Consider the following 144,179-nt stretch of genomic DNA (forward strand, 5'->3'; position numbering starts at 1 on the left):
AGAATATCTTACGATCAACACATGGTTGCAAGTAATCACAAAGAGTTGTAGCCATGCACGTGCCTACATGAGGGTCTTAAGAGACCGGAAACTTGATCCCAAGAAATTCTCATTGGACACATGGTTAAACCCTAAAGGGACTTATCCGTTAGGTAATCGGTGAATTATAACCAACTTTCTGAGATAGGAAAGCTCCCTTAATAGCCTTAGCTATTCATCTATAAGAGGGGAGGTCCGAAGACCTCAACACTAAACCTCTTCCTTATACGCTCTCGGTCCTCCTCTGTACTTTAGGGAGATCAACTTCCTTTGCCTTATCACCTTGCCTACATTTATAATATAATATAGTCTTTTATATTTATTATATATTATGTTGGATTTTAATCTCATAAGAGATTAAATCCAATGGGTTTGATTGGTCAATTACATGAGAAATTGTACCTACACATTTGATTTAAAAATCAATTTTCTCTTATAAAAAAAGAAAAAACCAGTTTTAAACTTATCCCACATTAGATAATTATAAGTTTTGTTTTCAGTATTTCAATAAGAGTTGATTTACATTCCTTAGAATTAGTAGAGGAGAGTATGGGGATTCGATACCGCGCAACGCGCGCGCACACGCGTGCGCGCGTGTGTGCGGCGCAATGAGGCGCTTTAGAAGCGCACTTTGCTCGCACTTCGCGATGGGCGGCTCTGGTTTTGGTGCGTTGGTGACCGTTGATCACCGTTGATGAAATCAACGGTCACGATTCGATCGGGTGTGATCAAGAGGCACAATTCAAAGTTAACAATCACTAACTGTTAACTACTTTTTGAACAGTCACAATGTTTGAAATTGTGACTGTTCAAGGTGCCTTCTCTAAACCAGCACCTACCTTTTCTTCATACCTCTTCACAAATTATTTAAGGAGCATGAATCAGACTCCAAATCACACAATTTCAAAATTCACTCTCTCTCTCAGTCCGGTCTGCTACAGTCTCACAAAAGGTTTCTTTGGAGACTCTTCAACTTTGTTGGTTGCAGATTCTCGCCCAAGGCTCTGTTGTATCCTGGGAACGAATTTGCCTGTAACCCAATAGCAAACTCAGTAAAACTAAGTGGGGGCAAATAACGTTCTAAAGACTGTGTCTTCATACGCGCCTCAAAGCTTCTCCTCCAAAGTTATAGTGACCCCATTCTTCCCCAACATATTATTTGTTATATATGATATTATGAAAATCAAACAACCAAAAAACTGATGAACCGAATCGACGGTTAACCAAATCGATCAACTGGTTTACTGGTCGACTTTGGTTTGGTTTTGATTACTAGTTTTTCAAAAACCAATACTACCGGTTCGATTTAGAAAAAAGGCCCACGGTTCGGTTAACCAAACCGTGAGCACCCCTAGTGTTACTCAAGTAATATAAAACAAACAAGACCTAAGTCAAGATTTGAGTTAAATTCTAAAATATATGATTAATAAATTCAATCTTTTATATAAATACCGTTGACTTTGGTTTGGTTTCAATTACTAGTTTTTCAAAAACCGATACTACCAGTTCATTTTAGAAAAAAAGGCCCACAATTCGATTAACTGAACTATGAGCACCCCTAGTGTTACTCAGGTAACACAAACACAAACGAGACCTAAGTCAATATTTGAGTTAAATTCTAAAATATATGATTAATAAATTCAATATTTTATATAAATACAAATTCATTATATAAAGGGTTGTTTGACAAGTCTTTATGGGAAGATCTTCTGGTAGCTCTAACAGTCAAAAGACGCATTGAGCTTTTGCATAAAGATCTAAGTAGCCCGAAGCTAATTTGGATACCACACATCTTTCTATGCATCTTTTTGTATCTTTCCGCATGAGAATAAAGTGAGAAAAACGCGAAAAGCTCCATTTTTTCCAAAATCAGCTCAAAATAGGCTTCTCACATCTTTTCGACACACCTTTTGTCAGCTAGACCGCGGCAGGGTCCACCCCACTTGTAAAGAGCTGAAAGACCGCACGGAAAGACATGCCAAACAGGGCCTAAGTTAAAAATAATTATATTTTTAACTTTTAATTCTTTTTCTTTTTTCGGATTTGAAGTTTTAGCCGGACCGGATTTGGATCCGAATCGAGCATAACCTAATTCGACCCGATTACAGCCTTTCTTTGGACCCGTTTCATGCTGCCAGTCGGATCCACAATCAGTCCTCCTTCCCGAGAAAAAGAAATCGAGATCAATGAATTTTGTTTTCTCGTATCGCGATTTGCGATAAAATGAGCGCTCACTGATTCTAGAGAATCGTCGTCCTCTCTCTCTCTCTCAGCGCAGATATCTCTTTCCATACTTGGAAGAAAATAGCTGGAAAAGCTTCAACGACAATTTTCCTCTGTTTTTCTCCTCTGCAATCTCTTCTGGTTTTGTACCTCTTTTTTTTCTCCTTCGTAAGCAAACACATATAGGTTGGCAGGGGTCTTCTTTGTTGTTGTTTGATCTTGAAACCGCCATGGAAGCGATTGGGGAGTTTCAGGACTGGGAAGTGCTCCAAAACACCGACACGCGTTCTGTTAATCCATTCGATTCCATAGAGGATTCGAGAGATCTCACAGTAATAGAAGGGGACTCTGAAGGGCTTATAAGGTCTGATTACTTCACTTTGGACTCGGAAAGGAGGTACTCGAGGACGGTTAGAGAGGGAGACCTGCACGAGGAGGGTTCTGTGGAATCGGATAATCCGAGCTGGGTCGATCCTTCTTCGGAGCCTAGGTTTGGAGATGATGTCGGAAAGGATGTGAGTTTTCAAGGGATCGCGCTTGAGCGTAGCAATTCTGGAGAGTTTTGGTCGGACTCAAGTAGCGACAGGTCGGTTTCTCAAAGATTTAGCAACTTGGAGGAAAAGAACGAGTTGGGTTGTGGATATGATGCGAAGAACGAAGTGGCTTCTGAAAAACTCGGAGAAATTGAAGTTACGAATAACGATTCTGTCAAATTTTGGTCGGTTTCAGACGCAGAAGGAAAGGGTCATCTGAAGGTCGGTGACGTTGGAGGTGAGATCAAAATGGATGTCTCCGAGTATGAGGCGAGAAGAGATGAACCAGAATTTTCAGCTGAAGTAGAGGGGGCAAATGGGTCGGAGTTGGCTGGTGCAATGGCGGTCGACGGTGGAAAGAGCTTGGACTCTGCCGGGTTTGTTGAGGCAGAGGGAAGTAATGTTATGGAAAGAACAGGGAACGTCTCAATCGAAGAGGTGAAATCGGGTGAGGGAGAGAAGAAGAGGATGGTTTGGTGGAAGCTACCTTTGGAGCTCCTGAAGTTCTGTGTTTTCAGGGTTAGTCCTGTTTGGTCATTCTCCGTTGCTGCTGCTGTAGTGGGTTTTGTTATTCTGCGAAGGAGACTGTATAGAATGAAGCGAAAGAGCCGCAGCATTACCCTTAATGTCACTGTCGAGGATAAGGTAAGTAGCTGCCTATTTGTATTGCTTCTTCTGACCGTTATCTCATTGAGCAAATTCGTAATTTTATGGTGTAAATCACTTAGATAATTTTGCCTGTATTGGTTTAGTTGTCTGTTTGATTTCTCGTAAATCCTTATTAGACAGGCAGTAACAAATTTCTTCTGGTTTAAGATTTAAGTTTTTATGAATTCTGAGAATTTTCTGCTTAGTCATCCACTGTAAAATGATTCTTTTGGCATGAGCCATTAGAATCTTATTAGCTGAAGTCGAATGAAAGAAGGGGTTGGTTGATCATTGTAAAAATCCATGTGAATGATACCCGATATTTGCAAGTATTGCCCAAGTCATACATTCAATTTTGTATTCTGCATATTGGATAGGTGGATGTTGAGTGCCTCTTTTAGGAGCTGGAGGATTTTGAAGAGCTGGGTGTCATTTCTTTTGATTTTCTGTAAATGATTGAAATCCACCAGGTCCACCACTTCCTCATCCTTGGGGTGGAGCTGTTGTTTTGGTCTCCATCTCTTCTGCAGAAAATGGAAACCTGTGCCTGTTTCTGCACCTTATAAAATAAATACTTAGGGTGTTTCTTAAGGCTGTATTAGGTACTGATTATTAATTGTTTGTGTTTAGTTCTTATCTTATTAGGCTTTCTCCTGTTGACTTGTGATCTGTATTCTTTGGCACAATGGCACCCCTTCTTTACATGTTACATTAACAATATCTAATTGCATATACTTGATATCCACATTATTAGATTTTTTTTTTAACATGTGATCGATGCAATAAGTGCATGCATCATATAAAGCATATATGGCTGTTTTCTCTTTTGATACCAGGTGTTATCTGCTATTTGACATTGCTGGGATATATATATGTGTGTATATCTATAATTTCAAGTTTGAATGGAATGAGTTCTCTTATGCACTGTATAATTTTTATACCTATTCAATTGAGAACCAATGCAAACGGGTAGCTAAATATCTTGGATGGGAAGTCTACTAGTTGCTGCCTTTTATTTAGTATTTCTGGATGCTTTCTAAAATGGGATCATTTCGTGTTTGTTTCAGATAGCACTTGAAACCATACACAGTTAAATGAAAATGAGTATATTTCTTAAAATACTCATCTTGTGTTGCCATTCCTATTCATGTCGCAACTAATCAGACTATTAGTCATTTTTCTAATACATAAAAGAAACAGAGAGCCAATTGATAAAAAAAGGGGGACAGTGAGCCAAAGGGGGAAGAGAAATGGCTGGGTGAAACAATAGGTGGGTTTCAACTGTAATGAATTGGGATGCAGGCTTGATGCAGAGTGCTTGGGAGGAAAACCCTAATTGTGCATAAATTGTGTGGAATTGTCATGGATATGCTAAATTGATTCAACACCCATTAGGATTGGAATCAACCCTACCTAAGGAAGATGAGAAAGCAATACTTCATTCAAAGACAAATTAAATAATGGGTAATTATCTAAAACTCCCTTTCATTTTCCCCATTTCTCTTAAATTACCCTGACTTTTCAAAACCTCCAGACCCTATCAGAGAATTTTTGTTATCAAAACTTGCCTTCCATCAGGTAACCCTTAATGACCATTAATTATTTTTAATGACCAAACTAACCTTGACCTCTGTTAAATAATTGTTTAAAAAAGAACAGGCAAGAAAACAAAAAATACCAAGGGTTTGGAAAAAGAAGCCAAATCCCTATCAGAGAATTTTTGTTATCAAAACTTACCTTCCATCAGGTAACCCTTAATGACCGTTAATTATTTTTAATGACCAAACTAACCTTGATCTCTGTTAATTAATTGTTTAAAAAAGAAAACAGGTAAGAAAACAAAAAATACCGAGGGTATGGAAAAAGAAGTCAAATGCTGTAACACATTTTAACAGTCGGAAATCATTTAGAACAGTCCAGATTTCAAAACTTTTTGCAAGATTAAAAGGGGGTTTGTTTGGAGTTGGACCCATAATAAGGTGAAGAAGTCAAAGAGCATCATTAGGAGAAGTAAAGAGGCCCCATTATAAGTTGTTGGTGAGAGGAAAGATTGTTTCTTTCTCATTGATGTTTGGTGTAGTCATGTCCTGCTTCAGGGCTTTGGGGGTTTGGGTTGGTTTGTTGTTTTGGCTCTTTTGCTTTTTGGTTAATTGCTGAGTTATTTAGGGGATTGGTTGTTCGGGCTAGTCCTTAGAGGGAGTCTGGATCTGCTCCCCACAAAGCACTCCTCACACCAACCTCACAGCACGTCCCAGCCACACATCGGGAGCATCTCCCATACTTGTATGTTATTATTCATGGGAGATCTTCCCAATACACAGTGGGTTGTGGCTGTGAGGTCGGTGTGAGGAGCGCTCTGTGAGGAGCAAATCCCATTCCCTTAGAGGTGTAGTTGTCTCTCCTTTTCCAGGTGACTGCTGGTCACCTTTCTTTGTATTCTCTTTTTCTTTTTTAATAATTTTTCATTTATTATCAAAAAAATTGTCAAATAGAAAAGGATAGAAGCACTAATCCTATGGCTCCTATGAGTATAATGTCTCTCATTTGGAGCTTGGAACAATTTCTAGACAAGAATGGAACCAAATTGCTTATTTCAGTGAAAACCTAAATGATGCACAGAATAATAATTCAAGGTACAAGGTACAATTTTACTTCATAACCCAAGCACTGAAACATTGACCGAACTACCGTGTTACAAGAGCTTGTGCTATTATATGAAGACGAAGCCTTTAGGTATTTAAAATAGTGGAGATGTCTGAGTCCAAGAATTGCAAGGTAGGTTTCTACAATTTACTTTTCACTTAAAACATATGGCAGGTCTGGAGAATGTAGCAGTTTGATGCCTTAAATCAATGAATTTTTTTTCTTATGCTTATTAAGAATTTCTATAATAGTTTTAAGGGTTGTAGCCATTTTAATCTATTGATGTAGACACTGAACAAACTGATGACAAGATTTGTCTTTGACCCAATATATTGCATTCTGCTTTTTAGGTCCAGAATAATTATCTCTTGTATAAAATTTATGTCTGTATCCCAGGGGTTCTCTTTGGAAACATATTATCCTTGAACTGCATGAAGGTAGATTGAGTGACCATTTCAGATTTGATAAAAACAGAAAGATTTTCTTGTAATAGTTTGAAGAAAGATATTGGTGATGTTATGAAGAGATGTTGAGTTTTCCAAATTGGAACAAGGGGAAGAGGAAACACAAGTTAGTGTTGGCTTCTACCTGTACCTGCAATGCCATGGCATGGAGTTTTTTCTTGGTTTGCCAAGATGCTAATGCAATTTAGAGTCTCCAAAATGGCATACTTCATTCCATGCTAGAAGACCTATGATGTGATCTCATGTACAAGTATCTCCTTGACGCTGTATTTGGTTTGATAAAAATAAGAGAGAGCCACAGGTTGAGGGTATGTTCTTAATGAATTTCACAAAATTTATTAAGAATTCCCTTTCATCTTTCTTTTTCTCTCTTATTTTCTATAAGACCAAACATAGCCTTTAGGAGGTTCTTTGTTTACTTGGGTTTTTGTTGTTTAGTATTTGTAGATAGAGATGTCAAATATATTAGCTACTTCCAAGAGACTTTGTGGACATTAATTATTACCAAGTTGATGTTTTTGATGCTCATCAACCTTGGGTATAATGGTCAGAGGAAGATGGTTAATTAAAGTTTGGGAGACCTCTTTCTATCTATGTACAAGAGAGAAAATGCCAGTTAGGATACAGTAGTTTCATAAGCAGAATACTCATAATAGTTTTATAAATCGAACTGCTGGAAAAAAAAATAAAAAATCTACATTCTTTTTGAGCTTATAGTATTCAGCCAAATCAGCCAGTGGTTACTGAAAAGAAGCTGGTAACCTGGAACCAGTGCATGGCATATCCAAGAAGGTGATTTAGTGTTCATACATACATTCAAGGAACAGATTCTTCATGGAATTTTTCACAAGTTGCATGCAAAGAAGGCTAGCCTGCTTAAGGTTTTGAAGCATTCTGGACAAAACACTGCACTTTTTTTGGATATGAGCATTAATTGAATCTTTAATTTGAAAACCTATCTACATATTGTAGACATGATTTTTTTTTGCCCCAAGAGTGAAATGCACGTTCTAGAATCACTGAATAAGTACCATAAAGAAATTGAAGCAATATTTAGCACCAAGTGGATTGTATTTGACCAGAAAATTATCGAAGGTTATTGGTGAAATAGGAAGATGTGGCTGCAAATAGCAGGTGAATCAAGGAAAAATATTATAGCAATTGAACCTAGACTTCTTGTGAAACTATTGACTTCTAAACATAATGGAAACGAGCTCTTCTTAAAAGGAAGGATTGGTGATGTCTAGCTAGCGGGCCCAAATTTAGTTTGTCTTTTATTTGTTATTTTTTAGATTATTTATTGGGTTCGGAAATAGAAAGTTAGTTTAGAGCTATTTTGGGGAAGTTATTTTATTAGATAATGTTAAGTCAAAGTATCTTCAGGAAGACCCTTATCTATCAAGGTTATTATAATCTTGTGGGTAGCATTGCTTGGTGCAGTGGTAAAACCTCAGACTGGCAACCATGATTATGTGGACAAATCAGAGGACCCACTCCCAAACTCCTTTGTACATCTATCACAATTGAAACTCTTGATTATGTTTGTGGCCATCAAAAGCCTAGGACCATCAACAATAAAGGGCTATTGTAAAAGGAGAACTCCCATTAATCATCAGGAGAATCTTATTATGCTTGAAAACATGTGAACATTGTAAAACAGGACTATTCTTGTATAGCCCCAAAGTTCTGCTACATGTCAATGATAATTTGTATTCATGTACAGCAAAATTGTGATGGAATAATGGCCTACATGTCCTCTTGGAATTAATGCTGCTTATAGGAATTTATTTATTGTCATTTGCCTTTTCTTCTTGGGAATCTATGCCTTCTGTGTTCCATTTCTGATGGCTGTGAAATACGCAGAAGGTGTCTCAATTCATGAGCCGTGCTGCACGTCTCAATGAAGCTTTTTCAGTAGTGAGACGTGTCCCCATCATACGACCTTCGCCGCCAATGGGTGGGGTAACTCCATGGCCAGTCATGGGGCTGAGATGAAGTCCATTTTGCTGTAGATGAGGGGTAAAGAGAGTTAATCCACCTATATAAATATGCAGGTTTGGAGGTGAGAAGCTCTGGTTTTATATTATAATTGTGTATGAAGTTGCTAAATAACTTGTATGCGTATTTTCTTTTCTTCTTTTTTCATTGAGTGTCAACACTGTCTGTCATACTATATGGGCACAATTTAGATTGGAACACAGTCAAGGGACTGTGTTCCTGCTATTTCTTGGTCTTCCAAGTAATATTCATGTTCAGCAATGGATGGTTGGATACCCATCCATCTGTTGGTGTAATTGAAACGGGTATAATCTAATCCGTGGGGTTTGATGAAAATCAGGATGTCAATTTAATACCACAAGATACCAGAGTCAATTTATTTTCCAATTTGCCAATGCAATATTGGTTTTATATGACATCTTTCCCAATGATTTATTAGAAGCTATCTTCAGTTGCCGACTGAAAGCTTGTTTTCTGATACATGGATCACCTAATGTAGTATGAAACTATATATTGAAGCTTCCTAATTTTGCCGGTTCAGTAGTTCATTATAGTGAGCTTCATGATTTTGTTCAGTGACTCGATTCAGGGTCACAAGGTTTATCATTGACAGAAAAGGAAAAAAGCTACAGTATTATGGTTGATACACCTCCTACTCATGCCAAACAATTTAAATGGCTGTTCAGGGTTTCACTTATACTTTTGGACAGAGAAAAGGTTAACTCCATATTCGTGAACCATAAGAGGCAATGAATGGGTGAAAGGATCTCAACACCAGTGGCTTCTTATCAGGTTTTGTACCATCAATGAATAGGTGAACTGATCAAATGGTGGTTTTCGCTTGACGCAGCTCTCCTGGACTTGCATATTTGCATGTGGTCGGTTTACCATAGTAAGGCCATGTTTGGGAGTGCTTATGTTAAAAATAAGTTCTGACTCGAAATCTCACTTGGCAATTGGCATCCACCCTTTTCAAGTGCTTATTTTAAAAAATAAGTATTTATTTTATATTGGGTGTTTGGTGGTCTTTTTCTCCAATAAACACTTAGATAAATACTTGTGACTTTTTTGTTCGTCATTTTCTTTCAAATTTTTAAAATATCCAATTCAAAGTGAATGAATAAAGTACTTTACTTTCGTAAAAGTGCTTTTTACAAAAGTACTTTGATATAGTACTTTTATACAAGGTTCAAAGTATCGACTCGTATCGGTTGATACGTATCATTCCGGGACTTCCCTGATACACCCCTACAGTGGATATATTGGGGGTCTGACCGGTTAAGGGGGTGGAGGAGCCCTAAACCGGCCCCCTTGAACCGGTTTTGGAAAAAAATTAAAAAAAAAGAGGGTATCTATTCACCCAATATGCCCCTACCGGAGTATTGGGCGTATCGATATTTTTAACCTTGCTTTAATAAAAGTGTTTTTATAAAAGTAATTTAATAGAAGTGTTTTTATGAAAATATTTTCATAAGTGTTCTTATAAAAGTATTTTTATAAAAGTGCTTTTGTAAAAGTTTTTTTTTTAAGTATTTTTATAAGAGTATTTTGTTTTCATTAGTGTTTTCGTAAAAGTATTTTAGTTTTCTAAAAGTAACAATATTAAAAGGGTATTATTGGTATTCTAAAAATTTATCGGGAACAAATTATGAGAGAAAAATTTTGAATAACTGCTTATTGTATGATCACTTGCAAAAAGCTGGAAATTTAGACTTAAAAAATAAGCACTTATCAAAAAGTGCTTAATGGTGTGATTCTAACCCAAATAATTGCTTATTTTTAAACACTCCCAAGCATGGCGTAAGACTTACATGCATTGGACGGTTAAACCGGTGGCTACCGACGTAGTGACCATTCTGAGTCCCAGTTGAATAATGGGTTTTAGTTTTTACGGTTTGAATAGGTTAACTGCCTGGTAACCGGTATAACTGTGATGCAGTGAGCATTCAGTTTTATGTCTGGTCGTAGTCTTACAAAATGATGATGAAATGATAAAGCAAGAGAGCAAGCTTCGAGGACCAAAAGTTTTCTTCACGCAGTTGGTTCACCAAGTTACCTCAGGCATTATAGGGCGGTAGTAGTTCAGACTTCATGGTGGCCTGTAAGATCTAAACGGGTTATTTTAGTTGGGCAAATTTCATGGAAAATGTACATTACTTCGGAAGCCCATTAGGCTCCGTTTGGGAGGAGTGCAATGCCAGTTTAGTGCATATAGTCACTCTAGTTCAGTTTTGTTGATGTTTGGTAAGAGTTCACGTGAATTGAAAATGACAGTAAATACAGATATCTAAGACATTTGTTTTCAAAATAAGAGTAAAGTTTGCATCTAAAAAAGGGTTGACTATAATATGAAAAATATATGATATCTGAAAAACTTTTGACCAGTCAATTGGTATCATAAATGTGGTAGCCAATCAGTTGTTATTTATCAAAATTTATGGGTGGATTTTGATTGGTCAAAACTTTTCTCATGCCATATCTTTTCCGCATCACAGATTTTTCCTCATGCAAACATTTGCATTTCAAGTTTATCAATACAAAAAAGGTGGATTTTACTCTTCAGATTCATGTTTGTATCTATCACAATGAAAAATCATTTGGCAATAATACAAAATTATCATTATAAAATCAAATTTTCATTTTTTATGAACTAGACTAGACATATTTGCATTTGTACAAAACATTTGTTATTTGCACTTTTTCCAAATGGAGCCTTGTGCATTATGAGTTTCATTCTCCCATTCAGATTTTTACTCGTATGGTATAATTATTTTTTTCCTTCACCATTATTGGATGTTCATCCAAGTGATGTTAATGTTCTTTTCACTTTTTTCCTCTTAGAAACAGCCTTTTTGTGTATTTGCAGAGGTAAGGCTGCATACATCTGTCTCTCCCCAAACCTTGCATTGGGGGAACCTGGGCTGCCTTCAAATCATCATTGAAAGCTTTGGCTATTGTAATTTATGAAACATAGATACAATTTACTAAGGGGTAAGGGAAGGGAGTTCGGATCTGCTACTCACAGAGTGTGCCTCACACCAATCTTACAGCACGTTTTCGCCGTGCATCTGGAATCCATGTTTATAATTTTTATTCATGAGGAGAAGTTCCAGATGCACGGCTGAAACATGCTGTGAGGTCGGTGTGAGGCACACTCTGTGAGGAGCAGATCTGAACTCGAGAGAAGGCAGTCCAGCAAGTAGCCTCCAACAACAGTTGTTTGGGGAAGCAGCTTAGGCCTAAAGACTGGGATAACATAGATCTATTAGTATTTTGGTTCTAATATAATTTGTTTGGCCGAATTCAAGTTCTAATCTGGCCCAATTTGATTTTATAGTTGGATTGAGTATGGATCCTCTCCAATTTAAGCCAATAAATATCATTATCATCATTATTGTCATCATCGTCATCATCATCCATGCCTATTACCAACTATATTGGGGTCAGCTACATGAATCCTATTTCGCCAATCCATTCTATTTAAAATCATATCCACTGTTAAGAGGATGTACAAAGTCCTTGATAGAAGGAAAAATGAATAGAGCATGAAGTTAACATAAACCTAGTTGTTATCATTTGACCTGGTCATTTTAACGATAACCCACGAGCCGGTCATAATATTGGCGGCTCCAATTATAGACAAAAAAAGGTAAATTTCTGAAATCCTCCCCCCCCCCCCCCCGAAGTTTAGTAATTATAATCACCTCCCTTCTTTCTGATACAGTTGCAAGTAGACCCCTCTAATAGAATCTTCTAAAAAAAGGGATGAAAATGCCCAAAATACCCATACAGTTACTATTGAGTCTGGTTTCTACCAAAAGCAAAACAATATACACTTTATGAACAATAAAAATAAAGAATTTAAAGTTGCAACCCTTTGAGTGATTGATTTTATGGGCAAATTTGAAAAATAGATCAATTCACAAAAGAGATTAGAAGGGTTTGGGGTAGTGATTCATATGAAGAGATTTTGGAAAATAAACATTTTTGTCAAAGCAACTGCATAGGCATTTCAGACAGTTTTGTGCCTCTTTTTAGAAGATTCTACCAGAGGGGGTCTACTTGCAGCTATGTCAAAAAGTTCAGGGGAATTGACTCCAATTACCAAACTTCAAGGGAGGTTTTAGCAATAATCAGAAACTTCAGGGGAGGTTTCAGCAATTTACCTAAAAAACAAGGTTAATTTGGTCAAAGATCCAATGACTCAGGTCGTTGAACTATTGACTGATCAGCATTACTTGACTACTTGGCTACTTGTTATTCGTTTCACTTATTTTTGTTTACTGTTGAGCAAGGTTTTCAAACCGTTGTTGATTCAGACAGCCAGACCATTTTGGCTAAAAACCAGTTAGGGTATCAGTTCTGTTTCACACTTTCACTCTTGAACTGTTATTTTTTTCAAAAATTGTTGAATTGGTCAGAGATCCATTAATCCGAAAGCAATTGAACTGTCAACCTGTTCAACTTGGACAATAATTTTTGGGTCAAATTGTTATATTATTTTTTTTTTAAAAACATCATGAGCTGATTTATTTGGATCAAATGGTCGAATAGCTGACCTGAAATCCAATGGTCAAAGCAGTCCCGTTTTTTGGTTGATTTTAAAAATATTGGTGATGAATTAGGAGATATCTAAAAAGGTCCACTTTGTTCATAGTCAGAATTAAAATGGGAATAGGATTCCAATTCCAAACCCATACTCCTATGAACCACCCTAATCTTTTTATAAGTTTCTTCATTTTTTTCTGCACAAAGTTTTCAATTTTTGAAACACTCCATAGACAATTTTAAAGTTATTTTTAGTTTATTTCATTTGTATCATGCTATATAATTCTTATACTTGGTCTATGTGTAGCAATATTTTAAAACCTGACCAGGAAATAGAATTACTTTGGCCACCAGTTCTTGGGTCAGCTATTCGACCATTTGATCTGAAAGGATGATTCATTATAATTTAAAAAATTAAAAAGCAAAAAATATAATTAAAATAAAAAAATTTCCAAAAATCATTGGTCAGGTGGAACTGATAAAAAATTCGACCACCTAAGTCAAGTCACTGACTAAGTTAATAGTTTTTGACAAAAAAATTGTTACAGGGGTGAAATGAAACCGGTTGCCACCGGTTGCCTAGACAATTTCCAGGCCTATCATCCAGGTCAAGGACAGTTCGAAAGTCATGATGTGTAGACCATGTCATGCTGAGTAAAATCACAACAGTAGCTTTAAGGTTACTTGTTTGTACTCTTTTATTTATGGTTTTTGAACCGTTGTTGATCGAACGATCGAACCGTTTAGCTCAGGAAACATCCAGGTAACTGGTTCCGTTTTACCCCAGGTGGCCAAAACAATTCCATTTCTGAATCATTTTTTAAAACCATGTTTTTATCTTACACTAATGAATAGCACGTGCTCTTGTAGTAGGTAGTATAATATAAATAATTTAAGAAATGCCACAAACTCCTCTGTGAACTCTTTAAATGCAATTGCCTTAGTTGTTACTTGTTAGAATGCCAATTTGATTGCACCTTTAATCATCTTAATTTTGTGGCATCTTTATTACTTGCTCCGTTTTGTAGGTTTTTGTCTGATGATATCAGATTATCAGAAATCCCCTTCAAAGGTTGACCAGCCAACTTAAAAGAACATATCATTCGTTGGCGCATCTACACCGCCCTTTGCTTTGTGGCCTATCATATTTTATCATCTGTTGGAGGGGTAAGAATTTTGAAGATTTATTTGTGAAGGCAGTGCTGTTCAATCTTAAAAGTTGGGAAAACAGGGAATAGAATTGTCAGTTCTATGTTTTTTTTTTTTTTGGAATAATGATGGTATTTCATAAATGGTTCATTTACTAACAGGGGTCAGCATGGGCCGGTTTGGTCTGGTTCCATGGCAAAACCTAGAACCTACCCATGAAACTTGTATTTTTTTTACTCTCCCCTTTAACAAAAAAAAAAAAACATGATTTTTAATAAATATAATATATAGTTTAAAACTTGTATTATTTTTATTGATTAAATTGGATAACTTAATATATATATATATTGATTAAATTGTACACATTCAAATATTAAAATGAAAACAAATGATCAAATCACTTGAGTAATTCAATGGTCAAGTGAGACCATGGCTTTTGTAACCATGAATGCTTGGGTTCAAATCTTCACATCCCCAAAAGTATTCTAGGGTTTATTTCAAAGCAAGTTCGGTTCCAAAGAAATTTCCAACAAGGCAAGTTCCACCAAGGCCGATTCATCAGGTTGGTTCAGGTGGGATAAACCCCTAGACCCTAGAACCGGCCTAGGTGGGGGTCTGTTCCAAGAATTTGAAACCAGACCCTACTCTATAATAGATTGGGTAGGGTCGGTTCAAGGCTGATTCGAGGTCAGTTCCATTTTGTTCCACACCCCTATTTACTAAAACAATCCTTATAGTTTGACATATTTATTAAAACTAACCATATAATTTGCATATTATCAAGAGTAAGACACTCTTTATAGTTTTTTCGTTTTTTGGTAAAATAGGGGTAGCTCTGCCCAAAAAGTCACTCTTACAAATGAAAGAAACAACTTTTATAGTTTGTAAGTGCTTTGCTTATCATTGTTTTTCTTATATTGGTGTAGTAAATGATGTTTTTTGACACTGGCGTCCATGTAATCAAATCAAAAGAAAATAAAAAACAAAATATCAATTTTTCCTTAGGTTTTGTTTTTAAAAGGTTGAATTAATATTAGAGCTGAAAGGAATATTTTTAGAATAAAAAATTTTAGACCCATGTCCTCTCACATTTTTTATTAGTTTTAAGAGGTCAGATGACCAAGTACAAGTAGTTCCCGATGAAAGGTCAATTGAATAAAGTGGTTGCAAATTATAGGGGACATTTTAGTAATACATGAATAGGGTAGATTTTTAGTAAATACTTGAAACTATTGGTTTGTCCAATTTAATGATCCTTCATTAGAGATGGCAGCGGGGTGGGTTCAAGGAGGGTTTTGTAAATTCTAGACCCTAGTCATCTCTCTAAATCTTCCAACCCGTATCTGCCCCAAAACCCGTAGTGGGCTGGATTTTGAGAATCAAACCCTTTCCATACATTAAAATGCAAAACCATCCCTGCATTCAAGGGTAGGGACGAGTTGTGTTTAGAACCCATGTCTAATTTCCTATTATTTCTTGTTATACATAAGCAATAAATAAGTAAAATAATACAAACAAACAATAAAATTTCCAATTAATTGATTAAGACATACAAAAAACACATAAACTATCAATTATCCTTCACATACAATTCAAAATATTATTAAATTCAACACCTAGTACATAAAAGTTTATATACTTTTCAATAATATGTGGGTCAAGAGGCTTGGGTTTAGCCTAATACCATACCCTATTCGTACCCGTACGGGTTGTAGAATCTCAAAAACCCGTCCTTCAAGAAAAAACCCCACCCTATCGAGGCGATTATCCACCAAGTAGGGTAGAAATTTCCATCCCCATCCTTCATTAATCATGAACAAGAGTAACGATCCAAGGAAATATTGCTGGGAACAATTTCATCTACCCACAAACTTTTCCCACATCCCTACCCACAAGCAACACACATTGGGAATATCTCCCTTGTCATTCATAGGGAGATGTTCCCAACACACAGTGGTAGTATCTTGTGGATAGGGATGTGGGAAGAGTTCGTGGGTAGAGGTCCTATGTGCATAAGCTGATAGATTCTAGAGGCAAACCTTAGCTTCTTTGAATCTATGCAGCAAATGTAAATAACACTTTGTTTAAAGGTAATGTATTATGAAATTGATTTGAGCAGATAAACCTACGAAAAATAGGCATATACCAAGTGAAAATAATACATTGTTTAAAATGGGAAATATGGTTTTGATAAAATAGGCACGCATCCCCTAAAAATACAGGGGAGAGAGAGAGAATTAGGGTATGCACCGAGACAATTGGTTTATTACTTAGTTTCCCTTGTATCAAAGAAAAAAGTTTTATTTCTTAAGGCACCGTTGTTTAATGTTAAAAAGAAGGAAACCAAAGGAAGTTCAAATAGCACATTGTTTCAAGCCACAACATTATAAAATTGGTTTGAACTTCATAGACAAGCATTGAATAAGCTCAATTTAAATAAAATGCGAAACTTGGTCAAGGAAAATATGCCCTTCCTAATATGGAACTTTTTGATTTTGATACAATGGACACATTCCCACTGAAAATAAAAAATAAACCCTCTCGATAATGAAAAATAATTTATATCTAAGGTTTTTATTTAAAAAAAAATATGCTTTTTGAATAAAAATTAGGGGTGCACCCAATGGCCATTGCTTAATTGGTAAAATGATATAATATTGGGCTTACAAAAAGGTTGAATCTAAAACCAATCGAGGGCTGACTCGTTGGTGTGTTAGCTGGTTTGTTCCAGCGTTAACGTGGAATTGAATCCCAAACCCAATACTTTGGGGACGAAGGGGGTCAAGGGGATGTTATTAATGGTGCATGGCATAGAATACCAAAAAAAATTCTAAGGGCATGTTTGTTTCCTCTAAGAGGAACCTTTTAACTTTAAGAGAAAAATGGTTGTTCATTTCCTCTTATCCCTTATCTCTTAAAGTGCAATAATACAACTTTTTGTTTTTCAGTGAAACCCCAAAAAAGACAAACAAAAGCTCTCATATATAGGGACAAAATGGATATTTGATAATTTTCATAATTCAGAGTTCAGAATTCAGAACAACATTCTCTGCATTCAGAGTTCAGAAAAAAAAAAAAAAAAAAAAAAAAAAAAAAAAAAAAAACTTCACCAATACCAATATACCTCTTAATGTAATTATTGCACCTTCAGATGTCAGACTTCAGAGCAAATGAACAGGCCCTAAAAGTGGCCATCTACTTTTAGCAAAAAAGGTAGAAATTAGGTTTGTATTCAGTTCACCCCTCCAAGGCTCTGAATATGGAAGTGATAGACTTCCTAGAACTCAACACAATAAAGGATGCCTCATAATCACCCTTACCTCCTCTTCTTATCATTATTGTAACACCATTGTATTTATTTTTGTATCTCTCACTCTCTCAATGTTGTAGCTATAAATATACATGCTGTTTAATGAATACCCATTGAAGATAACTTTATTCTCTCTCAATCGCTCTTGTCTTAGATGGTATCAAAAGCCTAAAAGAGTCGCATGCTTTTCTTTCCTAGTACTCATCATGTTGACTTCTTCCAACACATCAACATCTTCCTCTACAACTACCGTGACTGCTTTCTCTTCACCCAGTTTGTATGTCCTCAACCTTTCTCAACTGATAAAAGGTTAGGGTTGTCAACAGATCGGGTGTGGGGTCAAGACATGGTAGAACCAGTCCTAAATCGACAAGAAATATCATGGACTTGGAGCCGAACCAAACCCTATAGGGTCTGTAATTTTGGACTTAGAACTGAACCAATCAGTTCTCGGGACATGGACCCAATTATAATAAGCTTACTGAGAAAAGGACAATAATGACTATTAAAAATGACAATAATACCCCTACTAAAAATATAATAAAAACCCTGTTAAAAACAATGAAAATTTGCTAAAAGATAATCATAATAAACCTGTTATAATAATAACAAACCTGTTAATAACAATAAAAACCTGCTAAAAGCTAATAATAACAATAAAAAAAAGCTAATAAAAACAAGGGAATTTTCTTAAACTACCCTTATGGCTTAGCTAATTGACTAACTCTGCCCTTACCGCTTACATATTGTCTTAAAGTACCCCTACTGTTTCTGACAATTGACACCGTCATTAAGTACTAATGGAAACAAGCAAATTTTCAAAATTGCCCCCACTATTCCTCAAATTTTCAAAATAAAACCCAATTGATGAAAAATTTTAAGAACCTTCATGAGTTTTCCATCATCATGCATTTGTCGTATATTGCTACCACCATTGCTATCATCATCATTACCAATAGAGGAAGGATTATTAATCCTACTACAATCCAAAAGAGTTTGGTAATAAAATTAATGAAGCTAGTAGAGAGAGTAGCAAACATGACGACGTACAAATCCACGTCAGGTATTCCTGCTAATCTCCTTTTGTCTGGGCTCACCAGTTTGAGACCTATGTTATATCCTAAAACCATGTTGTATCAAAAGTGAGTTGTTGTTAACCAAAGAAAAGAAAGAGAGCCTGCATAACCAAGCTGAAAGCAGAACTGTAGAAGCAAGTGGTGCCCCAAAATTTATTAGCTCTATTGAGGAGCTGGCCAACCCTAGGTCGGCTAGCCCTAGCTCTTCTCCTCTTAATAAAGAGAGTTCTAGCACTTTTACCAAAGAGAGCTCTAGATCTCCTACCAAAGAAGGTTCTAGTCTTCCAACCAAAGAAGAACCAGCTACTATACAGAGGACTCTTACTGATGGAGGGTGATTTGGCCCGACCTCGCAGCACGGGTACACGTGGGCGTGACCCTGCTCAAACAATGACTCAGCATGACAACGCAACGGATGCAACCACAACTCGGAGGGAAGGTCCCACCGAGTTCAGCTCGGCAACTGGGCGGGTAAACTACTCGCCGGGAAACACCTTACCTGCACCTCATCCCTGGGGTTAAGGCACTTCGGGGCGCCCCGAGTTTGAAGTACCCTGACCTCTCTTGAGGCCGAGCTCCTCCCAATGGACCTCGGGCCACTCCTAGATAGGAACACACCGATCCATCTCTGGGCACCCCGAGTTATAGGCACCTCGGGTCAGCCAGCTCGGCATAGCTTGCCACAGGCAGCACGCCACTTACAGGATAACCCGGCACAGGGTAGCTCGCGGAAGGGTAGTCCGTCACATCACAGGAAGACCTTTTTCCGACCACCGTACCCGACAAATCTGGGAATAGCGACCATATCCCTCGTCAGACAGCGTCGTGTCTGCCACCTTCAAAGGGTGCCTTACACCTGACAGGCACGTACACTACGGCGACGGCCCTGTGCGTGCCACCTCAGCCCTATCAGTAACGGCTGTGGCGGGCTGACAGTGGCAGTTATACCCGCCCTGTCAAAGGCCTGTGGGCTTGATACAACGGATTTCTATTATAAGGAGCTAGTATCAAGGAACGGGGTATCTTCTTGAAATCTCTTGCGCTACCTCACTCTTAGTTTTCAACTTCTCTTTGCTTCTTACTCAGAATACTGACTTAATTGTCGGAGCGTTCCCGCCGGGCAAACCCCCCGGGGATTCTTCTTCTTCCTCGTCTCAGGTACTTCTTGGGAAGCCACGCAAGTGCTAGCTAGGAATGATCGGATTGTGCACCATCATTTGGCACCGTCTGTGGGAAAACGCTTCAAAAAGCCTTTCTCTAAACCTTCACAGTTCTTTCTTCCTTAAAAAAAAAAAAAAAAAAAACTCAACACTTATGGCTTCCTCAAGCAACGTTGGACGAAGCATGGAGATGGATAACTCCGGAGAACAACCCCAGGTTCCCACGGTCTACATAGGGCAGTTCATCATTCCTCTCTCGGTGGACGGAGTCCCCAGCCTGAACGTGCTGCGAACAACGGCGCCTGTGGGTGTTCCCCTTCCTTCCTCTGTAGAAACGACCTTTGCTGAACCAACTGTCGTTCCTCTGGTGACGACCTGATGCAATGCATGCGAGCCATACAAGCCCCAAGTGCAGCAGCTCCAGCAACACCAACTCTATCAGTAGCAAGTGTTGCACCACGTCTCCCAGTACCATTACCAGCAGCAGTTCCCTCAGCTGCCTCAACCTCAGCTTCAGCAGCCGCAGCTCCCGCCTTGACACCCAGCCTCGCAGCTAGGTTTCGCCGCCAGGACGAGCGCCTGTCTGGCCAAGGAGAGGTCCCCCAAAACCCTCCTAAAAACCAGGCCTCCTCCCGCGGCAGATGAGAGAGACCGGCTACCCCGGTCTCGCCGCGGGCGAACAGGTCGGGAGGACCCCAGCTCGCCAGACCTACATCACCTCGGCAGTCGAAGTTTGAAACCCCGCTCCTTGAGAACCGGTTTGAGATCTTGGCAACAGACTCCAAGCAGGATCCCTCTGTCCGCAGTCATCACCAGCGGACCGGGCTACTTCCTGCACAAACCATTCCGAACAGCGTAGAGGTGAGCAGCACGAACGCCGAGCCCACCAAGAAGTAGAGACGCCGCCACCGAGCTCGCCAATCTGTCACCCGCGATTTGCCCGAGCTCGGGAGCAAAGAAGAGGTAAGCTCGGCCGAAGTCAAAGCTCCCCTCCTCTCAGTTCCATCCCCCCTGTCTTCCGAACTCCTGGCAGTCCCAATGCCTAAAGACTTTAAGCTCCCCCGTCTTGACAAGTATGACGGGTCGTTTGACCCAAATGATCACGTAGATGCATTCCAGATGCAGATGCACTTGGCGAGAGCCAACGAGTCGTGCATGTGCGTGGCCTTCTCCACCACTTTCAGAGGAGTAGCCCGTACATGGTACTGGAACTTGGCACCCAGGTCGATAAGAAGTTGGGCGCAGTTCACGCAAACCTTCACATCCCACTTCGTCACCAGCAACGGTGCCCGCGAACTGAAGAAAGCCTTCTCAACATAGCGCAGAGAGAGGGAGAGTCTATCCGGGGCTATATCAAGCAGTTCAACGATGCGTGCATGAAGATACCGCGCTTGGACCCCGCCGTGCGCCTTGCAGCAACCAACAAAGGCGTGACGCATAAAGAATTCAAATGGCACATGGTCGTCAACCAACCGGCAACCATAACCAAGTTTCTTAATTTTGCGGACAGGTTTATAGCCACGGAGGAAGAGATCAACCAGAAGGGCAAGGGTGTGCTTGAGAAGAGGAAAAGGGAAGGAGAGCCTTCCAACCAAGGAGACAGTCGAAAGAAAAAAGATGCAGCTCGGGGAGCAAAGCCGGGTCAGTCGTTCCGAGCTCCTATGGCGGACCGAACTGATTACACCCCACTGAACGCGAAGCAGGCCGAAATCCTGATGGCGATCAAGGACGCCCCGTACGTGAAGTGGCCACCCCGCTAAGGGGGAATCCCAATGAGAGAAATAAGAATTTGTATTGCAGTTTTCACCGAGATCACGGTCATAGTACCGAGAGTTGTAAAAACCTCCGCGACGAGATAGAGGAGCTCATCCATCGTGGATATTTGAGGAACTTTGTGCAAAATAATAATAATAATAGTAATAAAACAAGTCAGCAAGGGGAGCACGGTAGGGATGCTCCCGAGTCCAGTAGTAAGCCGGCCGAACAGCCATAGAGGCAGCCTCCAAAGGAGAGGCCGGTTCGGGGGACCATCCACATGATAGTGGGAGGTTCGATCGTTGCGGGTTGCACTTCAGCAGCAGCTCGGACATCAGTTCCTGAGGCCGCCCGGGAAAAACGAAATCCTCCAAAGCGGCCGAGGACAGAAGAGCCAATCTTTTTCACAGAAGATGATGCGCGAGGGGTCCACTACCCCCACGATGATGTACTCGTGATAAAGCTGAGGATCAACGACTTCGAGGTCAGGCGCATGCTCGTCGACTCGAGTAGCTCGGCGGACATTCTCTTCAAAGCCGCATTCGACCATCTTCAGTTGCAGAAAAGTGACTTGAAGCCCGCGGACACTCCTTTAGTGGGCTTCAGCGGAGAAGAAGTCCAGCCCCTTAGGAAAATAACAGTACCTGTGGAAGTCAACACATGGCCCTGCGTGGTCAGATTCAACCACGACTTTCTGGTGGTCGTAACCCCCTCCCCATACAATGCCATAATAGGTCAGCCAATCACCCATGTCCTACGGGCAGTGGTCTCTACCTATCAATTGGCTATGAAGTTCTCTACAGACTTCGGTGTGGGAGTGGTGCGGGGCGACCAGCTCGAGTCCCGCAAGTGCTATGTCGCCGCCCTGAAGGGAAAAGACCAAGGTGGTCGGTGACCTCAAACTAGAGCAGCCTACGGAACAAGGCGAAGAACGAGCCACACCCATGGAGGAAACAGTTGCAGTCCCGACCTTGACAGCAGACCCAGCTCGGACGCTTCAAATTGGTGCTTCCATCCAAGAACCTATGCAATCTGAACTGGTAAGTTTCTTACTTCAAAATTTAGATATTTTTGCATGGTCCGCGGTAGAGATGCCCGGTATAGACCCCGACCTTATAACTCACAAGTTGAACACTGATCCTATAGTTAGGCCCGTTAGACAGAAGAAACGCAACTTAGCCCTGGAGCGGTGGAAAGCGGTTGATGAGGAGGTCGAGAAGATCCTCGCAGCTGACTTCATACGAGAAGTCCATTACCCAAGCTGGGTAGCCAACCACGTTCTGGTAAAGAAGGCTAATGGCAAGTGGCGCATGTGCGTCGACTACACCGACCTAAATCGAGCCTGCCCAAAAGACTGCTTCCCGCTCCCCAGAATTGACCGTTTGGTGGATGCGACCTCAGGGCACGAGTTGCTGAGTTTCTTAGACGCCTATTCGAGCTATAACCAAATAAAGATGGACCCGGTGGACGAAGAAAAGACTGCCTTCATCATAGAGTTCGGTCTGTACTGTTACAAAGTTATGCCCTTCGGATTGAAGAACGCAGGGGAAACCTTTCAAAGACTTGTAAATAAGTTGTTTGTGCCATTAATCGGTAGAAAAGTATAATGTTATGTAGACGACATGATCGTCAAAACTCAATTTTTGCATGAATTAATACAAGACTTGCATTCTATTTTTGGAATTTTGCGTAGGTTTAATATGAGATTGAACCCAAACAAGTGTGTATTCGGTGTGACCTCGGGCAAGTTCCTAGAATACATCGTTAACCGGCGCGACATTGAGGCCAACCCAGATAAGATTAAAGCCATCTTAGATATGAGACCACCTCGAAAGATGAAGGAGGTTCAGAGGTTGAATGGCCGCATAGCCGCCCTGAGCCGCTTCATGTCCAAATCGGTGGACCGCTGTCTGTCGTTCTTTAAGCCAATCAAGAGCAAAGGGTTCGAATGGACCCAAGACTGTCAGCTCGCGTTTGATCAGCTCAAGAAATACCTCGTTAGTGTGCCGATTTTAACCCGGCCCGAGGAAGGCGATGTTTTGGAACTGTACCTCTCGGCGAGTGACGAAGTGGTCAGTTCGATACTAATAAATGAGGTAGATCGGGTCCAATGACCCATCTATTATGTTAGTAGAATATTGTAGAGAGCAGAGACAAGATATCCAGAGATATAAAAACTAGCATATGCCTTGGTAATTGCAGCTCGGAAGCTCCACCCGTACTTCTAGGCTCACACTATTATCGTTCTCACCGACAAACCTCTGAGGCAAGTCTTACTAAAGCCCGAGGTTTCTGGTCGGTTGACGAAGTGGGCCGTTGAGCTCAGCGAGTACGACCTCCAGTACAAGCCGCTAACTGCCATTAAGGCCCAAGCCTTAGCAGATTTCATCGTCGAGTGCACATTCAGCTTCGAAGTCCCCAAGTTGGTTGAGCATGAGACTCCCAGCTCGGGTGAGCCCGAAGCTCCCAAGCCGGTCAGGTCCGAGCCCCGTGAGGTAGAAACCGGTGTGGCATCTCTCCTAGTTCGGCCAAGCGTGATCTGGGATGAGGAGCCCTGGATCCTTCACGTAGATGGCTCCTCGAACCAACAAGGCAGCGGAGCCAGAATAGTTCTGCACGGTCCAAGTGGCACGAAACTGGAGTACGCGCTACGCTTCGAGTTCGCGGCATCTAACAATGAAGCGGAGTACGAGGCATTGGTAGCCGGACTAGCTCTAGCCAGAGAAGTAAAAGCCAAGCACATCATTATCTGTAGCGACTCTCAGCTCGTAGTCAACCAGGTCACTGGTGAGTACAAAGCTCGCGAGCCAACCATGATCGCTTACTTAGCCAAAGTCAGAGAGGCCCTGCTCAACTTTCAGTCACACTTTATTAGGTAAATCCCAAGGTCGGAGAACGCTGAGGCCGACGCCCTGTTCAGATTAGCCAGCACCAGCGACATCACCATGAGAACTGTGTACATAGAGGACTTGCCTTGGCCTAGCATTCTCGGGGGGGCAGAGGTGGTCGCTCCCGTCGTTCAAGCAGAGCCGAGCTGGATTGACCCACTCGTGAGCTTCTTGCTTCACGAGACCCTCCCTGCAGATCGCAATGTAGCCAGAAGGGTGCAGCGCTAGGCAGCCAAATACGTCATGATAGACGAACAGCTGTACCAGAGATCCTACACGCTCCCCTACCTGCGTTGCTTGCGACCTACCGAAGCCGAGCTCATACTCCGCGATACTCATGGGGGATTGTGCGGAGGGCACTTGGGGGGCAGGGCCCTCGCCAGAAGGCACTCCGACAGGGATATTATTGGCCAACAATGAAGACAGACGCTCTTGAGCTTGTTAGAAACTGTGACAAATGCCAGAGACATGCCAATATTCATCACCAACCCGCCGCCGACCTCAAGTATCTCACCAACCCGTGGCCCTTTGCATAGTGGGGCATCGATCTACTCGGGCCATTCCCGCCAGCAATGGGTGAGAGGAAGTTCTTAGTAGTAGCAGTGGACTACTTTACCAAGTGGGTAGAAGCCGAACCCCTTGTGATGATCACAGCCCGAAATGTTCAAAACTTCTTTTAGAAGAACCTCGTGTGCCGCTTCGGATTACCTCGGGTATTGATTTCTGACAACGGCAAGCAGTTCGAGGACATCAAATTTCAGGACTGGTGCCAAGACATGAGAATCCGACAGAATTTTACTTCAGTCGCACACCCTCAAGCAAACGGCTAGGCAGAAGTCACGAACAGAGCTATCCTCCGCGGACTAAAGGTGCGGCTAGACCGAGCTAAAGGATTATGAGCAGATGAACTACCCAGTGTTCTATGGGCCTACCGGACCACGGAGAAGACCGCCATGGGAGAAACACCCTTCAATCACACCTACGGCACCAAAGTAGTGATCCCCATAGAGATCGAAGTACCTACATTGTGACTAGAAGCATATAGTGATCAGACAAACGAAGATGAGCTATGTACCAACCTCGATCTACTCGACGAAGTAAGGGACCTCGCGTACATCAGGATCACAGCCTACCAGCAGAGAGTAGCTCGGTACTATAACGCCAGGGTCAAGAAGCGGAACCTCCACGTGGGCGACCTAATCCTTCATAAAGTTATGGTACCGGAGCCCGGCGCTGGCAAGCTCGGGTCCAACTGGGAAGGTCCTTACCGAGTGAAACGAGTGTTCGGGGAAGGAACGTACGAGATTGAGACCCTTGAAGGGAAACAAGTACCTCGGGCATGGAATATTGTCAACTTAAGACAATACTATCTGTAAGAATTGGGTAGGCCACGAGCCACTCCCAAAGCCTAAGGGCCAGAATACCGAGCTAACATGACATCGGCACAACAGGACCCAGACGCCTCTATGGCATGGGCAGACTCCGAGAGTGGGCCACGAGCCACTCCTCCAGCCTAAAGGCTGAAATGTCGAGCTAATAAGGAAACCTAGGCAGCATACAAGACTTATCCGCTCCGTCAGCACGAGCTAAGTACTTGCAGCGCCCAAGGCGCAGGCGGCTCGGGCACGAACCTTGTAGTGAATAGCCCGCCCCGGCATGCAACGAGTTCAACCCGTTAAGGATAATTGGTGACAACCTACCCCAGGTGCAGACAGGTCGGGCATATACCCTACCATGTCACTCACCTCGGTGTACACAAGGCTACCCCTACTAAGTAATGGAGTACAGTTCGAGAACACGGCGGTTGAGGAACTCCCGCTTCGCGTAATTAGCCTAATAGCCTAACGGTTCAGAGCAAAGCGACCACTTCAGCAAACAAATGAAAGACTTGCTTAGATACTCGACAAAGTAAAGTTTTATTTACGTAAATGTCGTTACAAAAATCTGTTGCAAGAAAAATAGAGAGAAGACTAAGCACGTAAGTACAAAGCTCGAGCTATTTGGGAAGCTCACTGTCTTTGCCAGAGACCTCGTTGGGGACAGCAACTGGGCCAGCATCTTCTGCTTCCTCTTCAGTGCCTTCGTCCTCAAAATCTAGATCATCCTTTGACTGATGCACGATGTCGTTAGTAATCCGCGAAGTAGTGATGGCGCTCGTATCCAGGTCGGCCTCGGTCATCACGTTGTCAAACCTTGAAGAGCTGACATAGTTGACGACGGCCTGAGCTTTGGCCTCCTTGAGAGCATCCTCAAAGATGGTGATCTTCTCTTTAATATTTTCTTGGAGGTCCTCCACCTCGCGCTCCAGCTTCCCCTTGGCCTCCTTGAGGCCCTGCATCTCGAGCTTCAGGGCGTCCCGCTCAGCCTTGAGGCTACCCACCTCGAGCCCCAAGGCCTCTTGGCTGACCTTGAGCCCATTCACCTCGGCCCTCAACCTGTCCTTGTCTCAGGCCAGCTCACCCTTCTCCGCCATTAGCACCTCGATGAAGCTCTTCTGAGCCAAGGCGTCACTCTCCAGGTGGTGGACCTGACCGCGAACTGCCCTCAATTCGGTATGGGCTGTGCGGGATGACTTCTCAGCCTCTAGAGCCCGCCTCAGATGCCGATCTAATTCAAGGGTCAAGGCGCGAACGGCGGAGTTCACCTGCCAAAGGAAAACCAGTCAAAAGGGAAAGCAAAAAAAAAACAAAAAAAAAAACAAAAAACACAAACAACTCACCACCATAGTATGGGTGGCAGCTCGGGCACCAAGCTGACCAGGAGTGAGATCAGCCCACTCGGTGACCTCCCCCGGGTATGCAGCCAGCTTGCTCTTCTCCAGACTGCACTGGGGATTCAAGACAGTTTGGCTCCCCTGACCCTCCGAGCTGGACGCCGTCATCTCTACATCATGAGTGGACTCCTCAAAAGCCTCAGCGGCAGCCTCAGCAGGATGAGCCCCGGTAGCAGCCTTTGTAGCACGAGCCTCGGCAGCACTCTCAGCAGTAGGTTCGGAGGGCTTAGCAGAGGGCTCCGCTACCACCTCGGGCCCCTGAGACACCGCGTCTCCTTCCAGGTCGATGATAGGTGGAGTGCCTGGAAGCTCAGGCTCCGGAGCCGAAGCCTGCAGACGTTGAGTCTCGGCTGAGGCTTGAGGAGACTCAACGCGTGCCTTCTTGGCTACGCGCTTCTTCCTCTTCATCTGGCAGAAGAGTCTTTGGTTGTCAATCTTCTCCGCCTCCATGGGGCCTGTAGTGAATTTCGACATTAGCAATCCCAAAGTAAACATACATACAAAAAGCCAAAGTAAAGCAAAACCTACCTGAGCTCAAGCCGGCCTGGACGAGCTTCTCTTCGGATGTGAAGTCTTTATAATTCAACTTGAGCTGGGCTAGCATCTGGAGTGCCTTCTTGGTCTTCCCGTCTAAGATGACACCGGGGTCTTGAACAGCCACCCTCCAATCACTAGGGAAGGGCCACCCCATGCTGCTCCGAATTACGAAGTAGTCCCGCTTCCAGGCTAGGACTTTACTTGGAAGTTTGTGCATGAGCTTGAAACCCGGGCGGGGAGGCAGGTAGTAAGACCATCTGTGCCCGGGGAGAGTGCCCGAAGCACTCTTCTTTATGGCCAAAATGGTGCTAAGAATGTCCAGGTCGATAGGGAGAGATCGTTCAAAGCAAAGAGAAATGGTCCCAACTATATTCCGTATGGAATTTGGGTTAAGTTGGTCCAAAGTAATGTTGAAGTGCACCAGCACTTTGGTAATCAAATGGTGGAGAGGGAGTCGGAGTCCGGCTACCAACTGCTTCCTGAATACCACGATCTCATCAAGACCGTGCTCCCATGGGAAGTTGCCAGTAGGGAGACTGTATGAGTACTCCCCAAGAAGGTGGAACCTCTGTATGAGGTCCTGGAGCCTCTTCGAGATCATGGTGGAAGGACCGAACTGGTCCGGCACCCGACGTCGGTTGGAGGTAGATGCCAGATTACCCAAAGCCACCCGTACGTCGGGTGGCGGAGCGGCCGAAGAGCCACCCAGGGCCGAAGTACCCACCCCGGGCTCATCAGCTAGGCTACCTACGCTAGACAACATGACAGACAGAAAGGGAAGAAACAAATTGGAAGGGAAAAGGAAGCTCGGGAGAACTCACCAAAGGAACGTGACCGGATTGGAAGAACGGGACGAGCTGGAAGACTCGAGCTAAGAGGCCTCTAGCGTGAGCTCAAACACCAACGACGAAAGCTTTGTGGGGAAGAAATGGCCAAGGGTCCCCCCTATTTATAGCCACAGCTGCGAGCTCCTCGAGGCAAAAACAGTTTAGCGCATTTTTTACGTCTGTGAAGTCCAAATCGCGTGAGGTCCAAGCGTAAACTGGACGCGACTCGGGTCTCTTTTGATCGAACCAGCCACTAGACCGGTCCAGGTGGACGGAGCGCACAACAGAGTGGCATAAGTACCAACGCCAAATCCACCCGGCGCGTCATGACCTCCCCATGCTAGGTCATCGCCGCTAGCGCAGGGAGCAGGGGGCAATTGATGGAGGGTGATTTGGCCCAACCTCGCAGCACGGGTACACGTGGGCATGACCCTGCTAAAATAGTGACTCAGCATGACAGCGCAACGGATGCAACCACAACTCGGAGGGAAGGTCCCACCGAGTTCAGCTTGGCAACTGGGCGGGTAAACTACTCCCCGGGAGCCACCTTACCTGCACCTCATCCTCGGGGTTAAGGCACTTCAGGATGCCTCGAGTTTGAAGTACCCTGACCTCTCTTGAGGCCCAAGCTCCTCCCAATGGACCTCAGGCCACTCCCAGACAAGAACGCACTGTCCATCTCTGGGCACCCCGAGTTATAGGCACCTCGGGTCAGCCAGCTCGACATAGCTTGCCACAGGCAGCATGCCGCTTACGGGATAACCCGGCACAGGGTAGCTCGCGGAAGGGTAGTCCGTCACATCACAGGAAGACCTTTTGCTGACCACCGTACCCGACAAATCTGGGAACAGCGACCATATCCCTCGTCAGACAACATCGTGTCTGCCACCTTCAAAGGGTGCCTTACACCTGATAGGCACGTACATTGCGGCGACGGCCCCGCGCGTGCCACCTCAGCCCTGTCAGTAACGGCTGCGGCGGGCTGACAATGGCGGTTATACCCGCCCTGTCAGAGGCCTGTGGGCCTAATACAACGGATTTCTGTTATAAGGAGCTAGTATCAAGGAACGGGGGTATCTTCTTGAAATCTCTTGCGCTACCTCACTCTTAGTTTTCATCTTCTCTTTGCTTCTTACTCAGAATACTGACTTAATCATCGGAGCGTTCCCGTCAGGCGAACCCCCCGAGGATTCTTCTTCTTCCTCGTCTCAAGTACTTCTTGGGAAGCCAGGCGAGTGCCAGATAGGAGTGACCGGATTGCGCACCATCACTTACCAAAGAGAGACCAATCAAAGCATAAAAAGGAAACTCTCTTCTTAACAAGTTTCCTACTGAAGACCTTTCCTTATTTCTCTGTTTCTATTCTTGTAATTGTTTCTAATTTATTCTTTATTACTTCAGTATAAATATTCAGCCATATACAGTTTATTCATCATAGTGAAATTCGACCCATTCTTTTAATCTTTGTCTTTCTAGCTTTAACTGGCTCCAAATCCTTTTCGTCATTTCTTCTTTTCAATTGTAGAAGAAGAGGAGAGCTTAAAAAAGTGCCAAATACTATTCTTAATTTTTTCTCGCTTGCTTATGAAATGGAAAAATGGAGACCAATCAAAGCAATTACTAGGGAAGATTTAAGACCTGCATGACAAATTCAATGATGTCATTCACATGATATAATGATGGGTAGAGACGATTGGAATGGATTCGTGTTCCTGAAACATTTCTAATCGACAAGGTAGAGATTGCAAAAATGAAGAGCTTTAATGCAGTTAAAATTACACTCAAGAACATAGAGGACCGGCTTGAGTTCTTCCATGTAAATTTCTAGAATTCCTGCTTCTTATGGTCAATCAAAAAGTGAGGAACCAATGGACTATATAGTCTTCTCCATCTTCACCACTGACCATTCATCAAGTTATAGACTCACCAGGAAATGGACAACAAAGTTCAATTAGCTCAAAGAATCTAGTAATAAAGAACAATTTTTGGTATTCCTGTAGCTTTGGCTACCACCTTAAAGTATGTAAGGTTATGTCCGATAGAGAGTATATGCAAACTTATTCCATGTGAAGATATCTGTTATTTGAATTTCAGACTTGTAAGTGGGCTTGTAGAATAAGCCATCTCAGGGCCTTTACTTGATCAATTGTATCAGGTTAGATGCTCATAGTGCTTGATGTCTCTCTCCCTGTTTTTATAGTAGGAGTGGCGATAGAGAAGGAGGAGTTGGTCTTCCCGCTTTTCAAGCTCGAGTAGTATTGGTCAAGTATGTTGGTTGGCGTGTTCTAGCTCAAAACCATATCAAATATCAACTCATATCCATTAATCACTATGAATCACTTCATAGCATTTGAATAGGTTCTCCGGTAACCGATACAAAATAACAATGAGGGATCCTCACAACAATTGTCTGAATTCCTCAATAAATCTTCTTCAAGCTTCTTGGGAACTCTACTTTTAGGCAGAAATCTCAATTTCTACAGCTGCACCAACCCTTGTAATGAATAATTTGGTTGTTGTAAATGACTAAATGCCTCATCAAGCATTAGGTTTTAAAAGAAAAAGGCAATCTTTGATTCCATTGCACTTTTGTTTTGAAACTCTATCTTAGTGCCCTTAGTTCTTTATGATAAAAGGATATTTTAGGGATTTTTGAAAATTTTAGTAGTCATATAATATCACATGTGAACAGTTTGTGACGAAGAGTTAACGGTAAGGGATATTTTAGACAATTGTTAGAAACAGTAGGAGTACTTCAAGACAATATGTAAACAGTAAAGGTAAAGTTAGTCAATTAACTAAACCATAAGGGTAATTTAAGAAATTTAATAAATATTGCTAAAAAGGCATTAACAAACTTGTTAACCTAAAAGGATGAAACCTGTTATGACCTAACACTTCATTCTTGCACCAATAACATGTTATTAAGCCAATAAAATAGTAGTTGTGTTATAATAACAAAACTGATAAAGAACCTATTATTAACCATTTAGCCTGAAATTATAATAGATTTTGGCTTCAAAACATAATCATAATCCAAATCTAAAAGACTTAAACAACTTCTAATAAAACATGTCTAAAGTCAATATATTTTAAGCTAAAAGAGTTCTCAAACCATTAATGATGAGATTCGGATAAGAGTTCTCAACATCTTCCAAGATAAGTCAACTTAAAAATGTCTTAAATCATTTAATAAGTTTTCAAAATCATTCAACAAATCCCAATACATTTACAACTCATTCAACCATAAATCCAATAACAAGTATAAGTCAAATTATGAATTCTCCAATTCTTCATGAATCCAAGAACCATCACAAGTGACAGGCCCAACAAGTCCAAATCTAGATTGCAACCTCCCAAGCCAATCTTCTCGTCAATCCAACCCTACAAAAAAATCACAGATATATTCATATGCGTAAATTCAAAGAAAATAAATTAATTGATTTATTGAATCATTGTCAAATTCTTACCATTTTCTAATGACTAAACTCCAATAGATATTGTGTTTTCATTAGTGAAAACACTTTCTGATACATACATACATACATTGTAAAAAAATAGCATGAAAATTAAAAATAAATAAAGTAAGAAATAGCATTCTTTTGTTTACTCATATCCAATTCAAGCAAACAATCTTGTCCACATATTAGAACTTCAACAATATCTAGAAGGCAACTACATCTTGAATCAATTACTCTTACCACTTGTAGAGAATTTTGACTTTGAAGCAATTATGGAAATTAGAATCATCAATATATCACATGCCATTTTAGAAAATATTGGAAGCTTTGGACTATTCACTTTTCAGCAATATAAGATATTGAAATTTTGGTTTCTAGAAAAAAGTGAACCATTCAAGACATTCATTCACACACTAACCATAAAAAAAAAAAAAAAAAAATGAATTTTGATCATTTTCCCCACCTCCATTTCCATCTCTAAATGAGTTAGTATTGGAACCACTCTCTCTAATAGTTGAAGGACTACCATAACTCACAAGTGAATCTAGGTTATCAACTTCATTTACAGAAAAGATCAACTAATGCATGTTGAACCTTCTCAATGTAAAAAGAAGCACTATCACCATAAATTTGAATGTAATAAAACTTCACCAAAACCATCTTAAACCGTAGGTCAAGAATCAAGGCAATAATTAATATCAAGCTGCACTCATGCTAATAGTTGTTAAATTTTGCCTTCATTTCATTTGCCATCATCCTTATTTCAACATGGTCACTCTTGACCTATTCAAGTAATTTCAAATGAATTTCACAGATATCTATAAAATAAAGATTTGTTGTTGGATGCTTAGAACTCGAGAATTTAGTAGTGGCATCACAAAAAAAAAATATTCAAGCATTTTTTAATAATTGTTACCATTTCCCACTCCTCATCAGACGGATTTGTTTTAAAATCATGATCCATTTGGTTTAAATGAAAAAAAAAAAAAAGCCTTCCTGAATGCTAAAGAAAACTCCAACATAAGATATATGAAATTCCACCTATTTCCCACATCAAGGGATACACTTTTACAACCTTGCAATTTTACTTGAATTATTGCACTTTGAAACTTTTGATCCCTTAAAGGAAATGAATTCACATGACAAAATCTCGAATTTTTAAAGCACATGTCCAATGACTTTCCAACCATCTTGCACAATGAGATTTAAAATATGACTTAAACATCAAACATGAAAAAAATCCCTAGATAATAAAAGCAAATGTTGGTCAACAAGATGACACTGAATCTCCCTAATCATTGCATAATTTGTAAATGCATTATCAACTCTAATACCCTACTAAGAGTTTCTACATCATGAGGATCTGGAACTTGCACAAAAGAAATAATCTTCTTATGCAACATCCATGCATCACCAATGAAATATGTAGTAATACAACAATAACTAATGTTTTAGTTCTCTATTGTCTATACATCGATAGTGAGACCAATTCTAGAAGAAAGGGCGTCTAAAAAATTATAAAGCTTTTCTTTCTCCTCTTGTTACACTACCACAATGTTGGCCCTAATTGCATTATGAGAAACCAGTCTAAACAATGGTTGGAGATTGTTGCAAAACTTGTAAAAATATGCATGCTCAACCATATTGAAAGGTATTCATGCTTCATGATCATTTATGCAAAATTTCTATAATTCTTTCTTGATCAAATTTAAAACTTTGCAGTCTTGCTTTTTCATTTGTACCCTGGACATTGTTAAAGTTTATTGACCCAAATCTTTACACATTTTCCTATGACAATGAAGTAAATGTTTCCTTAAGTGAATAGTACCATTGTTACTAGAACCATTAAGTTTTCTAACAATGATTACAAGTATCAACATCTTCATCAAATGCACTCTTGGTAATTGAAGATTAATTTGTAAGTTGATCCATGTTGATGCAACTTACAATTAAATAAATATCCCTATGTATACCAATGCATGAAACTAAATATTATATTTCTAAATAACCAATATTAATTATTGTAAAATATAAAACAATTAAATAAGAAACATAACTTACCAAGTGATTATTGAAGAATCAAGACTAAATAGGTAATCACCAACTTTTGCCAAGGTTGTAAGGGTTAATCAATTTAATGGTTTGCATAAAAAACAACAAAAAAATGCATCTGAGGCTAATCAATTAGGAAAAAATTGAATAAGAAACCATCAAACAAAAAAAAAAGATAAACAATATAAATTAAGGGAAGAAATCTGCAATAAAACCTATCATATAATGAGGTGTTAGAAGTTGAATCCTCACCTAAAACTGACATGATAGAGGATGGTCAAAAAGGGGATGATGATCTAGATACTAGCTAGTGCTTTGAGCCTCAGCCAAATATTGATTTTGCTAATGCACTTGTTATTTCTAGTATTGTTGAGAGGCTAAGAAATGATAGTTCTAAAATGGAATTGTGTCATTGCTTCCATTTTATATATTAACTAACCTTCTTAACATAACAAAACACCTGAACCCATTCCCTAAAACTTTATTAACTTCTTATATAATTAGAAGTAATATAATAAGTGATAGATTTTATGAAGCCTGATAGGGTCCAAGTTTTTATGCTTACAAGAATATTCCATGAAAACCTAGTTGTGATGAATTCATAAAATTTAAACCACATCAGCACATATAAATTGATATCTAAAATATTGTATAACATATCATCAAGTAAGTTTAAATGCTGAAAAAAAAAATTATTAGTTATGAAATAATTCCAAAACACGATTACAAGTACTTGTTAGTGAAACAAATAATTTTGTAACAATTCGGAGTTGTTTCTTGGTTAGCTGATTTGTTTATGCAGGTTAGAACTTAGAAATAGTAGTTGTTAGTTGCTATTATAAAATTATTTGCCAAACCACATCAACACACTCTGCTCCAATCTTCTTATTAGCCTACTCAAGATGAGAATGATGAGAAAAAATTGAAAAGATGAGAATCCCCCGATAACCCAATAGCAAATTTCAAACAAAATCCTTAATCCCAATTCCCAAGGGCAGAGTTCAATAGGGAAGTTGTGAAGATCAACTGTTAAAAAATAAGAAGAGTTGATTTTATCAAAATAAAAAAGAAGAGTTGAATATATTGACTGGTATCAAACGAGAAAGAAACTGAAGGCGAAGAGAGAACATACCAGCAAGAGAGAGAGATGGATGGATGGATTAACGCCAAGAGAGGACGAAGGGGTAGATAGTAGGGGTGGCAATTTCCAACCCAACCCGTTGAACCTGCCCAGCCCACCCATTTATTAGCAGGTTGGGTTGTATCCTTTTATGTTGGGTCAGTAGCGGGTTGGTTAACCAAATAAAATGAGAATTGACAGATTGAGTGGGTTGGATCATGGGTATTCATTAAGAGATTAGGAATTTTTGTTTTTTTTTTATTTTCTTTTCTTTCCTTCTTTTCTGCTTGTTTTTCATTCACCTCTCTCTCTCTCTCCTCTCTTCTCCTCTTAGAACCCTAATCCATGGCTGAAGATCTAAGCGAGTGATTTTCTAACCCTACCTTCCTCTCTCTCTCTCTCCCCCTCCCCAAATCCAAACCCTAACCAATGCTAACTCAACGGTGATGATCCCTCTATACATGAACCAAAGCTGCTACAACGATGATACAGAGCTCATTCATTTATTTCTATTATGCTTTGTTTCACATTTTATAGATTCGTTCAATTGCAACAATATGGATAAGGGAGTGTAAACTCTGCCGCAGTTTATCAAAAGCAAAAGGGGATCCCAAAACATAGTGTGATGTGCTTCAGACATACGAAAGCTACTACTTGTAAGGCATCCTTCCATGAATCTGGAGCTATTTCTTCAAGTTCACCGGCAAAATCAAAGGTGATGTCACGGCATTAGTTGGCGCTAGTAAAAGAAGATAGTCATTTTCAATGGTGCTAATAAAATCCGGTCTCATAGTCCCTTTCTAAATGTTTATATTTTATATTTTAATAATGCTTATACTCTCTTATAATTTTGTAATTTTTTTATTTTCTGAAATTTGTATACATATTTTTGTAATTTCCTTTTTTCTCTTTGTTTTTCTATAATTTTTGTTATATTTTCTTTTGCAACTTCTATTATCTATTGTGTTGAAATGTTTTTGCAGCAAATTTTGTTATTTTTCCACATTTTTGTGTTTTCTCTATAACTTTTGTTTTTTCTTTTTGCAATTTATGTTATTTTAGTGGGTTTCTATATTTTTTGTAATTTTATAATTTTCTACATTTTCATGTTTCTACAATTTATATTTTCTAGTTTTTCTTTGTTTTTGGTAATTTATATTGATTTTCTTCATTTTTTGTGTTTTTTGTAATTCTGGCTATATTTTTGCAATTTTAATTATTTTCCATGTTTATATTCTCCATATTTTTTTGTATGTTCTATGTTTTCTAATTTTTGTATTTTCTACAATTTATGCTTGTGTTATTTAATAAGTAAAAGATTGGTGTGTTGGGTTGGTTGGGTTGGGTTAAGGCAGGTTTGGGTTCAACCCAACCCATTTAGTTTTACACAAATGGGTCATTAATGGGTTGGCTGGTTAAATGGGTTGGGTTGAAGCTCAACCCAAACCAAACCCAACCCAACCCAACCCGCCCAATTTCCACCTCTAATAAATGAGCAGGCAAATGGTGCATTCAGTTTTAGGTGATCATGTTCACTGGTTCAAGTCTCAATAGTTGTAGCTAGCAACCCTTTTGTTTCATTCTTGCCTTTCAAATGGAGAAGAAAAAAAAAAGGCTCATTTTAATAGGGTTTTGAATAAAACCTTGCCGAAAGGACCATTTTGGACATATGTTATGTAAACATTACATAATTTATTAATTATTATATATTATAAATTTAATATTATATACAAGGCTTGAGTCGGATCTAAATCAGTTTGGGACATGGTGGACACAATTTCGACCCAATAATAATTGAGAAAAAGTATTAGGAACCAGAACCAACCAATTGGAATATGTTTTGGAGCTAGAACTAATCTAATCGGTTCGGGTCCATTGGGTTAGACCCAATTAATAGCCTTACTGTCAGACTTATTGGGCTGAACTATTTCACCTATGGATGTTTTAGGTTGAATGGGCTCTTTTGAGCCATGAAATACTAGGATACATTGATTGCACCACCCGACACCCTAGCATTGACTCCACCTTTAGTGCTCTTACCCCAATCAGGTGTCATGGTTGAAACAAGACCATTTGCTGGTCAGCTAATTAACCATTCTCTCTTACATTGTTGGATTCACCACTAGTCTCTTGATCTGAACCACTCTGGGGAATATCATCGCTAAAAAGCTCACCGCTCGAACTGTTCACATTCATGATGACCTTGTCTCATTACGCAAGGGGACATGTCCATGACTGAATATCTTTAAGCAATCAAGAGTTACAATGATCATTCGGCCGCTCTTGGTTAACACTTTCCATCTCTCAACTTATCCACCGTGCTATCAAAGGCCTCTCTTTTGATTACGATTTCTTTAATATTAATCTTACTATTCGTTCCACTAATATTTCTTTGAGGAGCTCTAGGGCATGTTACTTCAACAAGAGACTCTTCTATCCTCTCGTACTATTCGATGTGCCAATGTTGCATCAAATGATACCAAGTCTACCCATGACAATAAACCATCACTTCCCTCTCCGGAACCTAATGCTTGCAAAAGCAAGGGCCAATGCAAAATCTATGGCAGTAAATATCATGCCACTAAGATGCTTGTCTTTCTCAATCAAGCGTCCGATAAGTATCTGTGCAACCAAAAGCAAGCTTACAGTGTTGCTTCCTCTCCTTCTTTGGAAGACACTTGGTGTGAGCTCCAAGAAGTTCATGGTTGGTTTAATAAAATGGAGTCGCCACCCAATTTTTAAATGACATGGGTCCTCATTTTCAAATCTGAAAAATGATTTACTTTCTTTGATAATGACTTCATTCTTCGTGGGAATGGCACCGAATCAAGATATTCTAAATCCGAAAGGATTGAGAGAGGAGAGGCACTACTAGAAAAATCACCTACATAAGCAACAAAAAATTTCTCTAAAAAGAATAAGAGGCACTCAGGTGATTGCCTCTAAATGCCTAACCTCTAAATGTTATAGAGGCACTTGACTGATAATTAGAGGCACATCTAATAAATGCCTCCAATAATAAGATATTGAGGCACATAGTCATGCCTCAAAAGCTTTGCCGCTAAAATCATTATATAGAGGCATGTATGAATGCCACCAAATGTACATTTTTAGAGGCATTTTAGTTAAATTTGAGGCAAACTTATTTGCCTCTAAAAATAATTTTAAGAATCTTAGTTATGGTTTATAGTAGCACTTGTAATTGCCACTAAAAATATTCATTGCTCTTATTTAGAGGCACTTGCAACTGCCTCTAAAAATCATTTATTTGTGTTTTAAAAAACTATTTTATTATATGTAAGGTTGTAAACCTATATAAAAATATTTAATTTGCTATTTAAAACAATTCATTGACATATCTATTAAAAGATATTGATTATTTCTTAGTATTGTTTCATATTAATTGATACAAATTCAAAGAAAAAGAACAATTCATCTACAAAAACACATGGAATAAAAAAAATACAAAAAACAACTCACTCCTTACTCTAAGAAAAGAAAAAAAAAAAACAGTTCATCTCAACACCTCTACATTCTTTTTCTTCTACAACCTACAAAAAAATAATACAACAAAAAGTAAAAAAAAAATAATAATCAAATTAGTAACTATAATTTTTCAAAAACAAAAGATCTTTAACCATCTAATTACATGTTGCGTGATTCTTACCTTATAAATAGAATTTAGTTTTGGATGGTTGATCTTCAAAGTCAAGTAACAGAATACCAATAGTAAAGGGCACTAAATGCACGATTGCTCAAAGCATTTCTAAACCATGATGTGTTCTTTATTGCATTCTACCAGCCAGGCTGATTCAAAGAGGCATGGGAGCTTCCAGGTAATTGATAAACAGTGGAACTCCAATATCAACAGCCTTAATAGACCAATTATTTGGACAACCCTACTAGTTGTTTGTTGTAAAAACTTAACAAGAAAGAGAAATATATCTATTTTGCTTAAATCCACGTTTGCCTATAAGAAACCTACTATCAGTTTCCTAATTGATTAGAGAATTTTGCAAAGAGAACAATATGGTCTCTTTTGAATGAAATTTGGTCCTACTATGTATTATTTTTATTATTATTTGTTTATTAAGTTTTACCTCAACAACAAATCATGCCCATATTTTGCCCTCCTAAACTTCCATTACTCCCTTGAACCTGGCCAAACAAATTTTGTGCATGATCCACAAATTTTGAACTCTCCTGAACCTACAAAAGGCATCTAAGATATTTGTGCAAGAAACCTACTATAATCAATTATATTACCTTTGATACAATTCCTTCTAAGATATTTGTGCAAATTTCAAATCAAGCAGAAGACATCTAAGCTCTAATTATTGAAGAGTAGGTGGAAGTTATTGGGCTTCCACTTTCTCTATGAACATTTAAATTAGCTCAGAAGTTACCACCACCTATAACTAACATCAACATTAAATCTATTCACAACATAAAATTGGTGGGAGGGGGAGTAAAAGAATGATCACGAGTTGCATGTTGTTACTCACTAGACAAGGTGGTGGCCTCACAAATAACACCAAGAGTTCCTAGGCCAAGGAATGCCACTTGAGAAAATGTCAACCAAAAACAGCCAAGGTAAAAAGTAAATACATGACAGGTAGAGCGAATACAACACTTTATTTCCAAACAAAGAACATCATAACCCTACCAAGAGCACTTACCATTTTCCCTAATGTACAAATGATTGTAATTTCTATTGGTGTGAGCTAGGAGAATATCCATTAATTCAGGGGATAATTCTTATCATAGTAGTTTGTGTGTAACTAGGAGAGGTGGAACAAGGTAGTTCGTGTATAACTAGGAGAGGTGGAACAAGGCCTGTACATATAAACTCATTCTTTGCAAAGGAAAAAAATAACAAGAAAAAGAAAGAACAAAATCTTTCCTTCTACTCGAGTTATCAATTTCTTCACCATTTACTTGCACAACCTCCCCATCTATCCAAGCTATTAGGATCCACCAGCCAAATAGGGGACCCAACCACAAAAGTAGCCTGCACAAAAAACAGTGTTCGTAAATTAGCAATCAAGATACAATGTTTATATAAGATGAGAGAGAAAGAAACATATGCAACTAGATTAAAACAATAGCATGCCCAAATAGCAATGTAACCAATATCTTGGAAACAAATTCAACATTAGAAACCATATGATGTAACAATCTATTGCTTCCTCCACTAGAATAATCTATATAAGCGGTAAATATAGAGTAGTCCCTCAAACAAGTTCCTAGTATCACCACCTAAGTTCACTTTTTATTGTTCATGAGTCCTTTGATAATAGATGAAGTAGCTCAATTTTTATGGCTTCTTGCCTTGTATCTTAGTGGATAAGTAATTAAAGAATTTTCTTACATGACCACCTACTAAAAAGACAAAGCAATAAGTCATTAAGTTTGGCTAAATTTAACTATTATCAAAAGGCCCCCAAGTTAAGGACATGCTCAGCTTTTGACCATTGACAAAGACCTAACAAAATTTGTTATTGCATTAGGTTAGCTTGGTAGTTAGTACATCCAATGCAAAATATTAGTTAATACATCCAGCGCATTAGGTTAGCTTGATTATTGTAAAATGAAATCATTGATTAAGAGACCTACAAAATATCCAGTATCCATATGTTTATAACTAGTATCTTGTACAATTCATCATATAAAATTCTATGAACAATTTCATCTAAATTTTATGTGCAGTTTTCATCAAAACCTTTAATATTTGACTTAGCATCTTACAGTAGAATAATACGCATTAAGTAGAGGTTTAGTGATTTTACTTGAATATTTGTTATCATTATCAAGGTTAAGAAATTATCAAGTTATTTTCTGTCATGGCCAGGATTTTCTAATAAAGTAGAGAAATCTTACATTGATCTTGGAAATATTATCTTATTGTGGTTAAAACTTTTGAAAATAGATTTGCAAGAAATGGTAGGCATAAGTTTTATTCAATGTTTTGTTCTTTGAAGTTATATAAATCTTTAGGTAGAACAATAATAGAGAACAAGATAACAAAATAGATTTTAAGTTTTAGATCCTTGTCCTATGTGTTAGTAAAATACATATAGGCTAAATATGAAAGGCAAAATGATACAGTTCCAAATGAGAAAAGCGATTTCAACAACCTAGAAATATTTGACTTGGTGGCCCAACATGACTCTAAGTATGACTTCCCATGCTCAGTTACTCACAGGAGCAGGTTTCAACCCAACAACCCTTGCCAAGCTGCTATGTTTATCTGGTCCATGACTTATCCAAAGTGTCCCTATCTATTAAACAAAGTGGAATGGACATGTGTTACCTCAGTAATGCTAAACCTATAAAAAAAATGGCCAAAGATGAGGTATGAATATCTAAAGGAAAACAAAGGATTGTGGTACAATTGAAATGGGATTTTAAGGCTGTCATTTACATGCAAACCAAACCAAATGACCAAAGAGATGAGATAAAAGGAATGATGGGTTGAGAAAGATCAGTATCAAAGTGGAATTAAACACCCTCATCTTTATGTGCAGAATTTAATATACTGTTTTTCTTTACAAAAATGAGAGCATCACCAATCAATTTGAAGTATGTTTATCTTACTACTGCCCAAACACAAATAACAATCCAGATAGGCATTTCAAATCTATAAAAAGAACAGTAGTGAAGGATGAAAATCTACTAGTTTCCTAATTCTGCTCAGAAACAAATTGAACTGAACCAGTAGATATAAGGGTTTAAAAGAAGGATCAAATAAAGATTCAAAAGGAGTTGATTTTCCCCGTCAGTGCTTTGACAAAGCAGCTGGGTTGTTTCAAACAAAAATATTTGCAATATTTACTTTAACCAAGCAGCCACTTGAACCATAAAATCTCAATTAATTTAGCTAGCATAAAAAACAATAAAGTTATTTAACAATGCTACTTAAAACTCAAATAGATCTGTCACTTAAGAAGTTGATGAGTAATGCTACCAGGGTCTATGCACAGGACAGGAGTTGAAGAGAATGCAGATGGTAAATAGTATACCAAGTCTAGAAACCACTAGATCAAGAACAGAGGTACTTGCAAAAATAAGATGGTCCCTTCAGAAATAATTATAAGGCCATTATCCAATGTTGGTCCCAGCCATCTGGAGGGGCGTATTGGATATGGACCCCTGTCCCACATTTCCACACTTGTCAGCCCAAGATAATCTAATCCATTGGCTGATTTGTACAGGTGGTCAGAAATTATGTTGAGGAGTTTGTTTTTGGATAAAAGGCTCAAATAGGTAAAAGAAGAAAAAATTATGAGGCTTCAAGGACCCTGTGACTTCAAAGAGTCACAGATGTTAAGCATCCATTAGAGCATACAAAGGCATTCATTCCTTAAGCCTGAAACGCAAGCCACCCAGATCAATCAAGGTATTACCAACATCACCATTTGTTATTTTATCATCTATTAGATCAGTGGTTTCTATCCTTGAATCATCATCAGAGGTATCAAACTTAGCTTCCACCATATCCTCATCTTCATCACTGAGAATTAAACCGGGAAAATCCAACACAAGACTACATATTTCTTTTTGTCAAGCAAAGGCTTTAGCAAAGGTGTTTGCTTATCGTTTAGCAAATCCAAAAACTGTTCGAACGACACTACTACCTCTGATATGGAGAACGAATCCTTAGAGCTTCCAGTCGATAGAAAATTTGTATTGAGCTACTATAAACATCGGCTGTTGACTAAGATCCCTCGTGAGAACCGAAGCCTGTAACTATCATCATTGGATTTTGGATTCGGGAAGGTACTACGAATTTTAATCATTATACTTTATATGCTTTCTTTTATTTCCCTAATTTATTTGCAATTAAAGTAGCAAGAGATAAATGTCTTTGTCTGTTTATTGAAACTCAGTTTTGATATGGAAGCATTGGAATTTCACTCATTCACCGACATTCCTCAATTAAAGAAAGAGTCAAACTAGAATAGACAATGGCATCCCAAGAATTTAAGCTTATTAATGCTTGTGTCAAATTTCCAATGATTTAATGCAAAATCCTTAACTGGTCCTCATCGATTGCTTCATCTCTACTAGTCTTGGGAAAGATGGCTTATATCATTGACTTTTTTTATTTTTTTTAATTCTGTATCTTCTATTAAAGATAGGATGGTATGTGAAATTGGATCATGCAAGTGTGGTTGTCTTAATGCACCTAATGAGAAAATCAATGAAATGTTTAGTAGTGAAAAGTATTTGAATATTATACCTTTAAAACATAATAGCGTTGGTAATTTTATCTGAATGCTGATGGAGAGCCGAGTGCAGGATACGAAATTGTTTAGAAAGTCAAATCACAAATGTATGTGGATGGTACTTAACCAAATTGCAGCTCAAACTGCCCATGGTTTCTACTTTCTATAAAAGAAGTGGTGTTTGTGGGGCTCTGCACTCTGCAAATTGAATTTAGGAGTTGAGACAGTTAAAGGGCATTAATTTTGGGGGTTTCATGGGGACCCGAAGCTGGCAAGGTGTGTCAGATCTGCCGGATATCCAAACTGTATCCACCACAGTCCTTAGGTGTCAAATTTTAACTCATTCGAGAAGATCAACAGGAAAAGTGAAGCATCAGTTAGAATTTCATATAAACTTTAACTAAAGTCATTTTTTAGAAAGATTTGTTGAGTCTATCTTAGCCGGTTTCATAAAGCATTGGAAAGGTTTAGTTTCTGCTTTCAAAAATGCTTAATCAATTTTTGCATCAGAATTTTCACAACAGAACACAGCCATATCCATCTTAACCAAGAGCTTCCTTTGTAGCCAAAGGATCATACAATGTACCACTTAAACCTAAAGTTGTTGGTCTTATTAAACTGGCTTTGAATCGTGGCCATATAATGTTACACAACTGAAGAGTCAGCTGACAGTCTTGAGATGATACCAGCTGTAAAAACTTCTTTTCTCATAAGCTTACACCAAATTTGTGAATTTTTAAGCAATCCATCAACCTGATAGCTAGGATCTATATACCTTCCCGGCCACTGTTGAAATAGCAACTTTTTTTTTTCAAAATGAATAACTTATGTTAGGTGGTAAAGGGGGTTCTAGGTAGGTAGCTAGGTCAAGACTTATCATCTAGTGTTTCATTCTGGAATAGCCAAAGATCAAAGTCATGGGGACTCCCATAAATGGTTTCACCTAAGATATTCCCTCCCTCCCTCCCTCCTTGTGATACTTGTCTTCCATAAATCATATTGACAGAGGCTATATTGGGAAGGATGGAAAGTGACAACATGGAAACTTGGCATTATAGGAACATAATGAGGGAGATCAGAGCTAGACCTGTTCATGGGCCGGGTGGCCCGACGGGCCGGCCCGGCCCGGCCCGACCCCCGGACGGGCTTGGACATTTTTATAGGCCCGCGGGCTTAAATTCGGGCCAAAAAGCCCGGCCCGACCCAACCTAATATTAAACTTAAAATTATTTATGTGATTATGTCCATTTGAATAATTTTTTTTTATTTAAGAATGTAAAATTGTGTTTTAAAATATAAAAGAAAGGGAAAAATACCATCTTGTAGGCCCATTGTTCATTTAAATAGAAAAAAAATACTTATCTGAAATTTTAATTCTAATTTGAATAGGGAAATTTGTTTTTTTTTTCAATTTGGTCGGGCTTCGGGCTCGAGCTCGGGCTCGGGCCCAAGTTATAGGCCCGTTGGTTGGGCCGGGCTCGGGCTCGGGCCCAAGTTATAGGCCCGTTGGTTGGGCCGGGCTCGGGCTCGGGCCTAGTATATTTTCATTAGTGACAAGTAAAAGCCCGGCCCGAGCCCGGCCCGAGCCCGGCCCATGAACAGGTCTAATCAGAGCAATGACAAGGAAGATGGCAATTACTCATTCATAGATTCACAGATAGCAAACTGCTTTAATGATTCTTTTTTGAAGGACAAAATTAACAAGAAACAGAAATAGAGCAATGACAAAGTAGAATATAAGTTTCTACTTTATAATTTTATGATCAGAGTTCCATATAAAATTTACCTAGAGTTTAGTTTTATTTTTATGCTCAAGGTACCATATAAATTCTAGATATTAACTTTCCTGTTTTTCGTATTGCAGGTCACTATATTGTGGTATGTGGCTATGATGCAAATAGAGATGAGTTTGAAATAAGAGACCCAGCCAACTCTAGGTACCATTTCCTTTTAGTTTCCTCAGTATTAGATGCCACCATGTTTCATTATTGATTGAATTGATGTTTTTTATGATGTATTATGCGGAAAAATTCTAGTATTTTCTACTAAGTTGTCACCTAATGATGTGCATCTTGACATCATTACCATTAGATGTGTTTGGATTCATACTAGAGAAGAGTTCAGTGACTTCTTCGCCGATGATGTGATTAAAGGATGGTCTAATGTGGTGACCTTGTTGATTCATGGATGGAGTGTAATGTGGGCCTTGTTTCCATCTTCCTATGCTGTGGTTTCAATGCATGTTGTATCAGAAAGCGAGGTCTACAGGGTAAGAAAGGATGGTCTAATAAATGTTTCTTTTATTAGTAACTTGTAGAAATTTTATTGTTGGAAATGTATAGAGTCAAAATGCAAGATGTAGACTCTCTTGTAAACACAAGGTCTACAGGTCTATCGAGCTAGCCCACAGCTGCTCCCCTACTACCATGATAAGCCCCTTTTACAGTAGAAAATTTTGGTTGATCCTAGTGGTTTCCTCCCTACTACAACATTTTAAAATAATGTTTCAAAAGGTGGAGAATGAGGAGCTAAAATATTCTGATGCTGACTCCCAAGTGTAATGAGATCTCATTCTTTCAGGAGAAGCATGGATTGATATGAGATAAATTACAGAGCTATAAAAAATGTATAGATGAATTAATCATCATATAGGCAAAATTTTCTGATGATTAAGTCATCTATACATTTTTTATAGCTCTGTAATTTTATATGGAAGAATGTACAAATGAATTAATCATCATATGGCCAAAGACTCATTAGGAGCTTAAAAAAACTAATTGCATGCCTCCAAATCCTCTAAAAATATATGGAAACTTTTAATGTGAAATAGGGTGTCAAAACCCCTAAATATTTAAACAAATTACAGACACATGCAGAAAGGTAGACTTAATCCTGCTGTTGTATTTGGAAACTTTTAATGTGAAATCGGGTGACAAAACCCCTAAATACTTAAACAAATATTGGGACATCTTGATGTGGTGGAGAGAAATGTATACTGCTTTACCTTATCTTTTTCAAAAAACGTAGAGTTAATCTTTAACATGGTCTTGCGATGAGAACCTTTAATGCATGTTCTTTGCATAAGGCACCTCAAAGTGTGTGAAGCATGTTCCTACTAGGCTTGATCATGTGGGCATTTTCCTTAACCAATGCTTAAACTTCAAACACCTTCTACATAGTTGTTGTAGAATAAGCACTTAAGTTTTTCAGTTGAATTAGTGTTAGGGTTCCACTGAACAAATGCCCCTTGATGTCATGTAATCTTAACCTTTGGATAATGCAGCCTAAATAATTTCTTGACAACAAAGTTACAGGGAATAAGTTAGGTTAACAATATCCATTCTTTATTGCACACCTGTGTTATTTATTTATTTGTTTGTTTGTTTTATGTCTTGGTCCTTGATAAGTGTTGCTTTCAAGGACATTCTGCTATAGATTTCTTACAGCCTTCTTAATCTATTTCCTTCTTGTGTACTTATAAATTAGCTATTCCTTCACTGGCATTTTTTAAATGCTATATGAATATTTTACAGTTTATATTGTTCATAGCATGGCTGGTGAACTCGTTGATCATCTTTATGATTTTTTAACTTGTGTTTGTTAGTAGTGTCTTGAAGGATATAATGGTGTTAACTTTTATAGTTCCCATAAGATATTTTCACTCTCCTGTGCTTCAAATTAGATACTTACCTTCTAAAGCATTTATCGAAATGGTCTTCTTCTTTGACCTCAAGTTTGAAACTGTAGACTTTACAACAAGATTGCTCGCTCATACCCATTATTGTCCTTCAAAATCATAACTGATACAACATACTAGAAAAAGACCATAACTACAGTATAGATATTCAAGCAATTGAGGCAGAGGTACATTGTTTCCTCATGAAAATTTCTCTGAACCTGCATGCTCTTCTAATTCCTTTTTTTACTCATTATTTTTGGTAAGGTGGAGGGATGATATATGGACATTCTTAAATGGGGGGTGCTGGCTGATTAGTTTCACAAGTCTCTTGCGTAATGCCATGCTCCATAATTTCTTTCTTATTTCCCCCTTTTACCATGATGTTACTTTCAATTTATTCTTCTACATTCTGTATATAGAGAGTGCCTTTACTATGGGATCTGCTTTACACATTCCGTGTAAATATATTTATTTGCCTGGTAGGAATGGCAAAAATGATTGGGAAAAGAAAACTGATACTTAGGTTTGTGGTTTCTTCTCCATAGAATTGGGGATGCTTGTAACAGTCCTATATTATTGAATTAATATTTTTTTTTCAATTACCAAAAAAAAATGAATGATAAGAAGCCATACTGCCACCTATATAGTGGCATACATATGGGGAAAATGCCATTACTTAGCATTGTCATAAACATTTAACCCATTCACCTTGGACCACTGATAGATATTTCAACAGTTTAAAAGAATTATAAGCATCCAAATTTCAACAGTTGAAGATGGAGTTGTTCCTAGAGATAACCCCCAAAGTGCCCTTTTCTAAGTAAGATTCATAGTTTATAAGTTCTGGCTTCAAGTTTTAACTACAAGGAAGGTATGGAAAGTTACTTTGGCATACACTAAGGTATGGATTTAAGGTTTTGATGCAAGATTAGGAATAGCCTACCTTTCAAAGGTTGTTTTTAAGGTAAGAATCATGCAATATATATGTAATTATATGGTTAACGATCTTTTACTTTTGAAAAATTATAGTTACTAATTTGACTAATTTTTTTTTGTTTGTATTATTTTTTTTCTTGCAAATTGTAGGAGAAAGAGAATGTAGATGATGTCAAGATGAAATACATTTTTTATTTTCTTAGAGTAGGAAGTGAATTGTTTTTTGTATTTTTTTATTCCATATGTTTTTGTAGATGGATTATTCTTTTCTCTTTGAATTTGTATCAATTAATATGAAACAATATTCAGAAACAATGGTTTTCTTTTAATAGATATGTGAATGAATTGTTTAGATAGCAAATTAAATGTTTGTATATATGTTTATATAAGCTTTGCATATGATAAAACAACTTTTCAAAACACAAATAAATGATCTTTAGAGGTAGTCACAAATGCCTCTAAATAAGACCAAATAATACTTTAGTTGCAATTTTAAGTGTTGCTATAAAGATTAAATAGGATTCTTAAAATTATTTTTAGAGGCAAATAAATTTGCCTCAAATTTAATTAAAATGCCCTAAAAATGTATTTTTAGTGGCATTCATACATGCATCTGTAAAATGCTTTTAGCATCAGTGTTTTAGAGGTAAAATAATGTGCCTCAATATCTCATTTTTGGAGGCACCTATCAGATGTACCTCTAATTACAAGTCAAGTGCCTCTATAACATTTAGAGACAATCACCTGAGTGCCTCTAATTCTTTTTAGAGGCATTTTTTCTATCTTTGGAGGCATTTTTAATTTGTTGCCTCTATATGTGATTTTTCTAGTAGTGCAAATGCACTGCAATGTACTAATGAAGAGATGATGGGTCAATGAAATCTATTGCTTCTATCTTATGCCATCTTAGAGTCTTAGAGGCAGGATATGTTAGATTCAAACTTCAATTTAATCATTGAATTTCATGCTTCTTATCTGATAAAAAATGCAAGAACATGTTAAGAAAATTTGGACAAAATCAGTTAAATACTACAATTTTGGGGTATTTTGAGCAAAATCAATAAAATACGCAATAAATATATAATATGAATTTACAGAATTTATATAGATTAACCATATATAAAGGTCATTCTTTGGTGCAATGGTCAAACTGACAAGAGTGAAAGCATATAACAGCTACTTTGTTCAAAGAATGCCAGAGGTTAGGTTTGTACCCAGTTTACCCCTTCCAAGACCACAAATAGCCAAGACTAAAATTGGTCAATGGTCCTTTTTGGGCTCATTTGTAACTGTAAGAAAATGGCCTACTATTGTCTTGTGATCATGGGGTAGCCGAGGCTACTCATTTTATTGTAAAGTTTATTTTTATTTAATAAAAGATTTCTTGTATTACTGATAAAAAAAACAAATAAACACTACTGGAAAATTCACCTATAGAGGTGACTATAACTGTCTCTAAAAGCATAAAAACTGCCTCTAAAGGTTATAAAAGACGGCCAGGTGAGTGCCTCTAAAAGCCCTGTCACTAAATGTTTTAGAGACGCTTGGTTGCTGGTAGGACTTTTAGAGGTACATATGACTGCCTCTATTGCACTGACACTAAAAGTCCTAATAGAGGCAGTTAAAAGTGCCTCTAAAAGTTCAACTTAGAGGCGCATTTGAACGCCTCTAAATGAATTTGTGGCAATTTTATGTGCCTCTAAAAGGAATCGAAGAAAAGGAAAAAAAGATATATGCTTTAATATTTAGAGGAACTTTTGGCCACCTCTAAAAAGGTTCCAATTTTTTAAAAAAAAAGTGCAATATATTGTGAATATTGCTACATAAAGATTCCAATTGATACACCTATATGAAAATATATTCAATCAAAACATTAAACCTGTATGAAAATATATATATATATAATCCAAAAAGGTACACTTTATCCCTAAAATTCCAATTGACTTTTATCATCATTGTAAGAACAAAAAAAAAAAAAAAACACAACATTCAACCCTCATTATATTCATTCTTCCTTTTGAGCAGATGTCTTCTTTTTTTAACAACCTACAAATCAAATATATAGTAGTCCAAAAGAAATTCCTTTTAACATCTCAAAAAAAAAAAAAGCTATTTGTAGTCTTCATCCAATCCTTTCTTCCTCTACAACCTGCAAAGAAAAGCAATAAAAGGAAAAAAAACAAAGTAAATAGGTATAATTTTTGTAAATTCCATTAACTATCTAATCACATATAGCAACAAAAAATGAAATAAAAATAATTATATGTAAATTTGTAATATTTACCAAAAACGAAGGCCAAGCAATAGTAGTTCCAACAGATGTTCCAATTGTCTTATGACATCCATGAGGTCTTATTAAAGGCTCCTCACAAATACTACTTTTTTACACAGGTCTTTGCTTATAACAACTGCTTTGGCCACAATTTCTTGCTTCCTTAAACTCTTCAAAAAAATCTTAGTCATATCCTACAATCAAATTTCTTTTATCAAATTCAAGCCATCAAAATAACATAAGCAAATAAATATACTTCTCTTTGCATCATGGATTACACAAGAGAGGGATTACATTTCTTTGCATCATGGATTACTTATGCTGTAAAGTTCAAAATATGGCAAAATTATATGAATGATTTAGCTACTTATGATATAGGTTATGGAGATATACATGCAACCAATTATACACCTAATTTAACCGGATCTAATATATATATATAGATCCACCCCAATCTAACCCAATATGATCAAGTCTGATATAAAGTTGGTTTCAATACTGTATGTTCATTGAAGAGTCATTAGCTCAAGGTTCGATTTAGGAATATGCAATTTGATCCAAAACATTTTTAGCCCATCAATTCAGCAATATTGATCTTCTCAAGAAACGGATCAAGTTGTACATCAGAATTATGTTATTTGACAAGGGCTAAACATATAGCATAATAATAAGGGGTGAAAGCACATATTCTATCTTCAAATTAGATTAAACAAGTATGACTGTTATCATATATCTTATATATCATATATCCTCTGTTTTTACTTTTATAGATTAGAAGGGAAGGTGGCACTGATCACAGGAGGTGTTAGTGGCATTGTTGAGTGCACAGCAAGATTGTTCAGCAAACATGGTGGCGAAGTTGTAATTGCTGACACTCTAGAGAAGTTGGGCAATTTAGTTTACAAGGAGCTAGGCACCACAAATGCTACCTATGTCCATTGTGATGCTACTAATGAAGACCAAGGGCCCGTTCGTTTGCTCTAAAGTTTGACATCTGAAATTGTAATAATTACATTAAGAGGTATGTTGGTATTGGTGAACTTTTCTTTCCTCTGAACTCTGAATGCAGAGAATGTTGTTCTGAATTCTAAACTCTGAATTCTGAATATTATCAAATATCTATTTTGACCCCATATATTAGAGTTTTTGTTTGCTTTTTGGGGGTATCATTGGAAAACAAAAAGTTGTATGATTGCACTTTAAGAGATAAGAGCTAAGAGGAAATGAACAACAATTTTTCTCTTAAAGTTAAAAGAATCCTCTTAAGAGATAAGAGTTAAGAGGAAATGAACAGACTCCAAGTAAAGGAAGCCGTTGATTCTGTTTCCAAGTATGGGAAGCTAGACATAATGTTCAACAATTCAGGTATAAGTGATGAAACCAGCAATTCATATAACTTAGTTCATTGATGCATCGGTCCTTGTACATCTTTTTTTGGCATATAAAATTCCATCAATCCATGGACATCAAACTACTGATGCATCAGTCCTTGTACTCCCTTTTTTTTTTTTTTTGCTAGGAAAATAAATATACAATATAAGTTTACTCTAACTCATTTTTTTTTCTTCCCAATGAATCCTCACTATAATTATTAGCAAAATATGGATTAGGTGATGTGGGTTGTTCCAATTCCTTGCCACATTTTATGTACCTAAACCTGTATCTCTTGAGAAGTATTCATCTAAAGTTGCACTCATTAGTTTTCTGTCTTTTTTTTTCTGTGACTGTATGCTATGCACATTTCATACCTACCTACACTGGCCTGGTTCTCTTGGTTGTCTCTCTACCTATGAGATGCTCTGTTAAGTGATGGTTATTATGTTGATTGCCATATAGATTCTAGCTGTGCTTATTATTTTACTACAGAATGTTCATCATGCAGGTCAACCAATGCCAGGTGATGAGCAGGAGGATGTCGTCATGACCAATACTCAGACCATCCTTTTGAATATCACATGCCCATTAAGTGGAAAGCATGTTATTGAACTGGCAGATCCTGTACGCTGGTATTATTTGATTCCCTCCAAAAGTGCCTCATGACTTTTTTTTTTGTAATGGATTCACATTGGTTTTACTATGGTCAAAGAGAAATGGCTAATAATTGAGATTTGAGAATAGGTTTTTATTTTGTTCATTTATACAAGCAATTATATTGTAATTTTGAAAATGCCTTTATTGGAATTGCCAACCAATAAACAACATACAGTAAAAAAATGTTCATGGGAATTGGTTTCCTACATAGCCACACAAAGGAGTTTCTACAGGCTGGTAAATTACATAACAGATTATATTGCAGTCCATATGTTTTTGTCGGTTTATGATAGAAACAAAAGCTGCTAATGAACACTGAGAGATCAGACAACTGAACTTGTCTTTTCATGCCCAAAGTAACATTTACGCCTCTAAACTGAACTTCTTGCTATTTATTTTCTTATACAACTACATATTTAAAACTTGGTATATGTTGTCAGGCTCAGGTTGAATCGGGCTTGAATGATGCCTCAACCCCAAGTCTTGCCCAACCCCAGCTTTGCTTTGTTTATTTCTAGACCATATCATCCTCCACCTATTTGGTGAATTTCCGTCCTAATAGATCTGCCCCACATCATTTTTTCCTTTGAAACTCTTTTTCACCACTGCTACTAAATCAAATGGGCAAAACTGTCCATGAGAAATCAAGACCCAACTAATTTCCTACATATAATTTTCCTTTGAAACTCTTTTTCACTACTGCTACTAAATCAAATGGACAAAACTGTCCTTGAGAAATCAAAACCCAACTAATTTCCTACATATAATATGTAGGAAAAAGGTTTCCTAATCAGATCAGGCATGAAGCTCCCCTACACAAGCTCCTATGGCCAATCCAGACCTTCCATCAGGTAGGCCGTAGGGGACCCACTGTAGTTAGTAGCCACATATTCAATTCCTCATTCCAATTCAGCCTATTTCCAACCTTGTATTGGAGTTTTGGTCAGTAAATGGTAGTCCTTCATATTTTTAGCTTTTAGGTTTAAAAGTTATCCATCAAGGGGGCTTTGTTTTGAGCACAAGGCAAAGCCTTTGGGCCAAAAGTTTTTCCCATAAAAATGGGTGGGAAGACCAGAAGAGGAATAAGGGAGTTTCTTTTCAGCCCCAAAATATGTTGCCACATGGAAGATTCCTGGGTCATTTAGTGAAGCTCACTAAATGGTATGACTAGGAACCCACTCCATATGCATGCATCCAAGCAGAGTGCTCCTTTTTTCTGTTCTTTTCTTTTTTTTCCTTTTGCTTTTTACAAATGGCTTATTCATTGAGCCACTGTAAACATTTTATTAAACAGAATTTTCAGCTGTGTTTGGATGTTTTTTGTGCAGTATGAACTGCAAGCATATCCAGAGGCGGAAACCCTCAATGCCCTGTTGTGGGTATGCCAACTTACTACCCAATTCTAACTGTGCTTATCTTGTAGTAGCAGGTATATCAACCTGCTGCTCAAATCTAACTATTTTGTATTCCTACATCAGTAAATTATTTTGTATTCCTATATAACCTTGGTTGTATTCTGTTCCAAACACAGGTTGTCCCAAAGTTCTGCAGGCAGGAAGAGTGGTGTGTGATCCCTTATTACTAGTTGAAATTGACGAAGCTCGCACGGAAACTACTGCACAGCCTGGGTGGAAAACTGTAAACTTATATTGTATATTTATTTTCCTAGCAAAAAAAAATATAATGCAATATATAAAATAGAAAAATTGAGGGCATGACAATGAACCCAATTTTAGTTTCACCCCATAAAGAGTTTTGAAATTTTTGAAGTCCTATAGGAAAAAAATAATATTGAAATGGTTTTGGAATTTACCTTAGGTCTATGACAAGAAGTAGCCGTCCCTTTTCTAGATAATGGAGTCTACAAGTGACAAATATTATTAATTAATATATAATTACAAGACCATTTTCTTGAGAATTCCTAACAGAAGAAAAAAAACTTTATAATGAGAAGGATGTAGTAGTTGATCTTATGCCCCATTCTTAATATATACACAAATCATATTCAAATTTTATCGGTAATGAATATAGTTACAAGAGAAGCAATGACTTCACTTCTAAATTCTGGTTTTGACATTTGGTGGACCATATTTTGCTTTTGGTTGCAAAGATGTCTACACCTTTTAAATGTGTATCTTGATAGCGAAGAATCTAATAGCCTATGGCCATGAAGTAGTTTGTTGGATGGGTAAGTCTTTTGTGGAGGAGGAATTTGATGGGTAGTCCTCTTTTGGGGAAGAGCAAGTGTCTAGCGTAAAATGTTGAAGCTTCTACTCGGGGAAGGCAGCTCATCTAATTCTTCTTCTTCTTCCTTCTTTATTATAAAAGAAATATATATGACTTTAATACTCTGGGAAGCAAGACCACCTCTTACTTGTTCTTTGCTGGTTAAGTTCTTCCTTCTTGGATTACTTGGGTATGTGGAAACTTGTTGAGGTTTTCAGTATTAGTTGCTCAATTCCTTTTGTTTGTGTAGTTTGCTTATTATTCGCTTTTCTTATGTTAAGGGTCACTGGTCTTCAAGGGTTTTTTCTCATTGGTTTATACTATATGTCTCCAACCTTTTTATCAGCGCTACAAAACTCAGTTCCAGCAATTACTTTTGTCATGGCTTCAGCTTTGGGGTAATTATTCAAGGACTTCAGAATTTCCCAAGTCAATAAATTTTTGTGGTTGTTTATGAAAGTTGTCTTCTAAAACTTCTTTGATCTCTCTCTCTCTCTCTCTCACACACACACACACACACAGGTTTGAGCAAGTTAATATCTTAAGAAGAGATGGGTTGGCAAAAGTGGTAGGAACCATTTTAAGTATAGGAGGTGTAACCATTATTACTCTCTACAAGGGCCCTCCTCTGAACTTCTTACAGCACTCACAGAGGAAATCAGCATGGGCTTGTATTCAATGGAAGTGAAGAATTGGGTATTGGGTTGTCTTTATGTACTTGGGCCATATCTGGTTCTATGTTGGAATGGACTTGGGCCTAGGCTTATTTGGTATTGGATTTGGGTGAGGCTTAAATTGGATGATTACTAAAATATATAAAAATAAAAAAGATTATGAGAGAAATATGGTTGGCTGGCTTGTCCTCTAGTGGTCATATTGGCTGTTTTTTTTTTTATCTGTGCATTTCTCTCGAAGTAGAGTACTTAAATTCTTTACAACTTTGAGTTTGGATCAAAAGTAAAAGCTCTGTTTTTTTTTGTTGGAAAGTTTTTTAATTTTTGCTCCACTATAGAAGAGTTTCTTTAATCAATTAAATAACTGCAAACTAAGTAGAAGCCACTAGAGTATTTTAAATTTTAAAATAAATAGGAAGTTATCCAATTGGCCATTTCCTGATGGTTAGTAGAAAGCTGATGGTTTTATCACTGATGTTCCTGTCCCATAGTAGAACCCTAGCAAGCTCAACCAGTCTATCTTCAAGAGCCATTGGACTGGTATCATTTGTGACACTTTTAACTTTTTTCTATAGCTGAAAATGATTTCTTTTGTGTGCCTACTCTAAAACTACTTTGTCTGTGGTTGATGACACAGATTTCATGTACCCTTGCTACAATTCATAATAATGAATACCATTTTTATTAAAAGAAAGAGGTAAAGGGAGACATTACTAGATCTACTTGCTAACACCTCAGCACCACCATTACTCACACAATGACACATTGCAAGATTATGCATACACGGAGGAGAGGGATAATGGAATAAGGTACAACCTTTGTGACCAAAACTGTGCCACAAGGGCACATTGTTCAAACCACCGCTTCTACCATTGTGAAGCAAAATTGGCTTAGAACTGAGCTCCTAAAATACATGGATAGCAGTTATAAGGTTTACAATTTGCAAATATTTTGATGGGTTGAAGGCATGAGTTGAATGTCTCATATATAGGGCAAAAGAGTGGGAGTTTTTCACTCCTAGTTAATTTGGAACTTTCCCACTCCCTCTATTTGTAATAATTTGTGAAAACATTTTTCCAACATCCAATGTCACAATACTCATCCACTCATGAGTTTATATTAAATGAATATTCATTTCCTCTTTGACTAGATAAGGTCACTTTATCTTCAAAAAAAAACACATATAATACACCTCTTTTTTAATTTCCCTTTCCCAGTTTTCTCCTCCCTCACTTTTCTATCTATGCCAAGTGCCAACATACAACTTGTATACCCCATTTTCTTTCATCCTTCCACTTCTCACACACATATAACTTATACACAAATATTTCATATGTATACATGTGAATAGATATGTTTATGCATACACATGACACACATTTAACTCCAAAAAGTTACATATATCTACATATATCAAATTTAAATCTCCTAGGAACTTGCTCCTGCTACATGAATTGGTCATTTAAGGTACAGTAATAATAAAAATTATGTTCACACAAGAGCATGAGGCGTTAGCAAAAAAGAAAGTATCACCTGCAATCCCAAAGACCTTGGCAACAAATGTGAGGCCTCTAGTGGTGCGGTTGCCTTTGTTGATGCGTTGAAGAAAGCTCTTAACTTCATGTTGTGAGTAGACAACCGTATCTTCACTGATATTGAGTTCCAAAGGCTCACATCTATCTGTTTTCAAAACTCAAAAGAATTGTTTGTTTCTGTCGCTCCCAATGAGATAAAACCTCTGCTCAAACCAAAACCACATCACCAAAATTTCCAAAATTATGAAAAGGAAAACATAAGCACGTAGTAGAAATAAGCAAAAAATGATGAAATTCAAAAATCATTACTTGACGAGTTTCATAGAGTTTAAATTTCTCAAGAGAACATGAGTGCACATCAAAATCTTAGTCGTTCGCCGAATCATGAATGAACGAAGTTAGGGTTTGCGAATTGAGCTTTGAACTCTCCAATTTTGCCATGAAATTGATTGAATATGAGCTTGAAACACCTAAAGCGTCGCTACTTTGTGTCTCTCATGCATTTTCCACCTTTTCCAATTGACTGAGAAAAATAGAGGAAGGAGAGCATGGTTGGTTTATATGGAGATGGTGACTTGTATAAAAAAAATAGTCAAAATATTTCCAAAAAGATACACTCCCATGGCTATCCTACGCACTCGCCATCATTTAATCTCATTGCCACCACCTCCATCACCCATTGCCACTGCAAAAGGATCATGATCAACAATAGTCAACGATAAGGTCCTATAGGAGTACCTTGAGAGGACACTTCAAATCCCTGATCTAACACTACCGGAGTTTTGCTTTTAGGAGAACACTGAATCCCTTCAAGGGTTGATCTCCGGTCGTTAATATCAAACTACGAGGATTCAGTTCAATTAGGAATAGGAATTTTGGTCAACAAATTACGATCCATGATGGTAGAAACGAAATGTGTTTTTGAGATCCCGATAAAGAAAAGAATTATAAATCAAAACTTTTAAAGGGACACGGGAAAGGGCACAAGGAATTGAATGAAGTGTCATAAATTGTGGTTAATATCAAAAATGCCCTTACTGCCATGAAATACAATATAGAGGCATTAATAAAGTGCTTCTACATAAAGTTGTTTGAACTATCACCGTTGGCTTTCTAGAGAGGCACTTTTATCAAATGCCTATGCCATAAAGCCTCTAAATATAAAGCTTTCTAGTAGTGAAGGTGTTAGGCACCCCTTTCTCCAAACTATTATAGTAGTCTAATATAAGAGTTGTTCAAGCTCAATTTCTAATAAAACACCACTGAAAATAGTTGCTCAAAGTTCCTAAATATAAGGAAAAAACGCTCTCAATTTCACCTAGAATTGATTTTAGGTGACATTATCGGGTCTTACGTACTGATTTCCCTAAGACCCTCACCTCTCTACCTCTTTTTCTCAATCTAGAGAAAACTAAGAACATAAGTTTCCATGGTTTCAAGACTTTAAGCAACCCAAAGCTAAACTGAGAACAGAGATTACAAATTCAAGTTCAAATGTTAAAATGAGAGACTTACCTCTCGTGTACAACATTGACAGGAGTTTTTCAACAGTCGAACTAAATAAAAGAGTGGTTGGATGAACTCGAAAGATGTTAGAAACTATTGAATGCTTGGAGGTTTCGTGCAAATTTGAAGTTTGAAACATAATAGAATGAATTTGGAATTTTGGATTCAAATGCTTGGGGGTTTTCTCGCGAACAGGGCACCTACGGGAGTTGGGGATGCTTCTTGAATCTCTCCTTTCTTTTTTCCCTGTTTCTTCTCTGAGCTCAAGTTAGATTAGTATTTATAGAGAAATGAAGGGGGAGAGTCCTGAAATTCATCCAATCACAAGGCTTGGTCTTTAAGAAAACTTTTACAAGAGAATAGGGAAGGATTTTCAAAGAAAATGGTGATCAATCAACTTTTTTCTCTTTGGTAAAAGATTATCTTCGATTTGGGGGTGGTTTTTATGGGTTTTGTGCATCCAATGGGAGCTTGGGCATGCCTGCCATAGCAGTATTGTATTTGGGGTTGTCAGTGGCAAAAAATGTAAATTTAATGAACTTTTAAATGTAAATTTAATGAACTTTTAAATGTTGTTTTGTCTTTTCTCAGTTTTAATTGAGGGTATATTTGGGTTTTGGGGCTTTTTGAGTCTATTAGGCTTAATTTAATCGGTCCAGGTGTTTGAACAGGTCAAGAATGGGTTTGACATCAGCCATCTCCCTTTTGAGATTTCAAGTTGGGACAAATGAGGTGACGATTTAATTTGGTGCGTCGAAATGACATCTTCCTAGTTTAACGATCAAACGGGTGAATTAGGACATCAAATTTGACATACTGAGGTTTTTTGAGTCTTTGAAAACAATGGTGATGACTGATTGACCTAATAGGGTCAAAATGATGGAAATGTATGGCTAGCAAATTCGGATCAACGAGATTTGTTGAAATAGAATCTTTGCTTGGTTTGGGTCTAGGTTCTAGCCAATGGTTTATCAATCAACGAAAGGTCTTAAAATGGAATCCCACTTTTTTTAATAGTTAAATGGAGGAGTTTGGTCATGAAATTTTATGTATTAAGGTTTTTTGGGTTTCTAAACATAGTGATGAGGTCTGATCAGTCAAATGAAATTGGGATGATGAATGATAAACTTTAATTAATGAGATTTGCAGAAATTAGGATTTGGCTTGATTGTGGATCAAACGGGGGAATTTTAAGCTGAAATTTAGTGGGTAGGTATAGATTAAGGTAAGAAGTCAAGTGGATGGTTTTGATTTGAGAAAGAAATACTTGATCTTGGTTTTCTAGAACTAGTTGTGTAAGGCCGTCAAAATGGATTTTTAATGCTTTTGAGGTTAATCGTTGTAGACTTGTAATGGGATTCGCTAGTTGATTGTATCATAATGATCTTGAGGCGATGGATTCATTGGATCAGGACCGTTATAAAGGAAGTTGGCATAATGAATGGTGGATGTGTGACTGATTTATAGTTTTCTAAGTCTATAGGCCATATTTGGTTGGACATTGATGTTGATATTGAGGTTTCCATTTGTCATATGGGTTGTGTTAGAAGAAGGAGTTTTTTTGTTTTGTAAAGTCTCAATTTGAACTAGTTGTGTTTGGAAGTTTGGGGTCTAGGAGTAGAGTACAAAGAGGTATAGTGAAGGAATCGAGCAAAATTTGGGTGCTAACAGCTGCCCCTCTTTGTTGAAGGTAGCAAGTTGCAGTACAACAAAGAAAAAGAAGCACATGGAGATTCTTGTAAGGGACAACAGGTTAGGGGAGGAAATTTTGTTGTTGGAATTTCAGTCAATGTTGAAATTGATGTAGTGCAAGGCCTTTGCTTGGAAAGTATAGTACCACCCCAAGCCCTGGAGGCAATTGCAATTGTCAAACAAACACATGAAGAACACAGTGGTGTCATCCCAAAAATAGCTAGTATTAGTTGATAATTAATGTGTCAATTTGAAGGATTTAATAAAGTTTAGAAATTTGTTATTTGATGCAGCTTGTTAAGTTTTTATGGATTTTGATGTTAATGTGTCAATTTGAAGGATTTGATCATCCCATACTGCCACATATTAGGAGCAAAAGATTTTTATAATGTACTATATGAGTGGAAAAGCTATCACTTGATTTGCCTGGAGGCAACCCACACGAGGAAAAATATTTTTACATTTCTTTGATGGATTTGATTATGCCTAATGAATTTAGATGGACTTTGATTAATTGTTGTTGGCTTTTGATGAATTTTGATGGATTTTGATGAATTTTGGTAAATTTTGATATTTGATGATTTCTTTTGATGAACTTGACATTTGACTAGTTGATAATTTTTTAATATATTTTTTATACACAGTAGGTCAATTTGATAGGTTCGATGATTTGATGAGTTGATTTGATAATTTTGATAATTTTGATATTTGACGAATTTGATAATTTTGATGATTTGATTAGTTGATTTGATGAATTTAGTAACTTAGTTAATTTAGATATTTGATGAGTTGATTTGATAAAATTGATATTTGACGAACTTGATATTTGATGATTTAGATCATTTTGATGAATTTGATAGTTTCGATCTTTGATAATTTTGATTATTTGGTGAATTTTATATTTGGTGATTTTGATAATATTGATGAATTTGATAATTTTGATCTTTGATGAGTTGATTAGATAATTTTGAATTTTGATGGATTTGATTATTTAAAGAATTTGATATTTGATAGCTTTGATCAAATTCGATAGTTTTGAGATTCGAGAAATTTGATACTTGGTGAATACGATAATTTTGATTTTTTGATTAGTTGAACTTGACAATTTTGATAACTTTAATAATTGATGATTTTGATAATTTTGAGATTTGATGACTTGGTTTGATAATTTTGATATTTGATGATTTGATTCTTTTGATGAATTTGATTATTTAATGAATTTGATAATTTTGATGAATTTTATATTTCATGCTTTTGATGAATTTGATAATTTTGATATTTGATGAATTTGATATTTGATGATATTTGATAATCTTGGAATTTGATGATTCAATGATATTTGATAATTTTGATATTTGATGATTTGATGACTTTTGATAATTTTAATGATTTGATTAGTTGAACTTGACAATTTTGATAACTTTGATATTTGATGATTTTGATATTTTTTGATGAATTGAATATTTGATGATTTTAATAATTTTGATATTTGATGATGTTGGATGAGTTTGATGATATTCAATGATTTGATGATTTTGATGCATTTGATAATTTTGATATTTGATCATATTTGGTGATTTGATGACTTTGATAAACTTTATGTTTGATGATATTTGATGAATTTGATAATTTTGATGATTTGATGATTTTGATATTGAATGATATTTGATAGTTTTTATGTTTGATGAATTTGATACTTTTGATATTTGACGGTTTGATGAATTTGGTAATTTTGATATTTTATGGTATTTGATATTTTTTATATTTGATGAATTTGATAATTTTGATATTTGATTTGATGTTTTGATGGTATTTGATAAATTTGATAATTTTAATGGTTTGATGATATTTGATGCTTTTGATGAATTTGATCATTTTGATATTTAGTTATTTGGTGATATTTGATAATTTTGATGATATGATGATATTTGATGATTTTTATGAATTCGACATTTAATGCTTTTGATGAATTTGATGATATTTAGTGAATTTGATAATTTTGATGATTTGATAAAATTGACATTTCATGATTTGATGATATTTAATTAATTTGATAATTTTGTTATTTAATGATATTTGATTATTTGATAATTTTGATTTTTGATGATTTTGATATTTGATGTTTTTGATAAATTTGGTAATTTTGACATTTGAGGTTAACACCCCGAGACCTGGCCTATATTAGATCCCTTTATTGTACTCCCAACGAGTACGAGATGAAGTATCTTGGAATAAGTGAGAGGGCCACCTCAGCTCAGCCAAATGAAATCCCCATCTATGAGCACAGCCTGATAGTCAGGCTGAGGTTCCCCTTGAATACTAGCATCTCGACGATGCTGAGGTGGTATTGCATCCAGCCCATTCAACTCATGCCCAACTCCTTTAGGTATTTAGTTAGCCTCCTCTACTATTGTACCATTCATGACATGGACATTACCCTGTTGATGTTCACTTACTTCCTACACCTAAAGTAGCACCAATAGGACTATTGTTACTTCTCGACTTGGCAGAACAATAAGAGCCCCCTCCTCGGTGAAGCACTAGAAAGAGGGGTTCTTCTACGTACGCCGTCAAGGGGGCTAGTCGCTCCCTGCTGAGTTGTCAATCTCGAAGACCAAAGTGAAGATGTCAATCGAGGCCAAGCTATCTAGGGAGGAGTAGGCGGCCATCTAGTGGATAGTGAGGGTGGATGTACAAGAGTACACCTCGTCCATGATGTTGACCTGTGCCGAGTTGTCCTTGCTTTGTATGTTATTTACGCTTCTCTTCTTCGGCGATGACTAATTAGTGTTCTTTCCTTTGTAGACATGGTGATAGTTGATGAGGAGGAGAGGACGAGGTAGATGCAAGACGCCACACAGAGGAGGGCAGCAGCTTAGGCGGGGACGACCCAACTGCAGCGTCATCTCGAGGCCACGACTCCTCGACCACATAAGAGGTCGAGGTCCACCAAAGGTGACGTTGTTGATGTCGGTTCCGACGTCTCTTTACCGCAGCACACCCGACCACAGTCCATGCCCCGAGGAGGTATTGAGGTCCCGCTTTCTTCGAGTTTGGCAGAGGAAGGGGCCAAAGTGTATAGGCTGAGCTGGACTGTGTGGTCGGAGGATACCTTGGAGACAAACAATGTCCCTAAGTAGTTGGCTAGGGGCATCTTGTTGCCTAGAATCCACAAGGAAATGGGTGACTGTACGAGCAAGGTTCTTGAGAGCATGGCCATTCGGGAGACCATCATGGTAAGACATTTGTGTTGTCTTAGCTACTTCTCAGTTTGCTTTGTCATGCTCATTGACTTTGTGTTTTGCAGGCTGCTTGTATGGTGACGATGTTGGTTGACAAGATGCCTACCCTTCGTCAGTTGGCCGAGGCTCGAGAGACTGAGTTCTCCCACCTACAGGTGAAGGTGGTCGAGTTGAAGCAAACGATGGTGACCAAGGACGAAGAGCTATGGAGGTCAAAGAGTCAAGTGTGAGAGCTCAAGGAGGGGCATAACAAGGCTCGGAAGGCAGTCAAAGAGGCGGAGGCGAAACTACTGTGTGCTGAGGAGGAGGCGGTTTCCAAATATAAGGAGTCTGAGGAGTTTCTAAACGTCTTTGGCGATTATGCCACAAACTCCTAGCAGACCATCTTTGTTCGCTGCAAAAGGAGGGTTATATGTGAGCATCTTGAGATAGTTGCGACTGTAGAGGTGCCAACAGCCATGCAACCTAATTTGAACGATAGCACGACCACTCCCGAGGAGTCCGTCCTCGTAGACAGTATGGTCATCTTGGAGTGAATGTAATGTTTCTGTTTCTTTATTTTGTGTGTGTGGCTTGGTATGTCGAGCTTATGATCTGTGTACTGCCCCTTCTAGTTAATGAGAATCTTGTGCACTCTTTTCTTTTTCTTCTCAAATTATCGCACTTCGGAATTCGAGTAATCGGAGTGCTTCTCAGACCATGCTACCGTTAGGGCTCCTTGCTCGAACTGACCCACTCCAGGTCTTGTTTGGTTGAAGTGCTTTCAAGTAATCATCATCGTTAGGGGATCTCGATGGCACTCAGTCTAGTGGAGCTCACGCTCCTTGGGGTGGCTAGCTGTGGTGCTCGGGTAGCTCTACTCCGGCTTCGAGCCAGACTATTTCACAGAGTTCAGTTGCCGTCCTCTTTCGTGGTTGGATAGGGGCATTGTGCCCTACTAGGTAGGTTTGACTTAGGGCCTTGATTATTTCTAGTTGGCCGGGTCTTAGCTAAGGCGTTGGACCATTGTGTTCGGCTTGGCCACCAAGTAGGGCCAAACGTTGTTCGCTGCGTGGTCCTAATGTGCCTTTCTATTTAGGTCTGACCGGGTTGTGTGTGCAGTGTTGTGTTCCAAGGTCCTCGGCCGTTAGAGTTTGGCCAGGCAGTGTGCGTAGTGCATACTCGATTATTGTTTGTAGAAAGAGGCTTTATTCCAAAACTATTCATGCAAGGGAATTTCGGTCCTTTTTATTGATAGTACATTCTGAGGTTCCTAGTGTTCCAACTCCATGGCACCGGCCTCCTATCGAGGTCTTCTAGCTTATAGGTGCTCGGGCTAATCACTTTGGTCACCCTATACGGTCCTTCTTAGTTGGGTCCAAGTTTCCCTTCTCCGAGCTCAGGCACGATGACTTTGCGGAGGGCGAGATCTCCTATCTTGAATTCTCTCCTTCAAACTTTGGTGTCATAGTACCTGGCTATCCTCTATTGTTGTGCTACCATTTGGATGTGTGATTGGTTGCGGGTTTTTTCCACTAGGTCGAGCTCAGTACGAAGGTCTTCATTGGTCATCTCGCTGTTGAAGAGCTCTGTCCATAGAGTGGGGGACCCAATCTTTACAAGGATCATCACTTCAGCTCCAAACACTAAGCTGAACAGGGTCTCTTCAGTGGCTATACGTGGCTTGGTTCTGTAAGCCTAGAGGATGCTCGATAGCTTTTCAACCCACCTGCCTTGGGCCTTGTCGACCCTTGTCTTCAAGCCGTGGAGTAGGATCCCGTTGGTCACTTCAGTCTGTCCATTGCTCTTTGGCTAATGAACTGATGTCATCCTATGGTCTATCTTGAACTTGGCGTACAAGGCTTCAAACTTTCGATCAATGAACTAGGAGTTGTTAGTGATGAGGACCTGAGGGATGCCGAAGCAACAAATGATGCTTCTCCACAGGAAGCCTTGAGCATTCTGCACGGTAATGCATGCTAGGGGTTCGACCTCGACCCATTTTTGTGAAATAGTCTACCACGACGAGGATGTACTTCTTTTGTCTGACTACAATAGGGAATGCTTCAAAAATATCCATCCCCCACTGGGCAAAGAGCCATGAGCTCGGGATAGGCATGAGGGGTGGTGTTGGCTGATGGTGCAGATTCGAGTGCCTTTGACAACAGTCACACCTTCAGATGATCTGAGTTGCATCTTGGTTCATGATGGGCCAAAAGTAGCCCTGTCAGAGTGCCTTGCATGATAGGGTCTATGCACCTGGGTGGTCTCCGCAGATACCCTCGTGTATCTTCCTAAGGACGTAGTCGGCTTGGTCTATGCACCTGGGTGGTCTCCGTAGATACCCTCGTGTATCTTCCTAAGAACGTAGTTGGCTTTGGTTGGGGGAGACACCTTAGGTAGGGGAGAGTATGTGATCGGTGGTAGAGTTGGCCCTAGATGAGGTAGTACTGGGCCAACCTGTGCATGAGCCTTTTTACTTAAGTTTGGTCCTTAGGAAGGTTCATTCTGGAGGTACTATATGATCAGGTCCGTCCACAATGACCCTTGCTGAATGAGGAGGACTGCTCGGGCTACTTTTGAAATGTTAGGCTGTGCCAAGGTGTTTCATCCTGATCGTGGTGCTGAGGTTGGTATGCGGTAAGCTAGCAAGCTTAGATAGGGCGTTGGCTCGGGTGTTCTCCGCTATGGGGATTTTCTATATGGTGAAGTGCTCGAGTTGTCTGGCGAGCTCCTGCATTTTCTGCAGATAAATTGCTATGGTGGGCTCTCATTCCTCGAACTGACCAATGACCAGGCTGGCCACTAGTAGGGAGTTGCTAGAGGCTTCCACACATCTTGCTTTGGCATCTAGTGCGAGCTGAAGCCCAACTATCAAGGCCTCGTATTTCGCTTCATTGTTCAACGCTTTGAACTTGAACCTCAAGGCGTGATCGAGGATGGTGTCGTCTGGTCTGAGGAGGATGAAGCTGGCACCGCTTCCTTGCCAATTGGACGATCCATCCACATGGAGGGTCTAGACTTTTGGGACTTTGGCTGGGTTCTGAGTTGAGAATGTGCACTCAGCTAGGAAGTCGGCCAAGGCCTAGGTGCGTAGTCGATGTCAAACTTGCTTAGCTCCACTATCTACTTGATCAGACACCTTGATGTCTCTGACCTGTGCAACACCTGTTCAAGTGGTTGTTCGGTGAGCACTCAGACGCTATGCGCCTGGGAGTACGGCCTGAGCTTCCTTGTTGAAGTGATGAGGGCCCGAGTGACCTTTTCAAGGTTTGAATACCGCGTCTCGGTGCCCATAAGGACCTTGTTGGTGTAGTAGATCGGCCTTTGGGTCTGATCTTCCTCATTCCATAAAGCTCAAGAGCTCGTGCCCCGCCATTGCATCGACGAGCTGGTTGATGCTCGTTAGGGGGAAGTTGTCTTTTGGGCAGGCCCTATTCAGGTTAGTGAAGTCAATGTAGATTCTCCACTTATCGTTGGCTTTCTTGACCATCACCACATTTGCTAGTCAATTTGTGTATGTCACCTCTCGGACGAAGCCAACGTTGAGTAGTTTCTGCACTTCTTCGTTGATCACTTGCCACTATTCAGAGGTGAAGCTCCTCTTCTTTTGCCTCACATATTGGTATTTAGTTGGTGGGTGATGACCAGAAGAACACGTTGGTGTTGTCTCTAAGGAGTTGCATGATGTTGTCTCGGTGGCTACCTTCTAGGAGAGATCCTATCTGAATGTTTTTCTCCTAGTTGTTGTGGAAATGGGGCACCTGGACGAGGTCCTCCACGGGTTGGCACGCTATGTTCATAGCTCACACCTTAGGTCCATGCTTTCTGTGGTGAGTGCCTCAGTGGTGTGGGGCTTCCCTCTATAAGCTGTCAAGTAATACAACCTCGCGACTCTTTGGTTTCCTCAGGTGACGCCTATCCCATAAGGTGTTATGAACTTCACAGCCAAGTGGTATGTGGAGATTGAGGCTCACAACACGTTCAGTGTTGGTCGGCTGGTGATGACATTGCATGACGCCTAGACGCAGACGATGATGAAATCCACCATCATTGTGATAGTGATGAGGACATCCCCTATCAGCAATGTTAGTGTGATCTTCCCTTGAGGTATCAATGAATCTTCGAAGAATCCTACCAAGATGGGTGTTGACTAACGTGAGGCGGTCTCTTCCAATGCCATGCTGTTCAAAGGCCACTTCAAAGAGTATGTCGATCGAACTTCCCGTGTCCACAGTATCTTCCGTACCTCAAAGTTGGCGATCTTGGTGGTTATGACAAGGGAATTGTTGTGTGGTGTATACACCCCCCTGAGATTGTCACCAGTGAAGGTGATGGGGGTGTCTTGCCTCAATCTCTTCAGTTCCTTATCTTTTACTTGATGTAGCTTGGCATAGGCCTTGCGGACCGAGCTGCTCTCTCCTCCGGAGGCCATCCCGCCTAAGATGATGACGATGACCCTGGCCAATGGAGCTTGGGCTGGGGGTGTGTCATCTTGGCATGGTTCTTCTTTGGCCTTGTGTTCCTTATTGTCCACAAACTCGCCGAGGTACCTGTGCCGGACGAGGTCTTCCAAGTCATGGCAGAGATCGTGACTCGTGGCCATGGTCTTGGTGGAAGTCACAGTATTTGTCTCAGTTCCTCTTGTTGTTCTAGGACTTCATCTTCTCAAGCCACCTGACAAATTTGTGGTTGTGGATCTGCATAAGTATCTCGGTTCTCGATGCGTTTTGTGGTGTTAAGTTGTGGTACATCGGCAACAGGGTTCTTGGCTTGCGGTTAGGATGGTGATCTTGCCTCTTGCTCTCCTAATCCAATCTCCTCTCATCGTGGTCTTTTCTCTTTTGTTTGTGTTGGTCTTCTTCATTCTTGCACAACTCTCAGGCTTCCTCGACATTCATGTATTTGGCCACACGTTTCATGAGCATGGTTAGGTTGGGTGAAGGATTCTTTTGTAGTGAGAAGTTGAACATTGATGTGCGCAACCTATTCACGATATAAGTTACGGCCATAGACTGGTCTAGGGCTTGGATTTGAAGAGCCTCAACATTGAACCTTGCCAAGTAGTCTCTTAAGGATTCTCCTTTCCTTTGACACACTTGCATGAGGCTGGTTGAGATCTTCTAGTGCCTCTAGCTAGTGGTGAATTGCACTAGGAACTGCACTTCCAACTACTTCCAAGAGGCTATGGATCGCGGCTGGAGCAATGCATACCAAGTTCTGGCAACCCCTTGAAGGGTGGTGATGAAGGCCTTGCACATCAGTCCCTTGGACAAGCCGTGCAACATCATTATCGCTTTGAATCCTTCGAAATTATCGTTAGGATCTGAGGCTCCTCGTACTTTTCAAACTGAGGTGGTCGTCATCCGGTCGAGGGTAGCTCGTCTACGATTTCTTGAACGAAGACGAGCTCTTTGGCGATATGCTGGTTGCGGTGTGGTTTCGTTGGTCGGGCCATCGAAGGAGCCGTGTTGTGGTCTACTTGGCTGTGTTCCAGTTTAGCCAGCCTTTCTTGTAGATCCCAGATCTTGTCTTCCTGGCCTGTCAATGTTGTAGTCATGGTCATCTCTGCTTTCGGAGCCGCTTGCTGGTCTCGAATTGAGTTGGATTCGGCTATCGAAATTGGGGGCTGCTGCAAATGCTCGCCAAGCCATTCTCGTGTTGGAATCCTCATGCCAAAGTGGTGGGATCTATTATGGGTGTCGTATCCGCAATGTCACGATGATGAACTGGACTTTTGGGATGGCTAGAGATGCGTGCGATCTGATTGGGTCCTCTATCGGTTTACATGGTGCCTTTTGGGGTCCTCAATTTGAGGATCGACCATGGTAGGTGCTTGCACGACAAGGTGAGTGGTTGGGGCAGCCTATGCTGGCTGTCCCAATGTCTCCATCATGATTAGGATACAATCGACCTTCTGCTACATGGGGTAGAATTATGCGAGGTCGACTACTGTTTGATGCTGGGGCTCCTGAGGCAGAAAGCTACGGAGTGAATAAGATCCCCAAGATGGGGAATGGGCTCTAGAGTGGTTAGATGCATTATTAGGCATGACCACTTTTGGTGTACAGTAAGAGATTTGGGAAATGGCTTTTTGTATGTTTCCCACAGATAGCCAATCTGATGTTGTCTAATACGAGATGTTTCGAATTGAGGCAACAATCAAATAATCTTGCCAATTAGACGAGGCCAAGGTGGTAGGATGAAGCCATACACCGAGATCTAAAATCACAAGAAGAGTTAGAGGCCCGGGGAGTTATTTCTCGGGTAGGCACTCCGACACTTAAGTTAGTAGGGTAAAAGGGTTGTTTGGGACGAGCACGTTAAGACAATGCAGGTTCTAAGCCAAAGAGGTGTTGAGTGAGTGAAGAGTTGTAAAAGTCCCTTACCTCGAGCAGGGAATGCCTATTTATAGTTGAGTATTTGTGTTATGGTCGGATAGGGCTTCCGAGGTTGTCGGGATGAGGTTGTTCGTCGAGGTCTTTGGGGGTTCCCTCTTCCCTGGCGGAGTTCGCTTCCTTGTCCATGTGGGACACTCCTTCTTGATCGTGCTCTTTCGTTACACAACTAATAGTGATGCGACCCGAAGAAGGTGGCCATGGAATCTACCATGGCACCCTTAGGCCAGCTTGACAATCACCAGAACATGACTATTATTTTTTTAGTTTTTGGTAGAACGGTTCGACCGTTCGAACAATAGTTATTATATATAATTATAAATATTGTTATTATAATTATCTAATTATATAAATATTGTTTATATAATTATCCAATTATATAAATATATAATAATTATTATAAATATTGTTAATAACTACATATCGAATTGTTCGAACGGTTTTGACCATTTTTTTATTTTTTTAATTTTATTATTTTTTTTGTTATAACAGGTCAACCGTTTCGGTTTGAATAGTCGGACCCTTCGATCTGGTAATCGGACCCCTGACCGGTTCGATCTCCGGGCCAGTTTTAAAAACCATGATTTTACGACCCGAAAATGGAACTATTTTTGCCACTGGTTTTTAGGTCAACGGTTCGATCGTCCGGTTCGAACGGATGACCCATTCTGACAACAAAAATTTAAAAATAGTTATTATATATAATTATAAATTTGTTATTATAATTATCTAATTATATAAATATTGTTTATATAATTATCTAATTATATAAATATATAATAGTTATTATAAATATTGTTAATAACTACATATTGAACCGTTCGAACAGTTTTGACTATTTTTTATTTTTTTTGTCAGAACGGGCCGACCACTCAAATCGAACGGTTGGACCGTTTGACCCTGTAACCGGACCCCTATCCATTTCAATCTCCGGGTCGGTTTTAAAAACCATGATGTTACAACCCAAAAATGGAACCATTTTGGCCACCGGTTTTTAGGTCAACGGTTCCACCGTCCGGTTTGAATGGACGGCCCGTTCTAACAACAAAAATTAAAAAAATAAAAAAAAATGGCAAAAAACCATTAAACGGGTCAATGAGTTGACGGTTCGACCACTTGGGTCAATGGGTCGTTGACTGATTCAACGGTTTTTGGCCAGGGACTAGGATTGGGGTAAAACGGAACTGGTTGCTTGGACGATTCCCAATTAAAAAAAAAAAGACGAACACCCCATTCTGACAACAAAAATTACAGGCAAAAAATTGAGTGTGTGAGGTCCATTAAGCAGTACCATACATGTTATGTCATTCGAGCGTGTGACTCATACAACTTGAAAACGGAATCGTTTTGGCCACTGGTTTTCGGTTCGATTGTTCAGTTCGAATGGATGGCCCGTTCTGACAACAAAAATAAAAAAAAATAGAAAATGACCAAAAACCATTGAATGAGTCAATGGTTTGACCGCCCGGGTAAATGGAATCTACTCATACGAGTAAATTCCCACGTGAGAGCAACCCATTTCCTATTAATTATATAAACATTGTTAGATAATTAGATATATGTAATTATCTCATTATATAAATATATAATAGTTATTATAAATATTGTTAATAACTATATATTGAATTGTTCGAACTGGTAACTAGACCCCACACTGGTTTGGTTTTAAAAACCATGATGTTATGTCATTCGAGCGTATTGTTATTATAATTAACTAATTATATAAATATTGTTTATATAATTATCTAATTATATAAATATATAATAGTTATTATAAATATTGTTAATAACTACATATCGAATCGTTTGAACAGTTTTGACCATTTTTTATACATTTTTAGTTTTTTTTGTTAGAATGAGCCAACCGTTCGACTCGGTAACTGGACCCCTCACTGGTTCGGTTTTAAAAACCATGATGTTACAACCCGAAAATGGAACCGTTCTAGCCACTGATTTTTGGGTCAACGGTTCCACCGTCCGGTTCGAATGGATGGCTCGTTCTGACAACAAAAATTAAAAAAATGAAAAAACGGCCAAAAACCATTGAACGGGTCAACAAATTGACGGTTCGACCACTTGGGTCAATGGGTTGTTGACTGATTCAACGGTTTTTGGCCAGGGACTGGGATTGGGGTAAAACGGAACTGGTTGCTTGGACGGTTCCCATTTAAAAAATAAAAAAATGGACGACCCATTCTGACAACAAAAATTACAGGAAAAAAATTGAGTGTGTGACTTATACGACTTGAAAACGGAATCGTTCTGGCCATCGGTTTTCGGTTCGACAGTTCGACTGCTCGGTTTGAACGGATGGCCCGTTCTGACAACAAAAAAAAAAACAAAAAATGACCAAAAACCGTTGAATGGGTCAATGGTTTAACCGCCCAGGTCAATGGGTCGTTGACCGATTCAACGATTTTTGGCTAGGGACCGAGATTAGGACAAAACAGAACCGGTTGCCTAGATGGTTCCCAATCAAAAAAATAAAAAATGGCCAAAAACCATTTTACGGGTCAATAGGTCGATGGTTTGACCGCTTGAGTCAATCGATCATTGGCCGATTCAACATTTTTTGGCCAGGGAACGAATCAACGGGTCGACGATTCCATTCCAGCCCCTGCAAAATAGGGCCCCTCCATTATGTTGACATCTGATAAAAATATTTTATATTTACTCAGCCCAAAACGTGGCCTTCGAGCTATAGCTCCTATTTTAGGTCCTATTTTTATTTTTTTTGTTAGAACGGGCCAACCATTCGACCTGATAACTGGACCCTCACCGGTTCGGTCTATGGGTCGGTTTTAAAAACTATGATGTTACAACCTGAAAATGGAACCGTTCTAGCCACCGATTTTTGGGTCAACGGTTCCATCGTCCGGTTCGAACGGATGGTCCGTTCTGACAACAAAAATTAAAAAAATAAAAAAACAACTAAAAACCATTGAACAAGTCAACGGGTTGATGGTTTGACCACTTGGATCAATGGATTGTTGACTGATTCAACGGTTTTTGGCCAGGGACTGAGATTGGGGTAAAACGGAACTGGTTGCCCGTCCTGACAACCAGGCTTGGCCCATCATAACTCTTAGCTTGAAATGGGTCAGATTGGGCCTGAACTCAGGTTTGGTTCGGACTTAGGCCCAAGTCTTATGGGCCAAGGTTGATCTTAAACCCGGCCGAGTCCACCCAAGTTTCACCCCTACTTCTCGCTATATAAAAGCTCAACCGCCCTCTAGTGACGCTTCTTTTCCCTGTTTTTACTGCTCGTCTCCCTCTCTCGGCGACTGCTAGGTTTTTTCATCCGCAAAGAGTTCTGAATTTAGGGTTTTTGTAGGGTTTCGCACGAACTGCTAGATATCTGAGAATATGAGGCCAATTCTGATGAAAGGCCATGAGAGGCCATTAACTTTTCTTAAATACAACAGAGAAGGTGATCTTCTCTTCTCCTGTGCGAAAGACCACACGCCGACAGTTTGGTTTGCCGATAATGGCGAGCGGTTGGGGACATACAGAGGCCACAACGGTGCTGTTTGGTGTTGTGACGTATCAAGTAAGCTCGTTTAGTTTTTATCTTTATAGATAAGAATTTAATCTCGATCTTGGCCTTTTGTTATTTCAGTGGAGTCTGTCTGGTATTTTTATAGCGAGATTGATGCATTGATGTTCAGGGGATTCTACGCGACTTATAACTGGAAGCGCGGATCAGACGGCGAAGCTATGGAATGTTCAGACTGGGACTCAACTTTACACATTCAATTTTGATTCTCCAACTAGATCTGTGGATTTTTCTATTGGTGATAAGCTTGCGGTTATCACTACCGATCCGTTCATGGAACTTACTTCGGCCATTCATGTGAAGCGTATCGCGCGAGACCCTAGTGACCGTATGTTCCTTCTTCTATATTCCATTAGGTCTTTTATTTGTAAGTTTTGACTAGGTTATCTTGTTTCTTTTTTGGCTTTTGATTTAGTTAGTTGTATTACATTATTCACATGTATGCATTTATGAGGTGTTTGGGAAACACCTAGAGTGAAGTGGTTACATTGTCGATTTCAGATGCTTTTGTAAATGCTTGTGGATTATGTTATTCACAGAATGCATGAGCATTCTGTAGGCTCACAGTTGAAGTCCTAATGAATTTGTCATGAACATTATAGATCTTCAACTCAAAAATTCATGAGCTAGCTCATAAGATTTCCAATGATTTATTCTGTAATATTCCTCCAAGAGTAAATCATAATTTTCTAAATTAATTTAGTTTTTACCTTCTAAGGTTTGCACAGAACAGCCCCTTTTTTAAATATAAGCATTTTCTTGTTATTATTTTTTTTGTAGATTCTTTTATGTATCTTGCCTTTGTATGCTTGATCAACTTCTAATTTTCTAAATTGCTTTTTATTGTTGTTTGTACACTAATAATTGATGCAGCACCACCCGTTAGATGAAAATAGGAAGAAGAAGAGAGGTGAGAAAAGACAAGTTGAAGAAGAAGAATCTGTATTTATCCAAAACATGACATAATACAACCCAAAATATAATGTGAATTTATAAGAAACCTAGAAACTGAAAGGAAGTCTCCTTAGGAGAGTTAAGGGAATGATATTGCTCCATTAGATCTTAGTCTAGGCGACAACATTCCTCTTTTGAAATCCAAGTAGCATTGGTGTCAGGATGACATTTCCATTTCACAAGGTAACGTTGACAACCACCTATTTTAGAAGTGATAATTTCATCTTGGAGAATACTCTTGACCTGGTTGGCATAAACGTGGGTAGAACAGGTATGGGTACTAAAGGTGAAGTAGTTTTGGTTGTGGGCAGACCTGTAGGTAGAGTAAGAGGCTCAAAGGTGCCTTGATAAGGGAGCAAATCCTCCAAATTGAAAGTTGAGCTAATTCCCATGTCTGAAGGTAAGTTCATATGCATTAGGTCCTATCTTTCAAATGATGCAAAATGGGCTATTGGCTCGAGTATATAACTTTTTAAAGGAGTGCTTTGGGTAATACTCATGACACACAGGAATATTGCCATTGAATTCTTGATTTCTATGGTGTGCATTTGCAACAAGTCTATAATTCTCATTACATTAACAAATTTTCATCATACTAGCGTGCAAATCATGGATATGTAGGACAAAAGAATCAGTAGAAGCAGAAGTATGAGCATCAAGAGGTAAGGGAACAAGGTCAACAAGTGTACGAAGGGTAAAGCCATGAACAACCTCGAAAGGTGTTTTGCCGGTTGATTGATTGTTTGAATTGTTATAAGCAAATTATGCAATGGGAAACATTGAGTCCCAACTATGTACGTGTTAACAACCTCAGTTTGACCATTAGTCTATGGGTGAAGTAGGCAAACCAAGGAGCCTATTAATTTCCTTGAAAAATAGTTTGGTCACATTAGAGGTATCATCAATTTTATGGCAAGGGAGGGGTTTAGAAAACTTGACCTTCTTTGTAATTTCACCATCCTTGGGGAAATCTCTTTTTTTGATGAATGAAGAAGTTTATTAATTTAGAAAAAACACCACTGAAGAGGCACGAGCTGTTATCTCTTCAGAAAAGTATTACATCCTTGGGGAAATCTCTTCGGTCATCTTGAATCCTACCTTGACTATGTGGAGAGAATTTGTCTTGATGCCTACCAAGATATTTGCCTATACCTAAGATGATCCTTAGAGTTACTTTCCTGAAAATCATCCTTATCATCTAATTGTTGCGGATTGTCAATATAGTACCCACTACCTAACACTCGATTAGATTGCATTTTTGGACTGTGAGTATGTCCTAAATTTGGAACTTGGTTCTCCTTACCCATATTCATCGTAGTTCATGGATCATAGTACCTGGGGTTGGGAGAACTCCCGGTTGTTGAGCATTAGAACCTGTGGGACCTTGGGTTTGACTACATTGATAATAGTGCCCTACGATAGACTCTTGGGGATCATTCCTTGAGTCTTCAACAGGGAACTTACCCATGGCTATAGATATCTGTTTCATTAATTAGGCATAGACTCTTTAAGGGCATTTATATCTGAAATAAGGGTTTGTATCTTCTTTTCAAAAAGTGCTTTTATTTTTTTCTTGGGCTTTGGTCAAGGCTTCTTGGCTCTTGGACAAAGCTTCTACCCTAATAGAAAATTCAACATTGATAACCATGATGATAGGGTATTAAGGGAAGGATAATAGGATAAAAGTATAATGCAAACAAAATATCACAAGTAATTAAAACTCTAAATTAATGTGTGTGTGTGTGAGAGAGAGAGAGAGAGAGAGAGAGAGAGCAATGACCAGCCTGCTAACATTGAATTTCCCTGAAATACCTTCCTATTTAACTGAGATGTGTTTTCTGGCCAGAACTGAATACTCAAGCCTTTGGATTGGTGACCTCTAGCTTTTCTGGATTTGGCTACGGCAAATAATTTCCCTGTCTTGATAATTTGTGTGCTGTTGGTGAGTAGCAGTTTCCATGATGAAGGCCTTTTGATGTTGCTTAATTTAGTTGCAGGAAATGAAGACAGCAACTTCCCAATGTTGTTTGCAGTTGTGTTCCTAACCCAAGAAGTGGTTGGTTCATTTGCCTCTATATTATTATTATTTTTTTTAATTTGAATTAGTGGCTGGTTCGGGTTATATGGTTGGGTGACTGACATGGAACCAAACAACAGGGACGAGACTAAGAGAATGAAGGAGATGGTTTGAGGAGAAAGAGAGGTTAAGGAGTTGAGAAGAGAAGGGAATGAAGGAGAAAAACAATGATGGGGAGAAGGGAGAAAGAAGGAAAAGAGAAGCAAAGAAAAAAAGGGAGAGAGAGAGAGAGGCAGTTCCTGTTGTAAGGTTTGACTGCAGATTGGAGAGAATAGAGAAAGGAGGAGGAGGAGAAGGAGAAAGAGGAGACAACTGACCTTTGTTCAGTCAGTGGATAGAGACAATGATTGGAGTTGGTTGAGATTCATCTGCTTTGGCTCAATGGTTGAATTAGGCAGATGCATGGGATTGAGCCTTGGCTCTAATACCAAAATGGCGCAGCCCCACCTGTTAGAAGAAAAGAGGAAGGAACAAGAGGAAGAAGGGAAGAAGCACAAGAGAGGAGAGAGAAGACAAGTTGAAGAAGAAGAATTTGTTCTCCAAAACATAACATAATACACTCCTAACATATGATGTAAATTTATAAGAGAGCTAAAAATTGAAAACTATAATTAAATCCCTATCAAATATGAAAATTGCAAATAACTCTAACTAAAAAGAAAGTTTACAATTAAACTCAAAATTTGCATTAATCAAAGTAAACTCTAAACTAATGTTGTCTATGCTAAAAATAAGTATGAATTCTGTGTGGCGATTTGGTCTCAAAGTGATCTCCATCAATAATGGTCTATTAACTTTTAAATTAAACAAAAATAAAGACCTTTTAAATACTTAAAGCCTTGGTTCTTGCAAATAGGATTTCAAATAGCAAAGTTTCCACTAAAGGAGCACCAACGATACAATTCATATATGTTACTTTTTTTTGATTAGCAATTCATTTATGATACTTAACCCTAAAATACAATGAACTGTGGAAAAAATCACAAGATCACCCTTTTTATATCATCATCATGATCATCATTATCCATATGCCTTATCCTGACTATATTGGGTTGGCTATACAAATCGTGTTTCACCAATCCGTGCTGTTTAAAACCATGTCCACTGTTAAATTATTAGTGCTTACCACTGTTTTTATACATATCAGCTAAAAAGATTAGGTCAAGGAGCACTGCCCCAAACTCCTGTTTGGGCTTGTCTCAAGGGGCCTTTGTTGGAGGTGGTAGGCCGATTCCATAGGTTTAGGAACACAAGATGTTTAACATCATACTAGCTTAACTTGTCGAGTGCTTGAAGCAATTTATAAAATCCACATAATTTCTTTGACTTCCATATTTTCAATTTATATACATTTTTTATGCTTGTGTTAAATGCCAAATTAAGTTTATGGAAAAATACCTTAGAAACAAGAGGTTGTAAAATAAGTATGACAAAACAGAATATATTCCATGTTTTTTTTTTAATTATAATAGGAGTTTAAATCAGGGTACACTTGGGAGCAGAGACTAAAAGTTAACTCAACTTGGTTCAATTGTTCATAACAAAATAATTCAAGTTGGAGTGCATATTGACAAGGGCAATTCTTTGGGTGAAAGCTTAAGATCTTTTTGCGAATTATTCTTTTGATGATTTTTGGAAAAGTTGGGCAGAAGTAGCCTGAACAACCTCTAAAAAGAATAGATTACAAGTAGAATGGAGACCTCCTCCGGAGGGAGTGGTAAAGATGATCTTTGATGGGAGAAGTCAAGGTAATCTAGGGCCCTTGGGTATATGAGGGATTTTGAGAGATAAGGATGACAACATCTTATCCTTATTTTTAGGACTGGTGGGAGTTGGTGACTCTACAAGGATTGATATACTGCCTGCGGTACATGGAACACAGGTTGCAAACTGACTTGGAGTGGAGCACTTGATATTGAGGGGGACTCCAGGGTGGTAGTGGGTTGGCTGTCTGATCCATAAACAGTTTTTTGGGGCTACAAGGTTCTTACCAAGAAATTTAATTGGCTTACAAGGAACATGCCGGTTAGATTCCAGTGGGTTAGTAGATCAGCAAATGGTATGACTGGTTCTTTGTCTAAACAAGGGGTAAATCGTTCTGGGCTACTTTATTTGTGATAACATTTTCATTTCTAAAGGGAGGTCACATCTCGTGCGTCCTTTTTGGTTAATTGTATACTTTCTTCTCTTCTTAATAAAGTTACCATTCATTTATCAAGAGAAAAAAAAACAAGGGAGATGTTGAGGATGATGTTGACTATAGAATTAGAGTAGGATGGGATAAATGGAAGGGCAGTTCTGGAGTCTTATGTGATAGATGAATGCCGCTTGTGTTAAAAGGGAAATTCTATAAAACAGTTGTAAGGCCTGCAATGCTGTATGGAGTGAAGTGTTGTGGAATCAAGAGACATTTCCTTATTTTTTTGATTAGCAGAAAATTAATTTAATTTTATTGGATTATAAATAAGATTAGTACAACTTGATGACAAGAAAGTCATCCCCCAACTATCATAATCACAGTTACTGGAAGCCCGAAACAGTTGTTGCCTGAATCAAGAGACATTTCCAAAAAATGAGTGTGGCAGAAATGTGTATGCTGTCATTCATTTATCAAAAAAAAAGTGTATGCTGAGATGGATGAGTGGAAAAACTATAAATGGTGGGTTGAGAAATGAAGTCCCGCTTTTTAGGGGCCTAGGTGTAGCTAAAATAGGTGAAAAATGAGAGAAAGTAGACTAAGATGGTATGGTCACATGTGACCTTTGAACACCTCCAGTTGTATGCCTCTCATGCCTTTTAAAAACATTGATCACTGCTTGGCATGGGTACATTTTCTACTTTCCTTTCTTCTTACGGTCTAGAAAGAGAGAAGTAGGGCAATTCTTGATGACTGAATCTCTTCATTGGATAAAATGGTTAACAGGGTTACAAGTTTGCTTATTTGGTCCTCATTACATAAGGGACTAAATGAATTTGGTTCACTTTTTCTTGGGGTTGTGCAGATAGAGTTTTTTATGCATAATTCAATGTCTAATTACTGTACAGTTGATTGCCTTTATAGAGTGACCAGCATATTTATACATGTGGATGATCTTTTTATTTTTGATTAATGATTTATCATTAATAAAAATAAGAGGGCACAGGTTGGGAAAACTCCCATGGTGTCATTGGATGGATATGGAACCTTTGTAGAGGAGAGTTGGTCAGGAGTTGTATTGGGTTACTTCCTTCTTAGGCTGTTATTTTCATCTTGTTATAGTTTGTGGACCTTTATTGACTCTTGGCCTTTGTATACTTTTACAGTGAAGACCTGTTCTTTGTATAATCTCAGTAACAGTTCTTTTAATTTTTTGGGATTTTTGGTAGGTGTATTTCATATTCTAGTGCCTGAGTTTTATACCAATGGTGATATTTTCATCAAGATGTGAGATATTATTTGAGGTGCCGCCTTTTCTGGTTGTAATGCTTATTTAAGATGTAAACAACTTTGATATAACCAATACCATTATGGTGCAGAATCTGGTGAATCTGTGCTTACAATCAGGGGGCCTCAAGGCAGAATAAATAGAGCTATCTGGGGGCCCTTGAACCGGACTATCATAAGCGCTGGTGAAGATGCAGTAATCCGTGTTTGGGATACTGAGGTCAGTAGCTCATCTATATGTCTATAATTTTCCTGTTATATCAAGGTGTTGTGTATATATTTGATTAGCTCATCTATGACAATGATGGTGATTAAGCCTTGTCTACATGGGGTTAGCTACAAGAATCCTGTTTTGCCATTCCATTCTGTTTTTTTTTTTTTTCTTTCTTTTTGATGAGTAATAGTATGATTTTATTAACTCAGAAACTGATTTAGAATTGTGATTTCATACAACATCCCATGGAGAGATGTGTGCTGCAGCTCCTCCTAGAAACTTACTAGTAAACTAGGAATAAATTACAGAAGTCACAGCTGATCCCAAAATAGTTCTTCCTTATTTACCCCTTGCTTTGCTAACACTTCAGCCAAAGTATTTGCTGATCTCCCCACCTACTGTACAGAAACCAACATATTCCTTGTCACCCAACTAAATTTCTTCATTTCAGTCTTTGCTATTCCATTCTGTTCCTTGCCATATCCATCACCAAATCAAATTATAGGTGGTGCTTAACTCATTTCTTATTGCTTCCACCCAAGCCCTTTTTGGTTTGCCCCTAGCCCTTCTAGTTCACTCAACTTATAATGATCGCCTCTCCTAACAAAATAAGTGCTATAGATGGTCTTCTATCTAAATAACTAAACAACCTTAGTTTACTTTCTCTCATTTTATCACTTATTGGAGCAACTCCTAGTTTCTTTCATATGATTTTATTTCTCACCCTATCCTTCCTAGTTTTACTACTCATCTAAGCATATTTGTTTCTGCTACACATTTGTTTTTAGAAATGCTGTTTCCTAACTGCTCAACACTCTGTTCCATACTGCATAGGTGGCCTTACACACTGTTTTATAGAATTTTCCTTTTATCTGAGGTGGTTTTCACTTATCACATAAGACTTTGGATGCACCCTTCTGTTTTGTCCATCCTGCTCTAAATCTATGAGTGATATCCTTCTCAATCTCCCATTTGTTATGAATTATTGTATGTATCAAGGCAACAGAAGAGCAGAAGAGGTGAGAGGTCACATTGAGTTATCGTTTGGTCTCCAATCCTAAGTGTATTCTGATTTGCACTCCCATTGTTCTTCACTTCAGGTTACTGCTACTAAGTTGTTATTATGATTTGCATGTCACTTTATTATCATTAGCATTTGTGTATTGTTTGGAAAATATATTACTTTTTGGTTTCACCCTTGTTTTCATTTAGCTTTATTTATTTGCATTTGCTTGAAGTCTCAAATTTTAGGGTATTTTTGAACTTGCAGACAGGAAAGTTGATTAATGAATCAGACAAAGAAAGTGGCCATCAGAAGACAGTTACATCCTTGGCAAAATCTGCAGACTGGTCAAACTTCCTCACTGGTTCTTTGGATAAATCTGCCAAGGTGCTTTATTGCTTAAATCATCTGTTTCTGTGATTTTTCTTCTTATTCTCTACATATTGTGATAATGATTTGTTATGCCCCTTTTGTATTGGATTCTTTTCATGGTCATGACAGCTCTGGGACGCCAGAACATTGACGCTGATCAAGGCATATGTGACAGAGCGGCCAGTAAATGCTGTTGCAATGTCTCCACTTCTTGATCATGTATGTATTCATGCAGCTTCTGTGAATAGATATTTATGAGCATTTATGTTTGATAACAATCTGTACAAATTTTATGGTGTGGCTCTAGTTATAACAAATTTCCACTTGTTTTAGAAAAAGTGGAAAAAGAGTTATCCTTTCCACATTCTTATCAGCTGGACTGTGTGTATATATTCATGGTATATATTTAATAATATTATATGTATATATTGTGCATACATGTTTATATTTGTTTACATATGATCTATCTATTTACCTATATAGTTTGACAGGTAGGTGCAAATACATGTTTAAGATTTATATGATCTTTTCTTTCATGTACAATAAAAATGAAAGGAAAATGCTGCCAGTTGATATCATTTTCCTTCTTTGGGGGGTGAATTTGGTCAAAGCTTTTCTGATACAGGGCAGATGTCTTATTAATAATTTAGTAGTCAAAGTTCACATGTTTTTTAGACACAATTACTATGTTTCAATTTTTTTTCATTGTGAGTGGGAGTTTTTTTTATTTCTTTCACTGGGAATGTGCCCAAAAATGGGATGTAGTCAAATCACTCCCACTTTCTATTGCTATTTTTTTATCTTACCTATCTTCAAATGAGATTAGGGGAGGAAAAAGTACTTTCTAGTTTCTACCTTGTGATTCTAAGAGAAAAGGAAAAAAAGGAGAGTGTGATGTAGGAAATGGTTATGTCCTTTTAGGTGTAAAGAGTTCTAGAGGAGAAATGGTATAAGATTTGAAAGAGATCAAGAAATAAGTTTTCTTGGTAACTTCATAGAGAGTCAAGGAAATCTGAATTTTACATTTTTATTTAATCCAGGAAGTCAAAATCTATTATCTTTCAATTCAGTGATTAGGCTTTTACCTATTTTTTGTTTTTAGATAAGGGGATAGTTCTTATTTTTTTATTTATTATTTATCTTTTACTTTTTTGCAAGAGAGAATGGTTTTGGGAAAAAAGAATTTTGATTGATACTATATGTTTATACATTATATGGAATCTAAATAATATTCTCTTTCTGTTTGTTTGAGGGGTGGTTGGTTGGGGAAGGGAAGTTTTGGCAAAATGTAGCATTCTTAGTAAGATTGGGTATTTAATGTAACACTCAAAATAAGTCTGAGGCCTCATAAGCAATATTTTTATGGATAACCATTTTCTGTCCCAATGTTGTCTGATGTTGTTTGTGATGCTTCTTCTGTTGTTTTTGGTGGTGGTTGTGTTTGTCATGGGTTGGTTAGTTTTCACATGAGGAGCCATTTGGCAAGGTTTCTTGGTAATGTAGATCTGGCTTCTCTTATACCAATGCTATGATATAAGGATGGGATTGGGAGGGTAAAAGTGGGGGTAAAAGAGTTTAGGGATCATTTTAGGACAAAAGGGAAGGGTTAGTGGTTAGAAAGGTTTTAGGTCAATTGTTGAGAACTAAAGGATCTTCCATTTTTTAATTGGTAAAGGAGTCTTCTTTATTTATTTTTGATAAATGAGTAAGGAGTCCTCTTTATTAAATTATATGAAAGAATGTGTGATATATACAATGATCAAGGAAATTTGGTGTGTCAGATTTTGAACATCTTAGAGAGTCTGAACTTCTTGCAGTATCTGATTTGTTAGGATTGCTGAATTCAGTTTTCTTGGGGTAAGGTGGGTCAAATTCTAGATTTTGGGGTCCTAATTCTGATGGATTTTTTTCTTGTAAATTCTTTCTACATTCGATGGTTGCCACACAATATTCTCTTCATTTTCTAGTCAAAGAAATTTGGTGCCCTCCTATTCCCCCTAAAATCAGTGCTTTTTGTTGGGAAGTTTTTCATGGTTGTATTAATACCTTTGATGTACTTCAAAGGAAAAGACCAAATTGGTGCTTGTCCCCTAATTGGTGTGTCCTATGTAAGTTGAGTGGTGAGACTGCTTTTCACCTTTTTATATCTTGCCCTTTCGTCAATTTTATTTGGAATTGGTTTACTTCCCTTTTTGGGTGCAGGTGGTCCTCTCTTGTCAGGGTGGAAGGTTTATTCAACCCTAATGGTATCAGTGGTAAGACAAGGAGGGGAAGGATTCTTTGGAGGTGCACCAGAGCAGCAATACTTTGGACCATTTGGGAGGAAAGAAATGATGGAATATATTTGGAAGTAAAGAAAAATGGAAGGAAGCTTTAGTTGAAACAATAACATTGAGGGTGGCACATTAGGTAAAAAGCTCGAAGCTGTTTTCAGATTTTAAGGTCGAAGACTTCTTCAGGGTTTGGGGACTTATTGTTGCTTCATTAGTTACGAGATGACTGTTTTTTGAGACTTGGTCCCCTCCAACAGATGGTTGGAAGAAGCTGAACTTTGATGGGAGTTGTGTAGGTAACCCAAGCCCTTCAGGTATTGGGGGGGTCATTAGAGATGAAAATGGTTCCATTATTGCTCTATACTCCGGTCCTGTGGAGGAGGTTGATGTGGCAAGGGCAGAGTTTCTAGCTGCAGCATATGGGGTTGAGAAGGCTAAAGAGTTGGGGATTAATAGACTGATCATCGAGGGAGACTCAAAAACTGTGATAAAATGGTTACAGAAAGGGGAAGGGGTAACATGGCAGTTGAAGAATGATTTTAGAAGATTTAAATGGATGTAAAGGAATATGTTAATTCAGGTGGGATGGGTTAGGATATCGGCCAACAGTTTGGCAGATAGCTTAGCAAAGCAAGGGGTTCAAAGAACATATACGTTTTGGGCACATTTGTAATTTTGTCCTGGGTTAGCTTCTAAGCTGACTTCTTTTCCAACTTCTTGTTGTATCCTAAAGCATCTTAATTAATGAAAATTTTTCAGAGTTATTGATCAACAAAAAAGATACATACAATGATCAATGAATATGCCACACATCCCAATTATATGGGCTAGTTCTGCCACTGACCCCATATTGTGTTTTTGTTTTTGAAGTTAGACCATTATTACTTCCATTAGGAATCATCCCCCTGTATAGGTGTCTTCTGTTGACCCCTTTTCTAAGCAAAACATCTACCATGCTATTACATTTTCAAGTGAATTTAATTTCCAAATTTCTAGCTAGATGTCTGGTCTCTGAGGATATGTCTATATTGGCATCAATGATTTAAAAGTTGTGCCTAGGCGCACAGGTGAGGCGCATTTTAGGGGTAGGCGCCTCGCCCAAGTCCTAGGTGCAACACTTTCAAAAGGCGCACGCTCGGTGCACCTAGTTGTGCGCTTGATGCGCCTTGCCCCAGGCGTGCACCTTTTAAAATTGTACTTTTGTTTGCTTTTTTTGAACCTAGCAGCTGGGTCGAGGGCTCCAGCCCCTAACCCTTGACCACGTCCCTTGAGGCAAGCCCAAACAAGTCCATGTTCGGATCTTAAATTCTTAATTTTCACACAAAAAATAATGATTTTATAATCTTATTTGCCTTCTAAGAAGATATTTTATTAAATCGAATGAATGAACAACATTAGCAAATAGGGGGTTCTTTAAGATCCAAACATGGACTTGTTTGGGCTTGCCTCAAGGGGCGTGGCACAAAGGGGACTCGTAGAATCAGGAATGTAATATGTTTTGCATCACATTAGCTACTTGAAGTAATGCAATTAAGATGAATGTAATATGTTCTACATCACATTATATGCTTGATTTTATTTTTAAATTTTCATTTGAATATGCTTTACATATTATGTTTATGTATTTAGATTTTAGATAATAGGTTTTTTATACCATCAATTTTAAAATTTAAGTTTATGTTTCTTATTAATATTATGTTTAATATTTTTTATTTTTTATTTTTTGCATTTTGGCTTTTTTTTTGAATTTTCTGACATATTTTGATTTTTTAGCAATTTTTTGTATTTTTCTGCCTTGCTTCAGAAAGGCGTGCACCTTGCCTTGCACCTCTCACCTCGGGTGTAAATTGGCCCTTGTGCCTTGTGCAAACACTGATTGGCATGACCCCTGGCAATTGCTTCTGAACCATCCCACTGTAACATCTTAGTTCTACTCCACTTGCAGCCAGCTATAGTTGAAATCTCTATCTATTAGACCTTGGAGTACAGCTAGTAGTTCTGCTCTTCTTGAGTTACCTTACCCAATAGGTCTTGAATTTGAAGGTGCTAATTTTGGTGTCTATACACATCTCTAATACTTGATCACCCTGGATTTCCCATGCTGCACCCATTAAAGTTAAATTTGAGACTGTTTTCTGGTACTTGCAGAGTCAATCTGTTGACTACAGATGAAGGTGAAACTATATGTTGGCAACCTCTAATAATTCTATCTACTGAGAAGGGTTTGAAAATGGATAGAGTTTTAGCTCAAGAAACCACCGTTATTATGATGCTTTCAATCAATGCTTCTGCCATATGAATCTTCTCCTTCAAAATTCTTGCATTTCTCTCCCCCTAAACTGACCAAAGGATGACTGCTTCAGTGATTTCCATTGTAGTTTCCCCCTTTGGTGAAATTGCAGATCCTTCATTACAATGTGGAAGGATAGAAAAAAAAATACAAATGAAGTATTTACTACAAGAAAAACGAGCTAAGCTGGCGCTCACTAAATCGCTGACATAGCCATTTCAATCACCGGCATAGACATGAGCCGACGGTTCAGTGGCTGCCATCTATAGTTGTGTCGCCCTAGGTCATGGATGCTGGGTTAGATGACAAAGACCGCCATCCTAGGGACCCAGTCCAACCATTCTTTTGTCGATAGTGTTTAGAGAACTGCTGACTTATATAGTGCACGGCAGCAATTCAAGCCACCTTTGCCTTGACCGCTGGTTTAGTTATTTAGCTGGTGCCCTTGACGGCCGGTTTAGTTATTGAGCTGGTGCCCATGACCGCCGGTTTAGTTATTGAGCTGGTGCCCTTGACCGCCGGCCTATATCTGGCTTTTTTAACCGCCGGCTTAGACTTAATTGTCATCTAAATAAACTGCCGCCATAAATGTTGTATTTCATCGAAGGTGGCGGTTTGATGAAACTAGTATTGGTTATAAAATTCTTGTGGACCCCTCATTGTTGTTGCTTGGTGAACCCACTTCAGGCCTTGATTCCACCTCTGCAAATAAGCTTCTTCATATTCTTCTAGGAATTGCTAAGGTAACATTTTCTCTTTTATACTTCCTAGCACTGAAGCTTGCTAGAGAGGAGGATGACTGCTCTAATGGTTGCACTCAATGGGCCCATAGGCAGGAAGGACAATTATCATTACAATTCATCAACCTTCAAGAATAATGTTCCACATGTTCAACAAGATTTTGCTCATATCAGAGGGATGTCCTGTGTATTATGGGAAGGCTAGAGAATCCATGGAGTACTTCTCATCATTGAGGTTTGCACCTCAGATAGCCATGAACCCTGCAGAGTTCTTGCTAGACTTGGCAACTGGGCAAGTTAACGACATAAGTGTCTCAGAGGGCTTGGTGACAGTTTCTATAATATTTAGTTCTTCATTTCCATTTTATGAGTTACAACAGCAGTGACTAAAGGACATTAATGTTGCTTATCTTGTGATGAAATATCAATATATCAGTATGTACAATTGAAGTACAAAGTCTGGGTGGAACCTAAAGAAAAAGCAGAGAACCATGGCATGGCAAAGATACCACAACACTTCAGTTAGCTGTTCAAGTTAAGAAGGATTGGACGATGAGTTGGTGGGAGCAGTTTATGATATTATCAAGGAGAACATTTAGAGAGAGATACAGAGATTACTTTGACAAGCTAAGATTTGTGCAGTCCCTTGGAGTTGCAGTCTTATTAAGCCTTCTGTGGTGGAAATCCAAAACTGGAACTGAAGCACAACTAAGAGATCAGGTATTGTTGTTCCAGGACTTCTTAGTCATCTGGTTTTGATTCTTTGGGGTCAAGCCTACTGGCTGAAATTTGGACTTGTTTCTAACTACTACCATTTTAGTTTAACCGTACTTATCTGAGAAGTTTATGCCTTCATCTCAGGTTGGTCTGATGTTATACGTCTGCATTTTCTGGACATTGTCGTCAATATTTGGAGCAGTGTTGTCTTCCCATTTGAGAAGATATACTTGGTAAAAGAAAGGAAAGCAGACATGTATAGACTAAGTGTGTATGTACTATTCATGTAGCACGCTGTGCGACATGGTGGTTCATATCTTGTATCCTACATTCTTTGTGCTCATTTTATATTTCATGGCTGACTTCGAGAGAACAGTCCCTTGCTTCTTCATGACATTATTCTCAGTACTATTGATTGTAATAACAAGCCAAGTAAGTAGAGAACCTACAAATAATTTAACTGGGTTGTCATCTGTCAAGTTAACAACTAATCTGATATAATTCTGTACTTAGGGAGCAGGGGAACTCTTTGGTGCTGCTATTTTAAGCATCAAAAGAGCTGGGATGATTGCCTCTTTGGTCCTAATGTTGTTTATCCTCACTGGAGGTTACTATGTCCAGGTATTCAATCATACTTATATCAGCAACAGTAAATGAAAATTTCCTTAACAAAGAAATATAGAAAAACAGTGTTCCAAATAAGGGAATAAATACCTGGAGTTGACATTTTAGATTTTCACCAGCATTTCATTCAGACAATTTTTTCTTTCTATTATTTATTTCATTTCTTTCTTTTGTGTTTTTTGATGCTTTTTACTTTGGTGAATAGTCACTCAAGCCTATCATGTTTTTGAAAATATATGGACTAGGGAGAGGCTAGATAAAAAATTTAAACCTGAATAAGAAAGAAATTAGAAAGGAAATAAATCTCTCTTAATAGGTAAAGCGCCACCTCAGAAAGGCAAAAGTTAGGTACAGCGGAATGGAAGAATAAAATTCATGCTGCTGAACCCCGCTGATATAATGAACCCATACAACAATTAGATTATGCCTTACAGGAGCTATAAATCTAGATCAAATGCTTATTGAGAGGGTGTTCAACATCTAGGTCAGCTTTCAGTATTTTAGTTCTAATAAAACAGGCCCACACATTCTTCATAAACAGTGTTTTTTAAGGAAAGAAACATTTGGGAGAAACTAGGGCCATTTGGTAACTTGAATATTTTGCATTATACTAGCTTTTGTGAGGGAAAACTCTTTTCAATTTTTTAAAGATATCTTTATCATCTATGAGAAACTTCTCCTATGTGATATTGTTTAACACTGCTTGTCCCAACCCCATATAAAGGAGGGGGGTTGTGTCAGCCTGTCAGGTCGACAGCTGGCATTTAAAACTTTTGTCAAACTCTAATGATCATGGATCATGAATTGTATTTTTGTGTTCATGATGATGATCTTTATCATCTCTTAGAAACCAGGGGTGGGAGTTTCTATTCCTTCCTAAATGTCAGTTGGTGGATTTCCATATTTTTATTGATTTTTTCTTTTGCTACAATATTTTTGTTGGTTTGGTGTGAATGAAAAACAAGGAAAATGAAATCAAATTAGTTTTCAAACACCCTATAAATATAGGTGATATCTTTTCCAAAAGGCCAGCATTATGTGTTAACTGTTGCCTAAAGTAACTGTAAAGCCTGAACTGGATCTTCTATGCACAGTTTTACCTAGAAATCCTATTGCCAAGGTGCCTAAAAATTTATTTTTGTCATACTAAATCAGAAAGTGGAGAGAACTGGTCCTAAATTTATGCTTTTCTTTTGCTGGAGCTTAATTCACGTCTACTGGAAGAAGTATTTGGTCTAGTCTGGCACCTCTGATAATGAAGGCTCAAAACCTTGAAACTTTGTTTAAGGTGCTCCATATTCTTCTAGATCCAATTCTAGAGTCTCTAACATTGTTGTGATAGGATATTTCAAGACAATCATCTTATTCTTGACTGTTTCAAGTTCACTTGATTTGAAGTTGATCATACGAAGATCTTATTCAAAAAGATACTCGGATCAGCACCCAAGTTCATCACTGATGAAGATGCAATGAAACTGGAACGGTTGAAGGAATCATCATACAACTCAAAGCTATTACGAATCACCATACAACTCAAAAGAAAAAATAAAGTTCCCTTAACTCTTTTACCCATCCCCAAAATTATTAGCTAGTAAAATGCCATCAAAATATAAATAATGAATGCAGAATACCTTGCTGTGCCATTGAAGTGGAATGAATGGAGCAGTTTTTTTCCTTCAATAAACTTATCTTCCGATTGGTTGAAGCATATCAATCGGTTGCTCCAACTCAGGATACTCCTCTTTCTTCGATCAGAACCCTATTTTATTATCAAAGAATTCAAAACCCTAAAGCTTTGGGATTAAGGGGAACTCAAAGTTTGTGTTTATTAATAAACTAGAAGAGGAAGGGCAGAGTCGAAGGGGAAGAGGAAGGGTAGAGACAAACTCGGAATGTGTAATCCAAATCGATTAGGAAATTAACTCTAAGAATAGGAAGAGGATACTAAGCTCGAAGGGGAAACTCCAAATCTAAGGAAGGAGGTACTGCATGCAGACTCCACGTTGAAGAAGGAAATGCGGGAAGCGTCTAAGCAAGTCACGAAACCATATTACGGCCCCATTTTCAATTTTTTTTTTTTGCATTTTGAACCAGTTCCGTATTGGGTTGTGACTGGTTTAATTTATAAAACCGTCGGCCTAAATTGGCTTTTTGCTTTTTTTAACTAATAGACAGCAATTTTGATTAAAACGCCGACCTAAACACATCTAAGCTGGTGCTTTTTTAAATCGCCAGTGCTAAATCGCCGGCTTAGCCGTTTTTTCTTGTAGTGATTTAGTCAAACATTGTAGAGATTGTGAAACAGATTGGTGGAGGGAAATCCTACTTGGTGTCCATTTGGGAGGACTGAAGCCAACAGCTTCTGGCTTGTGGGGGTGGGCTCCACATGGACAGGGTATAAGCTATGTTTATTGATTAATCTGGAGAGCAGCCTGAATCAGTTGTTAGTCAGTTCATTTGAATGGCCGTCCCCTTCAGCTCCTTTGAATTACTTATCTAGAGTGCTTCAAAGCAACCAGCTTAGCTGAATCTTCAGCGCAGCCCTTCCAGACAGGTCCTTAGCTTCTTGGGGCTAGTATAGTGTTGTAATTTTCTAAGGGATGAACTGTTGGCAAGGTTTAAATTGTTGGTGTTGGTGGCAAGGTTCAAAGTATCGATACGATACGAGTTTCGGTCGTATTGTATCGGTACTTAGAAATGGCCGAAACTCTATTTTTTTTTTAGTTTTTTTTCAAGTTTTGGTTTTTTGGGAAGCTTTTAGCATGCTTTTTATTATTAAAAAAATTTGGGGGTCCGAAACACTTGGAAATAGGCGTTTTGGACTGTATCTTTTTCAAAAGATACGATACGATACACCTCGTATCGGGCGTATCGTATCGATACTTTGAACCATGGTTGGTGGAAATGTCAATCATCCAAATAGAGGAAACTTATTGAAAGCGTTATATGGAAATATTGTATAAAATATGTGATCTTGTCAAATATGTGGTATATATGTTGATATTTTGAGAAGAAAAGTCAAGAAACTAAGGTTTGTGGAAATTTACATTGATATTTTGCCTTAGTTGCACCTTTAGATTATCATTTTGTTCAAAATCATTGACAAAGCGAAGAAACTAAGGTTAAAAGACCAAAACAATATGCTGCAAAGTTGTCCTATGGACTTTTTAAGTGTTAAATTATATAATAGAGTAAGTTTAATTAACTTTTAAACACAAAAAAATGCAGATGATTTTAATAGATCAACCTAATCCATCACACAAATAAAACCTAAGGGGCAGGTCTGAACTGCTTGTTCTGGTGGACTTTTAGGACTGACAAAGGACTGGTTGATTGTGTAGCAAAAACCAGGGTGATGGTTCAATGTCTGCTTTGTAGAAATGTGAATGTTGGGGCCTGGGAATAAATTTTATCTTTACAGGAGAAACATATATGTCTTGCCAGCTGCGAGCTGTTCCTATTTGTTTTTTCTATCTTATCTTTTGGATAGCAAGGTTGCTATTGCCATTGAATACAAATATTCTGTTGGCAATCAAAAAATTGTTAAGTGATGGAGTGTATGTTGAGAAGATTAATATAAATGAGAAGGAATCAAAGGGAAAAACCTCACTTAAGTAGGATGCAATCATCAGTTTGAGTGGACGTATTAAAGCACAGAAAACTCAAAAGATCAATTCATATTTCTAAAGTTTTTTTTTTCTCCATCTTAGAGGTGGATTGTTTGAGGTTGTCCCTTGCAAGAAAAAAGTTTACAAAAGCAGTCCAATGAAGGACATTTGTCATCAGGCAAATTTGTTGGACCAGAGCGTTTGTAAATGTGATTTTTCTGAAGCTGCTGATGGATAAGTTAGTATCTGCTTGGTAAAGGAGAATGTTGAGAAAGGAGACTGAATGTCCTGGTGGTTATGAATGAAGTGTGTTTGATTGAGAAGAAAATAGATATTAGTACTGTTGTTCACAATGAAGCTGAGGTTGGCAAGAAATTACAAGTTCTCTTTTTGGGAGGTGAGACATTTGCAAGAAAAGTTTTCCTTACATTAGAGTAGAAAGAGAGAAGGAATGAATGCCCATCTTCATTGGAGTGTATGTAGGAGTCAGGTCATAGATGTCGGGGTGCTTATGTAATTTAGGTCAAGTTAATGGGTCTTAATCTCTAATAAGTTTATCTTTTGAAGCCAGAGGATATAAGGGGTTGTGTTAGGGGATAGGTGCTGAGGGATCTATCTTCCTTTCTCTTAGGTTGGCTGGTGAAGGTTGTTCCTTTGCGGCCTGTGTTGTTATGGCCTGGTGCAGGGTTGTTTGTTTTTATTCTGTCCTGGTTTTCTAAGGGCCGTGTGTGGTTTGGGGAATTTGAATGTTGGCCAGTGGTGAGGTTCTGCTTATAGTGATATCTTGTAACCTATATATACCTTCTTATTTTTCAATAATATTTTATAGTCACTATAAAATTTGTATGTAGAGATTTTTTATGAAGGCAAAATTTTATCTTTCAAAAAAATCTTGGGCAAAATTTCCATGAATGGGAAAAAAACTTCGCAAAAGAAACTGCCAATTAAAAAAAAAGAGTTTTAGGTGGAGCTTACTGATAAGAGATGGATTTTGGTAGAATTAAGGTGACAAATATCTATTGGGAGAGAGTTCAAGCATGAAATTTAACAGGGATGGTAGAATTAAGGTGATAGCTATCGAAATGGGAAGTTTTGTGGAAACTAGAGAAAAAAACATACTTGGATTAGTTTCAGTCCTTTATGTATGTTGAGCGAACTACTTGATGGAGAATTTGAGGGATGTTGATGGTTGTAATGATTTCTTGTAGAATTGGATAGAAGACAAGATTTCTATAAGCATAAAACTTCATTCCAATATCATTCACATTTTCATAGCCATGTTTTTACACAGTACATGTATATACTCTTTAGGGTCTACCAAGCTCCTTCCTTAATTAAAAAACTTAAATTTATGGTTCTGCCATCTACCTCCAATAACCCAAAAAATAAAAAAGAAATAACTTTAAGCTGTGACTGAAATTTTAAAAACAAAAAAACAAACTAGGCCAGACCCACAGACAGACAGCATGCAGTATTAACCAAAATACTTGTTCCATGTATTGAAAAAAAAAACAAAATATGCATCGACCCTTAGACAATACTTTGAAATCAATTTTGAAACTTGAACAAGAAAAAGTAGGGTTAACCAGCTAAAATGATATAACGAGAACATCTTTAGGCATGTTAGGTATTGCAGTAAAAAATTGCCACCATATGAAGTATTTGAAACCCTTGACATTCTACAATGACCATAACAAGATACCACTTCATCTCCTCACCCTAAACCTATTTTAAGGTGAGTCCCAAAATATGCATTGACGCTTGAGCAATGCTTTGAAATCAATGAGTGAAATTTGAACAAGAAATAGTAAAGGTCAACTAGGTAAAGTGATCTGAGGAAAATATTGGGCATGTAAGGTACCACAAAGTAAGGTCAGCTAGCTTAAAGGACATATTGAGGAAAAAGTTGGGTATCAAGGTAAACAAATGCTATCTTTTACTATGGTAGTGGTACTGTAAGCTTTTGATATACACATTCTCTCTCTCTCTCATTGCCAGTTTGAGTTTGCAATTTGACCGCTGCATAATTTATCTCGAGCTAAGAATGATGTATCTTTTTCTTGTTCCGACCTTCTTTTTGGGTTACTTGCTCTTCTACATTGGTGTATATATACCTACATCATATGGGGAGCTTGCAGAGCATCTATGGTTAATGTCTTTGCAGAATATTGGATGATGCTTTTGTATTTGGATGTTGCTTTTGTCCCTTAATCTACTTAAAGACAACACATAATACATTTTCCAGGTGGTACTTGGAGGTGGTCAGGAAGCATCACATGTCACAACTACTGATCGTCGTGCTGGGAAATTTGAGGCCAAATTCTTTCACAAGGTGAGCTCTCTTTTCTTTATGACTATTTTTTGTAGAAAATTTTTGATCCATGATGTTTGGGGACTTATATTTGTCTCTGGATAGATCCTTCAAGAAGAAATTGGGGGCGTGAAAGGGCATTTTGGACCAATAAATGCTTTGGCATTCAATCCTGATGGAAGAAGGTCTTTCTCATCTCTCATCTTTACATTTTATTTTCCAATTTGCTTCTTACTGAAGATGAGTTCGGTTCTTAACCTGTGAACAAGTCTCCTTATTATCTGATCATGAGGCTGGGGATCTGTTGATTCTGAGACCCTACTAGGGAAATCCTGCCCCTTAAGGTTGGCCTTGGTAAAAGGGATTTCCCATGCTTTCTTTAGAGCTTTTTCTTTTTTACTTGCATCAAATCATTCCTTCATTGGTATAGTCACTGATCATCTAGTATCGAAATCCCTTTTCTTTTACTAGGCAAGTTGGAGTGATTTCAAATAAATTTCTTGCATGGTGACAATGACCCAAAGAATGATAATTTAATTAATTAAAAGCATGCTTAGAAGAGGGAGAAATTAATACCAATATTGTTAACTTAATACAATGAAATGGCGGGGTATCCTAATTTAGGAGGATTCTAAATGGTTTGGTGGTTTTGCAAGAGCCTTGTACATTTGTTGATAAGTAATAGCCAAAAATTACATTAGTTGATAAGTTATTGTGATCTTGTAGCAAATGAGGTTGGCTCTAAGGAAGTTCTATTTATTGCTTCCCTGAAAGATTTTTTGAATTCTTGATTTCCTTTAACTAATGCTTTTCTTTATGTTAAACATTATGGGGCTTTTATTAACAACATTTTAGACATCTGGAGGGAAGTCAATGGTCTCCAAAGTTCTGTTTGTTATCATCTTCCTGCAAACCAAATGGAGCCAAATGGTTAGAGGTTGGAAGTTGGAACAGATCCAGATGGTTACTTTCTTTGGAATGTAAGGGCTGACAGCTGTGTAAATTTTTCTTGGTAAAATGCGAGTTGGTTAACTGTCCCCTGTTCTTGGGAGGATTGGATTTGGGAAAGATGGTTCTAGTGAATAAATCACCTTTTAAGAATGGCTTTGGAGATGTCATGGGAAGAATATGCTGGAAAGATGATTCTAGTGAATAAATCACCTTTTAAGAATGTAGCCTAATGGTTAGTGGGTGGAAGTTGGAACAGATCCAGATGGTCACTTTCTTTGGAGTGTAAGTGCTGACAGCTGTGTAAATTTTTCTTGGTAAAATGGAAGTTGGTTAGCCATCCCCTGTTCTTGGGAGGATTGACTTTTGGAAAGATGGTTCTAGTGAATAAATCACCTTTTAAGAAATGACTTTGAAATGTCATGGGAAGAATATGTTGGAAAGATGATTCTAGTGAATAAAGCACACCTGTTAAGAAATGGCTTTGGAGATGTCATGGGAAGATTATGCTCTTTCTGAGAGAACAGTGATTGCCAAGTATGGAGACTCAAAATTGTTTAGTTTCTACATCAATTTCGGATTCACATGGCCCAGACTAGCTCGGGCCGGGCATTAGGCCTATATCATATAAGTCATCTATATTATTTGTAATAATATATTATTGCGGGCTGGGCTAGAATGGGTTAGAAATGATCACTCCTAGGCTAAGGTCAAGTCAAGATTTTGGGAAAACAATTGGAGTGATACCATAATTCTTAACTCCCTTTGTGCTTAGACTAGATCAAGTTTCTTCATGTTGGAATGTTACTTGTGATTTTTTAAGGGTAAATTACTAAAGCCTCCCCTTAAGTTTCTTACTTTCTGAAACCTCCCGTGATGTTTGATAATTGCAATTACCTTCCGTGATGTTTGGTATTGTGTTTCTTTTTCCAGAGATTTATGTGAATCAGCTTAGTCTTGGTGAACGTCTGTAGGCTTGATGTCGGGGGGGTGTCTGGATTTTGGACTCGTGATACTATATCTAAATTAAAACAAATATAATGAATGCACTTGCCACTATTGCAACAGGTTTCCACTATTCGTTTGAAATGATCATGAAATTAGAACTTTTTAGGTGTTCCATGCGACTACCTTATAATGCGTTTTACTATGTATTATGCTCAAATGCATTCAAAATGTGCTTCTGAATATGTGTTTTGGTACATGGTAGTATACAGTGTTTTGGGTTTTAGTGCAATGTTATAGTTCTTTTTTGCCCCCCTTTTGATGCTTGTGTAGTCATGGTTTCATGTATTATTATAAACCTTCGTACAAAACATAATTTGTTTACACTCGAAAGTAGCATATATATATATATATACGTGTGTGTGTGTGTGTGTGCACGATCCTTGTCTGCTTCAATGTCTAGTTTTACATTTTTTGTCATTTCCTGATTTATTTTCTACTGTGTAGTTTCTCAAGTGGAGGTGAAGATGGTTATGTCAGATTACATCACTTTGATCCAGATTACTTCAATATCAAGATGTAACTCCCAAACATGCTGACAAGGAGAAATTTTTGTCTGTTTTATTATTTTGTTAAACGCTTTAATTCATTAGATATAATTTTGTGCCATTTTAGTTAGAACATGTCAAGTCTTGTTTGATGAGAACCTTCTGAATGGTAGAAACTGGGAACCACAAGAATTTTGTGCTGACGTAAAACTTGAAATCTTAATTGCTATTGCCAGGCTTGTGCGAAGGTTAAACCATTACTGTATTTTTTCTTGGTGATACAGATCGAAAGTCCATTTTTTGTATGGAAGGTTCTTTGTGTGCCATGCTGTCTAGAGCATTTTAGCTTTTATGATATCTAAGTAACTTCGATTTATAGATACATGAATAAAAAGGTTTGAACACTTTGATGCTTTTCTTAAATACTGAACTCCCCCTCCCCCCTTTTCAAATTGGATTAAGAACTTTTCTGGTGATGTCATTTGACAGACCTCTCCTTTGTTAGCAATCCATCAAGATCCGTTTGCATGTGATTTCACATATGGTTGATTTTTTTTTTTGTTTTTAAATCTCAAATTTGCCCCTTTATGAACATTTGTCGCTTGGAAAATGACAATCATGGTAATTGAGAATTTATAATATAATTTTGCAATGTTTAGAGAATTGGATTGGGCATAGAATTGCAAAAAGGGAGAGGTTTATGAATTAGAGGTTGAACGGGGTTAAATTAGAGGTCGAACTGTGATGATGTGGTATATAAGTCTAACGAATTATGATCGCCATTTTGGACCGTCATTCTAGGGCAAGTTGCCCTGTTTTCTTGTTCTCCTATATTGACACACTCATTTCTCTATAAATAATAGAGTCCCAAAACCCTCCACATGAGATCATCTTGAATTCTGGAGAGTACTGAGAAAGTCTTAACATGTCAACCTTCTACTTGCCCAAAGTTCCCCATTACTCGGCCTAACCAATTGGGTGAAATTTTCTTTTCCCATAAAGGTGGTCATAATTTGTTAGATACACGAGTATGTAGCTCAAGGTTTCATCACATGTCTATGAGAATCTCTTAGGACTAGAGTTTATTGTCTTTAGAGATTTCAGGCATGATTTAAAATATCGACGTCAATAGAGGTGTATCGGTACTTATCGACTGATATAGGCCGATATGTATCGATGCACCATTTGTAGGGGCATATCTCCCAATATGATACTTATCGATTGATATAGGCCGATACATATCAATACTTTGAACCTTGATTTCACGTGGGCATGCTTATAGTTATAGCCAAGGTTCAAAATATTGATATGCCTGATATGCCGGTAGAGGCTTATCGGGTAGTATCCGTAGTTTTTTTTTTTTTTTCAAATTCAGTTCTGAGGGGCCGGTTTAAGGTCCTTCCACCCCTGAACCGGTCAAAACTTCGATACACCCTCTGTAGGGGCATATTAGAAAGCTCCTGATATGATATATATTGATCGATATGGGCTGATATATATTGATACTTTGAACGTTGGCTATAACCCTTTTGAGAGCTTATTCGGAGTCACGTGGAGCAGTGCTCCCTTTGAACAAGCGCCTAAGGATTAACATGTGACATTGCAAATGGATTGACAACGCTACTGCCTTAGTGGCACCTTGTGACGTTAGGTTAAGCTAAGGGCGTTGGCGAATGCGATAGTATATTAGTCGTTGGTCACACTATGATGTTTTTTCCCTGTCATCGCAATGTGCATCCTTGCAATTACCTCTTTGTAGTGGCATCTCTACCAGTAAGGAGATTAGTAGAGTCATTGCAAGCATCATTGTAGGTCTTATGTAGCTTAGGGAATCACGAGGTCCTTCAATTTCAATTGCTGATAGCGTGGTTTATACTGCCTTTGGCGATGAACATAGTCTTCACTGTAGGTCTTGTGGTAGTTGCCTTTGTCTTATTATTTCATCGTAGGTTCTACGATGTTATGGATCATATAAATACTATTTAATATATTTTACAACTTTTGTTATATTTAAACATAGTGGATGGATGGAAAGTTCCTTAATTTTCAAAGAAAATGGCTATTTTTATTTTTTTTATTTTTTTGGTATTTGGTGATATGCACCATACTAATAACCCCCTTCCCAATGTCAACGGTTACGAGAATTGAATCCATGTCTATGTTGGAGTGAACCAGCTAACACACCAACTAAGCCCCTCTCAGTTAATTGCCTAGGGTTCAAGCATCTTAATTCACATTTTCTGTAAACTACATGTATAATAAAGTAATATATACAATAAAAATTAATTAATTAACACCAATAAATAAGTGGGTCAATGATAAGCCGTGTTACATATGTTTTGAATTTTCAATTATTTAATGACTTAAGTAGTTTCATGAAACCAGAACTGGTTCAATGGTTTTTAGGTTAAACTAGCCAGTCAGTTCATCGGATTTTTAACAATTCCAGTTCTTGCGATGTGATCAAATAGGCTAGGGCCTTGGGTCATGGTTCAATTAAAAAAAAATGGTTTAATTGGTCGATTTGGTTTGGTTATTAAACACTTCAATTTTGGGGATTTGAATTTTCTCCATGTTAGTGATGGTAGGATCCCTTACTGTTTGACTATTGTCTGATGCTACCTCTACTGTTTTTGACAATTTACTAGCTAAACCCTTACCGTTAGCATCCATTAATATTCTGTCAAAACTCGTACACACGTGACTTATAATCTTTTTAAAGGGAAAATTCCTGATCATTATCCTCAACTTCAGGGGTTGTCTCTAGTCAATTCCCAAACTTCAAAATGTATCTATGCAGTACCTCGAACTTTCAGAATGTGTCTAATAGGTCCTTGTCATTAACAGTCCGTTAGTTAATTTTGGAAATGTCAAAAGTACTCATCAAGTGTCATCTAATTTTCTTTATTTGCCATTTGAACATCTTCACTCAGTTTTCAATTTGCCAATTTTGATTTCCCTATCAAATAGGAGAACCCCTTGTAAGCAGGGTGGTAAGGCTAAGTATGGTGATCTCCTCGAAAGACGATGGAAGGCTAAGGGATGTTGGGTAGCAAAGGTAGAGAGGGGTCTTAGACAAAATCATGTATTAATCATGATTTAATCCTTTTTTATAAGGGGAGACCTCGTGGCCCTAAAGGGAAGGTGCCAAAAGGGGTTTGATTCCCATTAGGAAAGGGGATATTTGATTCGTTGTTGCTTGCCAGGAGGACACTGTTAGGGGTTCGCCATGTGTCACGTGAGATCTTCCTAGTATGAAGTTTCCTTTCGTCCGAGGATTCTCATGGTACACGTGCGCTACTTCCCCTCATAGGTCTCTTGTATCGACACGGCGTGGATGATGCTAGAGATAGTTTGATGTGCTTTGCTTAGTTTGTTAGGTGTCTTGTCGTGAGTTACTTTGGCTTGTTGCAATCGTGCATGGTTCTTTAGTCCATTGCAGGTTTGTAATGGCTTCAAGTTCATCGCAAACCTAGATGGGTTGTGGGCTTATCGCAAACCCTCGGTGGCTTCTGTGTCATTATAGGCATTTTCGTCATTATGGTTTGATGCCTTTATCACAATTACGGATATAGGGAACCGCATGTACTTACAATTAACCCCTTGCTTATTGGTAAGGGTATTCTTATCAATAAGCATTCTTGTGGTTTGTGTGCTTTCTTTGCTTCCTTTATCGCATGTTCTGCCATTAGATGGGGTGTCATGGCTGAAGGGGGGGGGGGGGGGGGGGGAGGGAGGTGATTATGAGTTTTGTTTTGTCCGGTTATCTCTTGAGGTTGAGCATCGCGTGTAAGTTTCTAGTGATTGTACCCGTTGGGGGTCAGGTTGGGCCGCTAGATTTTGTGCTTTCATTTGATAGTATATTGGCTGGGTATCAGGGGTGTATGCTAATTCTTTGCTATTATTCATCTGCTGTGGAGGCTATGAAATTTTGAGATAAAGGAGAAAAAAACTCCTGCTAGTGGTGTGTCTATTTTGGGGTGCATTGTTTGTTTGAACTAGTCAGTTCTTGTATGATTGTTAGCTCCCCTGTTTCTTGATAGGAAGCATTTTGTCAAGAGACAAATTTATTGTCTAATCTAAAATTTTAGCCCCTTATGTCTTTGCAAAGTGCTTTCTATCGAGAAACACTTCCAAGTTGCCATGCGGTTACCTTGTGTAATTGGCGTTTGTTAGGTAATGATTCCAGCCCCCCTATGTCTTGGCGGGGTCTCCCGAGGGTGGTTCTCTCTCCCTTGTGTAGTATTTTCTCTGAGAAATTATTGAATCCATCTCTACGGACGCTGTCATTTGTTATGTTAATCGTATCTTGTGCAATCCTGTTCCAATTATTATTTTTACCAAGTAATGGCGACCCTCCCACTATGCTAGACTTCTGGATGTTTATTCGTCTTCTTGCTAGTGGGTTGTGGTGCGTTGGCGGGTATATCAGACTTCATGCTCTTTGACTGAGTTGGTCATTATGGACATGGTGACGTGGCGATTGATTTGAATTTGGTGTGCGGGTGTCTAGCCTTTTCCCTAGGGGTAGTAATATAATTGTGTGATTTTGTATTTCGGCTATGCATTGATAGATGACCGATCAATCATTCGTTTTATCTTCTACGGCACCGTTTCGGTTGTCAGTGCACATGGGATCTCTGTAAAGGTTGTTGCATGGTTAGTCTGTTACCTCTACGCTTGCTTTGTTGCAAAGGTATCCCCTATTTGGTCTTAGGGTATTGCTCTCTTTGCTCGTCTTCTTCCTTCTGTTAGAGTTACCTTGTCTGGTGTGAATGGCTTCGTGCAAGCGGAAGAAGAGTTCCCGCTAGTGGAGGAAAGCGGTGAGGGAAGAGTGTCATTTCGTTGAATTTGTGCAGGAAGTGGATACAACTGAGCTACTGTTTGAGTTTGACACTGCAAAAGGAATGGATCTTTGGCAAGAGTTTCTAGCCGCTCGTGCTGGTAACGAAGGGTAAGGATGACACCTTTGATGTTATTGAGGGTCGGGAGCTTCTGTGTTTGTATGGGCAGTAGTAATGTAAGATGGTCTATCAGTGTACGGAGCCCAAGATGGTGGCATCCGAGGGTTTGACCTACTATACATCCTGGGCATCGTTAGTTCGTGTTGGAGAATCCATAGTTGGAGAAATGGGGTCACTATAACTTTGGAGGAGAAGCTCTGAGGCGCATCTGAAGACACTATCTTTAGAACGTTATTTGCCCCCACTCAGTTTTACTGAGTCTGCTGTTGGGTTACAGGCAAATTCGTTCCCAGGATACAACAGAGCCTTGGGCGAGAATCTGCAACCAGCAAAGTTGAAGAGTCTCCAAAGAAGCCTTCTGTGAGACTGTAGCAGACCAGACTGAGAGAGAGAGAGAGCGAATTTTGAAATTGTGTGTTTTGGAGTCTGATTCATGCTCCTTAAATAATTTGTGAAGAGGTATGAAGAAAAGGTAGGTGCTGGTTTAGAGAAGGCACATTGAATAGTCACAATTTCAAACATTGTGACTGTTTAAAAAGTAGTTAACAGTTAGTGACTGTTAACTTTGAATTGTGCCTCTTGATCACACCCGATCGAATCGTGACCGTTGATCTCATCAACGGTCAGCAACGCACCAAAACCAAAGCCGCCCATCGCGAGCCACACGGGTGCGAGCAAAGTGCGCCTCATTGCGCCGCACACACGCGTGCGCGCGTGTTGCGTGGTATCGAATCCCCATACTCTCCTTTACTAATTCGAATGAGTGTAAATCAGCTCCTATTAATACTGAAAGCAAAACTTATAATTTTCCAATGTGGAACAAGTTCAAAACTGGGTTTTGTAAGAGAAAAACTGATTTTTCAATCAAGTGTGCAAGTGCAATTTCTCATGTAATTGACCAATCAAATCCATTGGATTTAATCTCTTATGAGATTAAAATCCAACACAATGTACTGCAGGCTTCTCTAGGATGCTGGCTTGATGAGACTAGTGGATTGTTTCATGAATCTCCCCGGGGGTGATGGAGTTGATTTCATGGAGCTACTGTTGGTGCATTGGTGCTGTTGCACACATACACTTGTTGGCACTTTTGGTCAATTCGGCATAACCGTAGAGGATGTTGTGGCACTATTGGCTCTGCCTTTGGTCGGGACTGTGCCCGTGCACCATCTCCAGTATGTGGAAAGTATTCCTAATATGCTGATACCGGTGCACGATGAATTGGTGGTGGAGTTAGAAAAGTTCAAGGCGAAGGAAGACATTACTTCTGCTCATGGGAAAATGCCCCTTGATGGTTGGGTGAGGTATTGGTTTGAGAGTCGGGGTGGTGGTGACTTCATGGTTTGGAAGAAGGATAGCCAATGCAATTTGTCTATGTTCATCCTCTACTTGGCCTCTCGGTTCTTGTTCCCCAATATCCCTGATTATGGGCTATGGAGCAAATTGGTGCTGCTTGCCATCATGGCTGCTGGCAGGCATTAGCTGCCTCTCGCATTCATGTTTCTTGGTTACTTGTGCGAGCATATGGATGACACCGTTCATCAAGTTATGGACCCGAATTGCAAACGGCAATCATTGTATGTGGTCGTATCGTTTCTTTTTATGTTCCTCTACGTGCAATTTGACATTGATGTTGTCCCCCTCAAGCTTTCTCCTCTTCGTGTGCATCTTGCTACCTTGGATGCGTCTAGGTCGCGTGAAGTTTCTTTTGATGTTTGCCGAGGAAAGCGGTGGTTGAATGTGGAGATGGGCAAGGGTTTTGGCATCAATGAGATAGAGTTGCAGTTTTCTAAGGTTGATGGCTTCTTCCCTCTCCCCTATGTAGAATATGTTTCTCATTCTATGCCATTATGTGTTGGTGTGAATGCGATAGAGGGGGGGGGGGGGGGGTAACCAGTAGTGTGCTGTTGGGGTTGACAACTCCATAATGGGTGCCGCCCATTTGGTGATATGGCCTGGGGTTATTTTCTATTTGGACAAGTCAGGTGAGGCTCAAGCTACCGCATACTGGCCGGATCGTCTTCTCCACTAGTTTGGCCATGATAGCCTCGGCTTGAAGTTTCTTCGTTATGAGGGTGAGGATGTGTTCTGGCAACATCATAGCGACTTTTCCTTCATTGGTGTCTCCCGTTTCCCACTGGTGGGTTATAAGTGCCTGGAGGTGTGCATTTCACTCCGCCGTGGGTATTTGTGCGTGTTGTTTGGTGGACTCCACGCAAAAAGCTCATCCCAACACAGATGTTCACGCCCAAAGAGTGTATCAAATCCTCAATTTACTGAAGATGACACAACTTAGGATGAGGCAGGATCAACAGGTAATTCTTCATCAAGAACCTTTGATTCTTCAGCAAGAACCGAATGGGGTAGTGAGCATAACTTCAGAATTGTTTCTTCTAGCAAGAAACAATATCAAGATCAAATCTTGATCAGTTCCAAGAATTGGAGACCGAATAGGGTAGGATGGCAAGAGCAGGGAGAAAAAGAACTGAAGGCAGAAACAGTCAAACTGAATTGTCTTCTGTGTTGTTTGTGTGCCTTTTTCAGATTTTCCATGCTTTCTATTTATAGCCTTAAAGAGACAACCTCCTAATCTGATTAGGAGTCTCTTGATCCAAATAAAGATTTGGATTTGAACTCTTTAAGTGATAAGGATAATCCCTTATCTTATTTGTAGTTCAAGATCAGTTTATTCCTAATCAAATTAGGAGTTCCCTGATCCAAATCTTTATTTGGATCTGGACTCTTTAAGTGGATAAGAGTTATCCTCTTATCCTTATCTACTGTTCCAAACCCAGATCCACCCCTATTTATTTAACCGAATTAACCCAGTTCAAAATGGGCTTTAGGCCCATTAAGCTTTTAGGCTCACTTCCTTTTAATGTTGGCTAGCTTGGCTCTCTTTGTATGGTGTGGGACCCTTACATTGATTTATACATCAGCCATATGGGTTCAGCCTAGCTTCTGTCACAAGGTTTGGCCGAATTCATTACTAAATACAGTGAATCCTTGAGTCCATCACTATGGGCTCTTAATGAGCCCAACATTTACACTAAATGGTCCTTAGGTCCAGCCATCTTATGAAGGTCCAAGGACTGTGGGTAGATGCAAGATTAACCCATTAGGTATAACCATCAATGGTCTTACACTTAACCTCTCAGCCCTTAATGATCAAACATTGCCCAACAAAATATGACAATCCCCTCGGCTGCAAGGTACTTTATTTCGAGTGTACAAGAAGTGATCGGATCATATCCAATAAAGTCCGGTTCCTCCTCTCTGGCACACCGTTTAACTGTGGTGTAGTAGGATGAGATAATTGTGATACTATCCCATTTTCCTTTAAGTAGTCACTGAATTCGTTAAAGAGGTATTCACCTCTGCGATCTAATCGAAGGGCCTTAATGTGTCTCCCCAACTGTTTCTCGACTTCTTGTATGAACTCTTTGAACTTTTCAAAGGATTCAGACTTATGTCTCATTAGGTATACATAACCATACCGAGAATGATCATCGGTGAATGTTATGAAATAAACATGTTGGTTACATGTCCTAACATTCATGGGACTACATACATCAGTATGTATAAGGTCAAGCGTGCCTGTTGATCTTTCGGGCTTACCTTTAATGGTCGTTTCATTATTTTGCCCTGAAGGCAAGGTTCATAGGTTGGAAGATCTTCTACAGTTAGAAAATCCAAAGGACTATCATTTACCAACCTTGTGATGCGATCTATGTTAATGTGGCCAAGTTGGTAATGCCACGGGCACATGAGATTAAATGTATCACTGGTTCCTTTCTTGGGGTTATTATACGACATAGTTTCAGTTATATTTGTTTCCAGAGAAGGATGAAGAATATAGAGACCATTCTCAAGTTCTCCATATGCGAAAAATTTGTTATTCCTTTTGATAGTAATCACATTACTAAAAAGAACAAAATAACCATCCACACACAGTTTTGAAACAGAAATCAAATTTCTTCTCAAATTGGGTACATAAAGACAATCTTTTAGTGTAATTATTCATTTTCTAAAATACAATTCTATAGTTCCTATGACTGTAGCTGCAACAATTGCAGAAGTCCCCAAGTAAAGAATCACTTCTCCATTTTTCTTCTGAGGTTTCTTCTTTGTCTTCCTCTTCTTCTTACATGATTTGCCACCTTCAACAAGCATGACTATGGGTTCATCATTCTTTATCAGTTCTTCAGCCCTTTACAACATATTGATGAGTTCCTAAAGGCTAACATTTAGCTTGTTCATATTGTAATTCATTATGAATTGATTGAAGGAGGGAGGCAAAGAGTTCAGGATGACATCAACTTTGGTGACATGATCTATCCCAGATCCAAGAGCCTCAAGTTCATTGATGTATCCCATCATCCTAAGACAATGGTCATGAACTAGCTGGTTCTTGGACATTTGTGTGGTCATAAAATGCTTTAGCACCTTTTGATGAGTAGAACAATTATGCTCTTCATACATGGTCCTTAGACTATCCAAGATATCCTTGAACACTTCGATATGATCAAACTGTTGTTGTATCTGATTGTCTAAGGAGGATATGATGTCGCACCGGGCAAGAGAGTTTTTCTTTTCCCATTCTTGATATTCCCTCCTACGGGCCTCAGAAGCCCTTTCACCCGGACGATCCAGAGCAGGGTTTTTAGCAACTTTGTCCAATTTCTTGGACGTCAAAACCAGCATAAGGTTACGAAACCAGTCAGCGTAATTTGGGTCCTTAAGCTTATTATCGTTCAACAGTTTGGCGAATTGTTCATTTGCCATTTCTGATAAAAGGCAAAGCAAATATTAGTCCACAACCTGATTTGATTCATGTTATCTACATAGATATGGCTTTTAATCTATGTTCCATTTCCATTTATTCATCTCTGAGATTTCCCTTGTATCTCAGTGACGGAGACTATGAACTATGTCTTTGGAAATGTGGGAAACCACATATAGTACATGGAGCTAACTATTTCAGCTGCATAACCCCACCACCTTTTGTGAAGGATTACATCCACTCATCTCATGAACTTTCCCATTGGCCTATGTTAGACAAGGTTCATTGCCATTTTAGGTTAAACCTTTCTATCCAGTAAGTGCTTACCCATCATATTCGTGAACACCAAGGTACCATGAGAGAGTCTTTCATTTTAGGATAGGCCCCTCCCACATTTGTCTATGACGCCCCTATCATCTTATGAAACAATCCAACAGATCCAACAACAAATGGATAGCCCAATTTTATGGTGCATCTCCTCATTACTGAAGGACCCATCTTCATGCTAATGATGAAAGGCCTTTAGAGAGTTCATCATATGAATCTCCCTATCACATGCACTTATATTTCAGTTGAGGGAACAAGATATTGCGCCCTTGTTTTATTTAGGTTAATCCAAAGTGGCTCCCACTAGCTTTCTCAAAGCCAGATTTAAATGGGCCCTAAACGGCTAGGGTTCCACACGGTTCCTCTTAGGGAGGAAGCTGATGTGGGGTCCATCAAACGGGGAGATCATCCAATGATCTTATGGACACCATGGCAATGATGTGCATTCAGCCATGGTGTGTGAAAGAGCCACTATCAAATTAACATGGGCCAAGTACTTATGGCCCATGTATGTAGCACATCACACATCCATACATCACATGCATAAAACAAATTGATTCAATCAATTAAAATATCTGTAAAGCCCTTAATTAATTAGTTTAAATCAGTATCAGCCCAACAGAGCCCATAACATTATCATATAACATTATCTAGGTACATATGTTGTACTGCAAAAAATAGTTCGGCCCATATAGCTAAATCAGAGCTGATTCAGTTTTAACATATTAAAACTGGATTTTACAGAGGTGGGCCGAATTAAAACTTGAAGTGGGCCATCAACCCTCTGTTCGAAATCAAATTTGGGTCAGAAATACCAACCCCATCGAACAAAAAATTCGGTCAAACCAGTTTGGACCAAATTTGGTACAAATCGGCCCAAGATTTGGTGTCCAGTTAAAGATTTAATTCAAGAATGATGATCTGAAAAATAAATTAAATCTAGATAATCAAATTATCAAGAAAACAAAATCAGAGGGCTGAACTATGATTTTCTTGGACATCCTGCAAACATGCAAAGAACAATTAATCGTAGATTGTAGAATTGTTATCTGCAAAATCTTCTTCTCCTTTGTTGCGCACTCCAACAATCTCTAGATGGAAATAAAATAGAAAACCTAATTTTTCTATTATTACATCACATCGAATTCCTATACAATTTGTCAAAAAAATAAAAAATTATTTACAGACCAAATTGAATAAATAAGAAATAGCAGGGTGCGCCAATCTTGGCACCAGAAAGATTCGATCTTCATCACATGTGCAGCCCAAGAATTCAAGAAACATTCACAGAACAATTCTATAAATATAACAGAATAATAAAGATTTATTTTCCAGATCATCTGCTCATAATCTGGGTACCGATTCCCAGAAAAAAAAATGCTAACTGTGCAAATCGGGTAGAATGCCTTCTGCTCATTTGCGCAGATCCAGATCTAATCTAATTTGGTTTAAGACTTGAACCTAGATCTAATACCACTGAAGGGATGTGAGATCCATCATATGGATGGCTGAACCCTGCAAGAAGGTTGGGCAAAATTTCAAAAATTTCTTTACTCCCATCCGGGAATTGTATTCCCAATTTAGAAAATTGCATTTTCAAGGTTCGTTCTTGTAACAAAACCGAACCAAATCTGAAACCAAGATTAGGGAGGGATATATCTGATACGAAATCCACACAAAAAGCTCCTCCCAATGCAGGTGTTCACACCCAAAGAGTACCAAATCCTACCTCTACTAAAGATGACACAGCTTATGATGAGGTAGGATCAACAGGTAGTTCTTCACCAAGAACCTTTGATTCTTCAACAAGAATCAAATGGGGTAGTGAGCACAGATTCAAAAATGTTTCTTCTTGCAAGAAACAATATCAAGATCAAATCTTGATAAGTTCCAAGAATTGGAGATCGAACAGGGTAGGGCGGCAAGAGCAGGGAGAAAAAGAATTGAAGGCAGAAATAGTCAAACTAAATTGTCTTTTGTGTTGTTTGTGTGTCTTTTTCGGATCCACCCTGATCTCTATTTATAGCCTTAAAGAGGCAACTCCTAATCTGATTAGGAGTCTCTTGATCCAAATAAAGATTTGGATTTGAACTCTTTAAGTGATAAGGATAATCCCTTATCTTATGTGTAGTTCAAGATCAACTTATTCCTAATCAAATTAGGAGTTTCCTAATCCAAATATTTATTTGGATTTGGACTCTTTAAGTGGATAAGAGTTATCCTCTTATCCTTATCTACTGATCCAAACCCAGATCCGCCCCTATTTAATTAACCGAATTAACCCAGTTCGAATTGGGCTTTAAGCCCATTAAGCTTTTAGGCTCACTTCCTTTTAATGCTGGCTAGCTTGGCTCTCTTTGTATGGCGTGGGACCCTAACATTGATCTATAAATCAGCCATATGGGTTCAGCCTAGCCTCTGTTACAAGGGCTGGCTGAATTCACTGCTGAATGCAGTGAACCCCTGAGTCCATCACTATGTGCTCTTAATGGGCCCAACATTTACACTAAATGGTCATTGGGTCCAGCCATCTTATGAAGGCACAAGGACTGTGGGTAGATGCAAGATTAGCCCATCAGGTATAACTCTCAATGGTCTTACACTTGACCACTCATCCCTTAATGATCAAACACTGCCCGACAAGAGTGGTCCTCTCCCTCGGCTGCAAGGTACAGTGTTGCACTCTCTATTCACATGGATCCCGGGAATTAAAACCTTTTGCAAACAATTTGAAACCATATATATATATATATATATATATATATATATATATATAAGTATATCTCTATATAAATATATTTTGCAAAACCAAATTTCAAATACATTTGAAATCCACTCCCACCAGCTTAGGTTTCCATCAGAGAGAGTGCACTTTCCCGATCATTCACTTTGTTCGACAAAGGGGTTGATATTGTCACTATGATCACCCACTCAGATGAATTCTCAGACTGTCTCAACATACACAGGTTTTGACCCCCTCTAAGGATCTCACTGATTGGCATATCAAAGACAACCCAATTCGACACCTAGTGCAGTATCATAACCTCTCAGCCCTTAGAAGCCCATTCTTTCCTTATCAAAATTATACCCTCTAAAGTTAGCCTACGGGCCACAAAATCTCTCAATTCCTTCACCTCGGATTCACATTCGACCACTATCTGTGTTGACGAGCACACTCCTCCATGAGGGCTTCCAATTTCCTAGTAGCCTTCGCAAGCTTAGCCATGGCCACCTTAAGACGAAAGTAGACATCCTTCAATGACCGCCCAAAAACTAGTTGCGATTCTCCGATGGCAGAGAAACACTCACAGGTCTTCAACCACTGAGCAAAGTTGAGCCACAAAAGCTGATTGTAGGGCCGGTTCCTAATGTCAAACATCATTATCGCAATAGTATTCAAAGCCGGTCCCACGGCTAAGGAGGGGAGCTCAATAGGAGGTAACCAACCATCCCGAATAACAACCACTGCAAAGTTTGCCACATACTTCGACACTGAATACTTGTCATTCGTACGAACCCCCTGGACAAGAACAGGATCAACAGCTTCGTACCCCAAGGGGGCTATGTCATTCTTATTACAATACTCAATGAGTTCCTCAAGGACCAATGCGAGCTCCTCTTCGCATGATAGTTCATCAATCGGTGAATTTGCTGTGGATGAAGCCGTAGAACCAATAGCCCCGCTTCCGGTCTCAATGTTAGGGGCAACAGGCATCCCAGTCTCCGCAGCACTAGTTGCTACGGTCTCCTCCAGAGGAGGAGCCTCGGGAGCTTGGGCCTCCACGGATTCAAGTACCGACTTAGCATGGGTGTCTTTCGGGGCCATAGCAGAATCTCGCTCCTCAAACGTCGTAGTAGTTGGTGCATTGCCATCAACTCTAACGTCTTCAGCAGTATCAGAGGCGTCGGTGGTTTTAGGAATCGGTTTGGAGGGCTGCGGTGAGTTTAACTCTTCCATCAATCACTTGATAACAGGTGTGATCGGCACAGTAGCCAAATCCACATCGAATGGGGCACGATGAAACAAGACAAACCATCAGCGTGATAAACATAAATATAGCCAATAGAAATGCATTGGTAAAATAAATCCACACATACTTCATTGTCCACAATAGGAATCCTTGTATCCTCCACGCTGGGCTGCGCTTCCTCAGCTTCCATGCGCTTCAAAATAAAGGACTAAGGAGAAGTCAATCATAGTGATATAATACGTGATCAATAGTAGTGGTACAAAGAAACAACAACGTCCTTACCAAATCATCCCTTTTGGGGGAGCTACCAGGACCTCTGCGCTTAGCGAAGTGTCATCACTCTCCAAGGACTGTGAAAAATAAAAACCAGGAATGACTTATAGGACTACAACAAAGGCACCCGAAATTGAAAATGAAAGAGAATATATATACCGAGTCATTGTTCACAGAACCTCGCTTTGGCCAAGGTGGAGCCATCCTTTTCATACGCCCGCTTGAGAACTGAACACAGGTAATCTTGTTGGAAGGAACCACGACTGTCAATCCCTCTGATTTGACAATCGGTGTAGCCTATTCCTGAGACAATGATGTTGGACACTCTTGTTCGACCTCCGTTTGGCACTCCTATGATTGCGATGAAGCCACACCCGATTCATCTGGTCGTGGCGCCAGTTTCGACAATACCGAGCAAGGTACCCTTTGAGACCTCCGCCTTTTCACGACGGGAGGATGATTACTCTCCCCAACCTTTGAAGCGGGCCATTTCCCTTCACCTTTTTCCCTCACCTCCTTTAGGGACTGCGATGGAGGGGTAGATGGAGAACTGGGTGGACTGTCACCCCAGGTGGTAGTGTGGCCTTCGGGGGGTGCCAAGACATGACGGGGTCAGGGGTTCTTTCTCGACAACTCTTGAAAACCCCCAAATAAAGTGCAAAGATTAAAAAAAAAAAAACTAGAGGGACTTATAGCCTTATACCCATATAAACCTTGCAACGGGGAACCTTGAGCAACCCTGGAAGGCTAGGCCATGATGCCGAGTCCAGAAAACATCTTCCCCCGAAGACTTCAAGAACTGTGCACCCAAGTCATCATAACCAAATTGCCACATCACTTAATCGGGCGATACGCAACCAATTGAACTTCACTGGTGCGATCAAGGTAAGCCACCACACTAGGCCAAGTTACTTGCCTCACCATGACTGCTGTAGAGTTCTTCACTTCCGCGGTGCATTGTTGATCGCTGCCTTCTGGAACTGGCACGCCGACACAGAACGGCATGGCATGGCGAATGATCTCGGTGTATGGTCTCCATATTAATCAATCGAGGGAGGCAAGCTTCATGTTGATCTCGCTCATTCTGAAACTCTTGTGTCTAGTACACTATAGCCAATGTTTTCCCCTACAAACCTCAATCACCTTCTCTTCAAACTTGTCCCGTTCCATAGTGGCAATAGCAACTTTCATAGGAGAGAGACGACGGGGCGTTACGTCGAGGTCAAAGCGCTCACATCCTCAAGAATGGTGCACAAACGTAGCTGATGCGTCTTTTGTAGCTCGGGTCCATTATTTGTTGCACGGTATCAACCATATGCTCATACAGATAACCCAAGAAAATGGAGGCCAGCTGTAATTGATGACCACTAGCAGCAAGAATGGCAAATGGAACCAAGACTGTATGCAAATCATAGTGAGGGAATCTGAGAAAAAGGAAACGGGAAGCGATGTACAAAACAAATGCGGCGAGATGACATTGACTGTCTACACCCATACCATTGATTCAAACCAAAATTCCAGCCATTAATCTAATGGCATCTTCCCCCGAGCGGTGGTCCAATCCACCTTTGACCTTGTAAGCAACAATTTCATGAAGGAGTTCGTCACAGAGCTCCCTCAAGTTTGCGGGAATCGATTCGATGTGTTGGAGGTTCTGGGCAGATACAACACCCCTGGTGGGCAACGCCAACAAGGCAACCACATTTTCCATGGTGATAGTGAACTCTCCAAACGCCCCCATGAAAGTGTGTGTGACACCAATGCTCCAACAAATGAGGAACATACTTCACTCCTTCCCTACTAGTAAGATTCATGTAAGAATCCACGAATCTGAGAAGACCGGACTCTTGTAGCATTTGGCAATACATGGGATTTTCAAGGATGAATTCTGCCCAAGCAATATAGCTATTGGGGGATTTCGAGCTATCAGCCTTGGATTCCTAACACTTATAGGACACTGACGGGTTCGGCCATCCACACAAACACAACAACTTTGTACCGTGGATGGGGTCAAATATACCTTCCACACCCCTTGAAATGGGTACCAGAGGCCAGAAACCTTGTTCCCCCTTGGCTACTATAGCCATTTCCCTCTCCAGTAGTGCCGTGTCTACCTCTCTAACAAAATCAAGGAAAGGACACTCCTCCCCTTTCTCCCCTTTCTTCTAGCGAGGAGCCATAACGAACAGACAAGGTGATGACGAGTAACAAGAATGTTAACAAAGAAAGGAATGAAAGGAAAACACAAAAATTCAGAAAGTAAAGAAAAATAGGTAGGAAGAAGAAGACAAAGTGGGGATTTGTGTGGTTCACCATCCTTCAATAATAAGCACTCCTCACGTGCCAGGAATGGCAAACAGTGCCAGGAATGGCAAACAGTGCCAGGGAAGATGAATAGGCATGAGTACGAGACACTAGTTGACGCTTAATGAAAAAGCAACCTAAAGACATTTACACATATGCCCTTTGAAAGGCGGGATGAAATGACACATTAATTCAAATGAGGTGCCACATCATCAATTAGCACTTTAAATATCGAATATCGCATCTGTGTTACACGTGCGAATAGCCTGCAATTATTACGTAATGACAGTTAAGACAATGCTAATGATACCCGCCATGTCACCATCAACTATTGTCTTCCCCAACTTCCATCAATCACCAAAGTTGATTAGCCATGGAACCTACACCATCAATTGACGCCGTGCATCCACAAAATGCATCACCCTGACACACATGGGGGCTCATCACTCATACCGGAAGAACTACGGCAATGCCTTTCGCTAATTTCCTTCCTATCAATGGCCAGGGGGCTGAAACTCGCAACCCGTGAAGACTTTCCCACTGAAAGAAAGAAAATCACCAAAAGACAGGGCTAAACCATAAAAGATATGGAACCTCATCGAAGAACAAACAACCAATTCCTTCCCAAGACTATTGACGTACAAGGACGCATGATCAATCGAGTAGCTGACTGCAAGCTTGTTAACAGACAGGGGGGGTTGAAAGAATCCCAAATTAACTTTCTATCAACCACATGAAATTGCAAAATAAAGCAAATCCCCAGGCCCAACGCACAAGTGTTCATTGATCCATCATAGGACTTCAAAGATAATGTGAAGGAAAAATGATTATTGATAAGATTCCACTTACTGATAAGCAGGGGGGCTAATGTAGGTACATAGTGCTTGCTCAATCCATTCGAGGATAGTAAACACCGCATTAATACCACATGAACACCCGTGATCAATTTGTAGGCAACCCTCCCTCTGTGTTGAACCCATAGTGCATTGTAGGCCTGTGATAAACCTACGACACACATCGCAAGACTGCGATAAACTCATTGTTCATCGCACGATTGAGATGAGCCCATTCTTAGCTCGAGCCAATGCAAACCCGGGTTGAACTTGCGGTGAGGTTCACACACACTTGGCCTTGCGATAAACCGACAATCGCTGTGACACCCTGGTACGTTGAGAACTGGGTTCAAATGCCACCTGCGTGCATAATGTCGATGGGACGAACGTAACAGGGTGCCACACAAGTCTAATGAAACACCGTCCACCAAACAGTGACGTCATTAGCACCACGTTAGTTAAGTAAGGCGCACATGGGTAGTAGAACACGTGAGTCATGAGGTTCTCCAAGTGAAAGGAAAGCCGATCCTCGGATAGATCCCCATAGGGACACGTGCCGAAACACCAACAGTGCCCTTAACGACTAATAGTGAATCAAATATTCCCTTTCCTATTAGGAAACGAGCACCTTTGGATCCTTCCTTTCAGGATCTCGAGATCTCCTCCATAAATAGAGATTCTCCTTGTAAGGAAATTCATTCATCCAGTTATTGATTAACCCTATCATTAGGTTCCCTGCTCAGCCCCCTCTGCCTCAACCTCCTGTTTGATCCCTCATCCCTAGTCTTCCTCTATCTTTCAAGGAGACCATTGCCCTTAGCTTAACTACCACCTCACTTAAAGTGTGCATCTATAGGATCCATGTAAATCTGATTGTAGCCACTACATGAATCTAAGAAAGAGAATAGTTGGTTCCCTATTGGGTAGCGGGAATTCATCCTTGGGGTAAGCTTTATTTAGATCTTGAGGATTATGCAACACCTAGGGTGTTTGGGAGGAAGAAAGGCATTACATACTAACTTTAGGTATATTAAAGTGACGAGGTTTGGGTGTGGGTACTAACCTTAGTTGGCTGTTCTTCTTTTTGATCGAGACAATGTTGGCTAGCCACTATGGGTGTTTGATTGGCTTTATGAAGCCTACTTTTAGGAGTTGTTCAACCTCCTCTTTGATCTTCAAGGTAATTTCCGGTTTGAAAACTCGTTGTGGTCACTGGTGTAGTCTTGGGGTCGATGGAGTGCGGGTGCTAACTAATGCCGGATCTAACCCTGGCATCTGGTCATACGACCAGGCAAAAACATCTTGGAACTTTGTCAATTATAAAGGAAGAAAGGGGTTCAGTAAGATTTATAGTAGGATATATAGTTCTTTTTTTTTTGCGATTGGGATGTAAGTTTTAGTACCTTTTAGGACACCCATCAAGTTTGTCTTTTCTTCTTGGCTCAATTTGGCTGATATGTACAATGACCTCTTTTCTCTTTCTCTAGTGGCCATGTCAACCTCTTCTAATGGTTCCTCTACTACGCTGTTTGAATCTTGCATAGGCTTAGGAGGCGTGTGGATTTCATCATAATACTTTATTGTTTCTTTTGGTTAATCCTAGCATAGGTGGGATTTCAATTGTCTATTTATAATTGTTTACTATTATTTTTTAGTGAAAGTGAGTGTTGTATTGTGTACCTTTTACTTTGTTATGTTCTGTTGCGATGAGTTATGTTCTGTTTATGATGTGAGCATCGCGATATTATTGTTTGGTGATTCCAATTATGTGTTTTTGACAAAATGGCTCTTGGCATAGGAACATGAGGTATTCATTGATTTAAAAGAAAATGAGAATACAATGGTATTTGAACTTAATGCACATGCAAACTAATTGTAAATCATACCTCTGGGATGGATTTCTTTGCAGTGGGAGGACCATCTTCTTTGTATTCTTCGATGATCGTGTAGTAGCTTTTACTATTTTTTCCGGTCACCTTTATGCATCTGGATCTTTTCTTTCACTCTGTTGCTGTCAGGGGTTCGCTTAGCTACTCCGATAATTGCAATGCCTCGACTTTAGCCACCTGGATTTCTCCATTCTCGGCAAGCTCAATGTAGTAAATCGCATCTTGTAGGTGGGCTTCTAACTTCTCAAATAGAATGTGGGTAGCCAAGATCCAGATGATTCTACCTCTGCATTTGACTTTGATACATTAGTGGTAAGTGGATGGACTACTGCTAGGCCATGTATTAGTGGACGTTCGAGTAAGGCATGGTAGGAAGTTTTTCTAGGCCCTACATGAAACTCCTTCTCTATGGAGAAAGGACTGATGGCTACTATTGCATGAGGGAGCCCTCTATGACGGATGCGTTTCTGCTGAAATCGGTGACTTCCATGGGCATGCCTTTGACAGTGTCATGGGGTATGCTCATCAGCTACAAGGTGTGGATGGAGATTATGTTATTAGATTTTCCATGGTAGACCATGGACCGTCACATCTCATAGTCCCCTGTTTTAGTTGTTATGTATAAGGAGCAGTTGTAGTGTGGGTCCGTTGCAAGTATGTCTTCCGGTGTGAATTCTACCTTCAGTTATCCATGTGATGTGGTTCCAAAGGCTTCCCAAACACTTCAACAAGTGCCTTGATAATGAGTCTCCGAACCGTGCTGCTTGCCCCTTGTTTGTTGGAAAACTGTTGGAGTTCGGTGCTTTGTTGGAATCACTGGATTAACATGTCTTCGTCCACACTTGCTAGCGCCCTGACCACATTGATGTTGCCCCCTGCAAATGTGTTGGGAGGGGGTTGGTTTTGTTTGGGTGGGCTTCCTCTTGATATAGTCATCTAGCTTGACATTTTGTGTGAAAAGGTGCCGAAGGGTAAAGTAGTCCATGAGATCATGGTTTGGAGATTGATGGAAGTTGCACCAGTGGGGTCTGAGTTTGTCCTTCTCAGTGTCGATCCCCGGTTGGTGGTGGTGATAGGTTGATGATGTGATCTTCTACTAGCTTGTTCATGATCATGATCACCTCACTTTTATGTAGGGGAACGCTAGTGGTGGTGGCGGGAGTGAGTTATTTTGTTGCTTCGTGTTGTGAAGGTTGGCCATGGCCAGCCTCCGCACCGGGTGAACCATTTAGACAAAAATTTCTTCATGAGCTCTACCCATAGGTTGGTGCTTCCTGTCATTAGGTTGACAAACCAGGAATAAGCTAGTCTGATTAGGGATTTGGAGAATTCCCGAACCTTTAGGTCTCCATCAAGAGCGAATGTGCCTAGAGTATCGTCGAACTTGTTGACATATTTCTATGGGCTCCCCTTTTGCTCGTCATATTGGGGCTATTGCTATAGAGGGACATAGTTGGCCTGATAGGGCTTATATAAGATGTAGTTAGAATAGGGGTTTTGTAGGGTATGGGCCATCTGTGTTTTGTTTTGGCTTTCCTCTATTAGGCCCTGAACATATTCCTTGATCTCCAGCCGACTGATGGGTGCATCAGTCATTATCTAGTTGCGTATTATTACATGTGTTTGTTTGACGGTAGAACGTTGGGTTGTCTGGGCTATGGTAGGTATAGTTGGGTGGTTGGTTTCAAACGAGTGTCACTCGACCAAAGCCAGGGGACAGATGGGAGAGGTTGGTGTAGGAGGGTCTGTAGGGGTAAAGGGAGGATGTTCGGGTGTTGTTGACCTCTATAGTAGTAGTTGTAAGGTGCTTCTCATCTCAGCTTGCAACTACCCCATTCGGTCAAAGCAAGACTTGATGTTGTAGGCTTTGTGGAACAGTATGTCAATGTCCACCTACTCTGCTGTCTCTTGATTGTCCTGGTCTTCAAGTTCTATGTTAGAGTTGTCAAGGTTCTCGTGTTGCTCTTCTGGGATGGGGGAAAGGTTGATTCTTTGAGCAACCATTCTACGTGATCAAGGATAGTAACTAGAGATTCTAATATAAGCGAGGTGGTAAGGCTAAGTATGGTGGTCTCCTCGAAAGATGAAGAAGGGCCGAGGGATGTTGGGTAATAAAGGTTGACAAGGGTCTTAGATAGAATCGTGTCTTAATCACGGTTTATTCCTCTTTTCATAAGGGGAGGCCTTGCAACCCTAAAGGGAAGGAGCAAAAAGGGGTTTGATTCCTATTAGGAAAGGGGATCTTCGACTCGATGCCGGTTGTCAGGAGGACATTGTTGGTGGTTCTCTACGTGTCGCTATTAGATAGTGTATGCCCTTAGCTCCAATCAAATTGATGTACATTTGAAATTTATTGTAAATGAATAAAAGTACATAATTAATTCATGTTATATCTTGTATGTTTCTGTGTAATTACCCTTAAATTGGACACTTGTGAGACTCATTTTAGTTTAGAATGTTCATATCCGTTGGATAGACTTGGGGAGGTTTATTCTGACAAGGCTGATACTAATGTGCTGCTAAGTCGGTTAGGGCAGCTTGTCTTAGATGGTAGGGTTAGACCCGAAGCAAATGTAGTGTAGGTTTGCTTGAAACTCTGAACTGAACCATTTTCCAGTTATGCCTTGGACCTTGGAGACAGATGGGCAAAACTACAAAGTTACACCTAACCCATAGACTTGATTATAATACTGCACTAGGTGTTGGATTGAGCTATCTTTGATATGCTAATTAGTGAGATCCTTAGCGGGGGTCAAAACTGGGTATGTTGGGGCAGTCTGAGAATTCACCTGAGTGGGTGATCATAGTAACAGAATCAGCCCCTTTGTCGGACAAAGTGAATGATCGGGCACAACACTCTCTTTAATGGAAACCTAAACTGCCAGCAGTTGATTTCAAACTTGTTTGAGATTTGTTTTGCAATATATACATATATATATATGTATATATATATATTATGTTTTTATGAAAAATGTTTGCAAAGGTTTTAATTCCCGAGATCTATCCTGAGCAGAGAGTGCAACACCGTACCTTGCAGCCGAGGAAGAGGTCATTGGGCCTTCATAAGATGGCTGGACCCAATGACCATTTAGTGTAAATGTTGGGCCTATTGAGAGCCCATACTTATGGGCTTTGGGGTTTACTATGTTCAGTAGTGAATTTGGACAGGCCTTGTAATAGAGGATAAGTTGAACCCATATGGATTTTATGAAGATCAATGTTATGGTCCCACGCCTTACAAAGAGAGCCAAGTTAACCATCAATTAAAAGGGGAGGCGAGCACACTCACTTAATGGGCCTAGGGCCCCAGATTAATATGATTAATCAATATGGAGGAATTTGGGTTTAAATATGGGTTTGGATCAATAGATAAGGATATGAGGATAAGTCTTATCCACTTAAAGAGTCCAGATCCAAATACAGATTTGGATTAGGAAACTTCTAATAAGATTAGGAGATTAAATCTTTAAGATCTATTTAAATAGAGGAGGGCGAACTGCTAAAAGGTTACACACTGCTTTCAGTTCTCCCTCTCTTTCTGCGTTTGTTGCCATATACCCTATTCAATCTCCATTCTTGGACTGATCACGATTGGATCTTGATTCTGATTTTTGCAAGAAAAATCATATATGAATTCGTGCTCACCTCCCTTTGCTTGACCATTGCTGAAGGATTGTAGTTCTTGCTAAATGATTACATTGTTGATCCTGCTTCACCTCAAGCTGCTTCATCTTTAGTGGAGGCAGGATTTGGTACCCTCTTTGGGCGTGAACACCTACTTTGGGAGCTACCTTCACGGATTCCGTATCAGGTATAACCCACCCTTTATTTTGGTTCCAGATCTGGTTCGGTTTGTTTCAAGAATGATCCTTAAAAAATGCAATTTTTCTAAAATTAGGAATACGATTCTCAGAAGGGAGAAAGAAAATTTTTTAAATTTCGCCTAGCCACCTTGCATGGTTTGGCCATCCATATGATGGATCTCCCTTCACTTCAGTCGCGTGAGATCTTCCTAGGACAAAATTTCCTTTTGTACGAGGATTCTCATGGTACATGTGCGCTACTTTCCCTCATGGGTCTCCTGTATCGACGTGGTGTGGATGACGTCAGTGCTAGTCTAACATGTTTTGCTTAGTTTGCTAGGTGTCCTGTTGTAAGTGACTTTGCCTCATTGCAATTGTGTGATGGTCCTTTAGTCCATTGCAGGTCTGCAATGGCTTCAAGCTCATGGCAAACCTGGGATGGGTTGTTGGCTTATCGCAAGCCCTCGGTGGCTTCTGTGTCATCATAGGTGTTTCCATCATTCTGGTTTGATGCCTTCGTCTCAATTATGCATGTTGGCAACCACATGTACTTACACCCTTGGTATCTTAAACAGAAAGTCTTAGTTGAGGTCTCACCATACTATTGTCCCAGAAAATCACCATTTTTTTCTTAAAAACGGAATTGATTTTGCCCAGCTTCTCATCCATGTATCAAGCATAAAACAACAAGCTGAAACTCGAAAGAAACAGGAAACTTCTACTTTCCACATCAATGGGAGATAAAGACCTAGATCAAGGATGTTGTTATCGATTTCGCCGGTGATCTTTCTGATGGGATTAAATGGATTTAGGTTAGCTATGATGTTCAGCACTGAGTCCACATAATTTAGAGCTTTTGCCATGACCAAGCACTGTTGTATACCAACAAGTTCTTTGTCAGCAGCGTCCCAAAAAATGTAACAAATAGAGAGAGAGAGAGAGAGAGAGAGAGGATCATTTTTTGAGAGTGTTAATCGTTCCTCTCGTTTAATTTCAATGAAGAAGACAATGAATAGTGTTTTCTTTAAAAAGGTAGAAGACAATGAACAATGTCTTCCTTTGGAGGGTAGTTTTGGCATTTTTAAAAGTTTTAAGTGTACATGTCATTACATGATAAGATTATTGATGGATGTTAATGGTAGTAGACTTGTTCATGGGCCGGGCCGGGTTCGAGCTGGTCTTTGTATATGTATCAACGTAATACATTCAGACCCAAGCCCGAGTTCAACCTTCATATAAAGCCCGAATCCTAGCTCCGAGCCTGAATCCAGCTAGAAATTTGAAAATAGAATTTTTTCATTTTTTATTCAATAAAAAGTGTTTTATTTATATTAAAAACTTTTAAAACTCAAAAAATAATAAACATCTCACTATTACTTGAAAAAAAAAGAGAAGAAGATCAAACAAAGAGTATTGTATATATAACTTTTATTAAATAAAATATATTTTTAATTATTTATTATATAGTATCAAGTCGGGCTCAAGATAGGGCCAGGCTCTTTTGAGAAAGCCCGAGGCCGGCCTAAAAATAAGTCAGGCCCAATGCTTTAGGCCCGAGCTCGAGCCCGCGGGCCTAAAATTATGACTAAGTCCAACTTATAACGGATTGGGTTAGGCTAGCTTGTTGGGCTACCCGGTCCATGAATAGGTAAAATGGCAGGGACGTATTAGACAGATTCTAAAAGTTTGGGATACTGCATAGATACATTTTGAAGTCCGGGAACTGGCCAGAGACAACCCCTAAAGTTCAGGGTACGATCAGAAATTTTCCCTTTCTTAAAACCTAATTTTGTCCTTACTGTCTTCTTCCTTTAATCACGACAAACCAGCGACGGCACAACCAAATCATTGTTTTCTCTTCTCCTCAGATCGGTTGACCTCTAGGAACGAAATCGCCTTGTTTAGAGTCAAGGGGGATAATTCTGGGTGGCCGACGAAGGAGGCAGAAGAGAACCAACCCACCCATAAAGCTTCAGATGCATAAACACCATACTTGCCGAAGAGCTTTAAGACAATCTCAGTGTTCTCACCTCTCTCCGGTGTACATCTTGTCAGTTTTCGGCTCCCCACAACCACCCACTGATTCCCTGCCCCTTATTCCTTCATCGGTGGAGCAGAGATACTCTACTCCTCACCCTGGTTTTGTGGTTTGTCCCTAGAGAACACCGTGACCAGCACTGAGATTGCACACCAAGAGTGTAATCCCAAAATGTATAGACGAACGTAATCCCAAGATGAGCTTACTGAAGCTTCTTTCTTTTGTAATGCACACCAAGAGTGTCTCCATTGGATAAACTCAACCCAGTCGATGTTTTGAGATTGCTATCACAGATCATATAAAAAATCCCAAAATGAATGATTAAGAAGAGAAAGAAGCTTCTTGTCAATATGCAACTTGCTAATGATTCTGAATACTTTGCGTTGATCTCTCCGCTAGATTTATGGCTTGAGTTCCTCTTCTTCCAATACAGTAGTAGGTTGAAGATGATGGAATCAAATCTTCCAAACACAATAGATATTTTGGTTTCTTTCTCAAGAATAGGTGCTCAGTGATTTTGCTGAATTAAATTTGTGAATGTTGTCTACCAAAAAATATATAAATAAATAAAACTACCAATGTTGTGTTTTTGTCTTTGATCTCAAGTCTGAACTCTGAACTTCATAGCTTTCGTTTCTAACTCTCTGAGTCGATTGAGTTGTTTTTGGAGAATATTCAACTTTGTTGGTTGTAGATTCTCACCCAAGGATCTGTTGTATCCTAAGAACGAATTTTTCTCTAACCCAATAATAAACTCAATGGAACTGAGTGGAGGTTCTAAAGGCAATGCCTTCAATCAGAATTTCTCCTCCAAATTTCAGTGACCCCAATTTTTCCCACACATCTTAGTGGGTTCCCTTTAAATTATTTGAATACTTCTTCCTTTGTCACTAAGGTGGCAAATAAACTGGGAAAACCATATGATCCGGAACCATAAGAAATTACAAAATGGCTCGTTTGTCACTAAGGTGGCAAATAAACTGGGAAAACCATATGATCCGGAACCATTAGAAATTACAAAATGGGCTCGTTTTGCCGGAGTTAAAGTCTCTATTAACACTAATAAACCTCTTTGGGAGGAGGTGCCGTTTCAACTTCTTTCAGGGGAAGTTATTTCCATACGAGTCCATTATGAGCGGTTGGCTCGTTTTTGTTGTTTCTGTGGACTCCTGGGTCATCAATCACATTCCTATAAAACGAAACATGATTTGTTATGTGCGATTGATGACTGCCAAACGACAATTGTGGCTCCAACACCTTTTATGTGATCGCATAGCGCAAGAGATACGAGTGTCACCTTCTGTTCGAGGACTTGATTGTCATCGCCAGCGGACATCATTAACGTTGCTCAGCAAAATGATTCGTCATCTGATAACGGAGAACAAACAGCGCCAGCAGTTATCACCGAATCGCATGCGGATAGAGAGAGGAATGCTGTTCTCCCTCCTCAGTACAGTGACCGGATTCCGAACACAACCCAGGTGGACGGCGGACTGCCTACCGCATTTAGCGGAGGTTGTTCCGCTAAATCCGGCAAGCAACTTGCCATTTTATTTTCAGTTTATACTGCTTTTCAAACTGTCACTGATCAATCAATAATATGATCAATCTACGATACGTAAGTGCAAGGATTAAAGTATGGAAATTGGGTATCATATCCGATAAGTTGGATATGGATATGATACTGATACGTTTTAAAAATTTATGGATACTAACATAAGATGAAACACTTGGATACGTTAATGAAATGCATACAAATTATATAAATACATTAATAATACTAAATCAAAAGTTGAATTATTTATGAATAAGATATAAAGACATGAGAAATGCATACTTCAATAAGTTATATGAAGAGAAATATTATAATAAACAATACCGGGATTCTAGAACATTCAAACATTGTACAATAATTATCATTTTTTCAATTTTAGTATTTTATTTAAATGAACTATTTTTTACATATATGTTTTCATTTTTAACATATAATATTTTTTTACACATTATTGTAAAATAAAACACATAAGTCATTTAAGGTAGATAAAATAAATTATATTTAATTTTCAGTTTTTATTAAATCTTTTGGGAAAATTAAATCTTACATTATTTGTTTTAGTTTTTAAAATTATAATTTTCTGCTTTCCAATAATTTTGCTGGGAAAATTTATTTATTTAGTATTTTATATAATAGCTATGCTTTCATTTTTAATATATAATTATGTGTAAAATAAAATATATAAATCATCTAAGGTAGATGAAATATATTATTTTTATAATTTTTAGTTTTTATTAATCTTTTTGAAAAATTAAATCTTAAATTATTTATTTTATTTTTCATAATATTATTTTTAACTTGTATTAAACATAAAAAACAATGCAAAAGTACTCAATGTACAATTTTGTAAAATTAGACATGGATAATTGATGAAGGAAGATTTGGCCCGACCTCGCAAATCACGCCACGTGGCAAAAAACAAGTAGCTCGACACTTACCGAGGGAACAAACACCAAAGGGAAGAGACTAGCGGTTCGAACTCCCTACAAAGTGCCCGAACTCCCTACTTAGAGCTTGGACTCCCTACGAGGAGCCCGAACTCCCTGCAAGGTGCCCGAACTCCCTACTTAGTGCTCGCACTCCCTACGAGGAGCCCGAACTCTCCCTTTGGCCTCGAGTCGCACAAAGCAGAGACCCAAACTAGCCCGCCCTATGACAGTCCGGTCCCCCCCTTATCCGAACTCAAGACTTCGTCTCACGCACCGCTCCGGGCACTTTGCTTCCGGAGCATTGAACTGGACGAACCACACCGTACCTGACACCGAAGGAGTCCGTATCCGGGGGCGGCGCACCTGACTGACTTGGGATCTGATACCTGACGGCCGCATTTCAAACGACCACCTGCCACCGTCACCTGTCAACCGCTACCTCTAGTTACAGAGACGGCTCCAACAAAAAGAGCAGTGACGGTTCTGCCCCAGCAGAGGCTATGACGCCCGAACTGGTAGAAGCACGGAAATACTCATTCCTGACCTGACAGGAGTCTAGGAGTGAGTGCGCGAGGTGGTTATAAAAGGCTCTCCACCCCCAAAGAGGAGGTATGCAAACTTTGCGCTATCTGGTTTTACCTTGCCTAAGGATTCTAAGTTAAGCTTCGGAGCCTTTACACCGGGTTCCCCCCGGAGCTTCTTCGTCTTCTCCATTTCAGGTTCTTCGCTACTCAGTTTAGAGGCAAGGTCGTTGACAGCTAAGACTGGCCAGATTGTGCATCATCAATTGGCGCCGTCTGTGGGAAACACTTCAAAAAAAAAGGCCTCCCTCCAAACTCTCATACCCCCTTTTCTTCTTCAAAAAACCCAACGCTCATGGCCTTTTCCAGCAACGCCGAACGTGGCACGGAGACAAACACCACCGGGGAACAACTTCAAGTTCCCGTGGTGTGCGTTGGACAGTTCACCATCCCCCTTTCGGTGGATGGAATCCCCAGCTTGAGTGCGCCACAAGCAATGGCGCCCGTAAACCTTCCTACCACAAGCATCCCCTTTCCTCCCCCTATTGAGACAACCTTTACTGAACCGACTGTCGTCCCCCTGGCAGCCAGCCAAAACCGGTTGGACGACCTGATGCAGTGCATTCGGGCAATGCAAGCCCAAATGCAACAGTTCCAGCAACACCAGCTTCACCAGCACCAAGTGCTGCACAACATCTCCCAGTATCACTATCAACAGCAGTTCCCCCAACTGCCACTGAACCAACCACTACTTCCATCTCACCACCCTGCTCCGAGGCCGATCAAGGCCTCCCCGCAGGATGGACGCCCCCACTAAGGAAAGGCCTCCAGGGCCCAGAACCCCCATAACAGCCAGGCCTCGTCCCCAGGCCGAAGAGAGAAAAAAATCACCCCCGCCTCGCAACTCGCAGGCGGGTCGGAAACCTCGCCCGCGAGATTGGCACCTCGGCGCTCCAAGCTCGAGTTCCCACTCACGGAAAACCGATTCGGCGCCCTGGCAGCACCAACATTCCGAGCCCATCGAGCTCGGCAACACGGAGGCCAGCAGCGCCAGTACAAAGGCCACTCAACATCGAAGGCGCCGGCGAAGTCGCCGAACCGCCACCCGAGTCCTGTCAGAGCTCAGAGGCAAAGAAGAGATGAGCTCAGACGAGGTAGGAGTTGCCCCGATTCTTTCAGTTCCTTCCCCTCTCGCATCAGAACTCCTGGTGGTCCCCTTGCCCAGAGATTTCAAGCTCCCACCTCTGGACAAGTACGACGGGTCCTTCGACCCCAACGACCATGTTGACGCTTTCCAGTCCCAAATGCACCTCGCCAGGGCCAGCGAATCGTGCATGTGCGTGGCCTTCACCACCACCCTCAGGGGGGTAGCCCGCACTTGGTACAGGAACCTAGCCCCTGGGCCGATAAAGTGCTGGGCTCAGTTCGTGCAGGTCTTCACCGCATACTTTGTCACCAACAAACGGTGTCCCAGAACAGAGGAAAGCATCTTTGGAGTAATCCAAAGGGAAGGAGAATCCATACGGGGCTACATCAAGCGATTCAATGAAGCATGCTTGCAGATACCGCGGTTGGACCCCACGGTGCAGCTCGCGGCGGCAAAAAGAGGGGTAACGCACAAAGAATTCAAATGGCACATGGTAGCTAACCAGCCCGCAACTGTGGCCGAATTCCTCAAGCTCGCGGACAAATTCATGAGGACAGTGGAAGAAATCAACCAACGAACCGAGGGCGGGAACGAGAAAAGAAAGAGGGAAGGCGAGCCCTCCAACCCAGTCGACCGGAAAAACCCGGCCTGAGAGCCGAAGCCGAACCAGTTGTTCTGAGCTCCCCTAGCAGTTCAGACTGATTACACGCCCTTGAACACAAGGCGGACCGAGATCTTAATGACGATCAAGGACGCCCCATACGTGAAGTGGCCACCTCGCCTAAAGGGAAATCAGAACGAAAGAAATAAGAATTTGTATTGTAGTTTCCATAGAGACCATGGTCATAGTACTGAGCAGTGTAATAATCTCCGGGACGAGATAGAGGGGCTCATCCATCGCGGATACTTGAGAAACTTTGTACAAGACAACAATAATAACAATAAAGCAGATCAGCAAGGGGAGCACGAAAAGGATGCTCCCGAATCTAGCAGCAAACCTGCCGAACCGTTGCAGCGACAGCCTCCGGAGGAGAGGCCAGTTCGGGGAACCATCCATGTAATTGTGGCAGGTTCGGTGGTAGCAGGGTGTACCTCGGCAGCAGCCCGGACTTCAGTTCGCGAAGCGGCCCTCGAAGAGCGGAACCCCCCAAAGAGACCAAAGACCGAAGAACCAATCTTCTTCACGGAGGACAACGCGCGGGGGGTCCGCTACCCCCACGATGACGCGCTTGTCATTAAACTAAGAATCAGCGACTTCGAGGTCATACGCGTACTCGTAGATTCGGGCAGCTCGGCGGACATCCTTTTTAAATCAGCGTTTGACCAGCTACAGTTACAGAGGAGCAAACTAAAACCCGCAAACACTCCCCTGGTGGGTTTCAGTGGAGAGGAAGTCAGGCCCCTCGGAAAAATAACAGTACCTGTGGTAGTCGGCACATGGCCTTGTGCGGTCAGACTCAACCATGATTTCCTGGTGGTCGCGACCCCCTCCCCATACAACGCCATAATAGGGCGGCCGATCACTCATATCCTACGGGCGGTGGTCGCCACCTACTATTTGGCCATGAAGTTCCCTACGGACTTTGGTGTGGGGGTAGCGCGGGGCGACCAGCTCGAGTCCCGCAAGTGTTATGTTGCCGCCCTGAAGGGAAAAACCAAGGTAGCTGATGACCTCGAACTGGAGCGTCCTGCGGTGCAAGGCGAGGAACGAGCTTCGCCCACAGAGGAAACAGTCGCAATCCCGACTTCGGCTACGGACCCAGCTCGCACACTCCTGATCGGTGCTTCCGTCGAGGAGCCCCTACGAACCGAATTGGTGAGTTTTTTACTTCAAAATTTAGATATTTTTGCATGGTCCGCGGTCGATATGCCCGGTATTAACCCTGGCCTTATAACTCACAAACTTAACACTAACCTTGTAGTCAGACCCGTTAGACAGAAGAAACGCAACTTAGCCCCAGAATGTTGGAGGGCGGTCGACGAGGAGGTCGAGAAGCTCCTCGCAGCAGACTTCATAAGGGAAGTCCATTACCCGAGCTGGGTGGCCAACCCTGTGCTGGTGAAAAAGGTGAACGGCAAGTGGCACATGTGCGTCGACTACACCGACCTGAACCGAGCTTGCCCGAAAGATTGCTTCCCTCTCCCCAGAATTGACCGCCTAGTAGACGTGACCTCGGGACATGAGTTGCTAAGCTTCCTGGACGCCTACTCAGGCTACAACCAAATCAGGATGGACCAGTCCGATGAGGAAAAAACCAGCTTCATAACCGAGTTCGGCCTGTACTGTTACAAGGTCATGCCCTTCGGATTAAAAAATGCCGGGGCGACCTTCCAAAGACTTGTAAATAGGCTGTTTCGGCCCCTGATTGGCACGAAGATAGAGTGTTATGTAGACGACATGGTCGTCAAGACACAGTTTTCACAAGAATTAATACATGACTTAGATTCTGTCTTCCAAATTCTGCGTCAGTTCAGCATGAAATTGAACCCCAACAAATGTGTCTTTGGCGTCACCTCGGGCAAATTCCTTGGCTACATTGTCAATCGGCGCGGTATTGAGGCCAACCCGGACAAGATAAAAGCCATCCTAGATATGAGACCACCTCGGAAAGTAAAAGAAGTTCAGAGGCTAAACGGCCGCATAGCCGCTCTGAGCCGCTTCATGTCCAAATCAGCAGATTGCTGCCTACCTTTCTTCAAAGCAATCAAAGGCAAAGGGTTCGAGTGGACCCAAGATTGCCAGCTCGCGTTTGACGAGCTAAAAGGTTACCTCGCTAGTGTGCCAACCTTAGCCCGGCCCGAGGAGGGCGAGGTCTTAGAACTGTACCTCTCGGCAAGTGACGAGGTAGTTAGTTCGGTACTAATAAAAGAAACAGACCGGGTCCAGCAACCCATATACTATGTTAGTAAAATTTTGCAGGGAGCAGAGATAAGGTACCCGTAGATAGAAAAACTAGCGTACGCACTGGTGATAGCAGCTCGCAAACTCCGCTCGTACTTCCAAGCTCACACCGTCATCGTCCTGACCGACAAACCTCTGAGACAAGTTTTACTCAAACCCGAGGTTTCCGGTCGACTGACAAAATGGGCCATCGAACTCAGCGAGTACGACCTCCAGTACAAGCCAAGAATTGCTATCAAGGCCCAAGCCTTGGCAGATTTTATCGCCGAGTGCACGTTTAGCCTCGAAGCCCCTGAGCCGGTCGAGCCTGAGATCCCTAGCTCAGGCGAGCTCGGAGCTCTCGAGCCGGTAGAGTCTGAACCCCGTGAAGTAGCAGCCAGTGTAGCATCTCTCCTGGTTAGACCAAACGCGAACTGGGATGAGGAGCCCTGGATCCTTCACGTAGATGGCTCCTCGAACCAGTAGGGCAGCGGGGCTGGAATAGTGCTACGCGGCCCAAGCGGAACAAAGTTGGAATACGCACTACGCTTTGAGTTCGCGACATCCAACAATGAGGCGGAGTACGAGGCACTGATAGCCGGGCTGAACCTAGCGCATAAGGTCGGAGCAAAGCACGTAGTTATCTGTAGGGATTCCCAGCTCGTGGTCAACCAAGTTACAGGAGAGTATGAAGCACACGAGCTCACTATGATTGCATACTTGGCAAAAGTAAAGGAGGCCCTGCTCAACTTCCAGTCACACTTCATCAAGCAAATCCCGAGGTCAGAGAACACTGAGGCCAACGCCCTGTCCCGACTAGCCAGCACGAGCTACAACGCCATGAGAACCGTGTACATAGAAGATTTGCCTCGGCCCAGCATTCTCGGTGGGGCAGAAGAGGTCGCTCCCGTCTCTGAAGCAAAGCTGAGCTGGATCGACCCACTCGCGAGCTTCCTGCTAGATGGAACCCTCCTTGTGGACCGCAATGCAGCCAAGAGGGTGCAGCGCCAGGCAGCCAAATACGTCATAATAGACGAACGGTTGTACCGACGATCCTACACGCTCCCCTACCTACGATGCTTGTGCACTGCCGAAGCTGAGCTCGTACTCCGCGACACTCACGAAGGCTTGTGCGGCGGACACCTAGGGGGTAGAGCCCTCGCTCAAAAGGCACTTCGACAAGGATACTACTGGCCAACGATGAAGACAGAGGCCGTCGAGCTCGTCAGAAAATGCGACAAGTGTCAGAAGCATGCCAATATCCACCATCAGCCTGCTGCCGACCTCAAGTACCTCACTAGTCCATAGCCCTTCACCCAATGGGGCATCGACCTTCTGGGGCCATTCCCACCAGCGACAGGCGGGAGAAAATTCCTAGTGGTGGCAGTAGATTACTTCACAAAATGGAAAGAAGCTGAACCTCTGGCAACAGTTACAGCCCGAAACATACAGAACTTCTTTTGGAAGAACATAGTATGTCGCTTCGGGCTACCTCGGGTACTGATCTCCGACAACGGCAAACAGTTCGAGGATATCAAGTTCCAAGAATGGTGCCAAAGTATGGGAATTAGTTAGAACTTTACGTCGGTCGCACACCCGCAAGCAAATGGCCAAACAGAAGTAATGAACAGAGCCATCCTCCGCGGACTGAAAGCACAACTAGACCGAGCTAAAGGGTTGTGGGCGGACGAGCTACCGAGTGTTCTATGGGCTCACCGAACCACGGAAAAAACCGCCACAGGGGAGACCCCCTTTAACCTCACCCACGGCACCGAAGCGGTAATCCCGGCGGAAATCGAAATACCGACACTACGACTAGAAGCATACGACGAGCAGACAAACGAAGACGAGTTACGCACCAACCTCGACCTACTGGACGAGGTGAGAGACCTCGCGCACATCCGAACTACGGCCTACCAACAAAAAGTAGCTCGATACTATAACGCCAGAGTAAAGAAGAGGAACTTCCGCGTCGGCAACCTGGTTCTCCGTAAGGTCATGGTACCTGAACCCGGCGTAGGAAAACTCGGACCAAATTGGGAAGGACCCTACAGAGTAAAGAAAGCACTCGGGGGGGCATACGAGCTCGAAACCCTAAAGGGAAAACAAGTACCCCGAGCATGGAACATTGTCAACCTAAGGCGATACTACCTATAACTGTCAAGCAAAGTGGATAAAATCACCACCAAAGCCTATGGGCTAGGATGCCGAACTAACGAAGGAACCTCGGCACAGGCAAGCAAAGAAAAGAGCTAAAGGCAAAACAGAGACAACGAACTAATAGAAACAGACATATAGTCAGCTCGGCAAATACATTCAGTTCGGTAAATATGCTCAGTTCGGGAGAAAGAATAACCAGCACTTAAACAAAGTCATTCCATTCCAAAAGTAAGGTAGTACATAAAAAAAAATTCTTTATAAGCCCGGAGCTATTTCTTCATCATTAGAAGGCACTTCAACAAAACCCGAAGGCCCCGCCTCGCCCTTAGAGTCTGGCTCGGCGTCAGCAGCATTAGCCATCTCCTGAGTTATGTGCGAAGTGGATATGGCGCTAACATCAAGCTCGGGGTATGTATTCCGGATCATCCACCGGCTTAGTTCGAAACCCCTCCTATATGAATCCACCATCAGATCATCAAAGCCCGGCGAAGCAATGTACTCATCGACGGCCTTCTTCTTGGCATCTTCGATACCTTGAGAAAAGATCTGCGTCCTCTCCTTGATATCCTCCTGAAGATACTCGACCTGATGCTGCAGATCCAGCCTCAAGTTTGCCATGTGCTTCACCACCACTCCCATGGCCTTTGCATCTCTTTGAGACCTCGCCTGCCTGATCCGTGAAAAATGAGCAGTCTCTTCGGCAGCACGAGCAGCAGCCTCAACAGCACGAGCAGCCTCCTCGGCAGCGTGACGAGCCTCTTCGGCAGCTCGCGCCTGCCTCGAGCTCCTCTCCACCTGAGCCGCCAAAGCATGAATAGAAGAATTCACCTACCAAAAGAGACCGAATGATCAAAAGAACCAACAAAACAAAAGCCAAAGAGCTCTAAAAAAGGAAAACACTTACCACCAGTAAAAAGCAAGAAAGACAGCTCGAGGCCGGCCACAATGAGCTTGGTAAGGAAAACACTTACCACCGAAAAGAAGTTCGCCATCAGTAAAAAGCAAGAAAGACAGCAAGATAAGAGTCTCCAAGTGAAGAACCTACCCGAGCTCAGGCCGGCCACAATGAGCTTGGCCTCTGTCAGATACTGTTGACACTTCAGCCCAAGCCGCGCCCATTGCCGGAGGCCTTTCGCCGTCTCCTTGTCAAGCGTGACCCCGGAGTCAGGAGCAGCCATCCCCCACCCGGTCTGAAAAGGCAACCCCAGCACACTTTGCACCCCGAAATAGTCCTGCTTCCATGCTGGGACCTTGTTGGGGAGCTCGTGTAAAAGCTTAAAGCCCGGGCGAGGAGACAGGTAGTAAGCCCGCCTGCGTCCAGGGAGGGGACCCGCTTGCTTCTTAAGCATCAAGATTGAAGAAAAAATCTCCAAGTCCAACGGAAAGCTCTCGTCACAGAATAAGGAGATTGTCCCTACTAAGTTTCGAATGGAATTCGGGTGAAGCTGGCCGACCGTCACGCCGAAGTGGTTCAAGACTTCGACAAAGAGGGGATGGAAAGGCAATCGCAGCCCCATGGCAAGCTGCTCCCGGAATATCACGATCTCATCAGGACCGTGTTCCCAAGGAAAGCTACCCGAAGGTATGAAATAAGCATACTCCTCGGGCAAGTTATAGTAAGTAATGAGGGATTGAAGCTCCTCGGGTGTCATGGTCAAAGGGCCAAACTTGTCTAAAATCCGACCCCGATGAGAGGTGGATGCCAAGCTACCCGAAGCGCCACGGCCTACAAGCTCGAACTCTTCCTCGAGCTCTACCTCCGGCTCGCTAGGGCTATCGGGGGATGCAACTTGGTTCGTAGAACCTGCATCAGGCCCGCTGAAAGGACTATCTGAGCCATCCGAGCTAGACATCGAGAATGATGAGATCCAGGAAAGTACTCACCCGGACAAAAGCTGTAGACCACAGAAGCTCGGACGAGCGGAAGACCTTGAGCGCGAACTGAAGAAACCTGGACACGAACTAGATGCGAGCTGAAACAGATGCGAGCTCGAGAGATACAGAAGTGATAACTGGGGTCCCCCCCCGCTATTTATGCTCACAGTGACCGAAAGGCAACGTCTTAGATCAAAGCCAATCCGACGGCCTACAGCCGCACTGACCACACGTCCCTCGAGGCCGAGACGTGATTGGCGCACGTCTTTCTGAAACTGACGGAACGCCAGCGCACGTCTCCTCAGAAAAAACGGCAGCGGCACGCCTTTTTCAAATTTGAAAAAATGCCCGCTATCGCGCCCCCAAGTGGCGCGCTATTTTTTGAAATTTTGAAGTAACGCGCGCGCCGCCACCTCCATCAGCATTTAGACAGGCCGGCGCGCTTCCCGCCTAAATGAACGCTCGTAGAAAGCCCAAGAAACCCTGACAACGCACCTCGCGCCAGTAGAACGAAGATTCAATGTAGAACAAACCTACCTGACACCTCGCGAACTCCTCGCACCAGGGCAAGACCCTTAGCACGAGGAGTGGGGGGCAATTGATGAAGGAAGATTTGGCCCGACCTCGCAAATCACGCCACGTGGCAAAAAACAAGTAGCTCGGCACTTACCGAGGGAACAAACACCAAAGGGAAGAGACCAGCGGTCCGAACTCCCTACAAAGTGCCTGAACTCCCTACTTAGAGCTCGGACTCCCTATGAGGAGCCCGAACTCCCTGCAAGGTGCCCGAACTCCCTACTTAGTGCTCGAACTCCCTACGAGGAGCCCAAACTCTCTCTTTGGCCCCGAGTCGCACAAAGCAGAGACCCGAACTGGCCCACCCTATGACAGTCTAGGGCCCCCTTATCCGAACTCAAGACTTCGCCTCACTTACCGCTCCGGGCACTTCGCTTCCGGAGCATTGAACTGGACGAACCACACCGTACCTGACACCGAAGGAGTCCGTATCCGGGGGCGGCGCACCTGACTGACTTGGGATCTGATACCTGACGGCCGCATTTCAAACGGCCACCTGCCACCGTCACCTGTCAACCGCTACCTCTAGTTACAGAGACGGCTCCGACAAAAAGAGCAATGACGGTTCTGCCCCAGTAGAGGCTATGACGCCCGAACTGGCAGAAGCACGGAAATACTCATTCCCGACCTGACAGGAGTCTAGGAGTGAGTGCGCGAAGTGGTTATAAAAGGCTCTCCACCCCCAAAGAGGAGGTATGCAAACTTTGCGCTATCTGGTTTTACCTTGCCTTTGAAGGATTCTAACTTAAGCTTCGGAGCCTTTACACCGGGTTCCCCTCGGAGCTTCTTCGTCTTCTCCGTTTCAGGTTCTCCATTACTCAATTCAGAGGCAAGATCATTGACAGCTAAGACCGGCCGGATTGCGCATCATCAGATAGGCCTCCATATTAGTGTGTATCGAATCTTACAATACAAAATATATGATATCGATACATACAACTCATGAGATACATATAAGACGTAGCCTGTATCTATGATCATGGATACGGATACGATACGATCGATACCTTAATCGTTGTACTTGTACATAAGGAAGCTGACGTGCAATTTAACACAGCAAACGGAGATAAACCTTGCATTGCTTTTCCCCATGATTTATCTTTGTCTCACTAAAATTTACATACAGTTGGATGGCGGGTCTACCTCCGTTTCATGCGGTCGTATACCCACCAAATCAGGCAAGTTACTCACTGTTTTTCCTTGTAATTCATCAATTCTTCCTGTCCGAGTTACTACTAATGATCTGGAAGAGGAAGCCTGAGGATTTGTGCTCTCCGATAACTAAACGATGAGGGAAGTCACTACCCACACCTCGAGGCTCCAGAGCGTACTCCACGTGTTTACAGCCTGAACAGTACATGGCGCGCCAGCAGCAAACTTCTAATGCACAGATGAATTTTCAAAACGACAATTCTCCAACTGTCTTTAAGTTGGAGCTCTCCACCGTTCTGTATCCTCCGTGTGAAGAAGCCAAAATACATTTTTCTATCTAAGACCAAATGCTTTTCTTCACACCAAGAGAAACATGTTGTAATAACCGACTCGGGGATTTTATAAACATGTGCCTGGATCGAGTCCTAGTTAATGGTGCGTGGCTTACTAATTTTTCATCTGCCATAGTCCATCATTTGGTAAGATTGGCAAGTGATCATTAATATTCTCCAATTCTCCCTTAGGCTATGCTTGATTTGAAGGAAAGGATAGGGAAAGAAAGGGAAAGATAGGGAAATCAATACAAGGTTTGTAAAGGTTTCTTTACCTTTTCCTACATTTTCCTTCAAACCAAAAATAGCCTCAATGTTTTAATCAGACTATTCCCGAGTCTAGAAGGTGCTTTGAGGCCATCTGGTTTGAAGATTCAGATTTTTATAACATTTTCAAAGACACTTGGGACTCCACTATTGGTTCATTTAGGCTACATTTATTGGTTTGAAGGAAAAAGTAATAAATCTTGTATAGATTTCCTAATTACCTTTCCCTTCCTTTCCTTACATTTTCCTTCAAACCAAACATAGCCTTAATGAGAAATGTAAGGCTGCTATTTCGGCATGCGTAAGCATATTCATGCTATGGGGCAGCAACTATAGTGCTTACAAGGTTCAGCTACTTCCTCTTATCTTGAGATATTTCGCCTAGAAACTGAGCTGGATCACTGGTTGGATAAAGAAGAAATTTGGTTCCTTGAAAACCAATTAAAGAAATTTGGGAAATAGAAAAACGGGTAGCATTTAAGAGAGTCAAAATGCACAAAACCCAACTTGAACAGTTTCTATTTTTAAGGCTATTAAATAGGAAATGAACAGGCCACTAAGCTATGCTTAATTTGGTTCCTTGAATTAAAGGTTGAAGATATGAGGGAAAATGGAGACAACTCCTAATATTGCAAAGTCTCTAAAACAGCTTCAAACCCATATGACTTGGAAGTATTGGATTAGTGTGTTGCTAATTCTTGCAGGTGACCCAAACAATAGCAGATTTACCATTGGGTGTTGATTCCTCTTAGGAGGACCAATTGTCTCATTGATGAGCAAGAAAGCAAAGCTATGTAGTACCTAAAGTTGTCATGCATACTGAGTTCAATATTTGCATATTTGTGGGTTCAAAAGCAGTGAAAGTTCTTGATATACTGATGAACTATGAAGATACTCAATTATGCTACCTTGGCATGCCTTGAAGTGAAGCATATTGATATCCGGTACCGCTACTTATATCATGTCTACCAATGGAATAGATCTTGGTAGAATATGTGCCTATAAAAGAAATGATTGCCAACCCAATGAATAAACCCAATTCAATTACAGATTATGTAAGGCACGCCAAAGCAATGAGATTGATTGGCACTTATTCATCTCGGGCCTAACTGGCTAAGTGGGAGATGTTGGTAGAGTGGCCATAGGCCCTCGTTTGATCCTCAACATGTTGGAATATCCAATGACCATGTGACAAGCCACATGTTGATGGAAGATGATTATTTTATGGTTATCTCCACACAACACTCACACACAATCATTCATTTTAAATTATTATCTATTTGTTTATTTTTTATAAAAATAAATTTATTTGATTGGTTATTTGAAAATGTTTTTATGCATGGAGATACCAATATTGTTGGATTATTCTAGGTCCAAATTACAGTTCTTATTGGGTCAATGGATATCCATTTGACCCTGTCTAGACTGGATGATCATGTGGCTAGATCCTTGGTCAGTACGTGACACTTGCCTCAATCCGGAGGGACTTGACTCAGTCAACCAAATGGTTATACTTCAATGTTCCTATTAGCATTTATTGCACACAGTAGGACATTGTTATAAAAGGGCACTTAGCTTGTTTCTAAAGCACACGAAAAAAGGCAGCTAAGTGAGGGAAGAGCATAGAGCCTCCCAGTTAGCCCAATTCGGATTAAGCAGTTCCAGGTTGCACTTTGCTTCCATGGGCTAGTGTCTTGGATCCTATATTATGCGCTACTCTTTTTCTCCTCTATGCAGGTTTGGTACACCAAGATCTCAGCCGTCCATCTCTACATCTACTCGGTCCTTCAGTTGCAATGGTCAAGACTAAACTGACAATTTTTTCATGTTCTTGCCTCCAATCGGAAACGGAGGAATACAATCCATTGGCTAAAAGATGATAGAAATTGGACCTCCTCTCCACATACAATTTTTGAGATTCTGCTCTCTTATTTCCAGAACATTTTCACAACTTTGTCTCCTCTTCTTTGACGATTTTGAATAATGTTGCTTTGATTGCTATATCTACTGAAATGGAAATTAAAAACACTTTATTTAGCATAAAGCCCCTGATGGTATGCAGGCTGGTGTATTTCAAAAATGTTGGGAGATTTTAGGGACAGATTTGGTGCACTTGATTCAACAATGCTTTTTACATCCAGAGATGATTGCTTCTATAAATCAGACATTTATTTGTTTGATCCCAAAGATCTCAGCTCCAGAATCGGCTTTGGATTTTCGTCCAATTGGTCTCATTAATGTTTCATATAAATTCATTGCCAAAATTTTAGTAGCAGCAACGGGATAAGCATTCTTACTTTTTATTGAAGCTTGATCTTTCTAAAGCATATGAAGTGGCCTTTTACACACCCTGGGTTTTGATGACAAGTTTTCTTCTCTTACTCACCATTGCCTCTCTACAACCCAATTATCAGTTCCTTTTAATGGTAGCCCTAGAACTTCCTTTCATCCTTTCATCCAAGGGCGGAGCCAGGGGGACCCACGGAGCCATGGCCCCCCTATGGTCCGGAAATCTCCATTTGTAATATAGTTTCCTTGTAAAATTTTCCCCTTTCCACCTCTTCACACAATGGTTGGGCCCTTATGGCTATGGCCTCATTTATATTTATTACCCCTCTATTCCAATCAATTTTAAATTTTGGCCCCTCTTATAAAAAAATTCCTAATTTTGCCCCTGCTTTCATCATTCTCGGGGGCTGTGACAAGGCTGCCCTCTATCACCATATCTCTACATCATATGTACAGAGGTTCTCTGTCGGCTTCTCTCTATTACTAAGTTAGAAGGAGGTAACATGCGGGGTATAAAATTAAATCATCTCTTTTTTGCTGACGATGTGCTTTTATTCGGCAAATGCTCCAACACAAAGATTCAGTGTTTACAAGAATAGCTTCAGACCTTTTGTAGATGGTCAGGGCAATTCATAAATTTTTCTAAATCGGCCATTCACTTCAGTGATAATACTCATAGGAGAGTGAGACAAAGTATTTCCAATGCTTTGGGAATAAGACATATGTGCAAGGTTGGAAGGGAGGAAGGGAGGAAAGTCGGTCAATGAGATTTTGATTCCCATTAACCAACTCTCTCATGTTCTTTCTCAAGATTTAAGCGGGATCCATAGTAAATGCCTTTTCCTTGAGTATCATTTAAGTGTTACCCTTTTCTTATTTGGAAAAGCTAAATGTTCAAAATATAATATGTCAAAAATGCCCATTAAAAAAATATAATTCAAAAAGCATGGACCTGGACCCAAGGTAAAAATGATAAAACATAGAAAAATTAACCACTTACCTCGAAAAACGAATGAAACAAAAGAACATTGGAAAGTTGAAGGTCTCATTTATCTTAGGAAACACTTACCCGAATAAGCATCCTTAACTAGATAAATGGCCTCTTTCTAAACGAATAAGGCTGGGACCTTTATTGGGATGGGTAAGAGTTAAGCTGGCCAGTTGGAAGATTCTCTTATTGTCACAAGCGGGTGGCACTGTTCTAATCAAATCAGCTCTAGAAGCCGTACCTCTTTATCAGATGCAAACACTCTTAATTCCCAAATATGTGTGCCCAAATGGACTTGGGCTTGTCTCAGCTTGTGCTCGTAACAAAACACTGATAGCTAAAACGGTTTGGCATTTTATCACTGATAAAAGTTCCATTTGGACAAATATATTATCAGTCAAATATCTACAAGGTGAAAATTTCTGAAAAGTGAAACTTAAGACTGGGGCATCGTACACCTGAAAAAGTTACCAAGTGTTAGATCTATACTGGACAAGGGAGTGTGATCCATGGAGTGATATTGACTCACATTTCTCTGATTTTGAAATCAATGACCCGTCTCTCTCGTGGGTTGCTAACTATATTGACTGTACGTCCAATACATGGTTTGTTTCAAAGCTCCAACAGGTGTTACCTCCGGGAGATGTTTCCAATGTATGAATATGCGTGTGAAGCGCCTTGTGTGAGGACCAGATCCGATTTTCCTCTTGTGTTGGTTTCACGGATTCTCAAAGTACCCCTTCTCATCCCTAATTCACAGATGGCTGATAATTCAGTTTGGAGCAAATTAAACACCACATGGAACCTATGCTTAATAGCAAGGTTTTTAAAATCGACCCAACCGGTGAGGGGTCCGATTCTCAGGTTGAATGATTCGACCGTTCAAATCGAACAATCAACCTGTTTTGATAAAAAATAAAAAAATAAAAAAATATAAAAAAGGTCAAAACTGTTTAAACAGTTAATCGCCTGGATCAACGGTTTTTGGGAAAAATCCAATTTTAAGGAAAAACGGGACCGATCACCTGATCGGCTCCCAATTTTCCAGTCCGGTCAGGTTTTGAAAACAATGCTTAATAGAGTCATCCTCACCCAGTTCGTCGTCCTCTCAACTCGTAAAAGGAGATAGATATGCATTGGGACCATCTTTGGAAACATAAACTGTTACTTCCAGCTGTGAAATTATTTCTTTGGAAATGTGTGTTTCAAAATTTGCCTACAGTTGATGTATTGGGTAAACATAACACAAATTTGGACACTCTTTGCTCCTTATATAATGATTCAGAGGAAGCATTGTTACATGTTCTGTTTCTTTGCCTGACAGCACATGTTCTCCTCACAGCAAAATACTGTTCTTTTGCCGTCAATTGCGTAACAGACACACCAGCATTTGTGGTGCAAACCAGACATATCCATCTATGCTAAAGCTCAATATAAATGCGGCTTATAAAGAAGGTGTGGGATCAGCAGGTTTGATACTCCGTGACCATCATTGTGGTTTTATTTGGGCAAGAACAGTTCCTGTTGAATGTGATAGTGCTGAGATGGCTGAGGCTATGGCTTCACTTGAACGTCTTTCTATGCTCTCCCAGTTGCAATTGTCTCATGTAGTTATTGAAGGTGGTGCAGCAAACATTTACAAACTCCAGTTGGTGGATGACTTAAACCCACTGTAGCTGCTTATTATGTGTTTGGTTCTGTTGGTATTTATTGAAAAAATACCACTATATCAATGTTATATAGGCATTTACGTTTATTGCATATGAAGCAAAATGAAATAACTGTTTTATTATTTATCAAATAAATGGTAAAAATTAAAACGTTTTGATTTTTATGCATGGGACATTTGGGGAAATACCAAGTTCTTGTTTCCCCTAATGCCCTAGTGTTTCTTGAAACCAAATGTTGATATATCACACTTTAATGGGTATTAATTTGAGGTAGAGAATAAAAAACATTTAAAGTAAATCCCAATCAAACAACAAAAACAAGAAACATTTAAAATAAAAAATGTTTAAAGTAAAAAAGTATACATAAACGTTTAAAATAAAAAAACACAAATAAACAACCACCCATAAATGTAAACAAAACCAAACACCCTAAAATAATAACAGTTTGCAAGAGTTATCAGCAAATAAGGCTATTTATGCTATAGCAAGAAAAAGGTTTATCTTTGGATCGGCCTGTCAATTATTCCAGATTTCTTAAACACTATTCTTGTAAATGATATTTCATCAATCTTGAATGAATGAATAAGCTTACGGGCTTTTTATCAAAAAAAAAAAAAACAAATTTTATTGAGATTTATTTATCTTATTTTCTCTCTATTAACAACTCTATTATGTGAATTCAAATCAACCCCCTACAAGACTGCTCCCATAACGTCCTACACCATATCCTACGATCTCAAGAATGATAATGTAAGCATCGGGAGATATTCCCAATACACGGCGGAGATGTTCCGTTGTGGGATTGGGTCTCCTATTAAGCCCAGTTAAATGAGTGAGCCCAGTTCAAAATTTAAATTTCAAACTTAAAATTTCTCATAACTAATTTGAGAAAAAGTTTTAAGTCCTACCACCCCACTTAACTATGTTGGCTAGAATCCGAGTCCTACCCGTATGGGTATTTTCCAACAGGTCGTCCTTCAACACTCAGTTTGTGGGCTGTTGTTTACTACTCGAATTTGTCCGAGAGTTCAATTGCTGGGCAGAAGAGTTCCCTCCTTTATTCGCCGATCTGTTCTACCGTCTTTGTTTCAAGAAAAGTGGTGCCCCACTTCAGCGTCGCCGTTGATTGAGCAAAAGTTCGTCGTTTGCTACTCGCTGCAACTATCGCGCTTCCTGAATCCTGAGACGAAACCTCTGTTTTATTTGAAGAGACGAAGCCTCTGTTTTTTCATTTTTCATTTACCAAAAAATTCGGTTGAGGGTGGATTTTCATATAAGGGTAGTTTTGTCATTTAACAAAACCCTAATGCTTGTGTTGATATAACGCTCAACTGCTAGGGCTGCTTTGTTCTTCTCGTTTCTCACTGGTTTCTCAAGAGGCGACGGAGAAAGGAGTGAGTTTGAGCCTGTGAAAACCCTGCAGCCGTGGTGGGTTCTTCGTGTGTTTTAACTCATCCTTATTTAATTTCTAGGTTTATAGCCTATTCGACGTCTCCACAGAACGACTTCTCGTATTGATGATTTCTTTCTTGAATTCGAAGATTGTTCTTTGTTTGAATATACAATTTCTCTTGAAAAAATTTTACTGGTGAACGTTTCCAAGGACTAAGAAGACGTAGTAGAGCAAAGAGTGCAGGAAGCACACTGTACAAGAGGGGGAAGGATAGTTTGTCTGCATAGGGGAAGCGTCGCTATGATTGTAAACAGTCAGGTTATGGTGGGCAAACCAAACTTGTCTTCCATAAGAAGGTAAAAAATCAAACCATCAACACTAGAAATGAGATATTCTGTCTTTTATACACTTTCAGCTAGAAACTTCAGTCAATCATGCCGGGCATACTTCTAATTTGTTTTCTTTTTTTTCCAATGATAAGATAGCAACTCTGACTCGTAGAAATGCTTTCATTTTCATCGTTAATTTCGTAAACATAGTTATTCTGATCATTTTTATTTGCTTTGAGTAGCCACAATATCCAATACCCCATGATGCGAGTGTAGGCCTAGGCTTATGTTCTTAGATTGGCATTGATCCAGGTTTTTGTTTGCAGAGCATACAGTCCAAAGTGGTAATATTTCAGATTACCGTTCGAACTCATCTTGTGGTATTTATCTCTCATTGCAGCATCATATTACGTATTTGAGGCTACATAGAAAACAAGGTACCATTCACTTGCTTCTTATTTTCATACTCGTTACACATTAGAGCGTGGGTTAGATTATCTTTAGCGGCAATTTAAATAAGTGGTATCTTATGGTGTTTCATGGTTCCATCCATAGGGGTCTATCTTCTTGATATGCCCCTTGTAGTGTTGAGAAACAATATCCAGAAGGCTTCTTCTATTTCAGTAGTGCCGTAGTGTATGGTTCCTTTTAGGATTGAAGTTATCAATGCCTACTGTTAGATGTGAGTTCATTTGGGTGGTTTGATCAGTAGCTTCAGGTTTGACACGATTCAGCTTGCTATCCTATCTTTGGTGTACTAAGAATTTTATTGTCATACTTTAATCAGCACGGACATGTGCACAGAAAATAAGTACTTAATTTTATTAATTTTTATAAGGACGAAAATTAAAATTTCTCAAATATGACATTGGGTTCCATCAAGTCCCATGCAACCCCATTATATACTATATAAATTATATAGTATAATATATACAACTGTATTTATATATAACTATTTAAATTCTATATATTGAAAGTAATACATGTTATAATACAATCAGATTGGATGGGTTTGAATCTACATCCAGTTCAATTATTAATTGGATGCAGATTATAAAATTTGAATTAAATTTGATTATAGCTCATCTGAATCCAATTCCAAAGAATTGGAATTCTAAAATTCAAAAACATGGTTGGTTTTGTTTCTGAAAACAAAACAACTGACACATCATCAAAAGCAATATAAATTTGCTGATGTGGGAGTTGTTTTTGTTTCCAAAAAAACCAAGCATGTTATTGAACATCCCCTTAATCGACTCAAGTGAGCTTCCCCCATGTGTTTGTCATTTTTGGTGTCAATTTACACAAGAGTATGGATTAACGTGTAGTTCTTTGTGTTTTGCTTTTATTCTCTTTAATTTAGTCTTGAATTGTTCATTGTTCTTTGCCATGCCTTATTTTGATTCTTAGAAGTTAGGCTTGCCATGCAATATTTTGAGAATGTTGATAATCTTATTTGAATGGTTGGATGTGTGATGTATGGATGGATGCAAGCTTGGAGGGGGTAGTGCAATGTTTTCAACCCCAGTGTTTTCAAATGGAGTGGTTTATGAATGTTTTGGACTCTATCAAACTTAATTGTTGAAATTGTTTTTGGATTAAAAGGAGAGGGTGCTTTCCTCATTTTTCATCATAATATTAGTTGGGTTTCTAGTTGGTGCTAGGTTGTGGTATTCAAAAATTTGGTGCTGCATTTTTTTGTACACCTTGTAGGTTGTACATCCACTTAGTGGAAGAATTTCCCTTGTTACTGTCTGGACAGCTGTGTAGTTCACCCCTGTTATGTGTCACTGCAGTTTTTTGTCCTATGCCATAGTTGGCCTGGTCTGAGCTTCCCTGTTTTTGTCAGCTTTGGCGGCCTAGGAGCCCAAAGATTTTTTGAAAAAAGATTGAAACATAAAATGGGAAATAAGGCCTTTCCAAGCAAATACAACAAAAAAGAGGATTGTGGTTTTGAATTTAAATGGAATAAGTCTAACGGCAAAGTTAAGAACATGCAACCCCTTCTAGAAATTGTTTCTTTACTTTATATTAGTTCTTAATTGAAGTGCTTTAGCGTGCTTTTCTTTCATTTTAATTATTTTTATGTAAGTTATATTCCTTGTACTGTGTGTAGATTCATTTGCATGTTTTTTTGTTTTTTGTGATGAATACACTCAGTTCTTTCATTTGTATGTTTCAGCACCCACTATTTGCACACCACTTGCATTAGATTTAGAACCTATTAACACTTTAAGAGAGGGTCAACAGATGTATGTCATCAGGACTTTGTTCCTTTTGGTAGCATTGGCAACCCTCAAACTTGGAACCTTGGTCTGGTAGGTTGGACATAAAACTGCATGCCTCTTACCTAGCCATCGAAGTTGGTTTAGATGGAGTAGCTCAGTAGCCCAGTAGGTTCAACCCAAGCCTGATTTTTTTAGGACACATTTTGTGGAGCTTTATGAGAGGGGTCTAAAATAATACCTAGGAAACATTAGACTATAAGAACAAAAGAAAAAGGGAAAAAGAACAAAAAACATAAGAATCGAAGCTCAAGATCAACTTTAAAAAAATTCTTTAATCAAAACCTAGGGAAAAATCCAAGTTAAACCAAGGTTAATCCCCAAAAATACACTAGCAAGAATCAAAGCTGTTTGATACACCCTACAAGTAACTAAACGAAACCAATTCAAACACCCCATGATAATACACAACAACCCAAGTCAAACCCAGGCTAATCCC

The 144,179-nt window shown here is 39.8% G+C and overlaps 4 protein-coding genes and 1 long non-coding RNA gene across 16 annotated transcripts in view; 4 read left to right on the forward strand and 1 right to left on the reverse strand.

Annotated features, from left to right (window-relative positions):
• The first annotated feature begins 2,238 nt into the window (after positions 1–2,238).
• On the forward strand, positions 2,239–8,964 carry LOC104610197 (uncharacterized). Of its 2 annotated transcripts, none has more exons than XM_010276713.3 (2): positions 2,239–3,440; positions 8,414–8,964. In XM_010276713.3, exons 1-2 carry the CDS (start codon positions 2,493–2,495, stop codon positions 8,543–8,545), a joined length of 1,080 nt encoding a protein of 359 aa, XP_010275015.1. In that variant the 5' UTR covers positions 2,239–2,492; the 3' UTR covers positions 8,546–8,964. The 2 variants fall into 2 exon arrangements, with proteins under 2 accessions (XP_010275015.1, XP_010275016.1); XM_010276714.3 differs by having other exon boundaries at positions 2,251–3,440; positions 8,417–8,964.
• Positions 8,965–42,485: 33,521 nt separating this feature from the next.
• Positions 42,486–56,771, forward strand: LOC148791842 (E3 SUMO-protein ligase MMS21-like). Of its 7 annotated transcripts, none has more exons than XM_088887168.1 (9): positions 42,486–42,983; positions 45,297–45,369; positions 45,524–45,701; positions 51,090–51,340; positions 52,186–52,325; positions 53,679–53,779; positions 53,882–53,988; positions 54,858–54,974; positions 55,099–56,771. In XM_088887168.1, exons 5-9 carry the CDS (start codon positions 52,210–52,212, stop codon positions 55,102–55,104), a joined length of 447 nt encoding a protein of 148 aa, XP_088743294.1. In that variant the 5' UTR covers positions 42,486–42,983; positions 45,297–45,369; positions 45,524–45,701; positions 51,090–51,340; positions 52,186–52,209; the 3' UTR covers positions 55,105–56,771. The 7 variants fall into 7 exon arrangements, 6 of the variants coding, with proteins under 6 accessions (XP_088743294.1, XP_088743296.1, XP_088743295.1 ...); XM_088887170.1 differs by having other exon boundaries at positions 54,923–54,974; XM_088887166.1 differs by lacking the exon at positions 55,099–56,771 and having other exon boundaries at positions 42,497–42,603; positions 42,677–42,983; positions 54,858–55,091.
• On the reverse strand, positions 49,930–57,746 carry LOC104610196 (uncharacterized). 4 transcript variants are annotated; one of them, XR_016075958.1, is made up of 6 exons: positions 57,424–57,746; positions 57,095–57,308; positions 56,784–56,988; positions 54,164–54,211; positions 50,332–50,513; positions 49,930–50,196 (listed from the first exon to the last, which is right to left on the reverse strand). It is a non-coding gene; the product is annotated as an uncharacterized LOC104610196 (long non-coding RNA). The 4 variants fall into 4 exon arrangements; XR_002023383.2 differs by having other exon boundaries at positions 57,524–57,745; XR_016075956.1 differs by having other exon boundaries at positions 57,095–57,745.
• Positions 57,747–72,839: 15,093 nt separating this feature from the next.
• Positions 72,840–96,508, forward strand: LOC104610193 (eukaryotic translation initiation factor 3 subunit I-like). 2 transcript variants are annotated; one of them, XM_088887712.1, is made up of 9 exons: positions 72,840–73,152; positions 73,271–73,486; positions 79,706–79,833; positions 81,098–81,217; positions 81,332–81,421; positions 87,736–87,843; positions 93,700–93,786; positions 93,871–93,950; positions 96,166–96,508. In XM_088887712.1, exons 1-9 carry the CDS (start codon positions 72,969–72,971, stop codon positions 96,239–96,241), a joined length of 1,089 nt encoding a protein of 362 aa, XP_088743838.1. In that variant the 5' UTR covers positions 72,840–72,968; the 3' UTR covers positions 96,242–96,508. The 2 variants fall into 2 exon arrangements, with proteins under 2 accessions (XP_088743838.1, XP_010275011.1); XM_010276709.3 differs by lacking the exon at positions 87,736–87,843 and having other exon boundaries at positions 72,843–73,152.
• Positions 96,509–141,077: 44,569 nt separating this feature from the next.
• Positions 141,078–144,179, forward strand: part of LOC104610191 (uncharacterized) — a 5,697-nt gene continuing 2,595 nt past the window's right edge. Inside the window, exons 1-2 of the mRNA XM_010276708.3 lie at positions 141,078–141,482; positions 141,782–141,892. The gene's annotated coding sequence lies outside the window, so the exon portion shown is untranslated. The remainder of the gene's footprint in view (positions 141,483–141,781; positions 141,893–144,179) is intronic.

This window comes from Nelumbo nucifera, chromosome 5, assembly GCF_055504915.1.
Source record: "Nelumbo nucifera cultivar China Antique chromosome 5, China Antique-T2T, whole genome shotgun sequence".
Lineage (NCBI taxonomy): Eukaryota > Viridiplantae > Streptophyta > Magnoliopsida > Proteales > Nelumbonaceae > Nelumbo > Nelumbo nucifera.

Coding starts and splice junctions, on each gene's coding strand:
- LOC148791842 (XM_088887165.1), top strand. CDS start 52,210: ATGCCAGGTGATGAGCAGGAGGATGTCGTCATGACCAATACTCAGACC. Junction 53,780..53,881: donor TGCTTATCTTGTAGTAGCAG/GTATATCAACCT, acceptor TTCCAAACACAG/GTTGTCCCAAAGTTCTGCAG. Junction 53,989..54,857: donor CACAGCCTGGGTGGAAAACT/GTAAACTTATAT, acceptor TCTTATGTTAAG/GGTCACTGGTCTTCAAGGGT.
- LOC104610193 (XM_088887712.1), top strand. CDS start 72,969: ATGAGGCCAATTCTGATGAAAGGCCATGAGAGGCCATTAACTTTTCTT. Junction 79,834..81,097: donor TCCGTGTTTGGGATACTGAG/GTCAGTAGCTCA, acceptor TTGAACTTGCAG/ACAGGAAAGTTGATTAATGA. Junction 87,844..93,699: donor CTGGAGGTTACTATGTCCAG/GTATTCAATCAT, acceptor TACATTTTCCAG/GTGGTACTTGGAGGTGGTCA.
- LOC104610197 (XM_010276713.3), top strand. CDS start 2,493: ATGGAAGCGATTGGGGAGTTTCAGGACTGGGAAGTGCTCCAAAACACC. Junction 3,441..8,413: donor ATGTCACTGTCGAGGATAAG/GTAAGTAGCTGC, acceptor TGAAATACGCAG/AAGGTGTCTCAATTCATGAG.